General features: G+C 38.4%; 6 protein-coding genes across 8 annotated transcripts in view; 3 read left to right on the top strand and 3 right to left on the bottom strand.

Annotated features, from left to right (window-relative positions):
- Nucleotides 1–46,030, bottom strand: part of LOC140241434 (uncharacterized) — a 63,231-nt gene extending 17,201 nt beyond the window's left edge. Inside the window, exons 1-3 of the mRNA XM_072321166.1 lie at nt 45,797–46,030; nt 43,095–43,348; nt 17,842–17,949 (exon numbers count right to left, since the gene is read on the bottom strand). The gene's annotated coding sequence lies outside the window, so the exon portion shown is untranslated. The remainder of the gene's footprint in view (nt 1–17,841; nt 17,950–43,094; nt 43,349–45,796) is intronic.
- Nucleotides 46,031–50,848: 4,818 nt separating this feature from the next.
- LOC140246249 (rab GDP dissociation inhibitor beta-like) lies at nt 50,849–79,913 on the top strand. The gene is made up of 9 exons (XM_072325705.1): nt 50,849–51,035; nt 62,012–62,119; nt 64,163–64,265; nt 66,264–66,401; nt 67,998–68,196; nt 69,861–69,992; nt 71,465–71,739; nt 73,695–73,894; nt 75,254–79,913. Exons 1-9 carry the CDS (start codon nt 50,991–50,993, stop codon nt 75,398–75,400), a joined length of 1,347 nt encoding a protein of 448 aa, XP_072181806.1. The 5' UTR covers nt 50,849–50,990; the 3' UTR covers nt 75,401–79,913.
- A 6,427-nt stretch (nt 79,914–86,340) lies between these two features.
- LOC140246247 (rab GDP dissociation inhibitor beta-like) lies at nt 86,341–115,250 on the top strand. Of its 2 annotated transcripts, none has more exons than XM_072325703.1 (9): nt 86,341–86,474; nt 87,747–87,854; nt 99,407–99,506; nt 103,145–103,279; nt 104,453–104,645; nt 107,540–107,671; nt 108,782–109,053; nt 109,831–110,030; nt 111,020–115,250. In XM_072325703.1, the coding sequence occupies exons 1-9, from the start codon at nt 86,430–86,432 to the stop codon at nt 111,164–111,166; spliced, it is 1,332 nt and encodes a 443-aa protein (XP_072181804.1). In that variant the 5' UTR covers nt 86,341–86,429; the 3' UTR covers nt 111,167–115,250. The 2 variants fall into 2 exon arrangements, with proteins under 2 accessions (XP_072181804.1, XP_072181805.1); XM_072325704.1 differs by lacking the exon at nt 86,341–86,474 and adding an exon at nt 86,675–86,775.
- Nucleotides 115,251–118,292: 3,042 nt separating this feature from the next.
- On the bottom strand, nt 118,293–120,750 carry LOC140246114 (MIF-like protein mif-2). Its single transcript, XM_072325556.1, has 3 exons — nt 120,643–120,750; nt 119,043–119,215; nt 118,293–118,380 (listed from the first exon to the last, which is right to left on the bottom strand). Exons 1-3 carry the CDS (start codon nt 120,748–120,750, stop codon nt 118,293–118,295), a joined length of 369 nt encoding a protein of 122 aa, XP_072181657.1.
- Nucleotides 120,751–123,408: 2,658 nt separating this feature from the next.
- Nucleotides 123,409–126,826, top strand: LOC140241423 (peptidyl-prolyl cis-trans isomerase-like 1). The gene is made up of 3 exons (XM_072321157.1): nt 123,409–123,512; nt 124,311–124,465; nt 126,210–126,826. Exons 1-3 carry the CDS (start codon nt 123,469–123,471, stop codon nt 126,497–126,499), a joined length of 489 nt encoding a protein of 162 aa, XP_072177258.1. The 5' UTR covers nt 123,409–123,468; the 3' UTR covers nt 126,500–126,826.
- A 7,965-nt stretch (nt 126,827–134,791) lies between these two features.
- On the bottom strand, nt 134,792–142,999 carry LOC140241405 (EKC/KEOPS complex subunit Tprkb-like). Of its 2 annotated transcripts, none has more exons than XM_072321138.1 (5): nt 142,882–142,999; nt 141,402–141,813; nt 140,148–140,270; nt 138,811–138,987; nt 134,792–136,559 (listed from the first exon to the last, which is right to left on the bottom strand). In XM_072321138.1, the coding sequence occupies exons 2-5, from the start codon at nt 141,549–141,551 to the stop codon at nt 136,473–136,475; spliced, it is 537 nt and encodes a 178-aa protein (XP_072177239.1). In that variant the 5' UTR covers nt 141,552–141,813; nt 142,882–142,999; the 3' UTR covers nt 134,792–136,472. The 2 variants fall into 2 exon arrangements, with proteins under 2 accessions (XP_072177239.1, XP_072177247.1); XM_072321146.1 differs by having other exon boundaries at nt 142,876–142,962.
- Nucleotides 143,000–144,179: the final 1,180 nt, after the last annotated feature.

Raw genomic sequence — 144,179 nt, 5'->3', positions numbered from 1 at the left:
CAAATTATATCTGTTGAGTGACGAAGATTGATGGACCCAGAAAGTAGTAATCATAAAAATGCATCCTGCATACTGATCAGTTGCACGATATGGGGAGAATTAGGACATGGGCCTTAATTTTTATTCTGTCAGAGCTCTCTTTCCGGGAAAATCTACAGTGTATCATCTCTTTGCATACAAAAAAAAAAACAAAAAAAAAACTTTATCTCCACATCATTTTAATAATCATTTCTAAACTGTTATTGCTGTGCAAACTTTCCTATGGGAAGCCTATTAATTCGAGTGTATTTCATACAGTACACAAACATACTTTCATCCAAGAAGTTACTTAATCCAACAAAAATACAACCTATCAATTTTTGATTATTTGGGGATTGTACATTAACATTCACATTCCAAAACTTCAGTATCACATCAACTGTGAAAACATAACTTTAAGACACCTGTGGAAAATTTTATGAGCTTCCTGTTTACTGTTCCAGAGATAGAGAAAAAATGTAACTTGCCTACTCAACCACACATTAAAGATTCTACAATATCCTAATGAATTACACATGTTCATAAAACAGTGATGCCTTCGTATTTGCATGTCTGGAATTTTTAAACCCACTGATGGTTCATGAAACAAGGCATTATTCCATGTTTTTAAAAAACAATGTGGCATGCTACCTTTGCAGAGCTGAAAATGAGCATCAAATTTCATGTCCTACATAATGCCCCTCGTAGCCAAGGCCAGTGATAGAAGATACTTGTGGGATGCCATACGATACAATATTAAAAGATTTTTAGGCAATCAACTTGTTATCATAATTATGTTTTATCACAGAAAAAAACACTTAAATTTCATTCAAATCTCTAGTGATCTGTTGCTTGTAATTTGGTGCAATCATCTTTGATGACTTTCTCTTCCAGTAAACTTTTCCTTCAAAAGGATACACACAACAATCAATCCATAACAACCACGATTAAAGTGCCTTGTACATGCTATCATAAGACAAGAAAAAAAAAAGTTAGTCATGATTCAAACTGAGATAGGATTACATGAGAGAGAAAAAAAAAAAAAAGAAACAGGGAGAAAAATTGAGTCTGAAAGAGGAAGATATCAATAATGCAGAAAAGGTTATGGGGTCAAGAAGCACCACTTGAGAAATGTTCGGTGCCAAAGAAACACTGCCGACTGCCCTCACAACTTGTTTCACATATTTCATTGCCACGTAGCTGTGCATTGTTGGACCTGCAGACAAACATCCGTGGTACTTCAAACTCTACAACTGGAACGGCACACTCTCAGCAGCACCATTGGCGACAGACATTTCTAGAATTTCTATGATTCCCGTCCTCAAATCATATCGTGATTTCTGTCATCGGCAGACCAGTCAACTGGAAAATTCAATTAGACGATTGTGTCAGGTAGTGACTGTGTTTCCTGCTCCCTTCCATTACCCCCTTCCCCTCCCCTCTTCCCAACACCCCCCCCCCCCAAAAAAAAAGAGAAAAGTTACAGGGAGACAAAGGTCAGAACGTACACATCCTTTAATACTTTACTTAGTTTATGGTTTACACTCCAGATCATTACCTTCTTGTACATACAAAGCATATACTGACATACCAACAGACCATTATGATAAACAAACATGAGTCTACAACCCCTTCCCTCCCCCCCCCCCCAAAAAAAAAAAGAATAAACACACTAACCTCAGACGGACTGGTGCATAGGGCCTACAAATGTTGAGTTGCTCTGTCCAATGTGTCAGAATCATGGCAATCATTGTACACTTCACTATCAAAAAATTATCTATGAACAATTGAATTGCACTTGCATGCCTTGTGGGATTGGTATCTAAATTTAAGCCTTCATAGATTCTGTCATTGTGTAATTTCATCTCCTTCTCCTATCTCCCCCCCCCCCCCCCAGCAAATGGATAATTATGCCATCAAGTCACTCGCCTTAGATGGTTTAATCATGAACGCTTATGGATGGTCACCATCTCAACGGGTAAAGATGTGATGGAGAATGACAATGGTAAGATGTGCGCTCCGAGGTGATTCACTCGATCAAACCAATTCGGTCGGATTATGAACTATTAAGCATGAGAAAGATGCACATCACGCCACTGATCGGAGGAACAATGGTCCGCCGGTACCATCCCCCTGAATCACTCTCTGCTGGAAAAGCCCTTGTGCAAGTGAAATTAGAGAAAATATTTATTCCAGCCGGAGACAAGATGCTGGCCATGTACACGGCATTAGTCATACCGGGCCACGGTGTGAGTCACCCAGACTCAACAGACCAAGACTGGAAGAAAACAGCCAGACATTCCTTTACTTGTTTTACTTGGTGACCATGTCTGTATCATTGTCCATCGCCAGAGGCAGACACCCAGGTATCATCGAAAACAATGCAAGTTTGGTCTAGAAAGAAACAATGAATTCACACAACAGCACGTGTACACACGTTAAGCATTGACATTCATTTTGGAAAAGATGTAGGCCCAACAACTACAGGCAGACAGACAAATAGACAATTAATGGAGGGGTAGTGGTTGGATTAATAGATAGACAGATGGACAGATGGATAGATGGATGGATAGATAGATAGATAAGTTGGTAGGTAGACAGAAAGATGGATAAACATTGTTGATAGAATTGGTGAGATGGATGAATGGATATACATGTAGATGTACTGCTGTATCATATACAAATGTACATGACATACACAATGTGTGCAATAAGAGCTGTCATGGATCCCGTTTATAGTGCGAGCCCGCCTTCATTTCAGTGTAAACGCGCAAAAGGCCAAATGCGGGGCCAAAATTGGCCGCACATTTGGCCACGCTCTGGAGGTGGTCTTGGCCGCGGCCGAGCCCGACCTTTTCTCAGTGTAAACGCAAACTGGGCCAAATGCGTGGCCAATTTTAGTCTGGCTTCCAAACCCTCTGCCCGTACTATTTCGCTATTCAGGATATTAACCCCCTCAACTTCAAAAACTAGTTTAGTTTAAGGTGGTTTTGTCCTGCAAAGGATTTTTCCTTCGGCAAAGGCCTTTGCCCGAACGGCGACTTCGTCGCCACGGAATCCAGTTGGCAAAGGGTCTGAAAACCAGACTATACCAAATTGTGTTAGTTAACCCTATAAAGCCCAAGGGGGGGCACATTGTGCCCCCCCCCCCTACCAAATTTTCGTTCGCCACTCCTACACCCTTTACCCGATTTCAACCAAATTTGGTGACTTTTCCTAAAATCTTATTGCGAACATTTTGATATATAATTTAGCTATGTTTGATATTGCTGGTTGCCATGGCAACCGTAAACTGACAACCATGTTCATCAGATTTTGCATGTTTTTCTGTTCAAATTTCAATCAACAATAAAATAATGAATGAAATGAGGGTTTTCTTGGCTGTAATTTGCTGAAGGACCAAAATGTGAAGTAATTATGGCCGAATATTACCCTGAAATGGTCTTCTTATTATTTCCTTTATTTTTATATGACGTAGGCATCAAACAATTGATATAATAGAAATAATCTAAAATACAGCATTTTCCAAAGACTACCCTTTTATTTTGTGACATTATCACACAAGCTTTGCCTGTAATATCACTTGTTGATAACATTATCAATCTGCAAACTCAGAATTCCAATATTATGGAAATATTAGATGTGATACCAATATTTGTACCTATCCCAAGCAATACATATAGGTTTCATATGTTTCTTTATATTGTAATGAATAGTGCCCCCACATGTTGACCTTGAGAAATTTTAACCATAACAAATAATAATGGTTGACTTGCTTTTCCTTTGTGCCAAATGTGAAAATGATTGATATGAAATTAAAACATATACACATGGGATAAAGAAATATAAAGAAAAAATATGATTTTAGCATATTTCCTATGTATTTCTTTGTATTTTGGCAAATAGCGCCCTCAATAGGTGACCTTGAGAAATTTTAAATGTTGGGTCATGTAGAGTATGAGTTGCTCTACCCATGTGCCAAATATGACGGTGATACATCATATAATAAAGAAGTTATATAGGGGGGGGGGCACAATGTGCCCCCCCCCTTGGGCCTGGAAGGGATCAAAATAGCTTGGGCTTTATAGGGTTAAGCAGAGCGCCACTACGACAAAATATTGAAAGGTTTGAATTAAAAGCGCGGCCGAGCTGGCAGTGTAAACGGACAAAATTGCGGGGCTCGGCCCCGTAATTGAGGCTGGGCTCGGCCGCGGCTCGGCCCAGCCCCGCACTGTAAACGGGGTCCTATACCAACTTTATAACAATAATTTTGTTTTTGTTTCTGTCTCTGTGTTCCTTTTTTTTTTTTTGAGATCATCACATCATATGTAATTTCACCTGCCAGCATTTGAGAATTCTGACTGAAAAAGTGTGTGATCTATTTTGTCCTACCCAATGACCAGTCGGCAGCATCTTGGAAAAGCATTGCAAAAGGTCGCAAGGGTAAATTCTTGTCTCCTCTGTCACAGAGAACAGCAGGCAGTTGCTTCTTCCTTCATTGACCTCTGGTACATGCTCTGTTGACTAATGACCTTATTCATTCTCATTGACCACAAGTAGACTTGGAAAGCAAGCACATAGGGCTCTTGTAATTCACATCTCACCCTCGATTTGACTCACAAATTTAAGTCGATATCAAGAGAATAGGAATTCAATATTGTCCTCAATCCAATTACTGTAAAACGAGGATGTTCGCATGCATTTTAATTTCGCGCATTTCGAGAGCACCCACATTCGTGAAATTAAAATGCACATGAAAGTTTTCACCTACACAATGTGCATTGTACGCCAGTTGCAATTTGCGAAAATTTCATGCTGCGAGAAAGGCCATCGGCTCCAATTCGCGAAATTTTCATGCCGCGAATATATCGTGTTTTACAGTATCTCAGTGGCTGCTTTTGGCTGATTTGGGTACACATACCCAATAAAGTATAACCCTGCCTGTCTATCCATTACTATTACCCATACCTGTAAAATGACAAACAACCTAACTGTCATGCAAAAAAAAAAAAAATGTCTACACAATTCGCGAAAGTTTCATGCCTCACATGTTTCTACTTTCATAGGAACTGTGTCTCAAGCCTTGGACCAGAACTCTTGATGCCCTTACTATTCTGTTTTATGTATGTTAAGTACAAATTCTTCAAATCACATGTGTACACCCAGAACAGAGCAAAGCTCAATCAGCTACACCAACACTGGCTAAATAGGATTTGAGAGTCTTCAGACTTTAAAAAACATTAAGCATGCTTTAAAAGACTAGTGTTTACAAAGGGGTTCTTTTCAAGTGTGAAAAGTCCTCTAAACTGCAAGGTCCCCGACCCAGCAGGCCTGCTGTACACAATGTCAAAACTATGCAAGGATAATCATATCTGATAACAAACAGGGTGGTACATACCATGATGGTCATTATAATCATTAACCTTGGATACTGTGCCACCTGGCTGTATGAACAGGGCTTCAAGTAATGTGTGGAATGCCCACTGAAGTGCTTTCAACAAATAAAGTCCAAGAAATTTTTCATTTCATCACAGCCTCCGAAGTAGCATGTGTACTGCATTGTATGCCCTCACATTGCTAGATATCATATCACAAAATTTGTTAATTTTCTAACTATTCAACTAATCATTTCTTTCTTAATCTTCACAGAAATGCTTGAAATGGCTAAAAGCAGAAAGTCTTTTCTTTTTAATGGCTTTGGTCCATCAGGACATATTGGAACAAGGAATACCGTACAAGAATTCACAACTTGCTCTGCAGATGGCCACGTTTATGAGATTTCTCATGTAATTAAATTTATGCTAGAAAGTTGCTGTGAGATTCTTTCAATGACCACAATACTTGAAATATATATATATTTTTTTTTAAATAACAGGATAGGATATCAATTCTATGTGGGCAGCTAGATTTTTACATAATGTCTGAAAAAAAGAGGAAAATATGAGATGAAAAGTTGATGTTCTGAAAAAAACATCAGAAGGTACTGCGGAAGTCAAACTCTACATGTATGCATCTCCATGATCTCAATGATGACTATAAAGATTAGTGAAGTTTGCTGATACACCCTGTGTACTACATTGTGCATTCTACTTGCATGTGAAATATTGACTTTTACACATTACTGGCAATGCTGAAACACATGATACACACATCACATAGCAATAAGAAAGCTGCACCTGTTCACAATCATACACCAACTCAACATCTTTTGAGCACGAGTATAGTCAGATTCATGAGAATTTCTGGGTCATGTCATGTGCAAATCAAGGTTTACACAAAGAGAATCAGTAGAATCAGTATTCAGCTTTCCTCTTTCAGGTCCATGAGGACTCTGTGATGCATGCAATATTTTGTAAACCTGATTTGATTTCAGGAAGGCTCTTGTACAACTGATCTTCTTCTTCAAAAAAATCCATCACTGTAAAATCTGCTTTGAAAACCAAACCCTTGCAGGTCACCCTTTCACAAAAGTATCACCCTCTCTCTCTCTCCCTCTCTCTCTCTCTCTGCCTTCTCTATCTACATCTTTCTTTCTTTCTCTCTTTTAAGTAAAACTAGAAATTTTCAGGCACATTTGCTTTGATGTAGTCTAAGCAGTGAGACTTCAGCTTGGTTGTTGTTTTTTACTTCTTCAGCTGCATTTTACAAATAAGAAAAAAAAAAAATCTAGTCTGACAAACCTATATTTCTTTCACTGGTTCAAAGTTTACATAATTTCATCAAACTGTAATAATATGTAATATTGTAATATTATGTAATTTGCCAAGAGCTCCATTTCTGCCAACTGAGGTAACTTTCTTTGGAAATCATATTTTGCCGCTGTAAAAATATTATGCTTTTTAAAGATCATCCATACTAGTTCCCAAAAGAAGTATGTGTATGTACGCAAGTTTGGCTGTGGAATATACATCACTGCCCATTACTGGCTATAAAAACTAACTTGAATTATTATTTTTATGAGTACCTAAAGATTGATCAATAAAATCAATGATTAAATAATTTCAGTCAAGTACAGAGAAGAAAGGAAAGGTATACATTGGGTGTCAAGAGGTCTGTAACCTACATGATGTAAAGGCACATGCCAGAGATGCCTGACCTGCGTGGCCTTTATAACACATACCCAACAATTGCCCTGCACACCAACGCACATGTGTGTACCTGAAAATAACATTGAGCGCAGGCAGGGAGCGCACAGTAGTCATCACATATCAATAATTGACACTCGGTAGCCTCACCAGCCGCTTGTTTGTTTCTCCAGAGATGCTACTGTGCGGCGGCCGTTCCGTTTGATCAGCTCCGCTAACGATGTATTAAGAGAATGGAGGGGCTATTGATTTTTGTCCCTTGACTGCAGCCACATCCCGTCTTCACGGACTTCTTGTGGTATTGTCGAGTGACCTTTTGCATGACCTGACAAACAGGCTATGATCTTCACATAAGAGAACACTGGAATATATGCAACTGTGTATACATTCAGAGCAACTGGTCTATGCCAAGACAAGTAAACGTGACAGATGTAGACTCAAGGAACAACATCCAGATACATGCTCAAAACAGGCCTAGTGCTGCTATGTTTTGTATAAGATCTCAAATGTATGTGAACTGAAGACAACATGATTAATCACCCTTGATTCTGACTAAGAATCTAGTTGTTCATATACGTGGAATCCCCCCAGTTGTGTCCGGCCCTCTTACATATGAATAAACATATCCATAAATGTATGAACATAAACAAAAGAGTAATCACAAATCATGTCTATAACCAATTGCAGAATGGAGACATCATATTTTATTTTGGTTAATTGTTTTGTTGCATTTTTTTTTAAGTCTAAAAAAGCAATATATCTAATAGACAGTCAAATGACAATGAGGATATTCCCACCATCTTATCCGAGTACCATGGGCAAGTGAAACCCATTGTGTTGGATTAGTGATTTCATAACTTACTTTCAAAGCAACATTACCAATGTTGTCTTACAGGCCTATATCAGTGTTCTTCAATTTGCTTAGAAATGCTGACTTCATCCACCCTTAAAGATGTGTCAGATCACAATGTTCAAGATATAATGCAAATTACATTGAGCAGAGTGCAGAGGGCAAGACACTTCCTCTTCTGAGTCCTGGCCCAAATGCTTTCGTTTTACAACATTCTCTTTTGTCTCCCTTTGTTTTATGTGCAATGCTGTATCTTTTGCCATGTGTACGTTGAATTTCTCTATACTGTTAATTGTCTGTTTCCTACCAATTTTGCAATAAAATTATGATGGTAATTTGACATCTCAATCACAATGCAAAAAAAAAAAAAAAAAAAAACAGAAAAAAAAACCCACACAAATTGCCAGCAACATCGTTCAGGTGACCACTTATAGAGGTTATTAAGACATATCCCCAATTTCATCAGTGTTGCACAACAATCTAATTTGTTTAATTTGATTAGTATTCACTGCAAGCTTGTTCATGTGCCACTGCTTTCTTTCAAAATTTCTCATAATTTTTTCAGTAATGGATTCTTCATAACAGTATTTCAAACAGAGTGTGGGGGAAAAAGGATATTGTACCCCCAATCTAATTACAGAGGTTTACAAGATCCACGTTACCAGTCCCCTTGCATGTCTCAATTATCGATGCTTAGCCCAGGCAGCTCTATCTAACTCACAGGCCCTTGGGTGGTGATAGGAACTCCTTCAACAATTTCCTGGCGAGGAATTTTAACTCCTAAAACATATCGCTGGCATTTACACTTTCTTTATGTTTTTTCTTCTTCTTCCTTTACTTCTCTGTGCCTCCCCCAACCCAGCAGGTGTTATGCCTGTGACAGCACCTTGAAAAGTTCAGGGTTAAAGGTGTGATTATCAATCTTGAGATGCATGCCATAACTGCTACTTGACTGCCTGTCACACAAATCCTTCCATAGAGTACATCCATCTGCTCGCTTTACTCGAATGGGCCATGAATTAAGTGCAAGTAACGGCCGAGAAAGTATCAAGTGCATTTGTACAACATTCATGATTCCAACATAGATGAAAATGGGAAACAACTAGACACAATGGGAATGGTGATGGTATCAAAGACTGAAACAATGACGACGATATCAAAAATAATGGTTAAAATCATGACAATGTAATAAAGGAAATTAATGTCAGCATTCTGATAACTAATACTGACAGCACTAGCAGCAAATTGAAGAACTATCATGTGTCTGCTCATTCTTTGAATAAGGAACGATTCATTCATCAGAGCACTATTTTCAACAAGTCTGACCTTAATTCACTCTCTGAGTTTGATTTGAGTTTATGAGTTTGGAATTCATAATTCAAACTCATAATTGATATGAGTTTGATAATTCCATAATTCCATAATTAAAAAGTGTTTAATCAAATTTCCATAATTCTCGGAAGTAATAACTTTCACCAGAAACAGCTTCCATCTTTTGGTAAACTTCAGTGGACAAAGAAAGCGGAGTATCTTTTCACTAAATATCAAATTTCTTAGCTGCTCTGAACATCATACAAAAATTAATCCCAGTCCTCCATTTCAAGATTGCTGTCAATCTTTGCTTTATCAGACAGGAACAACTTAGGAAATGGCTTCATATCTCAACAGAGTAAATCAAACTAGCAGGTGCATACAAAAGATTCTATGCACCTGTGGAAAATTCTGCGGAAGTCACTATCCATACTCACGGTGGTACCCTAGGCCTGTTCACACATACCCGCTATTTAACAAAAATTTAATTTAATATAATTTTCAAATCTAGATCTTTAATGAAAAACCAATATTTTTGTGTGTAGACACGCAGTAAGCAGTTTGGAGGTAAGCAGGTTTTGTTTTTGTTTTGATGCATTTTTGTTTTGTTTTTGTTTTTGTTTTTGCTTTGTGCCATGTGACAACAGCGGCAAACATAATCAATTTTTGCTTTGCAGCGCAAAACCAATAATTCTTGTATGTGAATGGGCTCCTGAAAAGTGAATACAACATTGCAGTGTAAATGACAGCTAGTGCCTTCTATGAAGCACTATCAACTCTCCCAAGTATGACAACAAAATTGTAAAAATCTTCCTCTTGCATGCTCTTCATCAGTTTCCCTTTTCCATCTCTTTGCCATTCGTCTCACGTAACCACACCTGCACTGCTTGAGCTACAACAAGTTTTGTTAAACTGGAAAGCTACAACAAGTTTTGTTAAACTGGAAAGCTACCAGCACTGAGCATTTCAGGGGAAAATCTAGTTGTTCAAGAATGTGGTCATGAAAACAATTCCTTTCCTCGGAAATTGTCTACTTGTCTCCAAAAAGTTTCCATGTTTGTTTGGGGTTTTTTTATCCACAATGTTGTAACTTAGATAAGAGAAGACCTAATTCTCTACCACACATCCTCTGATTTCATCATAACAAGGGGTAACAACCTGCATGTGACTGGCTATCAGCACTCCACAACATATGACCTTCCGAGAACATACCAGAAGCGATCACAGATTTAGTTACAAGCTTCTTTCCTTCCCATGATGAATAATGAAGTTACCTTTCCTTCCCACCCTATGTCTCTGAAACCTAAATAACATGCAAATGTTATTTGTCCAAGGATACATATAAAGCAGTTTACAGCAAAAGCAAAGTCATGTGATTAATTTCAAATTATAACATGCTAGTGACGAAAGACTCAGTGCATCAAGATTCACTCATACATGTAAGAAACTATTGTGCTACATCGCATCAAAGGTATCATGTGTGCTAATTAAAAGTTCCCAGCGAGCAGAAATTGCACTCATGGCCAACTCTTGACCCTACCCAAAACAGGAACTCCTTAAAATTGACAACCGTTGCCAGAATTTCCCTTCATGCGGGACAAGAGGGATTGTATTCATTACGTTAATTTGTAACTTTGTCCTCCAGTGCATTCCACAGTTATCCTAGATCTTCACAGATGGTTCCCTTTAACCAGTTGAGGATGAGTCCAAGGTATACTTGGGCAGGTGTATGGGAAATAACTGTTGTAGCAAAATCAAACCATCCTGAACGAGTTAATACCACATAAATTTGTTTATACTGTTATTTGATCTTAATTACATCAACAATCTAGGAATAAATGATAAGTAATTCAACACACTTAATACATTTTTTTTTTAGTGTAGACATGGAGTTTAATAAGTCATTGATGAAGAACAATACACATATTAGAGATCCTTCTTTGACATATCTAAGTTTTCCTTTGTTGCATGAACACTGCACAAAGACCGTATTCAATAAACATGCTGTATGTTCGTGAATAGGGCATGTATGCACTTCAGTGTACATGATGCATTTTTTTTTTTTACTGCCAGAGCTAAGTGCTATTCTTGGTTGACTGTTTACATGCCAAAATGTGTCTCCTGATATTTTCTTTAGGTATTTCCTCAAAAACACAAAGAAAGTGGTACAGTTTAAACAAGACTGTTCCTACACGTGTGCGTTATAGATTCATAGATCTACATACTTGTACATACATGTACATTTCCTGAGGACCTATTGGCTATAGATTCTATTTCACCTATTTTTTGTGCATGTTTCAATATCTGGAATCTACTTTGCATATATAGTTGTCGCTTTGTCATGTGAGCCTAGAGGAAGTTTTCAGGTTGCCTGGTCACCTCAGCAACAGAAGATTCAGGCTGCGTTTATCTTTAACTTGAGAGAGAGAATCACATTTCAAAATGTGTTTGGTACAGTGTTTGCAAACGTGGTTTGAAACGCGATTCTCGGGGAGCTGCGTTTATCTAACCATCATACAATCGCAATTCGAGTGATGTCACTGCGCAGCTGCTTTGCGCCGTTGGACTCGGGAAGTAAAGGTCAACTGCATACCACCAAACATGCCTCCTCAGTCACACACAAATAATGGGTAGAGAGCACAACCGGAAACAGCTGGGAATTGACCTTGAGATATAAAAACGTTTCAAAACGGCATTGCGTTTATCTACTCACAGAACGGCGATCGTGGTCTCAAACGTGTTTCAAAATGCCCTTTGAAAGGTGTTTCAAAACGGCGTTTCTAAACGCGTTTGAAAACACGGTTGCATTTATCTAACCCCTGAAAATGCCTCAAATGCGTTTAGGATCATGATTCTGCCTCAGAAAGTTTTTAGATAAACGCAGTCATACATGCATAACGTTTGAAAACGTTCAATGGTCTTGTAGGACAATTACACTAGAGATTAGGATCAGGACACAGGTGATCTTTTGAGACTCACACAGTTCATTCTAAAAGGATAACTTATAAATTATCATAACATGGTCCAACTGCCAAAAGCAGTTTATCTGTATACATTGTAGTTGTGCAATATGAATTCAAAATGGTCTTAAACTTGTTTACATTGACTTCCTGAGTATTCCCTGGCAGAGTTTCTGAATGTTCACACACACATATGCACAAACACACACACCTTACATGCATATAAAAATATTCTTTCTTTTTCCGGACGCAATACTAGTAGGCCATATGCATTTCTGGTTACGTACAACTACACGCAAAGTTTACATGATTTCCAAATGTTTAAAGATACTTTTTTTTAACTCAATTTTTGCATACTCACACCCTTGAACTGTGAATCAGAGCTTCAAAGATACTACCCTCGCTAGCAAGTAAATCCAAATTATCATATGACTCACACAAATCCTTTGCATCATGACATACCAGCCAAACAAAAGACATGAAAAAACATACACCTCAACATAGGATCAACAGAAACAATTTTTGGTGTGTTTCCCCATGATAGCTGATGGTATGAGACATCTATATCCGATCAATTTCAATGTATAACTTTCTGTATACAATGTACATGTATCTTGCACTGAGAAAGCAATTATTAAACAATATTAAACTCATTGGTAACAGCACTGAAATCTGCACCAACATCAAGATGTCGCATGAAAAGTCCTCACTGTAGCAACATATTAAATTAAGTGACATTTTATTCATTTTTTTAGTTGGGAGGTAGACTCAGAAGGAGGACCACTGAGAATCATTAAAAAAGACCAATGAGGACTCTTCATTGGGTGCGATTTAAAGGTCTCTATTCAATTTCACTGACGGATATATCTCTCGTCGCTCAATTTCCTTCTTCGGGTGTTACTGTCACTTTTTTTTTTCTAGAGCGCAAGGTCTCGAGAGTTCTTTTTCCTTTAACTGCCATCCTCGTCAGCTGTCGAGTCCACGCTTTCAGGGGAGATGCAGCAGGGTTGTCGGCGCAACGTCGCGATCCCTGAATCTCCGAAACAGCTGTATCGCTGAATGAGTAGCCAGCTGCCTCGGTTTTTGCCTCCTGTGCATCGTGGATCTGCTCAAATTTGTTATCTGCACGGGCAAACTTTTACAGCAGCGAGCGCTAATTTCCTCCTGACATTTACTCAAACTAGACACATCACAACATTCACAAAATTCATTGTTTCTTCCATAAGTGCTATCGATATAGAGGCAAATGAAAATGATGTGTGATCATAAATACTGTGTACGCCGAATATTTTGCGAGGTTTTTATTTTCGCGAATTTCGCGAATTAGGTGCTCTTCGCGAAATTATACACACGCGAAAATATTGATTCTGTTCCCGATGTGAATGTGATGTACGTATGTACATTTCTCTGTTCAGTACAGGACTCCATGATCGCAAATTTAACCACTCGCGAAATCATCGGGAATTCCTGATTCACGGAAATTTAGACTCGCAAAATATATGGTGTATACAGTAGTCTTTCAGAGAAGACTTAAAAAGTCGTCAGTCTTGTGGTTGCTCTCTCACAAGCATTCCGTGCTTTCATAGTAGCCACATGAAAAGAACAAATCATAGCTTAACTCAATTAAATTCAATTCCATGATTAATTTAATTTTCTGGTTGACAAGTTTTGAAAAATATCTTCATTACAAACAAACATCTGAAGACTTTCTTATTGCAATACACAAGCACTTGGTAGACATACCCTTTTTGTTGGCTTCCATGCATTTCTTTTCTTGATTCTTCCAATAAGACAAGTGGCTGGTTTCCATATTCTTATCCATATCATGAAATGTAAGCTAATACTATGAAATAACTTACAGACTATTTTCTAATTAGCACTCAATCAAATCATGGCTCTGCTATGTATGATGTAAACACTGCATTATGCATACCATGTGAAAGCTCCAACCCTCTACAAGATTCAGCTGAATTTGTATTCCTAAATAAACCCATCGAATTCAGCACTCAACCCGGGCAATAATCTGTCATCTATTTCTCCCCAGTCCACAAATTTGTAAATGTACTGGCAGACATCGTGGTCAAGAAAAAAATAATTAAAAAAAAAACTGAAAAGCACGACAACGTAACTCATATTTGCCCAATATTGTAGAAGGCAAACACAGGAGCCATTCACGCGGCATAATTAGCTGGTCTACTAATTAGCCAGCCAAGCGCAGGTTTCTTGCTAATTAGATCTATTCAATATCATTTGGCATGGTTACAGAGCGTGAGGGGACACGGGGGATCCATGAGGCAGGTGAATGACATGGAAGTAATTACACTCTCCACAGACTGCAGTGGCTCCTTTCGCACAACACAACTTTCACACAGTGTCATACTTGGCACTTGGACGCTTTCACACGCCAAAGTAATCTCATGAGTGATCACACTTTCATAATCAGATTTTGAGTTACAAGCATACGAGATGCTGCAAAATGTATCTGCACAAACAGAAACACAAAACTAATATTCAATGAAATAACATGCCATAGATTCTATGATGGGCTTTGCAGCAAAACTCGCATAATTTTTTTATACAAATGCATGCTTAAGTGTGTATGTATCTTAAAGGGACTGTACAGTACTGGTTGAGGTGGGGATTCATGTTTTGAACATTCCTAAGTGAGATAATGAAAAGCCTCTAATGAAATATGAAAGAGCATGTAATTTTAAGAAGGATTCAACGTTTATTAGATGAAAATTGGTTTTCAAATGGCTGAGATATCCAAAAAAGTGCTAATAATAAAAGGCGACATGCCACAACTTTATTATGATCTCTTTGTTTCACCTTGTTTTTGGATATCTCAGCCATTTCAAAACCGATTTTCATCGAGTAAACTTTTGATACCCCTTAGAACTGCATGCTCTTTGACATCTCATAGAGTGGTTTCTGAATATCTCGCAAAACGTTAAAAGCTAAATCCTCACCTCGACCAGAACTGTACACACCCTTTAAATGCATGCATGCACTATGATTGTGTACAAAGTGAAAAGAACATAGCTTGTCCATGTGAATGATACTATTTAAGGTTAAGCTAAAATTTCTTTTAGACATAAAGCCATAAAGACAACAAGCACAAAAACAGAAGTAAATGAAGGTTGATGAGGAAAAAACACAACAACACTGGACTATCTAAGATATTAGGTACTACACATGATAAATGAAGCATCATTCTACATATGCTTCAAAATGTATTTCAACAAATTCAAATCTCATTTAGATTTTTAACTTCCAATGTAGTTTTAAACACATTTATACATGATTTCTGTTCATTCAGAAAGCCTGTAGGTATCAATTGTATGTACAATTTATTGCTACAGCAAGGTACTGTACAACCACAACAAGTATGGTTAGAATGTTAACCAAAATAACAAAAAGAAACAAAATCTTTTAGCAGTGGGTACTTAATGACAGTGGCATACAGATTTGGGCAAAATACCCTGCTGTGTACAGCAATGTCGAAATTGAAGTATCCAGATAAACAAGCACAGCAAGTGTTCCATAATCTGGCATTCTAAAAATGTGCAAATAACAAATATGCTTCAGGCGAGAACACTTGCACTGCGAATGTATGGACAAAATAATTTGAAAATTATTTAGAAAAAAAGTAAATTGGCCGAAACACACTGCTAAAACAGTACTTCTGTAATATCTACGGGAGTTCTAATTGAATGATTAATCATAAAATGGTACTAATCAGGAAAGGGAGACACGCTCTCAAAAAGAGCGTGTCTCCCTTTGCTTTTTGTTTGTTTGTTTTTTTACTTTAGAAATTGATATGAACTGACTCGATATTAAGAAGAGATCACGCTTCATAAGGGCAAATCACGCTTGCAATTGAGACTTCAGCTAGCAAAGTGGTCAGGCCATGCAAGTGGGCACTGCTTAACATATTAGCTATTAACCACATCAGTCAAGAGGGGTCACTTTACAGGGCTTTAATATTTTGCTTCCATTTCCAAGGATTTTGGAATCAATTTCATCTTCCCCTCAAGTCAAAATGAAATTTCTGAAGGTCCAAGGCCACATGGACAAGAATATCTACGCCCTTTCAATGGGCTTAATATTTCATTTTGTCGAAATGTAAATTTGTACTGCTTCCTCCCGTGCCAGTTTAGGGCTGCTCACAATTTTTATCAATTGGGCCTGTACATGAACATGTTTGAAGAAACAGGACTTCAGCAATTTGGCCAGTTTTGAATCAGGTGTTCAGGGGGCGGAGTCTCTATTGTTGCTACTACTTTTTACTCTGCAAAGGCAGGGCTCAACATTAGCGGTGGCCTGAGGCCACTAAAAATTGATGTCACGCCGAGATTCAAAATGGATCATTATGTATGTTTTTGTTTTGGGCCACCACATATCTTTAATGGGCCACCAAAATTTCAGATTTAAAGACTTGAGTGGCTTGAACGAGGCACTCGAGGAAAAAGTTATGTGTTAAGCCCTGGCAAAGGAGTAGCAAAGGAATAAAAAAAAAAAAAAAAAAACGAGGTCTTTTGGTGATGGCATGAAAAGTAGGTCTTATCCTACTGTCTAAGCATCTGTCTACTTGAAATATACTGGAACTTTTCATTTGTAGCAACCTGCAGTAAAAACACTTTCATACGACTCCATGGAAAGGTTGCCTAATTGGTGGTTGATCAGGAAGCCACATAATCTGCTCTAGCACCTTCAGTTTCGCACCCACATCAAGTCCAGCAAAGCGGTAGCACACGCACGATGATTACCCTTAAACAATCACTTGCGTAATTAGCACAGCACATTTCTACAGGAACATGCTGGACACATGGCGCGGTCTACACGGGGCAAGCAGGGAATGGCATATTTGTTTTGCGATCAAGGTGCCAATGACACAACTGTGGAGGAAAGGAGTTTTGGGTTTCCCAAACACAGCTGCTTGGTTCTTATTGCAATTGACACTTGGCATTAATCCTCCGGGGTCGTGAATCCTTCAGAATGCTGTTATGCTTGCTTGGGCCTTGCTGTCCCATGACAGCGTGTATGAATAGCTACGAGGCCAGAAATATCAAAGCCGTCATTTCAAAGGCACCCATCTGCAAACTTTGCTCTCAGATGTTTTTTGTCTGTTGTTTTCATTTATCCTTCGTCATCTTGCGATATTCATCACAAACAAAATTCTGCTATAAGCTGTGGGATATTCTGCACGCTCGACAAGTTACTTAACAGCTCCATTCATACACTCCTCACCTCTCTCTGGATTGTGATGCAATATATTAGAGTTATTCATGACTATGTATGGTAGGACCATCTGATTCCCAATAACAAACTTACATGATTCCCCACAACAACAACGAAATGAAATTACAGAGAATTAAAAAGCCTTTAACTCACTATCTCAGTAATTCAAATACGAACTTTAGCAATATTGTGCCAACTTCACATCAGAGTATTTGTGGGCAAGGACAGAATGGACTCTGTTACCATATTAATAAGAGCACATAGCGTGCCAGCCCTGCCCAGTCCCACACACTGCATTTCTTGCTGGGAGAGACAGATACTTGACATGCCATAAAAGATGAGTGGACAGTTGCCTTGCACAAAGATGTTAGCTTACCTTGAGGCTGTTGATGACAAGATCTCTGGCCTGGAGCTCCGCCTCAAGAAGTCCCAGAAATCGCATCAGATCAGTCTTGGAGAATTCCATCAATCCCTTGCCTTGCTTCTGTTATATGAAAAAGAGTGTGGATAAGAAGAAACCCCATCATTGGTAAAAGCAGGTTCCAATACCAACTCCATAAGAATGCCATGCACAACTTGTATATCATTCACCAATACAGAACACACACAAGCCTTTAGAATTGAGAAATTAGATGACAAGATCTTTTCATGGATAAGTCTTTGGGCATTTACCCAAAAAAAAAATAATAATAGATAATAACAATAATAATAAAATAATAATATTCATGAAACAAAAAGTATGTTATATAAATTAAAATGTTCTATGATCAAGTCATTGCTGCAGTATTACCTGAACACCATGGCAATGGCAATTATTTGTTGTTATCTAAAAAGCAGTCTGATACTGGATCACCTTGGGAATGCAGATCGTATACCACACCATTACATACAGAACTTCTGGACTTGACATTTGGCATTGAGGGTGCAGGCAGTGGTGAGGCTCAAACAAAAATCATTACCGAAGTATTGATTACAAGGAAGAAAGACAATGTGACATCTCCTTTAACAGTCTTATCTCCTACCGCTCCTCCCATTAATAATAGTACAGAAAATGACTCATCCATAATGGATCTGCTCCGATTTGGTTGGCTGGAAGAGCGAAGTATTAATGGATAACAGCTCATCCCATTCCAAGGGATCAATCAAGAATTTGTCAACAATTGTATGTATCCTGTACTTAGAATGCATCACAGCTTCCAATGTTCCAACTGTAAACAACCCAGATATATTGTAAGAAGCCAGTGTTCATAGATAGTGTAAACAACCATCAAGGATGGATGGCTGTTTTGTTTTGGCTTCTTCTTTTTTTTTTCTTTGAGTGACCAAATATACAATCAGTGAGTCAAGTGAGCACCAGCTGTGGCAGGGGTTTCGTTGGTCAAAACTTGATCCTACGCCATTCAGTTCAGTGTCTCCCCCTTTCCTTTGACAGATATTTACTTGCTATACCGCACAGTCAAAGACAAACCATTTGACTGCAGCCATGATATCTAGGGATCCGAGCAACCTCATATGATTTATTTTCAATCTTCACTTGTCAAAATTTTCTTCTGAAGAAGATTTTCTTCTTGTCAAGATTTTCTTCTGAAATACATTTAGAATAAAAATATTGTCACACCTTCTCTGCTGTGTCGGTTCACTTTAATACATAACCTACAGTTTGGCATGCCCTTATTGGTATCCAAACGTTTCTCACATGAGCTTATTACTGTAAAACATGATATATTCGCGGCATGAAATTTTCGCGAATTGGAGCCGACAGCCTTTTTCGCGGCATGAAATTTTCGCGAATTGCCACTGGCGTTCAATGCATGTAGTGTAGACAAAAACTTTCGCGTGCATTTTAATTTCGCGAATTTTGGCGCTCGCGAAATTCGCGAAATTAAAATGCACGCGAAAATTCCTTGTTTTACAGAGTGACTGCATAAGAGAGTCTCCGGCCTTTTTGCAGTGATTTACCAACATTTTATATGAATTTTCAAATCAGGAAACTAGAGAGATGCCCGCACAAGGCTGATTTATGTGGCCAAGGGAGCAGGCATTAAGGGGCATGGGGCATAGCTATGCTTTAGTCATCTTTCTCCCAAAAGAGCGACGCCAAAGTGAGTCACTCTCTCCATCTCGAAACACCCCCCACCACCATCGCTGGGGAGCAAGCAGCCAAAGACCAGATGCCCTTATAAATCTCATCACAGAACACTGATGAAGCGTGGCTCCCAGCTTCTAGGAGGATGGATGGCCGAGGCGATGAGCATCATTGGTCACGGGAAGTGAGCTGCATCCCAAATCAACCGGTCCTCCTCCTCCAGCCGTGGAAACAGATGATGCCACGCAGAGAAATTTGGGGCAACGACTGCCGAGAATCCAACCAAATTGGTTAAATCCCATTACCATTGCTGCATCACTGCTATTCAACAACTGTTAATAATCTGTGCTTTGGTATCGGGCAAACCAGGACGAGTCTTGTTCACATTGCAGACATTTCTTCAAAAACTTTATGCTGAACAGCTTTCTGTATGATAACATGTATATCTCCTACATTGGATGGGCAGTGCACCTAACGATTGTGATTAAATGCAATAAAATCATAGCTGACATATCTGGGCATGTTGCAAAAGAAACCGCCAAGAGAAATTCCATTTCAGAGGAGCACATCTGCACAGCAATGAGGGGGGGGGGGGGGGGGAGCGAGATACTGGCATGGGTAAAAGACAATCAGGCAAATGTTATGAATGGGCATGCCTTACTATCACATCACATACCAGAAGGGAGAACACTGCACGACCAACTGGATTACACTGCAACACTGAACACCTCATCCACCTGCTCCGTCGGTATCTTGATATACAGTGGTAAAACGATGGGGCATTCTTCCCACCTTTCTGGTGATGAAATTGGCACGTGCGCATTTCCCTCGTCAATACACCGGTTGTCTTAATGCCTCATGGTAAAGGATATCAGGCTCTTCCATGTGGACCATCTTCCCCCTTTAATTAACTCTGATCCAGGACAAGAGAATTGGGCCATGACTCACTTGACTCTGCAAACATCTTTTTCTTTCTCATTGTCATGGTGATGTCCATTTCACCACAAACTATGGGGTTACATAACATTTTTTTAATGTATGCCAGCTCTAAAGATGTTGCCTGGTGCCAGCCTGATTCTTGTTCTTAATCCCTTGCAGATAATCTTCTTTGCTAAAGATGAGTGCATGGGATGGTGAGAGATGGAGACAGAGAGGGGGAGAAAAGCAAACATAGCTCTCATTGCTTACTCTCCAACCAATAGAAAAGATGCAGGAGGAAAATACTTCTTCCAATAATGTATGATAAAAACATATCCATTGTATGGCAAGTGCAACTACAGCTGTATGACATTAAGTTAAGGATGCAATATGAATGGCAGGGCTTTGGCAGGAATCTTTATCCAAGTTGATAGCTCTTAGGGTGTTTGTTGTATTTTTTTTCATGCAGAGTAATGAAATTGTAGCTTCTAATACTTTAGAATAATGACTATCATTAAACAGAAGCTGTTCATTAGAGCAAGTTTGCAGGCTTTACAATCTTCTCTTTTCTCTAAAGAAGAATTGCTCGATGTCATAATCTTGCATCATAGAAAATATGCAGTCTTGGCTCTTCTTCCAGAAGAGCCATTCAGGAGCTGAACAGATGTAGGGAAAGAGCCAAATAAGGTAAAGCAGGAGAGATTGGGTGCTGAGAGAAATACTTTGCCGGTATGAGTCCCAGAATTAGACCCTTAAGCATGTCGATCGGGCGGGTCGCTCGACACATCTGGGCTAATTAATGAACCTGATTGGGCACACTGAGAAGAGGGTTTCTTGGCCTTGGCCTAGGCCTTCTCTAAATGAAACAGACTGCTCCATGCATGCAACCAAAACAAGAAGCAAAGAGAGGTAGTTTACTAAAAACATTCAGATTCATGGGTATCGCCCCCTTCCAGAGCCTAGTATTGAGTAGCAGTCAATCAAATCTGTTCCTACCGAGTACTTACATGCATACGTCATAGGCCTATACTTGTAATCTAGCAAACATTTCTTCTTACTATGTTGGGGGCAAGGCTGAAGCGTGCATTGTGGTTAGGAGGAAATGCACTTGTAATGATGTTTAACTTGATATTTGATGTGTTAATAAAATACACTGTGTAAATGTATTGACTAACAGTAAAACTGAAAAAAAATATAAACCTCGTGAAGCAGTTACTTTTATTTTTTTTTTTATCTTGTGTACATGTTTTTGATGCCAATTTCAAAGCGTAAAACCTTCCTCATTTCTTTTATTTGTTTGATATTAACCAACCTTCAGAGTAGCTTCTAAAAATGTGGAGTTGGGCAATCAAAACAAAAAAAGATAAGATAAAAATCATTTTCCAGCTCTGATTATTGATCAGTTATGTAATTCATCATGCCGTACATGTACTTTGTATGGTTTCAATATTTCAACAACAATAAAAAAGAAAAAAATATAGGTCTACATATTGACTGGCAGCATTGTACATCCTCTCTAGCATAATAATGTGCATGTCTGTGTTTGCGTGTGTGCCAAGTGTGCAATGGATCAGCCGCTCTTCACTTCTTCCAGCTAAGATGGCTATGGCACGTCATCACACAGAGGAAGAATGACTCTTTGCAGTTCCACAGGTGCAGCATGCACAGATGCAATGAAAACATCTGATATTCAGCACACATTCACATCCCGTCATGCCTTCCCCTCGACACGCTAAAATAGAATCCCCCAAATTCTGTCCCGTCGCCAAACCTAATAAAACATCGAAACAAAATGAAATAGGAGAGAATGCGCAGTCTGGTTGCTCCCACTGAATAATATAACTTGGACTCCAAGACTTTTTGGGGCTGTTGTTGTTGTTTTCATCTCTCAGTTGTGTGTTATCCTCCTGGGGGGCACCCTGAATAGAGTCCTCTCCATTTATGGCAACTTGCAGCCCATATTGCAGCCTGCGCTCCTTGACACAATACACTGCGGATAAACACTGCCCTGCGGAGCTCCTTGGCATTCTCTGAATGAGTCACAGGAGCATGTAAATTTGCCTTCTCCTTAAATAATTCCAAAATAACATGGATGGGGATTTCTCCATCCCCCACTTGCAGGGAGCTGCGAGGAACGGAGTGGGTGGAACACAGGCATGAATGGAACATGGCCTCAACCAGTTCTGAAAGTATGAATTTTTCTATTGTGTTGGGGGAGGGGGGGTTGTGTGGGTAAGGTGCTTGATTGATGATGGTGGGTAAATCACCGTTCTAGCGCTGCTTGCATGCTTTGTTCAGAAAACGTACAATGGGAAAATTCAAAGCAATCAGTTTGATTTATTTTCTTCAACTAAAATTGACACTATATCATACTGTACTTCTCTTCCTAAAAGTGAGGAACTACTCCTGTTGAAATTTTGAGTTGCCGTTTGTATGAATTCTCAAGGCAGGGCCCACTTCATACATACACAAATAACAAATTTTGTCTGACATGTGAAGAACATAATTTTGACTCTATATGCAGTGATAACATAATTTCCATTATCTAACTGTAGAAAATTCAACTGCATCAATGATTATTTAGGTCCTGTTGCATAAACCTTAACACACACACAAAAAAAAATGCAACTTCAAAGAATTTCCTACACTGTAGCTTGGTAACAGTAAACACTCATTCACGATTTCTGCAAGTTGTCAGAACACAGCTTTCACTACCAAATAGTATACAAAGTGTAAATCTCTAGTCTCTTCAACAACAGATTCTCAGCTCTCTGTATGCAATACCACCAAGAACAATAAAATAAACAAAACGAAATTCTACGCCAGATTCTATGATGCTACCCACTCTGAATTCAAAATTGTATACACTGTGTGTGATTACATAAACTTCTCTTTAATAGCTTCTCTTCTCTGTGGATGTGAACACAATATTATTAAAAGGGTCAGAGAACAGCTAACTGTGCAAAGATTCACATCTATACAGCATAACTTGATACCAACAGGCACTGGAAGTGGAATTGTCTCTTAATGTCAAACAAATAATTCATATGAATTTCCACACATATTAAAAGCACTTTCAGTACATTACCCTGTCCAAATGTAAACATAACTTGAAATATGCTTTCAATATTTGCCAAGTATGAGGTAGGAGAGTGTTTTGTGATATATACAGGGTCTGGTCTGCTGCAGACCCTCTGTGCAAATGCCAAGCTGTGCAGCTACAGGCAAGCATTCCTAAAATTCTTGCAATTTTCTTCCTCCACACCCCATCCCCACCATCAGTACCAGTGCAGGTAGAGCTCTGAGGACGTTGTACAAGCATTTCATTCACTGATGTGACAATTGTGGCCGGTGCCCCAAGAAAAGGTACATATATATCTACTGAAAAGATGCAGACACATTTAGCTGCCTTCAACAGTGGTATGTGGTACATGATGGTTTGAGCACACTTCAAGCTGATACTACAATAGTATACTCTCATGTACTCATTGCCTACATGAACATACAGGCTTTATCTCATGACTATGCATGAAACAAAAACAAAAAACAGAAGGTATGAATTTGTGGACTTCTCCTCCTAAACAACCCTCTTACTTTACTTAAAGGGACTGCACAGTACTGGTTGAGGTGGGGATTCATGTTTTGAACATTTTTGAAAGTGAGATGATGAGAAACCTCTTATGAAATATGAAAGAGCATGTAAATTTAAGAAGGATTCAACATTTATTTGATTAAAATTGTGTTTCAAATGGCTGAGATATCCAAAAAAGTGATAATAATAAAAGGTGACAGGCCACACCTTTTATTAGGATCTCTTTGTTTCACCTTGTGTTTGGATATCTCAGCCATTTCAAAACCGATTTTCATCAAATAAACTTTTGATGCCACTTAGAATTGCATGCTCTTTGACATCTCATAGAGTGGTTTCTGAATATCTCGCAAAACGTTATATTTGAGAATCCCTGTAAAGAATTGTGTAAAGCTTAATTATTACTGCTCTCTGTTAAAGTATACACACAGCCAAAAAATCTGATGGATGCTATCCGTGCTTTCAGAATGTACCCCGGTAGGCAGCAAGTGAAGATCAATACACACAGACAGGCCACCCATGAATCTCTATGCTACTGGGTCTTTAAAGAAAAAACCGAACTCCAAAGAGAAATGTGGATTGAGTGAAAGCAGCAACATTAGTAGAATACATCAGTGAAAGTTTGAGGAAAATCGGACAATCGATGCAAAAGTTATGAATTTTTAAAGTTTTGGTGTTGGAACCCCTGGATAACGAGACTACTGTCCTTGAGTTTATGACATCATGTGTGGACAACAATATAAAGGAAATAATTAATAAAATTCAACGTGCTTTCATTTTTCTGGCTAAATGAAAGAGCTCTTGACTAACCAATTTTAAAAAGCAGGGGGAATAATAACCAGTAGATGGAATGTGTAATTTTCATGAAAAATGATTTTTTGGTAGAATTCTCTTCATATTCTCTTTACATTATTGTCCACACATGACATCATGAACTCTAGTAGTCTCCTTATTCATTCATTACAACACCAAAATTTAAAAACTAGTAACTTTTGCATTGATTGTCCAACTTTCCTCGAACTTTCACTAATGTGTTCTACAAATGTTGTGGCTTTCACTCAATCCTCATTGCTCTTTGGGTTTTGGTTTCCTTTAAAACACATGATTATCTAAAAAATTGTGCAACTTTTCATGTTGAAACCTTCAAATGCTCCATGCTTCTGAATCATTGTTACAATTGTGTTAGCTCAACTCAGTTGCTTATAATACTGATACCCCTGTACATCCAGTAATATCTTATGCATGTGTGTGTGTGTGTGTGTGTGTGTGCTCCTGCATTTTCAAGTTGGCATTTATGACACATCAAGTCTTGCCATGTCTTCAAGTATCATCTGCAATTGATGTTATCCCGATCCTTCTCAAATCCGTACTTGACATTAGATCCCTCCGTTGGACTCTGTCCCCTCGTCTTGGAGCTTTAAATAACCGAACGCGCCAGATGACAGCTATTCCCGTTCAGCATGATATTTGAAATCACACACTCCCTGCACGGTTCAGCCGCTGAGACAACAAGAAAACTGAGACTCACTGTTCTGCATCTCCTCCACACATGCCCTCCAATCATCCCCCCCCCCCCCGAAAAACATGTTCAAGATGCAAGCCGGTGATAGAACAAGGCTGCATGAATATAGCTTATCGATGTGCTGATGAGCCCCCATTAACGCTTGAGATTCAGGGGAGGGCTGACGTCACGACAAGCTGCAAAAGGAAAGAAATTCTGTGAATGAGTCGGCACTGATCCAGAAATAAATCCTTCGTCCACTGTGATGATGTTCCCCAGAGAATATAGAAAGGACATCTTTGGAAGAGTTCGCTCTTGCTTGGAAAATTTGCTTCCACCAACTTGCAAGTCATATGACTGCAACAACTATGGTTACATCAAGGAAATGACTGTGATCATTTTAGTTGTTGCAGCAGTAGTTGCAGTTGGTATCACTTTCATGTAGTTTAAGTTTCTTTGTGAGACAGGGCACTATGAGATAAAAACAAAACTTCAAAACTTGAAAACTTGAAAACACAAATGTCTAAAACAAACAAGAGACCCGCGGGTCTAGCGCTCACCTGAGTATCGCAAGTTCACCTTTCACGCAGTCACTAATCTAAATTATTCACAGCTCTACTGAAATTTGACCAGGCATTCTCAAGTAGAAAATAAAAACGTACAATAAGGGCCCAAATTTTTTAAGATTCCTTAATTTGGGGGGGATTGGGGCCTCCTGGGGCCCACTGGGTGGGGCATGGTGCCCACTTTGATAAATTGAGATCCTGACCCCCTAGGGATGCTACCTGCCAAGTTTGATGAAAATCCATCATGAGGTTTTCAGGAAGAAGATGAAAATGTACAATTCAGGCACCCATTTGGACCTTCCCAACCCCCCCCCCCTTGCCCCCAAGAGGGACACCCCTGGATCTGCTATGAACAAACTTGAAACTACAGTCATTAATGTACTCACTCATAGTATTATCTTAGCTCTATCACTTCTGATTCTAGAGAAGATTTTTAAAGATTCCTTCATTTTGGGGGGGTTTGGGCCCCCTGGGGGCCCCCTGGGTGGGGCATGGTGCCTATCTTAACAAAATGAGATCCCAACCCCCTAGGGATGCTACCTGCCAAGTTTGGTGAAAATGGGTCATGAGGTTCTCAAGAACAAGATGAAAATGTACAATTTAGGCCCTATTAGGACCCCTCCCCACTCCCCTCCCCTGGGTCGCAAGGGGGGCACCCCTGATTCTGCCATGAACAAACTTGAAACTACAGTCATCAATGTACTATAAACTCATTGTATTAACTTAGCTCTATCACTTCTGGTTCTAGGGAAGAAGATTTTTACAGATTCCTTAATTTTGGGGGGTTTGGGCCCCCTGGGGGCCCCCTGGGTGGGCCATGGTGCCCATTTTAACAAATTGAGTTCCTAACTCCCTAGGGATGCTACCTGCCAAGTTTGATGAAAATTGGTCTTGGGGTTTTCAAGAAGAAGATGAAAATGTAAAAAGTTTATGCACGACAGACTACGCACGACGGACGCCGGACGAAGGGCAATCGCAATACATGTAGCTCACTTGAGCCTTTGGCTCAGGTGAGCTAAAAAGGGGGTTTACCCATTTCAGGTTATAATTCCTGCACTATTGAATACAGCACACACTGTCCACATTGACATAAAATGTAATAAGACAACTTACTATGATACATAATGAAAAAAAATCCTTTAATGATTATGCATAATTAGAACACAGTCCATTATCTTCTGCACAACAGAAAAAGGTTAGACAGGTTTTGAATCAGTATCTAATCAGCATAACAAAAGAATGAAAACAAATCAGTATACAGTGTCTAATTCAGTATTTACAAACTTTCAAAATTATTCTGCCCTGAGATACAGTGTATGCCAATGAAGAAATTATTACTGCATTCCCTTTTGCAGACAAAGGCCAGCGTGTGTACACTGTACATATCATACATAGCACAGTCAATGCGTCCATGCCTAAATACTAATATAGCGTGCTGTATTTAGATAATCATCTACCCATCTGCAGAGAAGGCATTACAATATTCTGGAGATTTTTGTACATCAAGTTCATATGCATTGGATGGCATACACAGCGTTGACTAATTATTAGGGTGATTTCTTTTAAAACTTCACCGTACTTCCACGTTCCATGAATGTCATCACACTGTTGGGACACATCATGCACTGTGTAGGGAGGGCGAGGGGAGATTAGTGATTCATAGGGGGGCTGGTTATGTAATCACGAGCCCTGGACTAATAGCTAAACATGGAGAAAGAGGTTGGCAGCTAATGATGAGTCACAGGACAGCCTGATGCTCATACCAGTCACATGGTCTGCTTCAAGAGCAAGCGTCTCCACAGCTGCGCTCCCTCCTCCCACTTTCGACCCAGCTTGGAAAATGCCTGCTGTCTGAGAGAAACCCTCTAGCTTCCCTGTGAGCAGGATTAGCTCATGGAAATGTATTCACTCTACGTACCAATGAGCGATCCTGACATGATCATGAGCAACAGTATGATATGATCATGATAACTTGTCACCCCTGACAGGAAGTCACATAGTCATAGAATGTTGCACTATGGATACTTGCTATCAAGCTCAAGAGGAACAATGCACGATGCAAAGTCTAGACTACAGTTTAATAACCTCTGGACATTTCTTTCACCTTGAAAAACCACCTACTGAACTCAACTGTGCTCACACATAGTTGACACGAGCCATTCTGCAAACCCTCCTATCAGGGAAACTCACAAATCGTCATTAAAATGTGAAAATGTATTCACCAGCAGTCACTATTTATCATATCGACACAAAAACCATTCTGAGCACTTGTTGATTATCAATAAAGCACAATAAAATGAATTCTAATACCTCACTTTCAGAGGAAGATGATAAAATATAAATCAGGTCCCAATGCCCCTCTTCATTATATCACCTACCAAGTCAGGATCTAAAACCACATCATATGCGGTGTCTTTCTTCTTTCTTTCTTTTTTTTTTCCAATGAAGGGAGGGGAAAGTCAAGTAAGGGAAAGAACCTGGATGTCGGAGGTTCAGCCTTCACTGCTATTTCTGGCTCTATGGATGGCAACCTATTAAAAAAAAAGTCAGTTGTCATGGTATACACCCTTTCTACATCCTCAGATCAACACGTCCTTGCAGACATGCTATATTTGTACCTTGATATCTTAGCTCTACCCTTGATGGCTGAAAAAAAAAAAAATGTGAATCTTTATATTTGCTTCGGCCTTATGAAATGCAAGATAACTTCACACTCAATCAAAAGACTGGTGCAAAAGAGGAATAAGAACACATTACATGTATTTTTTTTGGGATATATTACTTTTTTTCTATGCACTTTGTGCAGGGCAGACAGTTATAGTTTCACAAATTCACAAACGCTGTTCTTTCATTATTTCTCAATACAGTATCACTATCACCATATGTAGTGAAAAAAGGTATGAGACTCTCTATAATCATTGATGTATTTCATGTCTATTATTACTTCCGAAGGAGACAAACTGGCTACTATCCTAATACGTAACTCATCTGTACAGATATGCACAGGTGAACACATCCATCGAGAGTACCATTACAGGTATTGCTTGACATTATAGAAGGGTTCTGTGTACTCATGGCCACTTTAGAGAAGGTTAAAGCCACTATTTATCATTTGCAGATGAAAAACAGAACAGCTTTAGTTCTTCCAAATAGTTCAAAAATGTGAGTTAGGGATAGAAACAACCAATGTCAAAATGTTAATCAGTATGATCAATGTTAAATATTTTTGAAGCTAAAAAATGTGAGCCATAGTTTTACTGAAATCATTTCTAGAAAAAACTGGCTACAGTTATGGTTTATCAAAAAAAAAAAAAAAAAATTAGTGATATCTCCTTTATGATTTGTGGCTTTATCGTGAAACTTCTAAATGGTGGGATGTTTTGAGATGCAACTGAAGTACCATATACAAATTATGCTTCCAATGTGGTAACTCAAACATTTTTAATCACTGCTTCCAAATGGCTTTAAGCCTCTCAGGACCACCCCTGGAGATGCCACTGTCATCTCATACAGCATAGTTGCCAGAGGTAACAGTAGAGTTACAGCAATCCACACTCACCGATGGAGACGGCAGGGACGAGGTTTCCCGTGGCAACCACGATGCCCCTCGACTCGCCCCATACTTGCTGTAGCTGCCGTAATTCTTCCGACTCCTGCTTCCAGAAGACAGACTCATGGTGGCCAATGTCAAAGTCAGTCACACTTGGCTAAATTATCCCTGGATCACAATCACACATCACTTCCCGATTGTTATGTTGTCGTTTTTTTCTCGCTTCCACGCCATCAGACTATCACCAGCCTAAAGAAAGAGACATCTCCATCGGGATGAAGCCCATTCAGTGCAGCAAGGTCTGGACTACAACTTTCCCTGTGTTTACTTTTCATGTTGTGGCACATGCATGAAAGATGAAGGCAATTTACTGCCATCAGATCGCTACCTTGTAATTCCAAGCTGACAACTGAATGGACAGTCCAGCAGAGTCTTATAACAGCGGCATTTTATCAATCACACCACATGTCCATCCCGATATGTGACGATGCTAATCCAACTGACCATAATGGCAGACATCACATGCAAGGATATCTCACCGTGAACACACCATCACTCGCATATGTGCAGTCCACTGTGTCAATCCAGCCCTCCCTCTGACTACAGGCAAGTCAAGATGGCATGACTTCTGAGCCTGAAAACTGCACAGTACTCCTTGCACGGGGCTGGCCAGTCGGCCCCCTCACTGCAATCTCCAGCACTGTGTGACTACAGCAGGAGAGCTGGTTGAAGCATCTACCTTTCACAACCTCCCCAGGCCAAATGCACCCGTATGCCCTTCCCAAAAGGGCAAACCGTCAATCCCTGCCACTCGAGACGACAGCCAGTAGCCAAGGAAGTTACGGATCGCCGGAATCTCTGCCAACGATTGACGTGATCAGGATCTGGGTTCATATTTGTTTTACCAGGTACTCATCCCAAAAGATAGTTCACACAGCCAGAGGATTAATCTCATGGCCAAGGAACACTATACACTGTATACACCATGTACATTTTGTACACACCCCTGCACTCAATTTCATCATACGAGGCTAATTTATTCTTATTACAAGTACCAGCAGTATATGCAGAGCAAAATACTGCACTGTGTAACTGACTGAAGTGATAAAAGGACAAATTTGACATGAAACATATGGGTTTCGAAAAAAAGACTTGTTTAACTTTTGAAAGGCAAGATAATAACTATTGATTTAGAGTCAATCATTTTGTCAAATTAAAGTTTGGCAGCACACCCTCTCTGAACAAATTATCACAGTGCTACACTGCAGGAAGATTAATGTCTGAAACCATAGACTAACATTCTTTTCTCTCGTTCCCTTTGATCTGCAACTCCCTTGACAGCGATTATCCGCCCACGATGAATATGAAACTGTTCGGCAAATGTTTGTACTGCAAATGAAAAGGTGCAGGTGGTGCCAAAGCAGCAGCCCTTCGAGATGCTGCCTGAAACCAAAACCAAAGATCCACTCACACAACCTGTAAATTAATGATGTGAGCCATCACATACAGGCAGGGATGGTAACAGGCCTGTCTTGATAATATGACGGTGACAACTGTTTTTGATTTCACAGAATGTGTCAAAAACTGAGGAAAAGATACACTGCACATCACATCATCATGATATGCATTTCATGAATTTCGGTGTGAACTGTCTACAGCTTCACTGTATGCATTTTAATGTTTTGCGTAATACATGGCTACGTTCGTATAGCCATTTACAGTCATCAAATATACACTGTATGCAATAGTGTCCAATTACTTATTCAAATCTTTGCACTTCCAAAATTCAACACACAAATCTTGTTTAAAATCTCACAGAATAATTTCCTCAAAAAAGTCACACTATTATGACAACTTTATCTTTCTCACTTTATTCCTCTTTCAGACAAGGCAATTTTTATTTCATTTAGTTGGTATACTGTATTTTATCATTCATTATCATTCATTTCTTTATTCATTAATTTGACCATTTTGTGGTTGTTTTTTGTTTGTCTTGTTGACAACAATTATGAATTTATACATACTGGCCTCTGAACAAGCATGCACTGGATTTGTGACAGGAAAGAGGTACAGGAGCCAACATTGGGATTCATGTTCTCAGACTTGTCACTTTCATTTGGTCTTATTGCTATTAAAGAAGAAATCCACTCCCAAATTTTATCACTTTCACAACAGAGCAAAAATGATCAAAATCAGATAAAAAATTAGGAAGTTATGACATTTTGAAATTCAATTTTATTTCAGAAATCACTTCTTGACTTCAAATCATCAAGTTGATGATGTCATGCATTCACAATTTCTTATTCATTTCATACACTTTGTATACGTATACACAGAAATGACAAAAATCTCATATTTCAGTTGTATAAAACTTGCCTTAAAACCACCCAAAATAAAAAAGAACTAATGTTAACTCTGATATATTTTGGCATGGGAATATGTTTTAGAAATACATTTTTTTTTTTCATTTATAACATACATGAAAAATTGTGAGGGCATGACATCATTGACTCGTTCATTTAAATATTCATAAGAACTAGTCAAGAAATGCTTTCCAAAGAAATGAGATATTTCAAGATGTCTGCATCTTTCTTATTTCTTATCCGATTTTGGTCATTTTTGGAACATTCTGTGGGGAATTTTTTTTCTCTTTATTTTGAAGTTTATCTATTTTTGGGGTGGATTTTCTCTTTTAAGTCTGAAGCATGCATTGAGCCACTGGATTGTTCATAACACGCTGAAATTTCAATAATCGCTATAGAACACACAGAATTCTGCACACTGAATTGCTTGGATTTACAGTAGTTGGGCAAAGAAAGTCAGTCTGAATGGATATTAATTAATGTCATATGTTGTATGCCCTAGTCATACTACACGTACATTTTAATGCAAAAACATATCATCTTTTTTTTTCCCATCCTATCTCTCTATGACATAATCTATCGGGAATGCCAAACTCATGACATCAATTCCCAAGATATTTTCACCAGTTTTTGAATGGATACATACACGTTTTCCATGGCAAAAAAAAAAAAAAAAAAAAAAAAAACAGTAAAAAAAATTGCAACGTGAAAATCACAACATGGTATCCATGTTGTGATTTTCACGTTGCAATTTTTTTTGACATATATGTCAATAGAATGTTGCAATTATCTGTCTCAGTGATAACTGACACAATAAATGAAACAATTACCCAAAATTATCACATTTTGACCGATCAATGAAAGTAAAAAAGTATTTTCTTGAATGGAGCCTCTTCTTGTATATAAAGTAATAAATATTTCAGGCACATAGTACTTGAATATAGCTTGGCTCTTGGGACAACTGATCAACGAGTATGAATCACCACCTTTACGTTGTGCTTGCTGTGGCATAACGCGGACTCCTAATTGGACAGGCATGACTGGTCAAGTCTGACCCGACAGAGAGCCGACCGGACACAGTGATCCACATGTCTGACCAGCATCTTACAAATTTGGCCACCTTGTAGTGCATGTCAATTGCCCCTACAGGGGCCAAACATGGATGGCTTCAGCAGCTTGACAACTGTAGCTTTTCTACATTTTATCCTGTCTTTCTTTTCAACCTGTGATGAGAACTGCTCATTCAATCCACTCAAAGCACCAGTTCTAGGACAAATTGAATTTGTTTTACTATCTACATTATTGTTAAACTTCAAATGCAATATCTCTGCTATCTACATTATTGCTAAACTTCAAATCGTCGCTGGGGTGACAAGACCTCGTATCTCAAAAATGTCAAATTTTTTTTTTTTAGCTTAATGGTCAAATAATGGGTCAAGTGATGTCTTGGCCAAATCCTAACTGTCTTACTCCAAAAATGAAGCCACCATGACATGTCAAAGAGAAGGCTTTCCCATTCACTATAGTGCTTTGGCCGCCATGTTTTTTTGCTCTCCTGAACATTTGACAATTTTGAGATACAAGGTTTTGTCACCCCAGCGACGAAATGCAATATCTCTGCAGTTCAACCTTCAAATTAAAGAGGAATTCCAGTCCAGATGAACAATTGGATGTTAGTCTGAGAAGAAATTAGGTGAAAATTAGAAAAGTTATGAAATGGTGAAGTTTCTCACTAATTTTCTTGCAGAACAGTTCTATCTAATACAGGTAATATGAATATCTGACGCAAATGAGTGAGCTGATAATGTCATCACCTCAGTTTTCCATTGAGACTTAGACTTAAACTTGAGAATACATACGTATGTACATAATGTGCATGTACAATGCCTTTTTTTTTTTTCCGACGATACTACAATATCACTGTTGGAAAGTATATCCATAATGGCAAAGGAAGCATTTGTCAAGGAAATACTCCTTCTCCTCCCCCTTGTTTTGTTTGTTTTTTCTTTCCTTCCAATGATATCTTTCTGTAAACTCACAGTGGCAATCAAATATTGGACGCTGTGTAACTGTAAGAACCATCATCTCTGCCCTGGTGCAATTAATGCTGCCTGAAACACTGTCACTGTCACGTCTCACACCTAAAATTAATTGCGACAAAGGTGACACCACGGAGTCAAACTATTGTTGCCATTTAATCATCAACCCCTACATCCCCACTGCACCGGGTTCACAATAAATGGGCAGGCGATTAGTTTCCATGGCGATCCCAATGTGGGTGTGAGACTTGGCCATGCCTGGATTTGCCTCAAACTGCTTGACTCATCGCGATGTGGTCTTGAATGCATGGCATTATTCTCACTTTTGTCTTTCTTGGAACAACGTGGTGGATGCGTTCAAAAGAGCTCACCTAGACATTCTACACTAGCAAAAATACTCACAACCCTGGTACTACACAGCCTTTCTGCAAATTTCATAAGATGTATATTTTGTATCACTGGCAGTACACTTAACAACATGTTGTGTATACTTTTAAATTCATTGTAAAGAGAACTTGAAAATTATGCAGTGACACTAGTTACATATAATGTGGCAGTACAGTGTGCTTATCAGTGTTTCAAAAAGAAGAGAGCAAAAAAAAATGAAGATATAAAAATGATGATATTGTTAAAGTACATTTACAGTTGTATAAATACAGCAAATTATAAAGAAGACAGCTACAAAATGATTTATATTCATTTGCTGTACATATTCAGGCTGAATGAAAATGCCATGAACAGGATTCTTCAAGGGGAAAAAAAATTGAAAGTAAACATATCACTTGCGATTTGCAGTTCATTTCATTCATTTCGCATTTGCATTTCTGTAAGGAAAACCAAGATTGATGTTCAACTTGCACCAGGTTGATATCTCAGCAAATTTTACTTTGTATCTGTGTTTGGGAGGAGAATAAAGTTATCACTCTTTTTTTCTATAATTATTTTCACTATCTCTTTAATTGCTACATCATCATTAAGCAGAAAGCAAATATTTGGTCTCTGAGATGATATTTTCATTTCACTTCCATGGGTCAAGAGAAGGGCAGACAGGAGTTTTTTCATTTTTTTTTTTTTAAGTTTTAGTGCAGCCAGCGCTGGATGAGAAGACAACAACATGATGTCATATGAAAAATAATATGCATAGAAAACTATAAAGGAAATTCTACATATTTTCACTTTTCTAGCATAATGAAAGAGCATCTGACTTATCTCTTTAAGAAAGGTGGGGAAAATAACATAACCCTTAAAGGTCCTGTTTACCTTTGGAACAGTGATTTAAAAAAAAAATTCAAGATATGACATTTAATGCATCTATATATACAAATTGTAGGTCTGTTGTACCACAAAACATCCTGTCATATACAATTTTTGGGACAGCTCAAATTCAGAATGAAAATGTATTTTCCTGATATTTCAGGTCATTGCATTTCTTTTTTTGAGCAACTGAAATGCCAAATTCAAAGATTTCAATAGTATGAACAAGCTACCAGAGAAAAACATTGGTGTTGAGCACTGCTTAATATGTCAGTAACAAGTTCAGGTAATGTGTACTTTTAATGCAAAATGAAATTTTGTGGAACTCTCTAGGCCTATATCTTCTTCATAAATATCATTTTCAATGTGACATCACAAACTGTAGTAGCCTTCTCATCCTACAGTGGCTGCACTGGATCCATAACATTTTAAATTCATAACTTTTCAATGAATTGTATCATTTTCCTCAAATTTGCACTCATGAGTTCTACTGTTATTGCTGCATACACTCAATCCACATTGAATGTTATTGTTATATTTGGGTTTCATTACCCTTTAAATGCCTGAATCAAAGATAAAGTTACTGTTAAGCACTGCACCTTCTTATGTCTCTACCTCTGTATATCTGACCAATCTTGACCAATCCTTCTGTTCATCGATACATCTATCAATCAGTCAATTCACTTTACCATCTATCCATTTTGCCACATTTGTACAGTCTACACTGTATGCAGGGAGGTGGAAATGGTGTTCCACCTCCCTGCTGTATGCATCCAAACACCTCAAGACTGCCATGTATCTGTCCATTTACCCTGGCTCTCTACACAGTTCTCTTTTGTCATGTCAACGAACTGCTGCAGACAATTACAGATCACCATTGGTGGGGGGGGGGGGAGGGAAGTGGATTATACTGGCATTTCTGAAGCCCTGGAAGCACAATGGGCCTGTGCCAAAAATTTACAGGGAATAATTACAGCAATGATCAGGTACTGTAAAAGGGAAGTCATTGCAGGTTTATTATTAGGGCTGCTAAAAGATCAATCCAGTAGTTAAAGTAAAATAGTGGAAGGTGAGTAGTACTATTCAATAGTGAGTCTTGGTAATACACAGCTTGGCTTTGTCAACACAGGCCCATTTTTTTTGAACATTTATAATGTATAAAAAAATAAAACTTTCAAACAAAACATGGAATATCAACTCCAAAGTCTGCATAACACAAAAAGTATGCCCAAAATCCAATTGTAGCTCTTGAAAGCGACCAGACTGAAATTTGATCAGCACTAAGAGAATTGAGTGAATATTTCTTTCAAATAACTGGGGATAGAATGTACAAACACTACAGGTCAAACACATTGTCTGTGACCTGAAATGCACACTGTCAGCTTAGTCTCACATTTTACATTAGGATCAAAGCATACTGTACTCCTGTCTATGGTACTTTCCACATTTCTTCTAGAAAAGGTTTGCATGAGACAGCATAATTACAAGAGCCATTAAATTGCAGCTACATTAGATGACAGATGGGAAAAACAAAACAGATTTAAATTGATCATCATGGGATCGGAGGATTTCAACAAACTTTTCTACGCTCTTCATGATTCTGCCATTAGTATACTGCTATTGAGAATGACTGTAATATTTTCTGGGGGGGGGGGGGGAGGATGGTTTTCAGACATGAAATAAGAAACATTTTCTACCATCCAAAAAGAAAATTTGTCCCAGATGCTGCAACAGATGTATAAAGCGACTTCCTTGATGACAGAGTGATCAGTGGAAACAGACTGCACAACACAAGGGGTCTTTTTCTTTCAAACATCATACATCATAATACCTCATTAGGTGCTATATAAAGGAGATGACTTCAGTTTTGGGATTGGGGCACTCCCACTGATAATGAGGAAATCTGAGACTGTTTACGATGAGAGAGTGCTCAAACATGTGCACTCCACTCCTCAGCAATTGACCTTTCTGGTCCTTTCAGAGGTCATGGTTGATGCAGTACCACCCTGCCATGAGCATTTAACATAGTACCCTGGTAAACAGTTTCAATCTCTGCAGGGTTTGAACAGGAAACAATCCCCTGTCAAGCCTCTAGAAACCTTCAGCCTAATCAGATGTGATGAACAGACATTGTATTGCCAATGTTAACACAGCACATGCTGAAGATTTTATAAATTTCTAAAGATGTTTTATTTTGAACACACCGAGTGGAAATACTGTAAAACATAATATATTTGCGCCATGAACATTTCGCAAATTGGAGCCGACGGCCTTACGCGCAGCATGAAATTTTCGCGCCTTGCCACTGGCTTCCAATGCATATTATGTAGGCATGAACTTTCACATGCATTTTAATTTCGCAAATGTTGGTGTTCGCAAAATTCGCGAAATTAAAATGCATGCGAACATTCCTCGTTTTACAGTACAGTAGAATAATACCCCTTTCAGGTAATCGCGGTTCAATTATCCGCATCCAAATAATGCGGATGAAGTAGTCAAAATCGCGTTCATATATCCCATGAAGTGCGCACTACTTTTACGAGCACCCGTTCATATAATGGTGCGAGTTATTTGTGCGAGTTATTTGTCATGGTTACTGCGCACGCCTCTATAATGACGTAATGTTTCTGGTGAATATCCTCACGTGTATGCACACCTCTCGCGCGCTCAAGCTCAGCAATCAGCGGTTGTGCGGGAAATCGAGTGACCTTTGACCGAACTGTGGAATGTTAGTGCGGATAAGTCGTAAAACGCGTTCATGTATTCTCGATCTACTCCTCATGCTGCAATTATGCGCATAATAGCAGCATAAAAATAATGCGCACTTTTCTACTCCTCTCCCGTTCATGTAATCGAAATTTTACGACTTGTGCTCCTATTATCCGCATCCACGATTACCTGAAAGGGGTATAAGTGACTGGAAGGACATGTCATACATAAAGACGAAGACAAAGGTCTCACAGCTCTTTGTTTATTACAGTACCTATTTTTCTCTGACATGCTTGCTCCGACAATAATAACATGCATGAGTAATAAAGCATGTCCTAATGCTGAGAATCCTTGACTTCTGTACACATGTACACAATGTGTCAGTCAAGTACGTGTATGTACATGTAGTACAATATTGTACAGTATTACCGTATAGGCCTACACTGCATGTTTGAAATGGTACCCTGGAACAGACTTAAAAATTACAACCTTCACAAATGAATGAACATCACATTGCAAATATAACGGCATGGTATTTGTTGATTTGTTGACTTCATGTGACAATTCCTAAACAGTACACTGTTTAAAACTACGATTTCAACAATGTCAACAAGTCAATCAATCCCAAACGGGTATATAGAAAACTGAAATTTTAATGAAATACATTGTATTAGTATCTGCTATATTTGTATGATGTATTGTTTGAGATTGACCAAAATCACTTAGATTATGTTGAGGTAGCCTAATCTGAACAAGAAAAGAGTAAGCCTAATTTATTATGCCCCTTCCTTCTACTTTTTCCTTATTTCTCCTCTCCCCCCCCCCCCTCCCCCCCCCCCCCCATACCCAACCCCAAGTACACACACCCATGAAATCCATACCCGGTATATATTTTATGCAGACTGAAAGAGAGACAAATGTATGAAACAAAAAACAAACAGAGAAAGTGTACAGGTTAAAAGGATACACAGTATAGAATGTTGCATAGTAAAAGCACAGTGGGGGGGGGGGGGGGGGGGTATTCCTGCCGGTTGGTACCCAGTGGCACATTGTGAGTCCACAGCTTTCTTCTTGATACTTCTTCCTTTGTATACTCAAGCAGTAACATGATGCCAAATTAATGCAGGCACCCTAAGCAATCACATACACTGAAGGTACAATTTGCGTTATTTCTGCTGGGCAGGAGAAATAAAAGGCAGAAACAGTCATTTTATTTTTGCAAAATCTGCTTGCCAAGAAGGTGTCTATATGGAAAGAGCTGCATGTGTTTACTGATATTGGATTAAAAAAGCAAATGCTTGGTACATTTGCATGTTGCTCATTGTACTGTAAAACATGATATATTCGAGGCATGAATTTTTCGCGAACTGGAGCCGACGGCCTTTTTTGCAGCATGAAATTTTCGCAAACTGCCACTGGCATTCAATGCATACAAATATATTGTAGAAATGAACTTTCGCATGCATTTTAATTTCGCAAATCTCCGCGCTTGCCGAAATTCGCGAAATTAAAATGCACGCGAACATTACTTGTTTTACAGTATATGGCAACACTATGCCAAGCATACTACATTGCACGTAAAACCACTGCAATTGCACAGAATTTAGGCAGTGCCTTTTGCTGCTTTTGTCACTGTGGCAAATAAATGTACAGCAATCCACAATATGTACCAAACGCAATTCCCACACCCACACAATCCACAGCCCCATGGGCAAATCAATGATATGCGATATTTTGGAATATGACCTGCGCCAAATTACACATGGTTGGTCAATACAGAACAGACATCAACATTGAAATTGGCATGAGTTCAATGTCAGGTGCTAAATAAACCTAGAGTGTATGTGCCTTATCCCGAGATTTACCAATAATCACAATGAGCTCTCTGGGTGATTATTGCAGACAGGACGACGCTTGCCTGATACCAGTGCTGGATAGAAAGCCAAGATTCCACTCACAAACAGGGAAATGAACATTTTCAAAATGTCTTGCGTGTGGACTCAGAAGATGGTATGTGGAAATGTTTGAACACTTTTCTTCTCAACAGAACTTACAGTGTACTGCACAATTTACTGTCATACACACACACTCACAAAATCATGCAATATCAAGGTAGACAAACACGAGTACAGATGTATACCTCTTTTTCTTCATACTGTAGGTGGAAGCCACTAAAATCTGACTGCACACGTAAAGGAACAGTGGAGTGATTTTGCTTTATCACAGCACTGTATACAGTGTATGGTCTGATGAGCAGGTGAAGAGTAATTAGGTAAACATCTTCTATTCACAAGAATCATTGATACCAAGTGAAAAAAAAAAAAAAATCTAGCAAACTACACTATATGTAGGTTCCTTGACGTCATTAGTGGCCTTATTATCCCATACTGACTTTAATTTTCAAGGCACTGTCTTGTAGGTGTAGGACTGACATTATATTTTTGTATGCGTCTTGATTGTGTTATTGCAGTAATAGCAGTACATAGAAGTGGCAGTGATAGCACTATACAAAGTGTCATGCTATGATAGGAAGGACATTTACAGCACATCTCAGGTATGATCAAAATTATGTATTTTTTTCTTTTCCAGCTGCCAATAATGAGAATTTATACATCATGAGATTTGGATCATATTAAATCAGAGTTTTCCTGAATTTTACATTTTCTCATGTTGTTTTCTATATTCTGCTGTTCTGTTCTAATTTCTTATTGACTAATTGTTTCTCTCAACTTTCTTCCTCTTTCCAGGTTAATAAGGAGATGTTCATACTCTGCCACACATTTAGTCCTGCATTGCAGCATTTGAGTACAAGTTACCACTACTGGGATAGTGCATTGTTGAAATGACAATGACAGTGGAAACATGCCTCATTGACGAAAGAGATTAAGTACTAATCTGCACTCCTCACTGTAGGCTTGGTGTGTATGCCCACTGACCTATGACACCTAATCCAGGGGATCAATATAGACACTTCCTCACCCTTCAAAATAGGAGAAGGCTATTCTGCAAACACACAGGCAACCTTCTATCAACACAAGCCTTTCTATTATTCTAAATTGGGTTCACAACACCCACTGTGCCATGTATCATGTCTCCAAGGCATTCATATGAATTCTGTAGAAAGCATTAGCAACACAGTAACAAATAACCAAGTCACAACAATGGGATGGGCAATTTAGAAGGCAAGGGGTTTTCCCACAGACACCATATGGTAATGGTAAGAGTACAATGTAAAACACATCACAATTTGTAAGGTGTAACATCAATAGGAATAGAGTGAAAGTTTTGTCCATTCTATATTCATTTCTCAGACTTCATCACATTCTTTAACTTTTAAATAACAATTTTATTTTGCAGAAAGAAAAAAAAAACACTCAGCTCAGCTGTGCTCTAATATTAATAGAACGTTGTTGCATGGGGCCTACCATTCATTTTCCACCTTTAATAGCTAAATATACAACTGCAGTTCCCTCCATTTGAATTTATGTCATACACAGGGAAGCTGCAGTTTGCAATACATCACACACAAATGGCTATACTCTGTAGCAACAATTCACTGAATATATCCAACTTGATATACCATACATGTACTCAAATGATATCATTAATCTGGGTAGAAATCAACTGTCAGTCTACAGCAGAAGCAAGACCATCCCAGCAGCCATACATTACAGTGGGCCAGTACAAGGAGGGGAGGGTCAGAAGGGAGTAACAAAGGTGAAACACTTGATACTCTCACTTCCTTCCACTTTGATCCCTCCTACTAGACTAGAGATCTGATAACACCGTTTCTCTCCCTCACTCCCCTTACATCATTGTACCCCATATGACTTTCCAGGGGGCAACGTTCTCTGATACAGTCTGACAATACAAAATGTAGGTGTATTTCAATAAATGGTGATATACCATAATATTTCATGCAGCAATTTGCAATGTGAATGCAAATTACACTGCAAAAAACACTGTGAGATACTGTGGTATTTAGGGTAGACTACATGTAGTTAATTCAAAGTTTGCATGAAATAAGCATGCAAGATCTGAGTTTAAACCATGTCACAAAATACCACTGATTATACAGCAGCATGGTTGTCACGTTACCCGGCACTCTTTGGCCCGAATTCACGAAGGTGGTACAAATGAAACCATGGTTTAAACCATGGACAAAAACCATGGAGCGCCTAGTGTCGCATGGAATATATTGTTACGAAATCAGTCATTTCGTCAATAAAATGATTATTTTGTAACAAAATGACAACATTTTGTAACTAAATGGGCATTTTGTCCACGAAATGATAATTTCGTTGACGAAACGGTCACTTTGTCAATGAAATGACCAATTTTGTAGCGAAATATTCCTTGCGACACTTGGCGCTCCATGGTTTTTGTCCATGGTTTAAACCATGGTTTCATTTGTACCACCTTTGTGAATTCGGGCCTTTGTGTCTTTTCTTTTGGGGATATGGGCATGTGCCATGCTTACAAAAAAATATCATGGTATTTTGTGAATGAGAATGGTACCAAGTGAGTTACTGTGGCATTTATTACCATGGCAATATGCCATCCAAAGAGACTACATTTGTAGATGAGTCAAAATAACAGAATGAAATCTAACTTTGTTTGTTTCTGTTTGTTATTGTCATTTTTGGGGTAGTTGTTGGTTATTAGTGTGGTGTGTGTGTTTTTACCCTTTGTGTGTGTTGTTGTTGTTGGTTGTTGTGTTTTTTTTTTTTGGGGGGGGGGGGGTGGTAACATTAACAATATTTTAATTTTTCTACTGTAGGACCTGCATCCAACTTGAAAACATTGCTGGTCTTTTTATTTATTATAAACAGTTCATTGAACCTAGATTTTCAACCTTTGTTAACAATCATTATAAAAACACAAAACAGACAACCATTATGTATGCAAATACTTCTGGTATCATTGTTTTGGCACCATGATAATAATTTAAGAACTAGTACTTCTGCCTTCTTCAAAGATTTTTATATACCGTCCGCATGGCTAGGGGCAGAGCTGACCATCATAATAACAGCTCTAAATCTCAAAAGACTCACCTGAGCAAGAGAGCGATTTGCCTTGAGGACGCTAGCAGGGGATTCCGCTGCATATTTCTTGGACTTGCTGCTGAATTCACTCATATTCTTGGCTTGTGGAACGGAACTGCTAGCATTGGGTGAATCCAGCATGGTGAAACAATCCAATTCCAAAGACGATCAGAGACCTTACGAGCGGATCTGCTATGTGAAGCTGAGCACTTTGGCTAAGAGCAGCAGGCACAGCCAAGAATCAGTGATATGCATCCATGCCTCTGTAAACACAAAAACCGGTGAAGAGTGAAATTATGCATAAAAATACTGTAAAGTTTTCAATGTATATAATATCATTCATTTCTGCACAAAAAAAAAAGTATTGATCTCTCATTTGCCATTTTCAATAGTGCTCCCTTTACATAACATTACAACTCATCCATCTAAGATAACCATGTCATGCACCAAACAAAGTAGAAAAATAGAGGAACTTATACTCTTGTTTTCAACATATTCCGCATAGGAGATATAATGTATGTTTCTAAATGTTCTCATCATTCTCCTTCTTCAATCAATTTTACAATACTTTCACAATACAGTTTAACGTCACCTAGCTACCATTAAGTCGCCAGTATCATGAAGACGCCACTCGTTCATGCGCCTGTCACTGTTTGTCCCTTTCGTACCCTATTATTTCATGTGTATGACTCTTTTTTACGTCAAGCAAAAAGTAAAAAATATGTCCTTCCGTCACAGTGAAAAATCTCTGTGTGGCCAGCAAGAACTTTATGGACATGTGTGTTCAATATTGGAAATACATTTGACATACACAAACTACTTGTACGGGTAAAACATGCTCATGCGACAGGTCGGGCACGATGGCGACCCTATGAGAGTTAGACAACACTAGCGGCGAATGGCGAATTGCATACTGTGTTGTGTGTGCATGTTTGCTGGATTGAGAACCCGAGGGCACGCAAGCACGGCTGTGCGTGAAATGTCTGATCTGATACAGAGTGCATTGTAACACGTGCAAACTGCACGCTGGCGACACATCGCTAGTACATGTAGATGGTCTAAATCTCGTCGGGTCGCCAGATGGAAAATACAAAAAACATATGTTATTCCCCATAAATTTATGAGTTGTTTTCATCACAAACTGCATGGAAAAGAAAGGAGAGAATTTTAATTTTCATATGATGAGATTAAATCAAAGGATGAAATACTAGTTTACCTGTTATGTTTGATAATCTTTTATAAAAATTGCGCACAGCTGTGCGTTCGGGTCTGATGCAGGTGCATTACACGTGCAAGCTGCACGCTGGTGACTCTTCACTCAGTAGTACTCTCGTCGGGGTCGCCAGATGGAAAATACCAAAAACGTATGTTTTCCCCCATAAATTTGATTTCATCACATACAGCACGGATGAAAAAGGTGAGAATTAATTTTCACGACGAGATCATCAAAGGATGACCTATCAGTTTTACCTACCTGTAGTGTTATGTTTGATAATCTTTTTTTAAAAATGGTGATTTAATGCCTGACGTAAGATACTAGATAAACGTCTAGGTCTAGTAAAGTTGCTTACAATCCACCACTTTTTAAGTTAACTACACGCAGCCGCTGTCGCAAAGCGACAGCAGCTGCACGTCTACCCTATTCGTATACGTTGTCATTTTCAGCGGGGGGTGTACATTGTACATCTCCTTCATGAATATCTTTATTAATTGTAGAAAACTAAAATATAAGGAATCCCCATAGTCTATGATATTCATTCAATAATCGGTATGCAATTTTTTTTTTTAATTACGTCAAAAAGTCACCGAAATCCATGATTAAAATCAGGTCTGTTAGTGTAAGCGTCCATATTGCTTCACTCCTCATCTTCTGCGTGTTATTTGAATGGCGATCACTCTCGTATATTAAACAATGTAGCGAGTCGGAAAAGTTCATGACCTTGTCGGTGCGGAAGTGACCCATGCAAAGGTCAAATCATGAGAGAATTGCCGTAGCAGCACACGCGGAAACGTGTGAGTCTGTAACATACATGTACATAGCAGACGACAAGCTTTACTTAACACACAAAATTGCGAAACGCACGGGCGTACGTAACACGTAACGCTACTACTTTCGGTTGCACATGCATGGTTTTTTAGTTCGTTGATTTTGTGAAGCTCCTGAAGAAAAAGACGTCATTGGACAATCTAGAATCTACTCCAAAAAATTCAACAATAAGGTCTGGGTACCAACAAAACACCAAATTCAACTCAACCATCAGCAAAATACGATGTACAACTGTAGGTGAGTGGTAAAAAACATCTTATTGGTAAAATCAAACAGAATAAAAGACATTTAATGTGATTTTTTTGATAAAAGCGACGGTTGTATACAACGTAAAACATAGTAGAGGTCTAGATGTCAGACCGCTGCTGTGCTTCGCACACTAGCGGTCTGGTCAGGCTATTTTTAAGTGGATGACTGAACATGCTGAAACTTCCAAACATTTAAACTAACACTAACAGTTGCATCAAGGTTCAACTTCATTCTTCAAGGTACCGGTACTGCGAGTGCATTTTGAACTTCTAACTGTTAAAACTGTTACCATACACTTTAGCCATAACGTGTTTAGACACTAATGTGTTACACTCCGCTGATAACTGGTGGGCACAACTGAGCTTCATCACTAGGAACCCTACAGATATCACGAAAGATTCATGACGCTACATACCCTTTATCAACTATCGCCAAGTTCTTTTCTCTGAAACTCCGCGGCCATGGGTACAGTCTCAGATCTACATCCGTTCTGACATTGACAGGACACTTCAAAGTTCTTGCGATGTTGTTTTGGTGGCTTTTGCGTGCACCATAAGCGAGCATAAGTATCATTCATTCAATCGTGAGAGGAGACACAGACAGCTCCCAGCGGCGGGATCAAGCACGGACGAAGAAGAAGATCCAGAAAGGGGCCCTACAGACCATTCATTCATCAATGAACGTGTGGTGTTGCACGCAGTTTCGCTGAGAGGTACTTCATACAGCACACGACATGATCAAGGTCCAGTGCCAGCATAAGATGCAGTAAGAAGTCGCAGGTGGACATCAAGCAAGCAATCAATGCATTGTTTATGCCACTGACATTGCTCGAGTAGCTACAGCCTTTCGTGCACATGATCAGAAGCTGGCGCTGTTCACACGAGGCGCTGTTCACGAAATAACAACTGCGAGCTAACTCGTGACAAGGTACTAATGGTAAAGTCAAAGAGATTTTTGGAGGAGAAAATCTCTTTGTTACTAGTACACCCTGGCAGATGTTATATTGTAATTTATTTATACAAAAAGTTATTTTCAAAACGGATTTCACAAGGATGCTAAAATCAACAAAGCACTTTTCATTAAGATTATTAAGACAGACCTTTAGTATGATTTCCGATGGATTATGATCAGCGATATCAGACAAAATTGGGATTATTTTGTCAATACTGGACAGAATTTAGCTGAAAACGTTTCCAGCTCTGAGTACTCTGTGGAAATTACAGATTTTCTAAACAATCAAGAATCGGTTTCTTTATTTTCACTGGAGCAAAGATACGTGATATAGTCAAATATCTTAGGAACAAAAAAAAAAGGAATGGGTATATCTGTTTGAAGAAAATTATTAATGAGGTTGTTCTGTGTTTGGAGCCATTAATCACGAAATTCTTTTGTATGAACTTTCACACCATAAAATCAAATGAACTTCTTTAAAATGGCGAAAAAGGTACCCCCATAATCAACAACAAAATCATCTTGTGCAACAATAAACAAAACCAATATACATGGTGTTCCATTAATTGCACACTTTTGCTCTATTTGGCCAACTGCTTTTTGTCATATATTCATTGAGAGTTTCACACTAATTTATTACGTTAACATTTAAAATTTTTGCTCATTGAATTATTAAAAAAAATATATACTGAGAAAATTAATTTCATCTCTTTATCTTGATGTATATATCATATTTAATCTAAATCTGTTTCGTCTCTTGGTATTCAATCGTGACTATGATATCTTGTAAGTGCCGACCTTATAAACTCTGTCATTACCAAAAAATACCTCATAACCACTTCACTTCAAAATAGTATCTTGATGAGTAATGAATAATTGATTAATAATTCATATTGCTTTGTATAAAGACTGATATTATAGGCACGGAAACGATGTAAACTCCGCGTTAGTATATTATGCAGATATATATCCTTCCCGCAACCGTGTCTAGAAGGTTTCAGAAGGACACCCATGGTTCCCGTACTGTGGCAAAAAAGTTACATAAAGAAACGTGCATATAGTATTATATATATATATATATATATATATATATATATATACATATTATATACATACATACATATATATATATATATATATATATATATATATATATATATATATATATATATATATATATATTATATATACTTATATATATGTATTTAGCTGGACGAAAGTCAAATTGACGCATATTTTGTTGTTGTTTTTAATGGAAATAAAAACACCTTAGTGGTTCAACTACAGATCTGCATTTCCAGTTTTTCGCCCCTTAATTATTGTATGCTTAAAATGATTTTATTATTCTGTGATAAATCTGTTGAAATTATTTATTTACAAGATAACGGAACCTTATCAAAATGTAAACAAAGCAGAACTTATATTATCTTTATTATATCGAAGGTTGCAGCAGCTGGACATGACGCCATTATTACATGACTGCATTATCTTAGGATTTTTGATGGCCATTCATAATTATATAGCCAAGTGATAATGCAATGCTCAACAGACCTCTGCGACCGTGCTTCCAGCTGATGGACTGTATGATGTAGTTCTGGATTCTCCCATTCTTTCCTCTCTCTCTCTCACTCGCTCTCCCTCTAACTTCTCTCTTTCCTTGATCGTTCTGCTATTTTCTTTCTTTCTTTCTTTCTTTCTTTTTTTCTTTCTTTCATTCTTTCTTTCTTTCTTTCTTTTTTTCTTTCTTTCATTCTTTCTTTCTTTCTTTCATTCTTTCTTTCTTTCTTTCTTTCTTTCATTCATTCTTTCTTTCTTTCTTTCTTTCTTTCTTTTTTCTTTCTTTCTTTCATATTTTGTGTTGATCTTTCCCCTCCGGGAGTGTCTGCATGAGTGTAGTTATGATGTAGTATGATTGCTTTTCTCTCAGGCTTTTGCTTTGTTATTGTTTGGGTATTCACGATATTCCCTTCCGGGTGTGTCTGTGTATAATTACACATTCTACAATTTGTTGTGTAGCTATTGTGTAGATATGATTTTCTTTTCTTTTAACTTTTTTTTTCTTTGTATATGTTTAATCATAATTCATGGGATTTTGTGCGGAAAAAGCCACATAAATACAAGCCCTTCTTTCAGTTTACAATTTGTGTGTGAGAATATCATATCACTTCAAATAAACAAGTTAACCATTCGTATAGCCATCGTGTTATAAATTTTGAGAGTGTGCATGGACAGAAGTGGAATAGGCCCGCTTGGTTACTATCTGACTACCCCGCAATGCCAGTTTATGTATACTTCTATGCATTGCATACTTATACAAGGCCATTAAAGGGCTCAGAGGGTATATTATAATTCTGTCGTCATATTTTCAATGTGTTGTAGTTCCTTTGTAATAACATGTTTCTATGCCCATGTGGTTATTTTTTTGTACCTTATATTTTTATTGATGGTTTTGAGGGAAATGCATATATACAGGCTCTGCTTTTCAGCTTCCCCTCCACTTTTAACATTGTCCATATTATAGTAAATAGCATGTAGGCCTATATTTATTGTCTTCTCAACTTATTGTATTTATATTATATATTTCAATGTATGAAAAAATGTATATTTTTTCATGCTATTGTACACTGACACTGTCTCTTGTAAATGGGAAATAAATGAAAAAAAAATGCATAATATGACAAAAGACAGACGTACTGAGAGGGAGGTGTAGAGAGAGGCGGAAAGAGACTCGGGAACATCTCGAAAGAGAACTATCCATCCATTTCAAGCTTAATCGCTTACGATGGTGGTCTCCTGCATTCAATGATCTCTGTTGTTTACTGAAAAAGACTGTATATTTTATTTTATGTTTCTGTGTATCTACATTGCTCAATGCAATCACTTATGTGTATCTATTTGTGTACTGTTATCGATTTATTTCACTGCACTTGCTATTCTTTGTCTTTGTACTTCGGAAATTTATATTCAAATTGTATCTGATTGAATGCAGAAATAAAAACAAACAAACAAACAAACAAACAAACAAACAAACAAACAAAGAGAACTATCATAGCGATATGTTCTCATCTAAACAGACAGTCATACAGAATGGAAGTTCTAAAATAACGAGATCATCAACAATATACGGTATGTCCTGAATTACAATCAGACTTTCCGCAACAATAATTTAAAAAATGCGAAATCCAAATGCAATTTCAAAGTATGAAACTACAACTTATTACCTTTCTTACATCTTACAGAAAACCCCATCCAGTTTGCCTCAGTGGTCAAAGAGAAATGAGGATCTTTGTAGAGCCTGAGATCTCGGGAATCCCTTCCCTCCAAATTTAGTTCATTGTGTTCACAGTTCCAAGAGCATCCAAGTGCTGAACTTGGAAGAAACAGACCCATGACATGTTTTACAGCGATCCACATTTCTCTGTGACCACTGAACCAAATTGATTGAGGTTTTCTGCAAATGTAGGTAAGAAGTTATACTTTCATTCCCTTAGATAACATTCAGATTGTTTAATCATCTTGAAAGTTATTAAGCGGAAATCCGATTGTGTGTATATATATATATATATAATATAATATATATATATATATATATATGATTATATATATATTATATATATTTTTTTTTGGGGGGGGCATGTCATGATTGAAGGAGAGCATAATATTCACATCATTATAGTAAGTGTATGATGCCGACACTTTCCATGCGATGGGCGGATCCAGGGATTCTGTAGAAGGGGGGGGGGGGTGCAACTAATTATTTCCGGTGCCACTTCCGGGTTTCATTTCATTTTTTTTCTTTTTATTTCTTTTGTTTTTAACGAAAAATAAAGGGGGCGCCAGTTGCGCCCCCTTCTGGATCCGTCACTGCATTCAATACACCCTCTAGTAGAAGAAGAAATCATTTAGAGAATTCCTCTGGCATGCTTAATTAAAGTTGATATCGTTATTCATGAAACATCAAAAATGTTCGGTCAAAATGCCCATCTGTGCCTAAGGGATTGAGATTGAGACTGAGATTGAGAAAGGTACCATGTGCAGATTCTATTATTTGTATATGTCATTTTCTGGTTTCTACCTAACAATTTGCATTGTACGTTGTAATCACTGTACATTGATAAAAATAAGGCTCAAGGTCAGATTATTAATGGCGTTGCTGATGTACCGTGATCTTATAAGAAACTGACTCTGCACATGAAATAAATACGTGTATGAAGAAACTTTTGTATATTTCATTCCATAAAATGTAATGCAGAACTTGCCTTCAAAAGATTCGTGGATTGTGCTGGTAATGATAACAGGATGAAACGCTAAAGTAAAAATGAAATAATGATAATAATTTTGAAATTTGATATGGGTTTTTGATGTCGCGATAAAAAGACCTTGTATAATTTGAGTCGAGAGGTGGCGGCATCACAATGGTCAAAGGTTAGCATGAATAGGATTTTCACGATCCATTCACCATGTCTACGTCCGCTACAGTACATAACTGCGTACACAAACGTACGTGTATCCCGTTTGTCGCACTGCAAAGCTACCATCTCTCCGAGATCTCGAGGCCTGTCGCAACAATACGGCACACCGAACGGAGCCTGAGAAGAGTCAAATATCGCTTGAATTTGTTCTGATTTCATCGTGCTTAATTACGTTTCATCGCCACCATGGATGAAGAATACGATGTTATCATTTTAGGAACCGGTCTGAAGGTACTTTTAACACTAACGATCTAATTTTAACAGGTTGTAATGTGACAACTACCTGAGATGGGCGGATATTCAATGCTGATCCAATGGCCATGTCGATGTGATGTGACTGACTGCCTAATGAATGAATGCGCTTCTGCAAGTAGTGTTTTACTTTAGTGTGCCAACATGTAACGTTGCAGCCGTGTGTTTTACGTATGTTTGGTGTTATTTCTGAGCGGAATCGCTGGTCAGATACTTACTGCTCTTGTACGAAAATATAATGAAATGTATCCAGACTCTTCTGGTTGGAGTTCAGAGCGTGGTTTTCACTAAATTTCAGTTCATATGAAATAAGAACAAAGTTACACAGTCACTGCTCTGCATTGTGAATGAATGAAAATACATAACGTAAGATGACTTTTACGTTTCTATGTAAAGGCCAAAGGTCTACTTGACTAGGCCTAAGTCGGGTAAGATTTAGTAGTCCCAAGATCCATGGATCTCAGGAAATTTATTAGATCCTAGTTGCATCTTTTGTAAATCCGCTCATGAGGCACTCTCTTCCTCATGAGGCTCCTTCCCCCTCATGAGCACCTCTGGGGTCCTCAAGAGGCCCCCTCCCCACAGTGCTCCTGAGCCCTCCTCTTCACTTTTCATCCATCTCCCATCTGATACATTGTATATAAATAAATGGTCGCAAGTTGTGATTTTTTGTTGCACACACATGTCCACTCTCCACGATGAGAAGAAGAAAAAAATCTAAAATTTTATTTAGTATTTGTTTTGACAAAAATCGAGTTTTAATCAACTGATGTGCACTGACCCTCTGAATCACGGGTGCTAGTGCGCTACGGTAGCGGGTTCGCTCAATGCATGACTGCTGCACTTGTCAGCCTGATCTGACTCGAAATTTTCGGTGCTTTTTTTCTGCGGCTTGATCTGCAGAAGAGGGTGTGCGAACATACCCCCTTCAGACCCTTTAAAAAGTTTTACTTATTACCACTTCAGCAGGGCAGTTTCCCCCTCCCCCGTGAAAATATAAGGGGGGGGGACAAACATTGTGCCCCAAAAATTCCTCAGATGAGAAGATTTTCTTGCTTTTTTGATCGAAAAGTGTATGGTAGCCCTACTACATATCGACCACCCTTATTGAAACCGACTGCGTATAATTCGCGCACTGAACACTTAGTACGCACTTCTCTGCGCGCAAAGCACATAGAAATGGATTGGCTTTGAATGCAGATGAGGATGGTGTGGGAAAACGCGATAATTCACTGTTCATTAATGGTTTTAATCAAGGACAAAATTTTGAATGAATATTTTCACCGAATCGTAATGACAGCACAATGTAATGTCTATGGAACTTTCTAAAAGGCTTCTAAAAAGCTTCGTACAACACGGTGTTCAATACAACTCGGTTTGCGTGCATTGTCAATGCAAAAACAGCGGTTGATCCTAATAACGCGATTTACCGCGGGGAGCTGAAACGAGGCCACGCAAGTTTGTCGGCGATATTTTTGCACTGAAACTTCGAACCGAAAAGGGAACAAAAGGGAACAACGGCATTTGATAGAGCTGGATTTTCTCAATCACGTAGGTCAAGTTTTTTACGTGAATTTCAGTGTTAAATATTCTTATCAAGCAAATAAACATTAGGCGGTCGATTAGTAGTAGGTCCAACCATACTAATATTTCACCCAAAGTGTGCACCAGATTGATGAATTTCAATTCTAAAAATGCAAAATCTCTCTGCCGTGAGAAGGGAATACCCCCTTCCACACCTTCCCCATTCAATTCGTTTTCCATAGACTTGAGACATTTTTAGATTGACAGATTTATAAATGTTTGTAACGAAATAGACTGTGCGACACTTGGCGCGCCATACAAATTGTCCATGGTTTAAACCATGGTTTCAATTGTACCATCTTTTTTAATTCGGGCTTAAAAGAAAACTGTACTGACATTTTCTAATTGTCTGATAATTCTAATCTACATTTTTTGATGCCTACAACTAGAAAGAGAGGATTCTAAAACCCAGGATAAGCCTGTAATGATTTTTTGAAAAAAATAAAAACGAGCAAGCCAAGGAACGATCCACACAATTTGGCATACGTCACAGGTGCCACCCTCCGACTTTAGCAAAACGAACTACACATGTCAATTTACTGATGAAATCTCACATGAAGTCCTGCAAAAACTATAATTTAATAAAATTGCATTATGGAGCTGAAATAAACATGTTAAACAATATTAATTAATTTTTAAAAGGAATCTCTTCAAAAGCTTTTTATTTAGATAAAATTTGTGGGGAATATTCCAGATATGCAAATTGAAATTGGCATCATTGTCCGAACATGCTGCCCATAGAAAATTGTGTGTAAGTAACGTTACACTAACTATACTATACATTGATGATGATGAGCGATAATGGTTCGACAGTTCAAACTTATCTAACGAAGATGAGGACTGAGTGATAGTCAACGGCAATCACGGTTTACGCCTAGAATTCTAGTTAGAAGAAAACGGCACCCAGTACACATAGACTCTAGACTAGAACTAGGACTAGGACTAGTGAGCAGGGGTCCCCGGAGACCGCGCCGCAAGGAGCGCTTCGTGTGGCGGCTGCTGTCGCAGTTAGGGTCCCGTGAGCAGTCAAGGACCGAGTAGATTCAAACGTTACGCGGCAGTTCAAATCTTGATGAGTAGGCCCCTACACTCACTCGCCGCCCCGTCGACAGCTGTACGTGCACAGCGCTAATAGGCACAGCGTAAACGTTATAGTATACATGTATACCACTGCTGCCAGAACTTGAAGTTAGCCATGTAATATGATGAGACAAATCTTTCAAGTAATCGGGAGCAAAAAATCAATTTATAAATTATTTGAGCTAAGTCGAATGAAAAATATAGTTCGTAAATCACACAAATCGCCAAAATCATGATATTTTGTAGTTTAGTTCCCGCATAAATTCCCCGTTTGCAAAGTATTAGTTGGCTAACTTCAGTTCTAGATTGTGCATGTCGCGTTTACCATGATCTCTCGCGAAGAGTGAGTTTTTTTGAGTGACGACTTGAAAGTCGGCGTCAATATTGATACTTCTCGATTACCGATTTCGTTCAAATATAAGACAGTATTTTGAAATATGCTTAGAAGTATATCCTGTGTTACGACCAAAATCACTCCGAGAATGATCGCACAAAAGAAACAATCAACTAATGTTCAGGCGGTTTATTAACAGTGATATTGTGGGTACAGACTCGTAATCGGTTTTCACATCAGTACAATAATGATCAAGAGAAACAATTATAAATCAATAATACAATCACTTACACGCATTACAGCCCAAATCGTAATCACGATGTTATATAGTCCCTTGGTGATGTCTAACTACGATGTTCGATGCACAGATGAATGGTCCTTGATGCACCGATGAATGATTCCTCCGACGTAAATCCAGAGGCACGGGTTGCAATAATCCACGTTATAGATCCAGGGTAAATTCCACGATAAACAAGGTGTATGTCCACGGCGAAACGTGCAAAATCCAAACGTTATGACGACCACGTCCAGTTGATGCGTTGAATGAGGATTCACTTTATAATGTCCAGCAAGGAATCCAGCCCGTCACAGCTGTGCCGTAATAATGTCCATTGACACTAAAATATGGAGTCTATCTCCAATGTAGGCAAATTAATTCTCTGCAGGCAAAATGTCTCCCAGGCCTTATCTCCACAAACACAGGTTGTATAGCAGGTCAGCAGGTAACACAGGACTGACTATAACAAGTCGCTTCAGAGCCAGAAGTGACGTAACTCTCAGAGCAGAGGTGTTGGGTACTCTGCCTACCTCAGAATTTCTCCTGCTTATATACTATCCATTCACCCCTTTCTAGTACATTCTGTAATTTTCTCCAACCTGGGGCCACATACCTGAACATACTAGCAAGTCCAAATTCCAGGAATCCTGGATGACTCACTGCCTAATATGTGCATAACCTCATTGCCAAAATTAACAACCAATCACATTGGGTTACAAGGGCAGTGCCTCACTCAGCCAGCACTTCCTAGAATTTTCTGGAATGGGTTAAATCCTTCTAGATTGAGTGAGCTATAATGTATTTCCTGTCACATGCATACATGTACTGTAGCTACATTGTATACCACGTAGAAAATTCTCCACTGATCTGGTCAGCCTGTATGTACTATATCTATATCATATAGAATGTTCTCCATTATTCTGGTCTACCTGTATACATACAATGTACACATTAAAACAACCATGCATACAGCCTTGATACATTAAACATGTACATAACTACTTGTATATACATTTGTGACACCATCCCCCATGGGAAAAAGAAAGCCTTGCCGTAGCAAGGGTTTCTTTTACCTTCACAATTTCTCATTGTTATTTACAACGAATGTGAGGTACAATCCAAGTCAAGCAACAATAATCACATACTATCACATGCCTTTTGAGTAGCTGCATTAGTTCCATGTTCTCTTTTCATGGATACCATTTACATTGATATTGCTTGGATTCTCGGAGCTTACTAGTATACAATCATGTCAAACTGTTTTGCATACATTAATGGATATGCTAAACATATACACTGTAAATGAAATGTGGTGAAAACTTTTCACCCTTAACTTCTACTGTGCTATCCACTATCTATGTCACACCAACTGACTTTTGGTCATAGCACTCTTTCAACATATTGACATGACACATTCTCTGATCTGTGCTCCTGTCTGGTGTACTGATCACATAGTTCACATCATTGAGTTTCTTTTTGACACAGTATGGGCCACTGAACTTGGCTTTCAGTGGTTCACCTTGTATGGGCAGCAGTACAAGAACTTTGTCACCTGGTTTGAAGGTTCGGGCTTTGGCATTTTTGTCTGCCTTTCTCTTCATTGAGTCTTGTGACACTTTCAAGTGTTCCCTAGCTACCTCACAAGCCTTTGAAAGCCTTTCACGAAACTTTGACACATAGTCAAGTAGGTGGACCTCATCATCCTCAGTCATGAATTTCTCTTTGATGAGCTTCAGTGGGCCCCTAACTTCATGACCGTACACCAACTCAAATGGGCTGAAACCCATCGACTCATTTGGGGAGTCCCTCGTTGCGAACAGCAGGAAAGGGATGCCCTTATCCCAATCCTCGGGATACTCCTCACAAAATGCCCTAATCATTGTCTTTAGGGTCTGGTGGTAGCGCTCCAACGCACCTTGGGATTGGGGATGATAAGCTGACGACTTCAGCTGCTTCACACCCAAACGATACATCACCTCTTGAAATATGCCTGACATGAAATTTGACCCTTGGTCAGACTGCACTTCCTTGGGCAACCCATACCTAGTGAAAAACTGCACTAGAGCATCTACCACAGTCTTAGCAGTGATATTTCGCAATGGGATAGCCTCTGGAAACCGGGTAGACATATCCATGATTGTCAAGAGGTACTTATGACCCGACCTAGTCCTAGGCAAAGGTCCAACACAGTCAACTAGAACCCAACTGAATGGTTCTTCAAACGCAGGTATCGGAATCAATGGCGCCGGCTTCACTGAATGCTGTGGTTTACCAGCCACCTGACATGTGTGACAAGTCTTGCAAAACTCAGCCACATCCACATTCAACCCTGGCCAATAGAAATGCCTCATGATCCGATCCTTTGTCTTTCTGACGCCTAAATGGCCGCCAACTGGTAACTCGTGAGCAATCCTCAAGATCTCACCGCGGTAACTAGGAGGGACAACAACTTGACGGACCACCGTCCAATCCTCATCAGCTGGCCTATGGGGAGGTCTCCACTTCCTCATCAAAATGCCATCTTTGACATAATAGCACTCAGGGACCTTTTCAGCCTCAGCCTCAGAACACGCCGTCTGAGACAAGCCTTTCAACTCAGAGTCTGCCTGCTGTGCTTCAACCAAGGAAGACTTGCTAAACAGCCCATCACTGTTAGCCTCGGAGCCTAATACAGCAACCCCATCATTCAAATCCTTGAAAAAGGTTTCTGCCAACCAAACACCGGAATTCTCCTCCACATCAACAGAATCCGCATCATCTTGAACAGCTCTACGAGCCTGAGACCTAGTCACAACACAATCTGGGAAAATCCCAGGAAACTCCTCCTGCAACTGCTCAGTTTCAGCAACCACCACTGGTTTATCCGAAACAACTGGAGACACAACCACCTTATCCCCAGCCAAGTCATTCCCCAACAGGAAGTCAATGCCTGCCATGGGCAACTCAGGAACAACTCCAACAGTGACAGGACCAGAAACTAGGTCACACTTCAAATCCACTCTATACAGTGGAACTGACATATAACTGCCATCAACAGTCTGAATCAAGACTTTTGCATTCACTGCACTATCTGGTGGAAAAGTCATACCACCATCCACCATCAACGACTGAGAGGCCCCCGTATCCCGCAGGATGACTACTGGTTTACCTGCCTCACCAGAAGTACATGGGGTCACCTCACCATCAAACAAAAAGCTACGATAGCTCTCATCCACCTGCTTAGTCCTATCTTTGAATTTGGGAGATCGACTTTCAATGGCCTGTGCTTCACTGAACGAGACACTATTTTCGGGTAGGACACTTTTTGACATGACAAATCCCATGTCCTTCTTTGTTTTGTTTTGCAACTTCCAACACTGTGACTTTACATGCCCTGTCTTGTTACAGTGAAAACATTTGATGACATTTGCACTTGTACTGGACCCTTTGTCAGATTGAGGCTTTGGTGCCGATGAAGTTTCAGAACTCGTGCCTTTTTCAGAACCAGCATTCTTTGGATTGCTCGACTGATTTTTGTCTCTCTTATTTCCAGAGAAATTCCTGAAAGGTGGTCTGTTGTCATTTCTGTGGGTCAGCTCATACTCATCAGCCATCAAGGCTGCTTTATGCAAACTTGTCACTTTGTGATCATCCAAATGTGACCGCACACTGAAAGCAACACTCTTTTTGAATTCTTCCAAGAGAACAACCTCACGTAGGTTATCAAAGTCCTGATCCACTTTCAGGGATCTGTACCACCTATCAAACATCATTTCTTTTTCACGAGCAAACTCAACATGTGTCTGGCCTGGTTTGCGGTACGAATTTCTGAACTTGTGTCTGTATGCCTCTGGCACCAACTCATAAGCATTCAACACTGCCTTCTTGACTGTAGCATAGTCACGTGATTGCTCTTTTGAGAGAGATGAGTACACATCGGCTGCTTTGCCGACAAACACACTTTGAAGGAGCATGGGCCAAAATTCCTGTGGCCAGTTCAAACTGTCAGCCACCTTCTCAAATGACACAAAATATGCATCAACTCTGTTTTCTTCAAACTTTGGCACCAATCGAATGTTCCTAGCCAAATCAAATTCAGGGGGAGCCCTTTCACGATTTCCAACAGTCTGTGCATGAGTCAATTCCATCTCACGCAATTTCACTTGTTGCTCCATTTTCTTCTCTTCAATTTCAAGTTTCTTCATTTCAATTTCTCTTTCTCTTTCCCTTTCCTTCATTTCCATTTCTAATCTCATCTTCTCTTTCTCCATTTCCATTTCTCTTTGTTTTTCCCTTTCCTTCATTTCCATTTCTCTCTCCTTCATTTGCAATTTAGCAAGCTCAAGCCGTGTTTGGTCAGAAATTTGAGCTTGATCTGGAGAGTCAATTTCTTCTTTGAGCTCCATGTGACCAGCTACCAAGTCAAGAATCTCTGCCTTTCTTACACCTTGTGGGACATCTACATTCAAATGCTGTGCAATAGCAGTCAAATCACATTTGCGTAACCTTTGCAAATCTTTGAGGGACAAATCTGTCCTCTGAACAAATGCCTGAACATCCATTGTACTGATTGACATTGTCACATGTATTACACACAATATACAATGGAACAATCAACTCACTGGTATTTTGTCTGTACCAATATTCTGGATTCCGGAATGTTCCAAATTCTAAGTTTTGGCTTTAAATTCACTTCCCGGACAAGCCCCCAATTTTGTTACGACCAAAATCACTCCGAGAATGATCGCACAAAAGAAACAATCAACTAATGTTCAGGCGGTTTATTAACAGTGATATTGTGGGTACAGACTCGTAATCGGTTTTCACATCAGTACAATAATGATCAAGAGAAACAATTATAAATCAATAATACAATCACTTACACGCATTACAGCCCAAATCGTAATCACGATGTTATATAGTCCCTTGGTGATGTCTAACTACGATGTTCGATGCACAGATGAATGGTCCTTGATGCACCGATGAATGATTCCTCCGACGTAAATCCAGAGGCACGGGTTGCAATAATCCACGTTATAGATCCAGGGTAAATTCCACGATAAACAAGGTGTATGTCCACGGCGAAACGTGCAAAATCCAAACGTTATGACGACCACGTCCAGTTGATGCGTTGAATGAGGATTCACTTTATAATGTCCAGCAAGGAATCCAGCCCGTCACAGCTGTGCCGTAATAATGTCCATTGACACTAAAATATGGAGTCTATCTCCAATGTAGGCAAATTAATTCTCTGCAGGCAAAATGTCTCCCAGGCCTTATCTCCACAAACACAGGTTGTATAGCAGGTCAGCAGGTAACACAGGACTGACTATAACAAGTCGCTTCAGAGCCAGAAGTGACGTAACTCTCAGAGCAGAGGTGTTGGGTACTCTGCCTACCTCAGAATTTCTCCTGCTTATATACTATCCATTCACCCCTTTCTAGTACATTCTGTAATTTTCTCCAACCTGGGGCCACATACCTGAACATACTAGCAAGTCCAAATTCCAGGAATCCTGGATGACTCACTGCCTAATATGTGCATAACCTCATTGCCAAAATTAACAACCAATCACATTGGGTTACAAGGGCAGTGCCTCACTCAGCCAGCACTTCCTAGAATTTTCTGGAATGGGTTAAATCCTTCTAGATTGAGTGAGCTATAATGTATTTCCTGTCACATGCATACATGTACTGTAGCTACATTGTATACCACGTAGAAAATTCTCCACTGATCTGGTCAGCCTGTATGTACTATATCTATATCATATAGAATGTTCTCCATTATTCTGGTCTACCTGTATACATACAATGTACACATTAAAACAACCATGCATACAGCCTTGATACATTAAACATGTACATAACTACTTGTATATACATTTGTGACACCTGTAATTTTGGTGCGATTTGGTTCAACCGTGAAATTACGTGAATTGTGTGTAAAAACTGTTCAACATACGAATTCAATCTCAATTGACAGAAATTACCACAAGAAACATGTCAAATCGGCCATTTCGGTAATTTTCACCCCGTGTTCACTCAACCATGAAATTTTGTGCACAAGTCACATGGTACAATAAGAAGCACATAAATTATACGTTGCATGCCTTTTTATCCTGGAAAATTGAAATTTGTCTTGATATCACCAAATCAAAGTTGCAAAATTGGGCTTGTAAACTTCAAAAAGTGACCATTTTGACATGCTCACTCAAGCGTGACCAAGTGATATCCACTGAATTTCACATGAAAGGTAGCCGAGAAATACAGCTACATGATCATGTATTCAGATTTCCTCAAAGGTTCCTGATTCATAAATTACAGAGGTTTGTTTTAGGGGGAACTTACTTTTTGTTTAGTGTTTATATTCAAAAGTTTCCCTCATACCAAGGAGCTATTCACTCCTTGCTTATACGCTTTGATTTACCTTTCTCCCGCTCGGTTCCTATCCACAGATTTAGATTTGTCACATTTTGGGACTGACAATTTTTCTGAATATCTCACACAAGTGGGCATCAGATCATTCTATTTCAATTCTTAAAAATGCAAAAGCTCCACCATGTGTATGTGTGTGTGTGTGTGTGTGTGGGGGGGGGGGGGTAGGCTACCCATTCCCACACCCTCCCTGTCAACTTCCATGTACATGTATCACTATAGGCCAACACGGTGATGTTGCAGACGCTGGGGGCAAGAGCTGAAATGCCGCGAGTTAGTCAATCAGTTATCTTTTAATATCTCCTTTTCTTACTTTTTTGATAGGAAAAAAAGACAAAAAATTTCCCCCAAAAGTGTACACCAGAACGCTGAATTTCAGGTCTGAAACTGCAAAATCTCCTTGGTGTTGGAGGGGGTATAGCGGATGGGGGATATAATACCCCCCTCCCACACCCTCTCCCCGCTCGGTCGCTCCACTCCCTCGCACAGATATTCCAACTCCAAATTTTGGCATCCCCCAATCGTGCAAATGGATCGATGCCGCTGCATACCGGTATACAGGGTATGGTATGCCACGTTTCGTGTGGCTACATGTACTGGATGACAATGGATGCTGCAGAGAAAGTCATTCAGCAGTCTGTGCAAGACGCAGAGCAAGATGAGCTGCAGAAGTGTGTGTCGATGTGTGTGTTTGATTAAACCATGGCTAATTTTCAGTTCCATATGCAATGTATAAAGCACATGTAATCTTCCTGAGACAGTTAGTACCCAATACTAAATTAAAATACAAAATAATGTTTCTATTTAAAGTATAATGTTAAAATACTCTATCAAGTATGCATCAGATCGCATAATTTCACATCCCAAAACAAAAAATCTCCATATACTCAGAGGGGGGATACCCCCTCCCAGACCCTCTCTTCTTAATCGTACGGGCTCAGTCGCTTTGCTCCCTCGCAGGTTGCATTTGTGTCAAAACACACCCCCCCCCCCCGAAAAAGGCTGCCAACGGCCCTGTAGTTGTTGTCGTTGTCATAGTAGTACTAGTACATTGTAGTATTAGTAATAATAGTGATGATGATAATGAAACAGTTCTGATTTATTTGATATTCCCGTAAAGAGCAATGCATAAAAGAATATTCTTTTTTTACTTTTATGGCTACTATGATTTTCATCATCAGTATTGTCTACATCATAGTCATCTATATGCTTATCATTATAATGATTTTTATTGTTATTTTGTGTTGTTGTTTACTTCTATTTTAGGAATGCGTTTTGAGCGGCGTTCTCTCAGTGTCCAAGAGGAAGGTGTTGCACATGGATCGAGAGAAGTACTACGGAGGTGCCAGTGCTTCAATGACTCCCCTATCTGAAGTGAGTATCCTTTCCAGGTACTGAGTGATGTAAAACCAGAAATGTTTATGTGCATTTTAATTTCGTAAATTTCGCGAGAGCCAAGAGTCGCAAAATTGAAATGCAGGCGGAAGTTCTTGTACACTAAATGCATTGAATGGCAGTGGCAATTCGCAAAATTTTCATGCACCCAAAAGGCCATCGGCTCCAACTCGCAAAAATTTTCATAACGCGAATATATCTTAATTGGAGGGTTAATTATGTCAAGATGTTTTAAATCTCTCAGCCCTGCCACCTCAGAATGCCATTTGCCATGAACACAAGCAGTTTACTGATGGCCACAAGAGAGTTAAATGTATTTTTGCACCCTGAGAAATTCATGGAGGGTTAATTTGAAGCAAGAGAGAAGTGGAAAGTTGAGGGAAATGTAGTAGATATCGCAAGGTTTTGACATGTGACATCTTTATGAGGGACATAACACTTTGAAGCATGTGATGTGATAGTCATCTATTTTATGCAAAGTGGCTGAAAATTTCCTGTTTCTGGTGAAGGACTCTAATTCTTCATAACTCTGCTGCAGTTTTGTGGAGTATTGCATTGGATTGCTATTCATCTTCCAGAACAGAGAAAATTGTTGAAACTTTTGTCAGTCTATGAAAAACAAATCATATTTTGGACATATTGCATGTATAGATCTCTAATGTGAATTGAAAGCCAGCAATGTCAAGACAGCTGATGGTAGACCTGTCTTTAAGGAATGCCTTTTTGTTCTAAATTGCTGTAGTTCTATTCTTGGAGTACCCAAAGGTTATTACCAGATCATACATGTATGTAGATCAACACGTTAGATGGCCTATTGTGTTTGACGGAGCGCCCTTTTACCATGAATCCATTCATGGCCACTGTGAATCATGTGCATGAGAGGCATTGTATGAACAATATATGTTAAGACAAGCACCTTGCACACCTCAGCAAGTCAGGTGATTTACAGCTTTCCGATGAACAGCACAGCATTTCATTCTTGTCACTAGTTAAAGAGGGAGTGTATGACTTTATGGAGTACCATGCTTGTCAACAGGCAATCTCAGAGTATCACAGAAATCCTTCTTGTTACATAGTAATGTTTTTTAACTCATTGACTGTTTTTTGGGTGTATATCAAAGAATATTTTTAGACATAATTTTGTTCCTCAGTTGTCATTGGATTTTGAAAATAATTTACAAAGGCCCAAAGCAGTGATAAAGTTGCTTGAGTACGTAGATTGTGGCTTATCAATGGTCAGTGTCTTTACATGTGATCTTTAGCTGCAACAATAAGCAAATGTTCTTTTACAATGTATGTGAAAAAATCAAGTGTTTGAATTATTTGTACATGAATGCACAAATAATGAGGCTTCCTTTAACAAAATGAGACTGATAATTGGATGATTGTTTGATTATGTAATATTTGTCACACGCTTCTGTCAGATCCTTCAGTTGTAGTCTTCGATTTGATTAGATTCATTGCTGTACTTTGGCTGCAGGTCACATGTAACAGTGGGGTCCTGCATGACCTTTAACATTTCATGTCAATTTCATGTAAATACAATTGTAGTTCCCCACCCTTTCAACACAAAGAATACTTGGCTGATGAAACCATTTATGCAATTTGAAGGAAACAATCTTTAGAGAAATTCTGTGCTTCCTACCAGATTGCACTAATCTCATTCTGAATGTTGGATAGTATACATTGTAGATGGAGCAAATATGAAAAAAGTGCTACAAATATTTCAGCAAAAATATGTACCGGTGTATAAATGGATGAGTGAGGTTAGTAAGTTTATCTGTCAAATGGCAATATCAGGATATCATAATCCGTAGTTGGTCTTGTGTACACTATGTATGTGTCTAATAGTTCGTTTTTTTAAAAAGAAGACAAAATGTGCCTATTTATTCATTTTGTTGTCAAATAAGCGCACATTATGCTTTGTAGCCGTTCTGTGTCTTCTGGTGGACTTCCAGAGCTGTGCAAGGGTTCCACACATTTTAAGCTTGAAATTGTGGTCTGTGCATGTTGTGTTTGCAGTTGTTTGCAAAGTTCAAGGACAGCGGGGAAGCAGACGAAAAAATTTACGGCCGGGGTCGGGACTGGAATGTGGATCTCTGCCCCAAGTTTCTGATGGCCTCAGGTAATTATTGTCTACCAGGTGTCTTCTGTAAGACTTCAGCTGACTAATTTTAAGAAGCTTCTCAACAAAACGAGCCATGAAGCGGATACAATATAAATTTTACAACAATTCTGTGTGCCCCGGAAAGATAAAGTAGGAAAACAAACCGAAGAGGCAGATGTTGAAAACAAGCAAGCCATTAGAAAAAAATATGTGAGACTACATGTAGGTATTCACAGTTGTAACCATCCCCCCCCCCCCCCTTTATGGGAAGATTATTACGTTTTGTAATCAATTTTCATGCTGTTTTGTAGCAATTCTTTCTAGTTTTTTAGTTTGGAGAGTGTATCACATTATAGATAAATTGTTTGTTGATGTAAGTGGAATAGTTGGAATTGAATTAATGATTTGAGGCTAAAAAACGTGTACTCATATCTAATAGGCCCTGCAGAAGCATAGTCTCACTGTCATCCATCACAATTCATATTGCAATCAATATGGAAGCTCATACATTCCATCTGATTTAGGATATTGTAAACTAATGGTAATGCACTACACTCGCCAAACTGTAATTACCTGAAGTTATGTTATTTCGAAATGCCCTATATACCTGCCACAGCTGTCAAGATGAATGACATCAAAAGTGAAACTGTGAGATGTTGCCATTCAGGCAACGTATGTAAATGACGTATAAAGATCAGGTATGCCTTGCATTCTTGTGTCAATGTGGAACAAGCTATAAATAGATATCTGTACTGATGTCTCTGTCAGACTGTTTGGGGCAGTCTGACTGCAAATACATGTATATGCAAATGCTGAGACTGTAGTGAAAAGTTTGCCACAGGTAGTCCATGTATGAAATGTCTTGGCCATCTAAGGATCACTTTCTTTGCCACACTTAAGAAGCGCAAGTATGTGTAATATGTGCCGTAAATTGGAAAATGACAATTCCAGAGGTGAGGAAAGTTACACAACTGCAAGCAAAGCAAAAATATGGTATAGCTGCAGAATCCATCATGCAGGGGCATTCTCACACACCTGTACAAAAGCTGCACAAAGCTGCGCGTTATGCGCCTAAGATTGATTCTGTGATACATATCCGTCATTTTCAATACAGCAGCCTTCTCATGTTACATGTATCTGCAACGATGAGTGGTCCGCAATTACAGCCTCTTTAATCAAGTGTGAATCAAGTGCTTTGGATATGGATCTATAGAGAAGTGAAGGACTAGATACTGTATGTCTCATTCAGTTCTACTGTGCTATACTTGTACATGTAGTGGAGAAGTACTCTGCACAGACTTTATTAGGATGCAGAGTATAAAGCAGTGTAGAATATAACAATGCACCAACAGAACTGCTGAGTGCACTTTCAAGGGCAGTATACTAGTATATCCTATGAAAGAGAGGTTTTTTTTTTTTTTGTTGTTGTTGTTGACCAAAACTCTTGCAGAAACATGCCAACTACTTAGAGCTCAGTTTACAGCCTGTGGCTGCTTCACACAATGGAGTACTGTGTTTGCAGTATATTTCATTATGCTTTTCTTTTCACAAATTTTGTGAGTTTTACTGATATTTGCGAAACTACAATAACCTACTACCCCTCCCCCCCACAAAAAAAACCCACAAAAAATACAAAAACAAATCAGCAAGACATAACAGTTATGTATACAGTATGCTGTCTCCAAGGTGAGAAACCACTAAATTTTACTTCTTGAAAAGGATGGTGCATATTTCTTATTGCAGTAGCTGTGGTTCTCGATTTTTAATTCAAGGACACGCAAAACTTTCTTAATAATCCTATGTCGCAAAATACTATATGTACAAAATAGACGTATATGGGGCGTGCAGTACTGTCATTGGGATCAAATTATACATAACCTTTATTTGTAGGTAGCTACCATGTGTAAGGTCTTCAACATATAAGCTTTCTTTTGGGGGAATTATGATGTTTGCATAGAGCAGATGCCCATGCAGACAAGTTATATTTTGCTATATGTGTCACTTGTCATCCCTCAGGTCAACTGGTCAAACTCCTGATTCATTCTGGGGTCACCCGCTACCTGGAGTTCAAGTCCGTGGCTGGTAGCTATGTGTACAAGAAGGGAGGGAAGATACACAAGGTGCCCGCTTCGGAGAAGGAGGCCCTTGCCACTTGTGAGTATACTGTTTCTGTAGGTCTCCATTGTCAGTAAATGCGTTTTCTCTCACTGTCGTTGTAGTAGACTGTTTTGATGATAAGTGGTCATCAATTATCCAAGCCATGTGAGCATTAAGTCACAACTTTGTCTGTGAGAACCATCAATGCTGTCAGTTGTAGTCTCCAGATTGTCTTGAGTTTTGTTTTGTTTTTGTTTTTGTTACTAACCCTCTTATGGTCACGCTGTTGATTGTGTTATGCAGTGAAGATGCCACAGCACTTCAGAATGCAAGTCTTACAGAAATACTGGAGGGCACATTGCATCAACATTTATTACTAGTTTTTGTTAGTCTAAATTCAAAATTTAAAAACATTGTGTAAATTCACTCAAAAGTAGGTATACAGAAGTTCAGTCAGGGAAAAAAGGAGAAAAATTATAGTTCACTCTAGTCTGTACACTTCCTGTGTAATATAGTTCAGAAAGTTTTTTTTTTTTTTTTTTTCCGGTCTGTAGGTTAAATGAAGCAATTAGTTTATGGGTTTTCCTACTTTCCAATTGTCCACCTAGCTGGTAATCATAGCAACTTTAGGAATCTCCAACTCAATTTTCATCATATGTGCATGACATATTACTGGTATGATTTTATGACCAATGTAGATAGAGAAGGAGCGAGAGTCCAAAGGTCACTTAAAATTACCCTTACTGTCCGATCCATATCTTGAATGCCTGCCCACGTCTCATTGAATCTCATGATATGTATAGCTGAGCAGATATGGCCCAATTGAAGGATTTGTTTTTGTTGTATTGAAGATGAAGACCAAAGTTTGAATGTACCATTAATTTCTCATTGTGGTAAGTAACCTTGAGTTTCATAAAATTCAACCAATCTTGAAATAATCCGTGAATCAACAGGTTGACATTGAGTGTCTAAAGTTCTTGCTCGAAATATCACAAGTACCCCTTCATGCACACATGTAGTTTTTTACATACAATATCATGAGACATCAAGTACAACTGGGAAAGAAAAAGTGGATACCTGGTATCCAGATGATACTGTAAAAGTGAATATTTTTGCACGACTATTTTTTTGCGCTCTACCCGGGAAGAAGAGTTTTTTGTGTTTTTAATTCCGCGGAATCAAGACAGTAATGGACGGGAACATTTGGCAAGCAAAAATATTTGCCTGCTTTTATTTACGTGCTAGTTTCTGGTTGCACAAAATGCGCAAAAAATTTAAACACCGCGAAAACGTCCACTTTTACAGTAGCTCTTGTGTGACTTCAATATGTAGCAAAACCTGGGATGTTATATATCTCAGGATCTCCTGACAATTTTGAATTCTCAACACTATACCTGTGGCCACAAAGCTCTCTGTTCTCCAGCATTGATGTCAAACTGCATTGGTTCAATGTTCATATCATTATTTGTGGTTTCATTTAAATTCAGCATTTCACGGTTTTCTTTCAGAAGTGAAAAGTGGCATTCCTTTGTATTTTTTAGTTTCATGTGATGTGTTAATACTTCACGTTTTTTGTTTTGTTTTTGTATTGTTTTGTTTCTTTGCTTTTGAGCAAAACTGGTCATCAATCTCTCTGGACTTTCTCAACTGCAGCACTCATGGGCATATTTGAAAAGAGACGCTTCAAAAACTTCCTCAGCTTCATGAATAACTTTGAGGAAGGGAACCCAAAGACCTGGAACGGCATCGATCCCAACAAGACTACCATGAAGGAGCTCTTTGCCAAGCATGGTCTGGACGGTAACACACAAGACTTTGCGGGCCACGCAATAGCACTGCATAGGGATGACGAGTAAGCAGCCTAATTTGCCATGCACTGAGAGCCCCTAGTTGAAGTTGTGGATTCAGAGGTGACAGGAATAGCACTAGTTTCTGAGGGGCACAGCCCTGAAGAAAATAAGTGCAATGATAAATCCATAATTTTACTAGAGGCTCAAAATGGTGCATGATATGATTCGTTTTATATCCTCAAACATATCTTTTATGATAAATTACAAGATGTTTTTACTTACATAAATATTCCTCTAGCTCTGTTGTTTGTTGTTTTGTTGTTTGGTTGCATGTTTGACGATCACGCAGTGGACATGTTTATACACATGTTGACCCTCAGGCCGATACTAATAGCATTTTTACACATGCTATAGATGATTATAGAATGGGTAGTGAAAATCCTGCGATCTCATTGGTCGAGAGAGTGTGTGTTGATTTTTACTGGCCGCACGCTGCCTCACAGTGGTAAACATGTTATCGCGCACTTCGCTTCGTGGGTTAAGCGTTCCATAGTTACCTTATGCACCCAATTCCGACTGATGCACTCAGACCTGTGCATCATTTTTATACTATACTATGAATACGATGTCACAGTCATCTTCAAATTCATGAAATTCTTCCGTCAAAGAATTCTTTAGTCATCTTGTCTTCAACAGTGCAATGTTTTATTTGGTCACATGATGCTATGTAGACCAATCAGTTAACACCATTTTATTGATGAAGGACACTATGGTCAATCTTGGATGTCACATGGGTAAAAGAACAATGGAAACAAGCATCACAACAACATGGACATGTTAGCGTCTCTGGTACTGGAATTCAGATGTACTGGCATATCAGCAATCATCAGTGTGCTGCCGGCACAGTTATTCAACATACAAAAATGTTTAGCAGAGTACAAAATGGTTCCGAGGAGCAGATTTGGCTCAACTCCAGGGTTGTAGACACAATCCTGGGGTGCCTGATATGAACCCATAGGCAGCAGTGGTAGTGTCTTTACTTCAGTCAGTGCATATAATCCTTATTGGGAAGTTCCTCAGATGAATTACCGGTAGTTTTGTGGGTGCATGCTTACAATCATTTCATTTCTTCTGCAATTGCCCTGCAAATCGTTTTTCAAATTCAAACTTATTTGAAACAAGCTCTAGACAGAAGCAAATAAAGTATACACACCACAATGTGACATAGAAATGCCAACTGTAACTTTTTTTGTCGTATTTTGTATTTTTTTTTTCACCAGAAATACTGCAGATTTCATAGAAAATATTGTTTTCCCCAAATTGTATTACCACACACGTCCATCACATGAGAGGTAGAAATGCTTTTTTTCTACCAGAGATATGCTTTTTTTCAGCCCTCAGAATACTCCAATGCCGTTCAAAAGGTTGACATTTCTGCTTGCATAGAGATAACCAGAAAGTTGAGAGTAAAGGTTCCGACGTATTATTTGATGTGATATTTACATTTTAAATGCTGTGGTAGTACCTTTCATATGTATGATCATGCTGTATTTGATTTTCAGTTTGTCAGTTTACATCACTGTCTTGGAAATATGCATATTCATGGCAAAATGATTCATTATGTGTGAGTGATGTGAAGCTAAAGCAATTTAGCGAAAACCTCGAATCACTGACGTTGCAATGGTGGGGCTCTACTACCTTTTTTTTTTTCCTGCTCACTTGTCAGGTACTTGAATCAACCATGCTTGGACTTCATCAAGCGGTGCCGCCTCTACTTCGAATCCCTGAGCTCCTACGGAACTTCCCCCTACCTGTACCCACTCTATGGTCTCGGAGAACTCCCCCAGGGATTTGCCAGGTGAGTCTTCCTAACCTGGGATAGGTTACAAAAATACTCCCCCCCCCCCCAAAAAAAAAAAAAAAAAGACCAACAAAACAAAACAAAAATGACATCAAATTAAAAGAACAACATTTTAAAGTACAATGCAACTCCATTGACTGCAGTAATTAGATTACTGTAAATAAAGTGGAATTTTTTGCAGTGTGAAAAATTTTTGTGTGACCAGAAATTAATGTTAATCCTCTTATGGTCACTCTGTTGACAGTGTTATGCAGTGAAGATGCCACAGCACTTCGGAACGCACATCTTACAGAAATTAATGTGTAAATAGAAGCAAGCAAATATTTTTGCTTGTCATGTGTTCCACTGATTACTGTCTTGATTCTGTGGAATCAAAAGCAGACAAACTTCATCTTTAGTATCCTGCCAGCACAAAAATTACTTGCACAAATGTATCCACTTTTACAGTATATTCCAATGCACAGAGAAGCAGACGTTTCATTATCAAAATGTACAGTTAGAAAGTTGTGATCTGTCATATCTGTAGTGTAGTATTCCTGGTGTGTTTAGCATGAGACAAAAGTTTTCTTTTGTTTTTATAAGTGTGTAAAAATCAGATACTGTAAAACATGATATATTCGCGGCATGCAAATTTCACGAATTGGAGCCAACAGCCTTTCTAGCAGCATGAAATTTTTCACGCCTTGCCACTGGCATCAAGTGCATATTGTGTAGGCAAGAACTTTCCAGTGCATTTTAATTTCGCGAATGTTGCCGCTGGCGAAATTTGCAAAATTAAAATTGCACACAAACATTCCTCGTTTTACAGTAGTATCCACAACATGACTTGAGCCGAGTCACCAAGATGTTGAAGTAAGATTCTTTTTCGTGACTAAAGTAAATAAATGTAAAGTCATTCTGATAGTTTATATTTTGCAGACTCTATAGGAGTAAAGGTGAAAAAAAAGATCATGTCCTCAACAGATACACCTCTCCCTGTCTCTCATAATTTCAATCTGATTATATTCAACTGTGTGTCTTCAACATGACCAACTGTCTCTTCGATTACGAAGAGAGGCATCAGAGCCAATCAGTTTTGATTTTTCTGTCACTGTTTCTCTCTTACCTCAGCCCGATCATATTTCTTCCACTGTTAGAGTGTGGTAAACACTGCCATAGTGGGATTCATCACAAACCTGTGAACTGCTGTTTCTCACATGACACTTAAAATGATCTCAATCAAGCGCTCTGCTATGTTTTCACATTCCTCTGCAAGCTTCATTTTCTCCATTCCTTCCTGTGTATGACACCGCTCTCTAATGTGCCAATGTTTTGATTGATTCCTTCATTGTCTGCAAACAAAATTCTATGTGCATTGGATGTTACAACAAATGTACAAAGAATGCATTACTAGTACACCCAGAGACATATTACAAAATGCATCTGAAACTGAAACATATTAATGTACAATATCAAATACACCATAACAGGTTGTCGGCGATATACGGCGGCACCTACATGCTGGACAAGCCCATTGAGAAGATCGAGTACGACGAGAATGGCGCTGTGTGCGGCGTCACGTCGCAAGGGGAGACGGCCCGCTGCAAGATGGTGATCGCCGACCCCTCTTACTTCCCTGACAAGGTGAAGAAGGAGGGCCAGGTGGTGCGGGCCATTTGCCTCCTGAAGCAGCCCATCCCCAACGTGAACAACGCCACCTCCTGCCAGATCATCATCCCCCAGAACCAGATTGGACGCAAGTCAGGTGAGGGGGCAGTCACATCAGAGCCCCGTTGCATAAAAACTATGCTAACTCTACAAGTAATGGTGACTCTGCAATCAATGGTAACCACAATGGCAACACTGTTCCGCAGCCAATTAAAGCCGAGAAAATCACTGATGCTCTCCATGCAGTGCAGAGTTTCCATGGATTGAAAAGCTACCATAGTTTTATGCAATCAATGATGCCCTGGTGTTCGAGCTGTTCGAGGTGTTTCAATTTGACCCCCCCCCCCCCCCCTCAGATCTCGGCCGCCGATCGCTTGATTGCCGCAAAATTTTTCCTGAAGATAGAGCCGGATGTCAACTACAAGATTACATGGTCATACAAAAGAAAAATATTGGCTTTCTATTTTTGTAAATTAATTATGCAAATTTATGCATGAAATTATATTTTCACCTATAACTCCATTAAAATGACTGAAGGATCCCTAAATTTTTGTGTCAGAGTTCTTCAAGACACATCGAACAATTTTCTTTAAAAAAGACAGCAAAATCAAAATCAATTTCTTTTGTTTTTTATTGTTTTGTTAATTTCTTATGTATTTTTTTTTCGACCTTTTGTTTTCTATTGTTTTTTTAGCCAAAATTTGTTGCGGGCACTTTTTCAAACTTATCTACATTAATGTGCAGTTTAATGTCCCATCACTGTACAGGCATGCTAACCTGGAAACATTAAGCTGCACATTACTTGAATATGAGACCATTCTGAATCAAATAATTTTCACACAACAATAGATATATAATGTGCCCTTAAATGAATCCCACAAGGATTGGAACAATCATCCCTCAGCATTCCCACTGATTCCCACTGATCAGTTACTAGCCATCCCCTTTAAGCACTGCTTTCCATAATCACATTTCTGTAAGTGCTGCAAATTAGCAGTTGCTCAGTTTTTGAGCACTGTATGGTATGCACAAGCAGACTCCATTGATTGCCCAAGAGATTGTTCTATTATTTATCTTTTGCTATTTGATTCCATGGAAATGTTACCCCATGGAAGAACATCCCAGCATGTAATGGCCTTAGGAAACCATTCCAAATCATGTTCTTTCATGTAATCATGTTTATCTAGTCCGTACCTGGTATGTGACCAACCCACATTAATAACATTGTTTTACTGCAATTTGATAATGTATATCCAGATGCTGACTGGTATTAGAACAACCCATTAGATATTGCGCAAATATTAACTGAATACTTGTGCGAGACAATTTATTCTTCTGATCCTCATATTTTAGAAATATGTTTAACATAATAGCTGTAAAACTACGGCATACTCATTAAGATAAATTATCTTTTAACTCCCATATTTTAGAATGATATGCATCATGATACAAGAATTTTCAGTGTACTCGGAGATACGTACTGTATATGCCGAATATTTTGTGAGGTTTTTATTTTCGCGAATTTCGTGAGTCGGGTGCTATTTGTGGATTTTAAAGCACACAAAAATATTATCTCTGATCCCGACATGAATGTGACATGCACGCATACATTTCTCCGTTCAGTACTGGACTCCACAATCGCAAATTTAACCACTCCCGAAATTGTTGTGAAGTCTGATTCATGAAAAATTAGACTCACTAAATATATGGAGTATACAGTAGTTGTTCATTCATTAGTTTTAGATTAGTTTTAGACTTAACACATGTCCACTCTGAGTGGTAATTGAATTCTCTATTAAAAGAAGTTTCTCCTGAGGTGATCTTCAAGTTCTATGCTTGACAAAGATCCGCATGGGAGTTAAACAACCTTAAGTTTATATTGCGCACTTAATATCCAAATGCTGCCAGTGATTCTTTATATCCAATAGAGCTAGTACACACACACACACACACACACACACACACACACAAGCAAACAGAGACAAATGATGTTGCGGTGTAGTCCAACACTTTTACCTATATGTTGCCCACATATTCTGTATTCCTTTGCAGACATCTATGTCCTCTGTGTGTCATACACCCACAATGTTGCTGCCAAGGACTGGTACATCGCCCTCGTGGCCACCACGGTTGAGACGAGTAACCCTGAGGAGGAGCTCAAGCCCGGCCTGGAACTCCTTGGTCCCATCCACAAGAAATTTGTGGAGGTGTCCGATATCATGGTACCCACAGATGACGGGAGCACTAGCAAGGTGGCCTGAATCAGCTTTTGTACAATTTCTTTCCAGTACTGTATAAGCTGTTATTTTCGCATACAGATATTTTCGCAAATGGGGAGGTCACAGACATTTTTGTGAGATGTTGCTTTTGCGATTTGACACCAAGGCTGTTGTAAGTGCACCATTTTTAATGCCTGTCTGTTCGCTCGGCCACTTTACAGAAGGCCCTAAATGCACTTACTTACTATATGACTGAGTGCACAAAAATACTCGTACATACCCTAGGATGTGGCGGTATTTTCGGGTGTTGTCAAATTCACGGCCCAAAAGTGATTTGCAAAATTCACAAAAATTAAACCCTCGCAAAAATAACAGCTTTACAGTACTGCATTCACACAGTGTCCAGCCTCATGGAGCAGACCTTACTAGTGTGACAGATGTAGCTCATGGGAGAGGAACGTTGTGCGTTCACACATTACTATCAGAGATTCAGCAGCTCTGAAACCAGGGCCCCATTTCTTAAAGTGTTGCTATGATAGCAACTCTTGCTGGAATGGCAAGTGTCATAGTAACAACAAAACTCCAGCTTGCTGATTGGCTGTTGCTACGGGAAGTTGCTACTCTAGCAAGAATTGCTATTCTAAGATCTTTTATGAAATGTGACCCTGGTGTAGTGCTTTATTACCTTTCGTAGGATTTGTTTCACTTGTTCGCACAATGGGCATTCAACCTGTGTGTAGCGTACAAATATGCAAGGGTTTCAACTTACTATTGTTGAATTTATGAGTCATTAGTAGCAGTGCTTGCTCTGTTGTGAGAGGTATGGTATAGACAGGGAAGTTAGCTTGCATACAAAGATTTAGAATATGTTGGAGTAGTCAGGAAATAATGCTTTTGAATTTAAAAAATATGGATGTAGTTTTTGCCTGAAGTTTGCTCATATTGCTGGAACTGCGCCAACTCTCCTTGTGCAAACTAATTCTGTCTGCCCACTGACTTGGACTGCAGAATGAAACTGAATGACTGGTGGTGATGCATAAAAGATGGGGCTGCCTCAGCTGTTTCAGTGCACTGTTTGCATTCACATGACAAAAATTAAGGCAGAAAGTTCCTCACTTTTGTGTTTAATCTAGGAGCCGGTATATCATGTGAATGTGGAGCAAATATTGTAAGGTTTGAAATGGGTACCCTTACATGCTCTGCAAAGATTTTAGGTTTGAGAAAGACTGCATTGAAGAAACCGTTTTAACGATGGTGCCTGCCAAATTATTCTGTCATTGTGGATTTGCCAAATGTTGAACATTAGTGGAAGGATGAACAATGTTCTAAAGCGTGCCCATTTCTAGAAATGGTTTCATTTTGTTATCTTTGCGTGTTTTATCCCTCTGGCAGGTTTTCATCACCAAATCTTATGATCCCACGACCCACTTTGAGACGACGTGCGACGATATCCTAGAGCTCTACAAGCGGGCGACTGGAGAAGAGTTTGACTTCAGTCAGGTTCAGCAGGACTTGGCAGCAGCCCAGCAGGAGCAATAAGCTTGCCCCCCTCCCCACCCCCTCTTTCTCTGCTTTCCACCCTTATCCCCATCCCATAGTCTCCCCCTCCCCAAATCCAATCTATCTCCCTTGACCCCTGTTAAATTCATAGCTTCAGGACCCTTGAGGTCATCTTCAGGTTTACATGTATCAAATGTGAAGTGTATATAATCTTTGTTATAGTATATTTAGTCATGACTATTAGGGTTCCTCCTTAATCCGATACAGATCCTAATGGACTGATAACACCGCCGCCTGCTTCTAGACTGTGCCTCCCCAAAAGTGTGACTTTTTATTTTAACCATAAATTGTGGATCTGTGTAGTGCAAGATCAACTGAATCTTCTTTTGCAAGTCTGTAGACAGTAAAGTTGAAGAATATCTTAACATTTTGCAACTACATTCTCTCTGGTCCTTATGTAATGCTTACATGTTTCTTAATTTCTTTTCTATGTAACATGTACTCTATCTTTGTCCTATTAGAATGTAGCATAGTCATATTTCTACTAATAAGGTAATGTGAGGCTTTAAGATCACCCTGGTACTGCAATCGGTAAAGTATATTTAGCTCCGTATGTTACATTCAGATCATGTTCATTTTCTAACCTTATCATGTGACAAAACAAAGTCTTGCATCATATTTGAAGTGCAAATGAGATCACTGGTGGCAAGTGTAATGCAATTCCTGCCACTCCAGAACGCAAGACTTCCAAGAGAGTGGCATGCTACAAGTATCGTAATCTTAAAAGATTTCATCTCTTCCTTATCCTTTGAGGAATCCTCTGTGGACGATCATTTAAAATTTTTTTTTTTAATAAGACTACGATGAACACAGATGATGAAATATGAGCGGAGGAATCATTGTGTCCTTTGTTTTGTGACCTTTTTAAACATAACGAGTTTGCTTACTTTGAAACACAATTTACAAACACGATTGCAATCAAGATTCAAATCATCGTCCGTTCACATGACAAGTGGAAGGCTATGTGGATTTTGTGGTTTTCAATTTCAGAGGGAGGAGGGAAGGTTTGGCTTCTTTGCCAAGTTCCAATCAGTCACTCGTGAGCCGTCTTTCTGCAGGAGTGATTGGAAGGTCACCGTAGTCTCCGCCTCCCAAAACACGATTGGAGATAAGTTATGTTCACACGCTAGTGTCGTTGCTTAATTCTGGCAAAACATGAATGAAAAACACTCCTCACGGTCATTTGAAACACAATTGTAATTAAGTTTCAATCACCCTTGGTGATTCTAGTTTGCAGTCACACCACAAGTTTGCATAATTTGAAACATGGTTCTATTCGAATTCATGAAATTCTTCCGTCGAGGTGTTTTCATTGCAACTGATTGACATACAATATTATGTACGTCGATGTAGGGCAATTTGTCAATCTGTTGAGATGAAGTAACATGATTCTAGTTTGCTAATTACAATCGTGTTTCAAGTTAAGCAATCTCAGTATGTGCGAATGCCATGATAGTCGCATAAAGGAAGAAACATTGCACTTCAGATGTATTCTCTTTTTAAACCAAAGAGTACTCAGAGACTTTGGCAGGAAGAAAGAAAAGTGTAGGATATATAGAGTTTGGGTGAAGAATTCTCAACCAAATTCTGCAGGTACATGTCATGTGGAGTGTTTACCTGTTACAATTTGGTCAAGAAGCAAAGTTGAAACATCTTGATCTTTGACTACGAGATCAGATATTGTGTATTTCCCTGTTGGTTATGGTTTCAACACAAAGTAGATTTGTGGTGGTGTCACAGCTGTTTCTGAACAGTCTTGGAAAGATAGTAATTAATAAATTAAAGAGAAGAAGTTCACATAAAACCGATAAAACCGATAAAACCGATGACCAGTACAGCCGTTGCAGATTGAAGGAATGTATGTGTCTGTCCACAGTCTCACGCCAATGATTTTAAACCCCTGGTAGCCTGGAAATCATTGGTGGTCTGATTGAATTTGTTGCCCACTGGGGGCATTCGAAAACCACAAATAGCATTTGTCAGCCATGTGTCTGCGAATATAGGCATTGAAGTGTAAGCTTGTTGGTAACGGTGGACTCCAGTCAAAATTGTTCACCTTTGTTAGTACTTACCTAGAGATTAGTGATAAAACTGTCCACAATTTGTTACGGGGATTTTTAGATATATCCACACTAGCCACCATTCCCACTCCATGGTGTCCCCATACTACTGGGTCTTTAAAGGTAGAAGTATCACACTGGATAGATCAACTTGTTAGTGACTTGACTGATAGCGTGTAACTCAAGTTCATCTGGCAGTCATTTAGCACTTCAAAGTTAAGAAGCTAAAACAACAAAATGCTTGAATATATGTTTTCTTTGGACTTCGAAGATAATTGATTTGTGGATGTCCGGATCACTGGCATTTCTGTTATGTTTGACTGTGGTCAGTCAGTCATGTATGTGTTAATGGTAGATAATATGCCACAGTATATTAACATTTTTGTTTTAGGGACTGGAGAGCGAAATAAAAGAGTACATGCAGTGGTTAGAAAAGTATTTGTACATAGGGGTAACTATAAATGTTTTAGACTTTCCCTGCAATGTTTAACATAGATTTGTTGTGAAGTGTGCAGAGTTAGCAATGGATGAGTAAAACAAAAAGTGGCTGTTTGGAATTCTTTCTGTATATCCGACCACGAGAGAAAAAAAAATACTGGGTGAAAACTTTACCAGGTGGCTCATCCTAGTTGTGAGTTACACCTGCCTGTAATTTTGTAGCAAATACGAAATATCCAAAATGATGAGAAAGTATGTATTTCTTTTTACTGTAATGTGAATTTTAGGACAGTGGCCCTAATTCTTACTTAGATCCTATTAAAAAGTGATGCAAACATTTGATTGAAAGAAGAAAAAAACGAGAGTGGAGTCTATATTAAAGTCTTTGAGATATTATCATGAGTAAAGCATGAATTATTACAAGTGCATGGACTTGAATGTTGGTTTTAACTATAGAATGATCCCTCCATCAACATGAATCTTTGTTTGGCACAAATGTGTAGCAATAATCAGATTGTTGTAACATTCTACATGGGATCACTTCAAAAATTGTACTGTACAAACATCTGTACAATTATTCAACAATGTTAGCACTGTGTATATACTGCTAAGAATTTGGTGATGCCATTCTCCACAAGGGGTTTCTTGGTATATAGGTATGTAAAGGTGTGAATTGCAAGGAAATCTGAAATGAAGGAGAAACATTTCTTGTTAGTGGTAAAAAAAGGGGAAGATGGTGTTGCCAAGATTATTGTGTTCTCTTAGAAGTTGGTCCTTGGAACCCAGTTCCTGGCAAACACAAACTACTTTTACCTGCATGACCACCATTACCATGTTTCTCTATTTAAAGCAGAAAATTACAGTTGCGATGAAAGCTCATACCAGTTTCGGATAGAATAGACTTGATTTCAGGTAGGTAGCATCAAAATTGTACAGTGTCTTTTGGGGGGAGGGGGGTTCTCTGCTTTTTCTACTTTTTTTTTTTTCCAAGCCAGGTGTGATTCTGGTTGTCCACACTTGCAATTGAATAGATCTATCTTTCTGATAAGGAGGACAGAAAACTGTGAAGATTGTAGTAATTGTGAGAGTGCAGTTTGGATAGAATTGAGAGTAGCATGTCAGTCTCTCCTTTTCTTTCTCTTGTCTGGTCTGGGTTTCATAGTATGTCTGTGAATGAAGGTTTAATCTTCACTGTGGTTCATGTCAGTCCCATATATATATTTAAAAATTCTTGTGTATGAATTTCTATACTTCAGTAATTTCTGTGTGGCATCATCTGTACATGAATTTCAGTTCGTCAGGCATTTGTACATTTGATGAAATGGACCATCGACTATCTATAATCTAGAATTGTGAGATATGCCATGTTACTAAATAACTTAACATGATTTCATTTGCTGTTGTTTAAAGGCTGTGAGAACCATTCTTCATTATTGAAGAAAAAAATGTCTTTTAAAAATGATGGAAAAATATGCTATTTGCAAGATCATGTGGCAGTTGAAAAGATATCTTGTCACAATGGAAGTTTTGAAAATTTTTCTACATTCCATGGAAAATAGTCTTTGCCATTTTTTTTTTTTCATTGAATGGTCATATTGATTTAATGATATTACACTTTGTTTTCAGAACAATTGGCCATGGATTATGCATGGTGTCTTCAGAGATAAGACGTACCATGGCAAGAAAAAAGAAATTACCAGGCTTGTGCATGTTTGATAACAAGTTTTTTTTGTTAGTCAACTACAATGTAAAATACTCAAATTTTATTCATTGTTATTATTATTACTATTTGTTTTTTTGTCCTGTAATAGGACAGCAAGGATATTCTGGTACATTGTTGATTATGCTGTTCACATTTATGCGTGCATTGTAAAAAGACAAACCCTGTTCTTAGGTCCTTTCACACTAATCAAAGATTGTATGAAGCATTAAATAAATACTGGCACTCATTCAAATATATGACATGTAACTTTGAGAGTGTTGCTCTCCACAGAGTAGATTTATTGGTCTTTTTCTTGCGTCCTTTGCTGCAGCTGATATAAGGAACAAGATGATAACAAAGTACAGTCGTCAGAGATAAATTTGGATGTAGATAAAGAGGAACACTATTTTAAATGGGACAATTCCAAGGTATGATGATTTTGCCACTTCAGTGATCTGAGACGTTGGTCATATGGGACAAAATTTCATGAGATATTCATGCAAAAATAGAGAAGTTGTGTATGTGATCTATCTTTGATATCAATAGAAGATTTAAGAGATCTGTGGAGGAAGATGCAACCATCGGTATGAAAAAAAAAACAACAACTTTGAGCAGTTATGAAAATTAAGTGTACAAATGAGTCTGCAATAATAAGCATTGCAGAGAGGATGTAGCAGCTGTACTTCATTGCCACGATATGTTCTTCACATTGAATAGGATAATAGGTATTGAATTTGCATCTTTATATATATATATATATATATATATATATATATATATATATATATATATATATATATATAATATACAGGGCGCGACACTAACAGTGGCCCGGGGCCACCAGAAACGCACGTCGGGCCACCCAAAGAAAAAGTCGGATATTTGCCTTTACTTTTGTGAACAGCGGTAACAATCGGCTCCGAAAGATGCGAAAATAAATGTCGGATGTTTGCTTTTAATTTTGGAAATGAATAACGGTAATATTCGATTCCGTATGATACTAAAATAAATGTCGGATGTTTGCTCATACTTTTGGAAATGAATAACGGTAAGATTCAGCTCCGTACGGTGCTAAAATGAATGTCAGATATTTGATTTTGCGTTCGAAAATGAATAAGGATTACATTTGGCTCCGGAAGATGCTGAAATAAATGTCGAATGTTTGCTTTGACGTTCGGAAATGAATAATAATAATATTCAATTCCGTAAGATGGCAAAATAAATGCCGGATGTTTGCTTTTACTTTTGAAAGTAAATAGCAATAACATTCGGCTCCGGAAGATGACAAAATAAATGTCAGATGATTGCTTTTACATTTGGAAGTGAATAGCAGTAACATTCTGCTCCATATGATGCTAAAATAAAAGTCGGATATTTGCTATTACATTTCGAAATGAATAACAGTAACATTCAGCTGCGTTGATGGTAAAGACAGTAAATTCTGATGTCTGAAAAACAGTAACATTCGGCTCCGTACGATGCTAAAATCGTATTGTCAGATGATTCATTTCACTTTCGGAAGTGGACAGCAGTAACATTCTGCTTCGTACGATAATGAAATAAATGTCGGATGTTTGCTTTTAAATTTGGAAATGAATAACGGTAATATTCCGCTCCGTACGATGATAAAATAAACAACGGATTGTTGTTTTTTGGAAATGATTAACGGTATCAATCGGCTCAGTTAGATGCTAAAATAAATAGCGGATGTTTGCTTTCACGTTCGGAAATGAATAAGGATATCATTCAGCTCCGTAGGATGCTAAAATGAATGTCGGTTGTTTGCTTTTACATTTGAAAATGATTAACGGTAACATTCGGCTCGGTAAGGTGTTAAAATCCAAGTAAATGTTGGATGATTGCTTTTACAATCAGAAATGAATAAAGGGTAACTTTCGACTCTTTACAATGCTGAAACAAAATAATGTTGGATGTTTAAAAATGTCTGCAAACGCTCCCGCTTTCTCATTTCAAACGTAAGTTTTGACAACCTAAATTGGCCGCATCAACTTTTATCATAATCTATAAGCCTATTTGTTAAATCTTAGAACGCAGAATAACGGTAAGATGATTGAATTTTCTATTCATGTATTTTAGACATGGGTACCTGTATCACTTCAGTAATGCTTAATATTTGTTCTTCAATGTTTAGTAGGATCGATTTAGTTTTTCTTATGTTTTTCTTGCTTTTTTTTTTTTGCGGGCCACCAGGTTTTACTTTCGGGCTACCAAAAATTATATATATATATATATATATACTACCCAAATATAGGGTGATGTTCGTTTCGAAAGATTTGTTCATCCATGCTAATGGTGTAAAGAACATGACATGCAAACAAAATCAGTATAAAAAAAAAAAGAAAAAACAAACAAACATTTCTTTCACTGTGAAATGCTTATATTAAACATGGATTAGCCAACTGTAAATCCAAAAGATTTCACATTCAGGTATAGGTGGCAAAAAAAATGCACAACATTATGGGCAAGATAGTTACATTTTGACTTTTTATGCGATACTAACAGGCCTATTCCATTTTTTTTAAGCCTTGAGTTATTGATAACAAGAGGATTTGAAGAAAAAAAAAGAAGAAAAAGCGTGAAAGAATTCGTTGGGTAAAATAATTCCAAAAAGTTTCTTACAAGATTTCAACATATCCTTTGTAATACGGTTTTTAAATTGTTGATATAAAGAGCCTCTTCTTTCGTCTCCATATCAAAACTCTTAATGGAAGAGCGGCGGCTTGGAGCATGGAACGTCAAAACTAGTGGAATGCTAAGCATTCAATTGTCATGCTATAGAACCTATGCATAAACTGGTACACTGTACAAACTGGGAAGAGATTCCACTCCTTCTCAAACACTTCCTGGTTGATCCGAAAATGAAATAGGGTTCCTTAAACCGAGCATTTTGGGGCGTCATTCCAAAGGTTCGTTATTTCTACGATTCGTCAATCCGGGAATGAAATAGGTTTGTTATTCCAAAGTTTCGTTAATATGAAAATGGAAAAAAAGTCCTTATCACGAAGTTTCCTTCATCCGAAAATAAAATGATACGTTCGTTAATCTGAGAATGATTAAAAAAAAAAATGGTGCGTATACTACGAACCCTCGGAATTACAACCGTATTCTTTCTCGGATGAACGAACCTTCGGAACAACGAACATTGTTTTATTTTCGGATAAACGAACATTCGGAATAACAAACCATTATAACATTTTCGGAATTACGAAACTTCGAAATAACTCTTGTATTATGAGCGTGCACAGTGCACAGGGGTGCTGATGTATATATAATACCAAAAGCTTTCAGGTAAAATAAACTTGTTTCTGAACTATCAGGAGCTTGCCTGAGGCTTGCCTAACAATTCAACAACTATCGAATTATTACCATGATGTAAAGTACTGGAAAATATTCAGTAAGAACGGGTCATTAACTTGAATAACTCAGTTATGACGTAAGAGTAGTAAAATGAAACAAAAACATGATCCTACATTAACGTATATTGATTACAAGACTACTGTGATATACTTTTCACATTATTGTGATTTTCTCTCACTATAGGCAGGAATGCAATATTCTCCAGTGCACCCTATGAAAAATTGGTTCAACTTTTCACCTTTAAAGGTGTCTGAACGGCTCAAAGTTGCACCCGTAAAGGTGGTATTGTGTCACACGTATGGGTGCAAAGTTGAACCTACTTTCCTCGGAGTGTAAGGTATTGTTGTCCTTCTGGCAATTTCCAATTGAACTGCAGTTTACTGAAATAACCCCCCCCCCAAAAAAAAAAAAAAAAAACCAACAAAACAAAACAAAACAAAACAAAACAAAAAAACACCCAAACCAAAACAAAAACAAAAAACAAAACAAAACAAAAAACAAACAAACAACAACAAAAAAACAAAGCAAAAAAACAAACAAACAAACAAAAAACAAAACATATCATATTGGATGTTCCTTTCTCTCCTTTGATAGTGACCTTCATCCAGGTCGTTGTGCATATAGGTAACTAGCAACTTTGGACTTGTAAAGCCAGACCCATTTGGGGATTACATGTCATTATTAAGAAGTTTCGTTATTCCGAAGGTTCGTAAATCCGAAAATGAAAAACAAAAGCAAAAACTGATGCAAAAAAAAAAAAAAATCAGAGTCATTCTTCTGAAGGTTCGTTAATCCGAAAACGAAATGAAGTTTGTATAATTCCGAAGATTCGTTAGAACACTCCCCCGCCCCCCCCCCCCATTTTTTTTTCCTTCTTAATTTCCGGGTTAACAAACCTCCGTGATAACGAACCTTGTACAGTAGTCAGTATTTATACCCGGTATAATTTTCGAAATTAACGAACCTTCGGGATAGCGCGTCGAGGGTAGAGATCAGAGCAGTTGCCCAACAACATTTTTCAAACCCCTTTTCTTTCTTTCGCCTCTTGGATATTTTAGATTCAATAAATATTTTCACATTGCGAAACTAAACACTTTGGATCAAGTTTATTGAAACTATGGGGATGGACATTTCTTGTACACCTGTATGCTAGTTTGTTTCTACAAAAAGAGCAAACTGTATACAAACAAATCTCCATTATGTGGCCGTTGTAGACCCTCACGCATTCATCCTTATGAACATTGTGAAACTGTTCGATGTGTTACAAAATTAATACTCGGGCATCCCCGAATACAAATAAAGATTCAGGAAAGATAATGTGTGTCGCTTGAGGGTTATTTCTCTCTCTCTCTCTCTCTCTCTCTCTCTCTCTCTCTTTCTTATGTGGCTTTTAGTCCACTTAAGTGGGGCAAAACACATTTTGGCTTTGTTTATACAGTCCTCATCACTAAGAAACGGCAAACTTCAATTTAGACCGTTATGTCTCTTTATACTACAGGACATTATATGTTGGTTTTACTTGAATATCTAGCAGGAAACACAATTTTGCATCTTTTTTTTTTTTGTACATACTGTCAGCCCTGCAGGTATAACTATCTGGAAAGTGGTGACAGACACACATTCGGTATATCAGATGCAAAATAATGTCGTACATTCTTTTTCCCCAGTCCAAACAAATGGAATCATGCCTAACTGCATGTGAGCATGAATCTATAAACCCATAATACATACGAAAGTATAAAGTGTTTTCATGATTTGAGTGATATTTGTTATTTCGAAAGTTCGTAAGTCCGAAACACACAAATTCCTTATACCGAAAATAGATAAAGTTTTGATAATCCGAACATTACTATGGCGTTATTCCCGTGCATCAAGGTTCGTTATTCCGAAGGTCCGTTACTCCGGAAATGAAATATAAGGTTCGTTATTCCAAAGGTTCGTTGATCCGAAAATCAAAAAGTGTTCGTTATTCCGAGAAAATGAAAAGAAGGTGATCGTTACCAACGAACCTTCGGGCTACGAACCTTATTTCAGTTTCGGAATTACGAACCTTTGTAACTTTATCAGGAAGCACTTTTTGATGGTTGAAATTGTTTCTGATTTGCATAATACTGACTGATAAATCATTATTGTGCTTTCTGTAAAAGCTGCTGTTTGTAGATGATGAACTCAAACACGAACAGTTATTTCTGTCAGAGTAGAAGCTCATCTGTATTGGAAATTCAACTGAAATTAGTATGGAAGTTTTGATCCCAGTACAGTGTATAAGATATTTACCTCAGGATCATTCCAACTTTGGCATGAACGTGACGCCAAAATACTTCAGATGTTGATACCTACAGAACTGAGCACAGCCAGTTTTCCGACTTTACGGAAGAATCAGCTCTTTTCTCACAAACTATTCATTTGTATGTTACCACAGCAACAACCGAGTACGTATATTAGATCTACTTCAATATTCAGTGAGCTCTAAACTGACCGGGACATAATAATACATACAATTTCTATAGCGCCATTCTCCACTCTGACTAAATGCTCAAGGCGCTTTACATCAAAGCAAAAAGACTGAAAATACTTGATACACCGTAATAGAAGATGAAAAAGAAAAAGAAGACATGAAAGTCTCTTGGTCTTCAAGATGCACTGCTAAACAAATAGGATTTTAAATTTGATTAGACATGATTGTTTATATAGGCAACAAAACACTCGATACTCAATAGACCCAGCTAGACATAGGTCATTTAGGCCTAATGACAAAATACATCATTGTTTTCCATTAATTTGCTGTCACGTGTTGTGTTGCCATAGTAACAAGGTGACGCCCCTTTCACATCACTTGTTCAGGGGAAGAGGAACGTATTAAATTTTTGCTGAAGACCTAAAGGTACACAATGATTGCTTTTCGTTAATATACAATTTCCGGGATTAAAAATGTTAATGTGATAATAACTAGGGTCAACAGTGAAAAAAAAAAAAAGCTTTTATTGCTGTTCCCGAAGAGAAATTTCGGGGATTTTTTTTTTTAAAGCATTATCATTTTCAGGCTGTACTTAGCAAAGGGAAATTGTTTGCTTGATAGAAGTCATTTTTAATGACATTCTAGGAAGCGAAGGACTCCTTAGGGTTAGGGGAACTTGGGAACCAAAATAAGAAGGGGGGGGGGGGGCAGTGATTGGTTTAGGGTCAACTACAAGGCGATCCAGCACTGTGTATCAGTACTCTCGCTGTTTGTTATGCAGAGAGCCCCTCCACCAACCCTCCCTAGCAGGCCCTTGATCCGGAAGCCGTGAACTTTCTGCGCACACGTACGAGCTCGCCACTGAAAAACTGCTAACACATGAAAAATCTCCGTTGCCAGTTGCCCCGTCCAATCCAGATTTGAGGATTTCTTTTTCTATCCCTTGGCGTTAAAGAGCACTTCTTCGCGATCATGGATGAGACATATGATGTGATTGTGCTAGGGACAGGTTTGAAGGTAAGATCGGCCACAGAAAACACCTTAATGGGAGGGAGAGAGGTGGAGATCCTCTAGCCTTTCTTTGTGATCGCTCAATCAGACAGCCGGCTTGATGTCGGACAGAATGGAACACTGTCACTGGTACATGGTACACACATGCTATATCATTGGTCGTGCATTGATGCGTGTGTGGCTGTACGTTGCGTGTTGGATGGATGGATGAATGGATGTCTGGGATGGGCGTGTTATCTAGCGAGCCGGGCAGGTCAGCTCTTTCGGATCTCGCTTGCCTATGTGCTGTGCCAGCCTAAAACAAGCTGTGAGATCTGGCAGACGTCAGACATGAATCCCACTTTTAGCCCAACCAGCCGATTTGGCGTATGTAAAACTAATAGCACAATCTGACTGAAGAGTGGATAAGGACTCGTGCATTCATGCAGGGCTGGCCAGGGAGAGAGTCATGCTTAGGCCTTGAATAGCTTGGCCACATACGAGGGGCATGGCACTTTGATGGCAGGCATTGCTTGGCCATTTATTGCATTGATTTAAATGGTATCAGACTTGCCATGATAATCTAGACTACTTGCACACAGATTAATGGATAAAATGTTAATACAGCAAATTGAACACTGGTTGGATGTGATCAAATAAATTGTGATAAATGTTCATATTGAGCTCCCAGAATGAATGACTGTGAATGTAAATGTTGATGGTCAGAATACATGAATACATGTTATTAATTGTGCCTTCTTGATGCACATGCATGCTTACCTGATGATTGGTAGGCTCACACTTCCCATTGAACTGATGATGATGAAGCTCTAATTGTCTTCTTTAAAAACACAAAGAGAAGCTGTATCAACAAAGGAGAACACACACACACACACACACACACACACACACAACTAATGAAGTAAACTGTACATTAACAGTGCATATTTTACTAAGCAAGATCAATAGAGGAATGAGACTCAGTGCTCTGTATGAATAGCCTATTATGCATTTTTTTTTTTCATCTACATTTGTATAGATTTAGCAAAATAATACATTCTTTAGCAAGTTATGTTTGAAGTACAGTGTGTAAAGTGCAGCCAGGCAAAATCATGTGTGGAACATGACCAAGCAGACGGATTTTCTGATGAATTTGCTGCAAACGATCTTGGCTTCTGGCGTGAGCGTTTTATACTGAATGTTAACATGCTGCCATATCTTCATGATTTTCATCCTTGCAGTTACAATTGCACATGGAATGTGTATATTTATTGTATGTATTCTGCTGTACTCTTTCAGGAGTGTGTTCTGAGTGGTGTCCTCTCGGTCAATGGGAAAAAGATCCTCCACATTGATCGGAACAAGTACTATGGAGGAGAGAGTGCATCCCTTACACCGCTCAAAGACGTGAGTATCCAAATTTTGTGCAGTGACCACATGTTTCAAGCCATAAATACATTGCAGCTTTCCGTGATGTCTTTTCAGTTTAACCCCAGCAGCATGCCCAAAATGATGGCAGATGTCACTGGAACAAGTAACTATAAATACCGGTGATTCATAGGGGTCATGGAATTTCTGTTCCTTTCTATTTGTTCACAAACAATGCAAGACGCACATTTATGTATACAAAAAACAGGCATCTGCTTGGACTCATGAGATTAATCACAATAGTTGGTCTAAAAGAGAATTCAAAGTGATTGCTTATTGACATTTTTATGACTATAGCTAGCGTAGTACATAGGAAGAAGATGTATTGAAAAGAATATGGTACAAAGGCATACACGTGTATGTTTATCCCAATCATTCATGCCATCCAGCCATCTCCATATTCAACCTGGACAGCTTTTCTGCTGTTTTTACCATAGTCTCAAAGAAACTATATATGGAAGTCAATCCAATGGCATAATCATCATTCATTGTAACATGAGGCATTTCATATGCTAGTATATGTTGCAGGAAAGCAAGTGGAATTGCTAGCAGACTTTACCATGACTATGATTAAGGAGGAACTTTGCTTGTCGAACTTGTTGACTTTGGCTTGTAATAATAATTTTTGCATGCTATGTTCATCTTTGTACACGTACCATGCATCAATACATGTTAGGACTTTCCAGCAGGGAATCTAGCACCTACTTTATAACTACATCAAAGTTGTCTTTCTCTGTTTGGCATACATGTAGGTTGTCCTTACTGTTCTTCATATATGCTGTTTTGTTTGATATGAAGCACCGATGTCTTCATTGGAAAAAAAAAAAAGTGTCATAAATTCTTGAAGAAAAAAATTACCAGTTTCAATGAAATTGAGTCCCAAAGAGAAGGTGATTGTGAATGCAAGCCTTGAACAACACCAGTGCAATCATTGAGAGAAAATACAGCCGCATTATTATTAAGGCAAAGTGCAAAAATGGTGTGTGAGTGAGACAGTATCACCAAGCATTCATTTCTTTTTCATACAACTGTGGTATGGATCTATTTGGTGATATTCTTCATATTTCTCATTAATATCTCATCAAATGTTACTGACTTTTTTTTTCTTCATGCAACACAGATTCTCTGTAATTCTTTTCAAGGTCTACTCCAATGCAATATACTAGTATGCCTTTAGATGTCCATGTTTCACAGCACAGGAAGTTGAATTTCGTAATGACTTTCAATTATGATATGTTCTACCTAGTATTCAAACTACATTTTGGGCATGTTCAATATGAAATAAGGAGTACTACACATCTGTATACCAGAGACGCCTCAGCCATATCACCACCTTGACAAAAGGAGATTTTCACAGCATGGAGTTTTCACAAGCACATCATAATATGGTCATGGCTTTCGTAAAATCAAGGGATTCTGCTTGAACATCCTCTGATATGTTACCATGATTCTGATGAATTTATTTATAGGACTTATTGGGGACTGGCTAAATTCCCTTCTGATATTAAGGCAAATGAGTCAGAGGATTCCTTTGGTTTAGAGCCCCACATGTAACATATAGTAGAAGCATTGTTGTTAGCCAAACCAAATGCAAAATGGTCTCTGTGTGGGGGTATATTCAAAGCCAAGCACTCACTACATGTTGTATGAACATTGGGAGAGCATTGAGGTTCTTCCCACTAGGTCATTATAGTGTTTTATTCAAATTATATGCTTATACTTTTCTCATGGAGGCTTCCTTAAGATTTGCCCCAGGTGCCCCCAAGCCAGCAAAAGTTGATACAACAGTTGTATACCAGCATTTAAAATGGATGCGCTATCATTATGGACATTATCCATGGCAGTCAAAAAGTTTGCCTGAAGCAGGCCTGACCTGGTAAGATCCCCTTCCATGAGCAAAGGAAGTTTCAGCCATGATTTGGAACTGATGGAATCATGAGCAACAAAGACAGCATATAATTTAATTTCATTTGCCAAGGGGTTGAGTGGAGCGGGGTGAGCAATGAACCTTGTAAAACATCAGTAAGCTGATTTATTGAAAAAAGCTTAGAGATGGAAAGAATCCATTGGTACACCCTTGGGAGGAAAAAAAAAAGGCCTCCCAGGTCCCCCCCCCCCCCCATCTCAACCGTTGACTGCGCAATCATGACAAAAATCGGCATACACATTGCCTGTGACGTAATTACAACAACAAAAAAGTTATGTATGCTAAATTATGCTAATTTATGCAAAATGTTAGCATGAAATCAGACTATTTGCTCTAATAAAGCTCTGAACAGGCACTTTTGTGTGTGTGTATAAATTTCCTTTCAAGTGTCCTTGGCAAATATACGTGAAAAAAATTCTTCGGTTTTTTATTGATTTTTACAATTTTGTATTTAACTTTTTTTTTATGTATTCTTTGTTTTTGACTTTTTGTTTTTCATTGTTTTTTCAATGAACTTTGTCCGTGACATTGTTCCAAGCATGAAACTCTGTTATCAATTGATTTTAATCAGTAAGTTCATGACATTGTTCCAAGAATGAAACTCTGTTATCAATTGATTTTAATCAGTAAAACCAAGAAATAATCATGCTTACAAGTATGAAATTTGACTGTAAGAACAATGTGCATTGAAATTGTACAAGAATTCACGTTTTTGGTTTGACATGCATCAGTACATAATGTGTAACTTTGGAACTATGTGCCCAAGCATTCATAAATTTGGTGTCAAAAGATGCGGGAGACTTGAAAGAAAAAGGTAGTGAAACATTACGATGACAGCGTTTAGCGATGGCAACACATAATGCAGAATGTCTTGGGGGGCCTCCAAGGCCCCCCTGGCCTAATTAGAGTTAGAACAACTTTTTGTCACATGGGTAGAGCAGGATGTTATAAACCCACTTGCTGAAGGTAAATAAAACTCATTAGGAGACATGAATGGACACTTGCCTGTTGAAAGTACAAATTGTATGCTGCCTTTGCCAGAATACCCATTGAGATGAGTAGGTGAATTTTTGTTTCTTTTTCAACAAACTGCATGTATACCGTGAATGTTGCAAATTGCAGAGCTCTCTGTAGGCTATTCATAAATCGGGTTTCTACAATATTTTCCAGGGTAGGGTTATTTCGTGCCCTTGAACTAATGTTAGAAACACAGCATTTCATGTAACTTTATGTGCAAAAAGAAAAAAAAAAAGGAATAAGGAGTTCTAATGTCGGCCATTTTCTGATAGTCATATGACCTACATTGTACATGTACATTGTAGAAGACTCAAGCAGTTATCATTAGACACCCATGTCAATGAAGATTTGCATGTAACAGAGAACCTGTCATACAATTGTAACTCCTTTGTTGTATGCCAGATTGTACCCATTTTCTTTCCAGCTATATGTCCATGTAGATTTTGTAATATCGCAATGAATTCAGAGTGTATGTATGTGAATAAGAAATTGGTGGGTTAATCCAGCTTCCCCAACCCCCCCCCCCAAAAAAAAAAAAAAAAAAAAAAAAAAGATGGATAGAGAGGAAATAAGAAAAGAAAAAATGAACCAAATATCAAGCAGATATCATACCAGAGTGATAACAAAACAAAAATTACTACTGGGAAAAGCCTCAGTAGCAGTGGCATTCTACTGTATTCATTTATTTGACTGCAGTTTCATGTTGCCTCAGTAACATGCATACATTACTGCCGAGCTGCAACTGGAGTTTGCTCACCCATTTACAGTGTATAGCAGTGATGGGCCCAAAGGTGGGGGGGGGGGGGGGGGAGGGGATGGGTTGCAGGAAGTTAGCCTATATTGTGTTATATTATCAGTGTTGGCAAGATATTGCTGTAGGGATTTGCCTGGAATGTATCAGATTAAAAAAAAATCTTATTATTATTTGTTCTACAAAGGCTTCAAAAATGGGGGGGGGGGGGGGGGGGGGGAAGTGAATAAAGCCAGAAAAGGAAATAAGCTTGTGGTTCTACATGTCAGTAACAACTTGTACTTCCCTGGTTTTTAGAGATATGAAACACCAAATGCATAATGTACGGCAAGGCTTGTTCCTGGTCATAACATTCAGCCTCATACAAAATTGTAATTTCATTTTCAATGCTCTGTTATGTCTGTGCAGTACAGAAGAGTTTACTTGTTTCTTCTATGTGGGGGGGGGGGGGATGTCTCTCACATAATGTCTTTCCCTTCGTTAACAAGGGAAGACTGAGACTCATCTTTATCTAGCAAGGTTAAAAACAAAACAAAAAAACTCACAAAAAAATACACACTAAAAAACAAACACTTGCCCGCTCGCTAGGAGGGGCAACTAAAATTCATCATCATGCAAGTTATGTGAATTTGGCACTTGCCTGCTGATAAGTATTCAGCCCTTGTTGAAACAATCATTTAGGCAAGATGGAGAAATATTTTTTATATGTTTTATGTGGATATGATTTGTAAAAAAAAAAAAAAAAAAAATTGAGGATAGTGATATCTTGAAGAGCTTACTAGCTTAGTCAATCAGATGGCACTTAATCAGCCCAAATGTGCATTGTCATAAACAATATAAGTGAATCACATTTACTAGATGGACTTCAAGTTCATGAATTTGTCTCCATGTATAGGTTGTATGTAGTATGTTTCTAATCAAACATCTTTAACTTCGCTGATAATTCAGGAACCACCAACATAGAGCATTTGATGTGTAACCTGTTCTTCTGAAAGTGCCTGATTTTAATAATGGTATCTGAGAAAAATGACTGAGCTTATTATTATTTTTACAAACCCCCCCCCAAAAAAAAAAAAAACAAAAAACAAAAAAAAAACAAACAACTTATTTGCTGGCTCGGGTAAATACTGGTACTAGTCTTGTTCTGATGCATTTTACTGTAGAACAAGAAAATTTTGTTGGTGCTCTGTAACTTCTTATACTCTTTCAGGGCATTGTCCACGATGTGTCTTTTTGTATCAGTTTTTCTTTCAAGAAATTGAGACTACATGTACATGCTATGAATGTATATATGAAATTTCCACAAATATCATATTTCAACCTGTTGTATTCTATCTTGTTATTTTACTGATGTCATTTTCTGATATGTCACAAGTCACATCTGTGTAATTTGCTTCCTGTCCCACTGAAAAGATTCACAACCTAAAACCTGTCGTACATTTAAATCGTTACATACAATGCACATCCGTAATAGAGCCATCTAGCTTCTTTTCCCCTTTTTTCTTTTTCTGTCTCTGAGTACTGTATGCATGCTGCGCTTCTCGGGTTGTATGCTCGATGTTAGGGTGGACGAATTGCCACTTCAGAGTGAGCCAAATGGCGCTGGGGTGCCGCACTCATTGATTGGAATATACATGAATAGCAGAGGTCTAGCAGTACTGTTGCCTAGTCTTGTCTAGAAGACTCTAATTCAGGAAAATTTTAATGCCATATATTTCATGCATGAGGTAGATACAGTTTAAACATATTTGTTTTTACCATGAACACACTGTTAATCTCCATTTGCATTGCATTTATCTACATTATTGCATTGTTTTGACCAGAAGCTATATGGTGAATGACGATTTTTCTTTGCCACTGTGCAGATGAAACATTAATGTGCAAAATAGCCTTTGCTTGAATTCTTTTGTTGTACTAAAGATCCAGGTACAATTACAATGTATACCAAGATGATCAGATGTTCAGTATTTTTCAGGGAACAGAAAATTCTTCATCATAGTTATGTGCTTCAGATGTGGTCACTAAACTGAATGAGCAGGCTGTCAGCAAACAGACATTGGTTCATTCATAAACTTTTCAATAGACAACATTTGACAAATCTTCAGTTCATCATTATGGTCATGTGTACATACAGACATGTACATCAAAGTGATTTTTTTTTTTTTGGGGGGGGGGGTGGGGTTGGGGGCTGGGGGCAGGGCGTGGTCAGAAGAATAGAGGTGTGATCACGATCACCTCACATATTGACTTTCTCAATGACTGATAATGGGATATTACATTCTGTTGTCTGATAGCAGTACCTAGGTGAATTGAGCCAACAAAGTAACTCATATATTTGAAATTCGAAAGTCATATCTAAGGAATGTTTACTTTCAATAAACTGAGCTTTAAAAAAAAAACCAAACAAACACACACACTTTTTTTTTTTCATGTCGGTATGAAAGCTTTCAAAGTAAATTTGTGCGCTGCATATCAATGATATAATAAGAGAATGCATAAGTTTTACAACTTTTCCCCTGCATGCCTGTAGCATACACTTGTACATAAATGTGCATTTGTTTGTATTGTGTGATCCCAAAGCTATGTAATGTCATACATTGTACAAGTATACACACTTTATGGCCCGAATTCATGAAGGTGGTACAAATGAAACCATGGTTTAAACTACAGACAAAAACCATGGAGCACCAAGTGTCGCACGGAATATTTCGTTACGAAATTGGTCATTTCGTCGACAAAATGACTGTCATTTCGTCACATAATAATCATTTCATTGACGAAATGACTGATTTCGCAACGAAATATTCCATGCGACACTTGGCGCTCCATGGTTTTTGTCCATGGTTTAAACCATGGTTTCATTTGTGCCACCTTTGTGAATTCAGGCCTATGACTACAGTTGTTCCTGACAACCAGTAACTTTGCCCAGCATAGCAAACAATTACTGCTGCCTTCCAGGGGGGCGTTTCATCAACGAGTTCGTCGGAGATTTTACCGACAAATTTGCTATCAGCCAATCAGACGCAAGGATTTACACTGACAACTGTTACAAGCTAATGAAATCCTTGGTCTGATTGGCTGATAGCAAATTTGTCGGTAAAATCTCCGACGAACTCGTTGATGAAACGCCCCCCTGGATTGGATTATGTTCAGCATGAACTTACGAATTGGAGAGGTCACAACCAGGTCATCAACAGAGAAACATCCTGTGAATTTAAAATATGCCAGTATGCAATGTGTGAATGAACTGGGCCATTTGCATTTACACAAGACTAGAGGAGCCTAGCATCCCAAATGCAATGCATGCCTGTTGGGGTGTACATGCCGCCGGCATGAGTAATTAAACAGGAGAATACAAACATTGACCTTGGACGTTTATTTCTGCAACTGAAAGTGTGTGGAATGCGTCCTCAACACTCGTATGACTAATGAGGACAAATGGTATGCACAGACGGCAGCTAGCAATACTTCCGTGCATGCATGTACTGCCACCTGTTGCAAGGAGCAATGGCTCTTTTGAAACAAAAACAAAAATAAAACAAAACAGTTTTTTTTTTAAAGTGGGGAGATTTTATGTTCCCTGGACTACCATTCTTAATTAATGTTCATTTCGTAGAGCTTTGAAATGAAATGATTTATTGGTAGCAGTTTCTCATGTAGGTCAAATAATCCTGTAAGGGCATTACATGTGCAATCAAATATCCAGGGGGAAAGGAAACATTGATCCAGACAAAAAGAAAAAATTAAGTTAATCTGTAGTGCCATTGATTATGTCTTGCTCCTGCTCACTACAAACATTTTGCTTTTAAAATAATTTCAGCAGGCACCAGTAGTTGAGAATTTATTCTTAATTAAAGCTTGCCTGCTTGCTCACATCGTTGTAAGACTATCTCTGCCTTATTAAACACAAGTGCCTGTGTCTTTCATTAAGAAAGGCAACATTGATTATTAAAGGGGACCTCCGGATGATTTTATTTGAACTAACTATAAATTAGTTATACTGAGTACAAAGTTTCAGAATTCATAGTGATTGGGATGAGGAATTAGAATGTTTTCAAAATTTATAACAAATTGCAATGAACAAGGAAGATGACATAGCAGTCTCACCATAAGAGTACATGAGTTGGGGCTCAAGGAAACTAAACAAAGGAAGGTTTACATAGATTCTACACAGGTGAACTTGTTAAACAAGTGGTATTGTAATAGAATACACTGCTACATTTCTCAAAATATGTGAGTCTCTATGTCATCAATACTGTTCAGTGTAATTTGTTTAAATTTTCAGAGTATTGGTTTCTCTGCTCAAGGACCACAATAAATTCCACAAATCTATACATGGAGCTGTCGATTTATGTACTACATGATGTGAAATTATGAAAATTGTGTGGAATCCCCCTTTTTAAGCATCGTTTTCTGGATATGACATAATAGGGTTGGACCTTAACCCTCCGTGATGAATCGAAAGCACCAACATTAGAAATTAGCAGAATCATGCAGAGGTCAGTGGAAGAGGTTCTGGGATGAATGATGGAAGGAGTGGTGATGGAAAGGACTGTAAACTCTGAAAGACTAAGGGAGCACACCGTTGATGAATTTAATAGTATGTGCAGAGAATAGTTATCTTCTCTTTCCATTAAAGAAATAAAACAAACAAACAAACAAAACACTGCAGAACACAATTTTGCCTCCTAAAAAACTTACCCAAAGTCAGGATCAGAGTTAAGTCAGAGTGTTTTATTTGAGGCCTGCTTTAGTGTGACCTTGTTATGGTATGCTCAAATTATCATGTTGATGAACCTCCTTAAAACCTGAAGAAACCTGAAGGGAGATATCAGGGAACTGTTCATTTAAAAACACATAAGCTAACAAATAAACAGGAAGCAAACTTTAATAGAAATGTGTAAAATTATTGGCAGTCTTACAGAAATTGGTCGTTGAATTTGTTAAGAGTTATACACGTACAAACTGTAGCTATAATATTAGTTAACTCGCCTACCTGGCATCTTGTGAAATCCTTACATTTCAAACTTGATTTAAAAAGCAATGATGGTAGTCATAACCAAGAGCTATAGTAGAAATGAATCGACATCATTTATGATTATGTAGCTAATGCTATGAGGACGATTTTTATAGAATTCAAAAGAGAAGATTAGTATGGATGTTTTAGTGATGTGCATGCTTGAGAGTGTTGTGAAGATACTCTGTATGATACAAACCGTGTACTTGTTGAGACACCATAATGAGGTTTGGGGAATGATGTTGGCATGTCTAGTGCAAGTAATTATGAACGTCAAACTTTCCTTGGGTTATAGATCAACATAATCCATGTGCCCTCCTTTTAAGATCTTGCAGTCTGAGTCATCATATTGCTACAGATTCCATGTACACTACATTTCCAACATTGCAAATGTCACATAAAATCAAATTCAGTTTTTGTTGATATGTAAGCATATAACCTACACTGTACAAACCTTTGCATTGAAATATGGTCACATATGCATGATTATGTGAAACATATTTAATTCTCTATTGATATGTTATGGTTACTCAGTGCTTGATAAAAATATCTCTGGATCGAACAGCCTTACAGTTTTGCATTTGCTTGTGTTTTATCATGTTTTTCTTGCTTTCACTTGCTTTGTTAACACATGTAACTTTGATCTACTTTATATGTCAATATTCAAATTGAATAATCATAACTTGTCAGGCATTTATTTTCCTTTTAATGTGCTCTCACATTGTGTGTGTATTACACTGTCACCAGTATTTTCTTATTTTCTGCAAAATCTGATAAATATGATAAAAAATGTTAAAATAATAACTGACCAATATCATATTCATGTATAAAATGCTGCTTAACAATTAAAAATGACATTAAAAAATGTTTGAGAGTGTGCAGCAGTGAATAAGAGGGGTTCAGCACCATACCTGTGGGATAATTTTTGCAGCAGTAATCACCCTGATACTACTCAGTGTATTGCAGTTATGTATGTGGTAAGCCTGCTGAATACTGGCAGTTAAATTCTGTGGGAATGACAGTGTGCTTATCAGATGCATGTATGGGTTTCATCACGGTGTCATTCCCCGTTTGCATCTCAACATTAATTTATGTGCAAATGATAACAATTTTAACTGCAAGGGCGCACATTTAACCCGCATCATACGGCACGTACTCAAAGCTTTGGCAGTTTCTGTCATGTTCCAAGCTGTGGAGGGCCCCCCAGCACCAGCACCACCACCACTAGTGTCATCATAATCATCATCATCATCACCAACTGATGAGACACATTGATTGGCTGGGATGATAGGAACGATGCCATCCACACATATGCGCGCCACAATCCCTGCTTTCTGCCTGTGTGAGGCGAAGGCTTGTCTCTGTACACATTGATCTGATGTAATGCTTGCAGGCAGGCAGGCAAATGAAATTGATGTGACTGCTATAGGCCAAGTCTTAACTTGATTTAGGTTGCTGTCAGAGCCGGAATATTAGCATTTTGTTTTTTTCACACAAACACACACACACGCACACAAAACATGACATGCCTTTTAGTATTAAACATCACCAATCATCTGTGTTTATATCATTATGATTTATGACAGAGATGATGACATCATAATAATGATGACGATGAGAACAAATATCACATAATTTGTATTATTACATTATTATTATTGTTCTTTGATTATCAGTATTGGAAGCCTGATTGAATATATTGCATGTTTATTGACAGTATTGACCAGAATACCACAGAGATACACAGACATGTCAACAACTAGATACGTACAGTAGTAGTATTGCATGAATAATGAAAGTCACATGCTCAGAGAATGGCAAAGCATGGACAGAAAGCATTAAACCCACTCCATGCTTGTCCAGCAATCCTTTTATTGTATTTTATGATTTTAATGGTAGATACTGGATTTTGCTTCATGTAGCTATTTCATGGTGGGGATCTGTTTTATTTCCCTGCAAACACAGTGCAGTCTGGGAGAAAGAATAAAATGTCAGCTGGACCTAGTATCAATTATCATTGTTTTTTGTATCTCCCAGTGATTGGGGTTTCCCTGAGCAAGTGTGTATGGTGAATACATTTCATCAAACACCTAGAAGTATTGCAGTATAGTAATATAGCTAGTACTAGTATAACATTTTTATTCCTTTTATTACTGCTGCAAGTAGTGGGAGTGATATCATTGTTTTCTCCTCATACAGTTTTGTCCAAGTTTCCAGCAGGTACATCCATGCATTCACTCACATGTATGCAACACGAGAATACAAATGATTATATGTATTGCATCAAGTGCTTGTATGTGTACAAGAACGCATCCTGATTGCCACGGTTCCATTTGAATACATTGCAGGGGATCATGATGGTTAACAGGCAAAGCTACTTGATACTGAGACAATTCTTTTGTGCATTGGAGGAGATGCATAAGAAGCTGTAGGTACAATCGTACATGTAGTGCACTGTGATGGGTATTCAAAATGTGATTTTATGTAAATATGGATGGTTTGGAGTGGTGAACCCTAGTACTGCCACTAGAAAGAAGGCCACCATCCCTGTGCATGGGCACCTAATTTTAACTTGTCCTTGTGTATATTTCCAGAATCTCAACTTATGTCACCTTTGCTCAATATGATAGCTGGGTTTATTCACTTATAATGGAATATGCCTCACTTGCCAGGAAGTAAATAAGGAAGATTCAATTCTTGGAGTGGATCGCCTTGGTGAGATACTGTGGGAGTTTGATCATAGAGATGTTTACTAGACTTTTTGTGCAGCGAGGACTCGAGTTAGTGTTTTAAACCCAATTCTTCTTGACATTCTGCAGGTCTATGAGCACTTCAGCGAGACCATGCCCGATGATGATAGCAGTAAGCGAGGCAGGGACTGGAACGTGGACCTCATTCCCAAGTTCCTCATGGCAACAGGTAAAAAAGTCAGTTAAACTCAGATTACGGGTAGATGAGGTGCTGAGGCAGTCAAGGCAATGTTGAAATACCAAGACATGTTGCAAGCATTGTAGGTGAGCTGACTTTATTCAAATCAAAAATTATCACTTCAACCTTCTCACCGTGATTAATGATTAGATGGGGCCAGGCCCAAGCTAAACTGTACAATTTTGAGTTTATGAATTGGGCCAGAGTGGCCGCGCCGGGCTTGGGCTATTTTGGCGCTGTTGTAAGCTAGCACCTGGCGCGGGCCATCGATCAAAGAGTTTATGAACGATAGCATCAACAGGCTTGGGCCAAAATTCCTTGCACGGTCAAAGGTCACAATTGCCTAGCCATGCCTCTGCCATAGTGCACATTCAGTTACCATGGTAGTTAACTCCTACGTGGCCGAGTTCATGAAAGTAGCGTGGCTCTGCCATGAACGCAATTCTTACTGCTTAGCGTCGGCAATTTAGCTCGAGCCATGAGCTGGCCCAAAATGTGTGAGTTACTGAAAGGGATATCAATATCATGACATGGCCATGATGTAGTTCACCATTTAGATTTGTTATGAATGACATCATGTTGAGAAGTTCTTGTGGTGTAGGTAGTGTGCCCACGCATTTCTGTCTGGCCCTCAAGGTCAATTTTAACATGAGAGTCGACCCTCCCTTACATGTAGAGTGTGGCACTACCTGTAATGATGGTACTTCAATGTTGAACACTCTATAGAGTAACTGAATTCTGCTGTGTCTGGTCAACTTTGTTTAAGTCAATGTAGTTCATACAGATAAATCAACAAAATTTTACTCCATTAGATGTGTTCTTTTCATCATGTGTGCATCATTTATCACCAAGCACAAAGATTAGTGACAATCAAGTCAGAGCATTGGTTTCCATGCCATAGAGGAATGAGATCTACAACAAAAACAGTACAAACCATGAATATAGGAGTAACCTAGGAAAACAGGCTCAACCATACTGGTATGCAAACTGTTTTAAATATTTTTTTTATTTTTATTTTTTTTTTTTTTTCGTTTTGGGGATTTTTTTTTTTAAAGGTGAGTTAACAGGTGAATAATATTCAGCATAGAGATACATGTAACAGCCCATGATATATATTCTATCTCAGCAGGCTTTGAAATTCATAGATGTGAATCAGTCAGTTTCAAATCAATTATTACGTGACGTTCAACTGAATATAAAGAGATACCAAGATCATTGTATAGGGCCTTTTTATCATACTGTGGTGCACTTGCATACCAAGCATATTCTAATGTACAAACAACTGTATGTTGCTCCTGAATAAAAAAGAATATTTATCTGGAATATCACAGTTGATCAGATCTTGAATTTTCTGTCTTTTTTGCTGTCTTTGTGTTCTTTGGAATATACCCTATCAGTGTTCTGGGCCCTGTCTTATAAAATTTGCGATTGAAATTGATATAAGACACCTTAAAACTTGCAATTGATTGGGGGAATTACAATTGATTTGAATCATGCACTACTCTTTGTATTCCAAGACAGGATCGTGTTGTACTTTTGTATGCCCTCCTATGAGCAATAAACTACAGTGTACCTCATCTAAAGCATGTGGGAAAGTGTTGGTAATGTTTAGGGCATCTCCAAACTGGTTGAACTTATTAGGTATCTGCAGTATAATGTTCATTGAATTAATTTTAATTCCTATTGTCACTCTAACTCAAGAAAAGTATCTGAAAAAAATTCAGATGCTGTGTAGGCTTTCAAATGAAATTGAAGACAAACAAGTACGATTAAATAGAAATACGAACTATTACAAATTTTGAGTCACAGTGGCCAAGGACAAAGTCAGAATTACATTGGTCAAATGGTAGTGCAAGCGACAATTTCTCAAATACAAACAAATGTAGTGCAGGGATAAGTTGTGATAGGGCAATTCACTGGTTTGATGTTGGTGTATATCTCTGTGAAGGTCAAAGGTCAGAGCTTATATCAATTTTAATGGTGAATTTCCTGACAACTAGAAAATATTGACTTTATTTAAAAATGCCACAAAAAGTTTGAGTATGACATTAAGAGTAATTCATTGAGTTAGTAATGAGCTTGATGTTTCAAAGATCGGAAGGTCAAGGGTCAAACTGGTAAATTTCAGGGTTATCACAGAGGTAAGGAAATCCAAAACAGTGTGAAGAAATGTGATGTCACCCAACTGATGAGACTCGTGAGTTATTGGCAAGTCATGAGCTTTCTGGTGCATAGCCCATTAGGCAACCCATATAACCCTTAATGATAGGCACTCATGTGGAAACTGTGTGTCAGCATGAAAATTAAAACTATCCCGGCACAGTAAACAGGCAAACTAAACCAAAAAAAAAAAAGAAAAAAAAAAGCATCAAATGCATTTCACAATAATAATGATGATGATTAGGCACAGACATACTTTTCATATGATGCATTCAGAAACTGTCTTATGTTTGCTCTCAAACGGACACACAGTATAAGAAATAATAACAGAATTTCAGTTTGGCAAACACGCAAAAGCAAAATATCAGCCAAAAAGGTACATCAACAGTATTGCGACCTCAGAGCATATCTTAGCGTGGTTGCTACGTAATGATTTATAATCGATGACAAATCGGGCTGTAGCACTTTCCATTGATCTTCCATGCAAGAGTGAGGAATATGCAGCTTGTTGGGAAATACTACTGCTGTACCGTCATCGATCATCGTTGATCAGTTGATGTTCTACTTACCCACTAGTGAACAAGGAACACTTCAGGAATAAAAAATCGGGTACACCAGTCTAAATTATTTTACACTTTTTATCTCTACACTTTTTATCTCAAAATACTCCAGAACAACTCATTATCCTGGTAAATCACGTCAGCCAGACAAGTTTCCGGGTAGACCCTTTCAATATATTGCAAGCAAATCCCAAACAGTGGAAGATGGATTTTGAGCCCCGCTGAGAACTATGCTTTATCTTTAAAGGCAGAGAGGTATGAATATAGGCATTTAGAGCTAAGCATGGCCAAGTTCCTGTACAGTATGTCCCCCAGAAAATTACAATCGGATTTTCGCATTACTAACACCCAATATAATTAAGCTGTCTAAACACTACTTCAGGGTCTTGAAATATAACATCTTAGCTCTATTTTGTAGAAAACCCCATTCAATTTGGTTAGGCGGTCACAGAGAAATGTGGATTTTTGTAAAGCATGTCGTGAGTCTGATTCTTCCAAGTTTAGCACTTGGATGCTCTTGGAACTGCATATTAATGTTGTGAACACAATAGACAGAACTTGGAGCGAAGAGATTCCTGACGTGCTCAAAAAAAATTCCTCCTTTCTCTTTGTTTACTGAAGCAAATCAAGTGGGGTTTTCTGTAAGATGTGGGCAATGAGTTATAGTTCCATACCCTGAAATTGTATTTGGATTATTTCACTATTTTTAATCCGTTGAGGACGAGTCCCGAGTATATTCAGGCAAGCATCTATGGGAAATGCGTGTTGTAGTAAAATCAAACTGTCCTCGACGGGTTAAAGTTATCATTGCGGGGGGTACCGTTGTAATTTTTTTGGGGGACATACGGTACTGTAAACTTTCTTTTTACATAAACTAGGATGGATTACAAACTGGGTCTTTCCATGCAGGCCAGCTGGTGAAGATCCTGATCATATCTGGAGTGACCCGCTACTTGGAGTTCAAGTCTGTGGAGGGCAGCTATGTGTTCAAGGATGGCGCCGTGCACAAGGTGCCTGCCACTGAAGCGGAGGCACTAACCTCTTGTGAGTAGCGCCCATGATATTGCAGCAATTTGCCTGCACAGTGTCCGTCCCTTTGCATGGTAAAAAAAAAAAAAAAAAAAAAAAAAAAAAAACAGAAAGAGAGAAAGGGGTGGGGGTGTATATCAAAAGTTTAGAAGCAGAATGAAGTGATTAAAATGTGTTTTTACTGTGGTTGATGCCCTTACGCTTCCGATGTCACAATACATTTAACATCTGTTGTTGTTGTTTTTTTTTTTAATAAGGTTATTGTATACCATTGGGAGCAGTGATTAAAAACATATTCTGAGTTATCACATTTGATGCATTGCAGGTCAGTTGTATCACAAAACATGCTACCGTAACATATTTTGCAATAAAGTCTAAGATATTAGGAGATATCACTTTTTTTTTCTCAATAAACCATAACTGTAGATGGTTTATTCTAGAAACAATTTTTTTAATTATAACTAGTGTTTATATTTTGTATTTTTTATAATACTAAACATTGATTATACTGATGAATATTTTTAAATTGGTTGTTTCTGTCCATAACTCACATTTTAGAACTACTGTGAAGCACTAAAGCTGGGTTTTTGTTTCAGCTGCAAATGGTATATTATGCCTTTAAGGTAGAAGTTCACAGTGAGTTCATATGGACTGAACTTAGTCTTTACTTATTGTTAAGCACTGCTTTATCCTATTTCCTTTTTTTTTTTCAAAGTATATTTCTTAATTGTTAGTCCTTTTAGTGGTTCATCTTTTAGTGTGTAGCATTTTTCCCCTGCTGTCTCCCTCCTCCATTTACTGTAAAACCAAAAACATTCACAGCATGAAATTTTCACAAATTGCCACTGCCATCCAATGCATTGTGTAGAAAACAAAACAAAACAAAACAAAAAAAAACTTTCACTTGCATTTTGCTTTTGTGAATCTTGGCTCCATGCAAAATTCGCTGAAGTTTCATGCACAAAATAATTTCTGGCTTTGGAGAATCTCATGCATAAGAAATAGGTTTGTCGTGAAGCAATGTTTCAAAAGCATCCACAAGGCGTTCATATACCAGATAAATTTTTACGAAATTTGCCAATATACTTATTCCGAACAATATGGTTGTTGAACTGGGCAGAAAAATGCTCTTACTTAAGTGTTCAAAACGAGGGAAATGTGCAATCTCATGTTTTCTCTCTCTGGCAGCACTAATGTCCCTTTCAGAGAAGACCAGCTTCCGTGGCTTCCTCAAGTACATTGCCGAGTTCAACCCAGAGGATCTGAAGGACGAGGTGGACCCCGAGAAGACCACCACCCAGGATCTGTATGACAAGTTCAAACTCCAGAAGCCAACCACTGACTTCACTGGACATGCCCTTGCCCTCTACAGGGATGACAGGTGAGGGGGTGTTCTTCAGAACTACTGCTGCTACTACTACTGCTGCTACTGCTACTTTGACTACTACTTCTACTTCTACTACTACTTCTACTTCTACTTCTACTTCTACTTCTACTTCTACTTCTACTTCTACTTCTACTTCTGCTTCTGCTTCTACTTCTACTTCTACTTCTACTTCTACTTCTACTTCTACTACTACTACTACTACTACTGCTGCTACTACTACTGCTGCTGCTGCTACTTTGACTACTACTACTACTACTACTACTACTACTACTACTTCTACTTCTACCTCTGCTTCTACTTCTACTTCTACTTCTACTTCTACTTCTACTTCTACTTCTACTTCTACTACTACTACTACTACTACTGCTGCTACTTCTACTACTACTACTACTACTACTACTCCTACTACTGCTTCTACTATTACTACTACTACTACTACTACTGCTACTACTACTACTACTGCTGCTGTTACTACTACTACTACTACTACCATTACTACTACAACTACTATGAGTACTACTACAATTACTACAACTACTGTTGCTATAACTACTACTGCTGCTGCTGCTATTACTACTACTACAAGTACTACTACAATTACTACAACTACTACTGCTACAATTGCTACTACTGCTGCTGCTGCTATTACTACTACTACTAGTACTATCACTACTACTACTACTACTACTAGGAAGCCTAGGAAGAGAAGAGTTGAGGAGGGAAGCGACATAGGATGGAATTTGAAAGACAAACAGTGATTTTTTTTTAACCGTGATGTATTGTTTGTTAATCTCACTGTATGTGCCAGGTTCTTCTTCTGTCACACCATGACTATGAATTGAATACCGTGTATGAGCACTGTAGGAGTCAGGCAGGTAATCTCTTCAGATTTTAATGACACTGTGCAAACTGGGGTTGCTGCTAGTATAGATGAGTTCATTAGGTTAATTGATCACTAATGTCCTGTTCAAATATTTACATGTGAAAAGATGAAGTATTTTTTTTTTCATGATGTTCATTTCCACTGACATGCAAATGGCACAAGTCTGCCTGTTTAAGTTCACGTTGTTTTTGAGCAAAGACCCATTCACATGTAAAGAAAGTAAAGGGAGTACTTTCTGTACTAGAGGAAGGAAAACATATGCTGAATGAAACTATTTCTTGAACTATGTGATGTGTAGCGAAACTACATTAACATATTCAAACAGTTTGGAAAGGATTGGGGTGTTTTCTTCTCCTGGACCATCTTAAAAATCAGAAACGTTAAACTAGCAGAAGAGTTATTTTGATGATCCATAGGTTTAAGCAGATACCTCTTTACATTTGAGGAAAAGAAATTGTCCCTAAATAAAAGTGAAACAGTAACTTCCATGTTTTATTAAATTTGTTATCAAAGGAGCAAAAAATTTTACAGGTAAGGGGCATATAGCTGATACAGTGCTCACCCATTAATCAGGAACCACTTTAGCGGGAATACCACTTAAAGGGACTGTACAGTACTGGTTGAGGTAGGGATTCATGTTTTGAACATTCCTAACTGAGATAATGAAAAGCCTCTTATGAAATATGAAAGAGCATGTAATTTTAAGAAGGATTCAACGTTTATTTGATGAAAATTGGTTTTCAAATGGCTGAGATATCCCAAAAAGTGCTAATGATAAAAGGCGACATGCCCCAACTTTATTAGTATCTCTTTGTTTCACCTTGTTTTTGGATATCTCAGCCATTTCAAAACCGATTTTCATCGAATAAACTTTTGATACCCCTTAGAACCGCATGCTCTTTGACATCTCATAGAGTGGTTTCTGAATATCTCACAAAACGTTAAAAGCTAAATCTTCACCTCGACCAGAACTGTACACACCCTTTAAGTGCAACAAAGCTTGATGTAACAAATTTTTCTTGTGTTACTTCCACCGCTTAATCGGGACAAATTCTGGCTGAAACACTTCTATTGTCTGTCATTAATTTCTAAACATAATAGTTAAATCCTAAGAAATAATCGCAGGGATTTCATTTCCTTACCAGAAGGGTTATTTTCTAATCAATTCCAGATAGATTATGCCAATTACAGTCTAAACATTTGCCATTACGCAGTAGGACATAGTGCAGGTGGTCATCTTTTGAGTGTCATCAGTTTCTACTCAAGCACTTTCAGTGCGATTTTGAGAGTCACCTTTCCCACATGCAGCCCATACTCTTCCTGTTTGTGCATAGTATGCATGCAGTGTGTGTGTTCGTGTCTGACAGACAGCATAAGGAGGCATGAATTTGAGGAAAATATGTTCCTACTATCATCGCAATCAGCAGTGCTACCTCTTTCTCTGCAATGATAAGTCATAGCCATCGGGACTTGAACTCTAAAAAGTGTTATTTTGTGGATCAAATAAATGAAGGTTTGTTCCGATGATGCGTTTGTCAAAATTATGAGACTGCTGTGTCTTTTTCATTTTGTTTTTTCCGCCGTTTTGTGTCTGCATGTCATAGCACGTGTGTACTTGTTGCTGTGGTTATCGGTGGGTTTAACAACTGTGTATGGTAAATATAATGCCCACATACTGGGCTTCATGTTGTGTGGTTTGCAGGGGCTTAAAGTGGGAGCACCGCTTGAATGGGAGAAAAACTTGTCTCCCAACCTCTTTCGATTAAACGGTGAGCACTGTATATGGAATATTTCATGGATTCAGTCATGTCTTTTGCACATGAAAACTGTGTATGAGGTCAATCTGTTTGGAAGAAAACCTTGTCTCCCCTATAATGTCATATTCAGAGAAAGAGGGAATGATAGAGAGAGAGGAAAAAGGCAAGGAGAAGGAGAGTGAAAGAAAAAAAATATCATTTATGTCTGACTGAACTTTTTTGTTGAATATGTTCATCATACATTGTAGTTATCTACAAGAGCCATGTGGAAAGACCATACAGAGGATCAAGCTGTATTCTGAGTCCCTCCATCGCTATGGGAAGTCTCCTTATCTCTACCCCATGTATGGACTCGGAGAACTGCCACAGGGCTTTGCCAGGTAATGGATGAACCCCCCTTCAAGAGGTCAATAGCCTGTCATTTTTCTGTTAAATCCTAAACATGCTATGTTCAATGAGAAGGCATGTGGGTGGCAAATGTCAAGTTAATGTCAACCAGCATTTGCCAGAGTGGTTTGATTTAAGCAACCTATCACCCAAGAGTTTGCAAAATATACACTTTGTACAAAATGGCCTACACTGCATGCATGAATGAGCCTTTTAATTCATGCAAGCACCAAAAGGCAGATTCAGCAGTGGAAAAGTATCATCACACAAAAAAAAGAAAACAAAGCAAAACAACTGATTGGTTAATGATCTACAGCTTTGTAGTACACTCAATGCGAGAGTATTAGAACCTTTGTACTATCCCTATGGCTCATAAGGCACATCAAATTGTAGAATTGCCTATTGTGTATTGATTTATACAGGTGTAACATTCCATCAGCTTTTTTGCCAATCATTTATTGTTAATACCTCATTTTCCATTACCGGTATTTATTCAGGTGTTCAATTGGAATATTATGCAGCCAAAAAAAGTAACAGGCAGATTTTATTTCTTTAATACACAAGACAACTTAAATCACCAACTGTATCTAGTAAGCCCTACATATCTACCTACCCATGGCAGCAGATATGGAATCTCAGTCTTTGACATAAAAACACCACATTTTATAGTGTGCCTCCACTTATTATAATTTGATTGCAGACACACGAAGGTAAGTTATTTGAAACTTGAAACAAAGCGATAGTTTCTATGTACAATATGAACAAGTTTTATCATGTGTGTGAAATATTCTGGCAGGAATCATTTATTTTTTAGCTTTTAGAGTTGAGCTTTAGTCACTGGTACTAATTAGTTTGAACTTTTATGAAAGAAAGTCATATGATTCTATCAAAAGTTTTGTAGATGTGTATTATGTGAGAAAGATATCTGTGATGCCTCTCGCTCCTAGGGAGACACTGTTGAGGAAAACTTATATTTATTTGAAGTGAGTATGTAAATAAAGTGAAAAGTATAATTTGAATCTCACTGTGGGTTGAAAGATGAAATCACCATAGGAGGACTCCTGGAATAGATCTTTCGTTTCTCCTCCCACTCTTTCCCCCAGGCTCTCTGCCATCTACGGTGGCACCTATATGCTGGACAAACCCATCGATGAGATCGTGATGGAAGACGGCAAGGTGGTTGGCGTCAAGTCGCAAGGGGAGATGGCCCGCTGCAAGATGGTGATCGGCGACCCCTCCTACTTCCCCGACCGGGTCAAGAAGGTCGGGCAGGTGGCGCGTTACATCTGCCTGCTGAACCACCCGGTGCCGAACACTTCGGACGCTGCCTCCTGCCAGATCATCATCCCTCAGAGCCAGGTCAAACGCAAGTCTGGTAAGTGGAGAGCTTATTGACGTTGACGCTAGTCAACAGAACATAACGATTAGATCATTGGATCCTAGTAGATATTATACGACTCGTCATCCCTCAGTATGGAATTGCAAGACTATAATCCTATAGGAAGCAAAAATATGACTGCCATATGCAGCTATTTCCTTTTACCAAGATCTATTGTGGACATGCTGTAGTGGTCTAGTGGTTTGTGCGCTTAACTTTCGGTCAGCAAGTCCATGATTCAAACCCCGGTCATGGTGCTTGCATCCTAAAGCAAGATACTGCCTCTCTACTGGAGATCCAGATTAATGGTTAAGTAGGAAGGTACTAGAGGGAGCTGAATGTTGATTTAGTTGTATGTAGCATGAAGAAAACAGCAGCTTGGCCAGAATCTTTTGTGGGGGGGGGGGGGGGAGGGGTAATTGCAAAGTTCATGTGTGTGGGTGTAATGTCAGTGTAAAGGATGTTGCAAGCCTTAAAGTGGTGGAATAGCACAGCATTAAACTCTTGGTATCAGTAACCTTGTCAGGAGTGCATGCATCATTGATGTTGATAATCGTTGGCCTAAAAAAGAAGATCATAGACTACAGGCATCCCTGAGGAATCAAGACGTCAAACCTCAACATGGAAGAAGACAAATAATTGGTCGGTATTGAAGAAAAGAAAAAGGTGAATGAGTATGTGTGTGCTGTGTACATGGATAATAATTTGTATTGGTAGTCTCACGGCAGTCTGAAACATTTGACTTACTCGATGTGGTACTTTCGTTGTTGCCAGACATCTACATCCTGGTGGTCTCCAGTGCCCACAACGTTGCCGCCAAGGGATGGTACATTGCCCTCGTGGCCACCACTGTCGAGACGAGTAATCCAGAGGAAGAGCTGAAGCCAGGCCTGGACCTCCTGGGAGACATCTCCCACAAGTTCTTCTCTGTCTCCGATCTCTACGACCCCATCGATGATGGGACAGAGAGCCAGGTAAGAGGTGGAATTTAAGCTTTTGTTCTCTCCCTTTAAATTACTCAGCTCCCAAAAAGGATGCTTGGGCATCATCTTCTTCGTTGTTCCTACACCCATAATTTTGTGATATGATTTAACAACAACAACAACAACAAATCTTCAGTGGATCCTTTTGATGCTTGGCCCAGCCACATGAGGTGCTCCTTTGGACTTTGGGCAAAATTTCACAAGGTTAAAAGCTTAAATGTTCCATAACTTTGCCTTTACAGCTCATTTTCCAGTCAGGAGAATGCCAATAGCCAAAAGCCCATAGCCATTTTCAGGCTGTCCTTCATTCCGTCCATACCAGATCTGGTTATCAAAAAGCTATAGAACAGATTGTCTAGGCACCTGACTGCAGACCATACTACATGAGACAAATATCTGATGATCATATTTTGATCAAAGTCCTCAAAGGTCAGTGGTCAGAGGTCAGGAAGGACTGCCCAGTGGTAATTTTATGTGATATGAATGATAGAAATGAATGATCGAGTAGTTGCCTGAAATGATAGGTGCCAAGAGAGAAGGGCCAAGGTTAGAGGTAACCAAAATGTAGCTATAGTGAATAATAATGAATGAAATCAAATTGACTTGACTTGAATTATAGCATTCTGCCATGCAGTCCACTTGGTTAAGGTCCTGTAATGGTGCCTTTATGTGTAATAGATGGATATAAATTCGAAAACATGTCCTTTTGCAGTGAGGGTATAAGGTCAGTGGTCCAGATCAGTGATCTCATCATATAATGTATGCGAAGGAACAGGGGTTACATGATGCTTGTGGCAGGTATACTTATTGTTTGAGAAATGGAGCTTTCCCAGTCTTTTGTGTGCAGTAGTCATATTGCTCCAGATTTGAACCCGAAGCACACCAGAATAGTGTGGGTCCTGTCCAGAGTTTTGGGGAGTTTGAGAGTCTGGTAGAGAACAGGTTTAATTGCGTTTTTCTCTTTCTCATCTGGCCATCAGATCTTCATTTCACGTTCGTACGATGCCACCACCCACTTCGAGACGGTGTGCGAAGACATCCAGGATATATACTTCAGGGCGACGGGCAAGAACTTTGACTTCTCCAAGGTTCAGCAGGATTTAGAGGCCAACAAAGACAGCCAATAGGTCCTCATGGGGTGTCTCCCTGCCCCGCCCCACTTACTCCCCTCCTCCTCCACCTCCCCCCCCCCACCCCACCTGCTCAGCAGCGCAATTTACATCCTATCATAGACTCACTCACAGCCATGCAAAATGTTCTCCGTCTTTTTCTTGTGTGAGTGCATAAAAGAGAAGAAAAAGAGCGTGATATCAAGGCTTTTGTGCCCACTGAGGCCATCCCACTGTGTAGATTTACTCCATGTACTACTGTTCCTGTGCGCAAGCTGTTTCTGCCGTTAAAATGAAATAAGATCCTAACAGACTTTAAGAGGAAGTACTTAACACTGCTTGTTTGTAACCACAGAACATCTCATAGGTAGGCTCTATATATATATATGACTATATACGTATGAATATTCATCAATGAAGTTTCGTGTTGATTGGCAGATGGTCTCGCTGAACTCTGCAAGTGTTGATTTTTCATGGCAAAGGCTACATTCCGTGGTCAGCAATTTCTAAACAAAGCAGGTGGATTATGCATCCGTTTGTTTTAGCATCTTACGTAATCCCTTCTTGCGTTCTCTCTCCCTTTCTTATATTCTTTATCTCTCTTTCTCTCTCTCTCACTGAACACTCTGCACCATTTCTGATTTTTTTTTTTCCTCTCTTTCTTAGTCCTTTATGTTTCTTCTCCTTAACAGTGATGTAATCATGGATGCTAACATTCCAAAATAATGAGTTGTAAAAGTAGGAAGAAGTTTGACTTCACAGATTATTTGTTGATTTCAGCTGCTGACGTCGACCAATCATGCTTCCTTGTATATCGGAGATGTTCACTTGTACAGAATGCGATTGTATTTAATGATATCTATCATAATTCACTGAGGAGTCATGCCTTTTTTCGCTGTTCAACTTAACAAAAAGAAGAAGAAGAAGAAGAAGAGAGAAATAATGTGTGTATACTGCAATTGATTGTTTGTGTGTACTTAAGTGTTTAGCAGTGGTATGTTTGTAGTGAAGCAAGTTACACCTTTGCTACTCCCTGTGATATGTATGCATAAAGATATACATATATCTCAATGTGCAGCAATTCTACGTAGGCAGCATATTTCAGTAGGTAGAAACCTTTGAGACGTAGAATTAAGTTGACTCTGCAAGGCCTTTTCACTATATTGTACATGAAACCATGAAAATTTCACAGTGGAGAACCATGCGTTTAAAATCAGAACAAATGAATACACAAGAAGGCAACGTGATATTAGCTCATGACACCATTCATTGTGATTAGTAGGCACTGTTTATTTGGAAATAAAAAAAAGGTGTGACGGTTTCATACTGATGGAACACCTTTTTTGTGTATAATGTTTCATGTATCATTCAAATGATAGAGCTGCTTTAGAAGATAGTAAAGTGCACACAACTTGGAGAGCATTAGTTTAACAAAAACTGTGATGCTTTAGAAGGTAGCAAGTGTACACAACTCTGAGAACTAAAACTGTGTGTAATAGTTGCTGCTAACATAACTCTGTCTTGAATGCTGCCACAGTGTTCATGCTTAATGGTGCAGACAAACCCAGAATTCACACCGCTACTCCGAAAAGGAAAGGGAGGCTTTGTGCTTAGATTCGTTGTTACGTGTGATTCAACAGATATGTGCGGGTCATCGGCCTCAGCACAGTAGCTAACACAGAACCAGACTCTATTTGTAAAGGACAGTGGTAAATTCTTGTGCAACTCCTAGAGCAGGACAATTGTTTGCCCTCTGTAGCGAAAGCTTACGTGTGCCGTTGATATTGTGAGCTTGTAGAGTAGACCGTCCCCAGAAGTGCAGAGGTTACTGTGTAGTTGCTAGATCAGTTTTGCAGTGGTACCATGCTGTAGACAGCTCCCTACTTGTGACACTGGCATTTAGGAAAACAACAATTAAAGATAAACAACAGAACAAGTTTGTGTGTGACTAACTTCTTGTCAACAAAGACGTTCAGTAATGCTAGAATAGAATAAAGATACGTGTATGCATAAATAAAAACATAGATAAAAGAGAAACAACAGCCTAGCTTGTGGAAGGATAGAGGGTAATGATGTGCAGAATAATCTTGTGTGAGTGAGGTAGAAGGGTTTTCAAAGAGGTCAACGTTGATTATTACCAATACCCTATTACAAAACTTCTTGGTTGCGCAGATATAAAGCTGTTTCATGGATCTCAAGTGGTCTTTTTCTGATTCTGATAATTTGACACATTCCCTGTGTGTCTCATCTTTGCAATTAGTTGCAAATATTTTGTCTCTTAATAATGAACATGTACATGAAATGCAGTGACACACATGATATGGGCATTTCTGGTCAATTCTCAGTGACGTGGTCAGATGCCATGAGTGATGGGGGGGGGGGGGGGGAGGTTCAGGGCACAGAGAGGGAATAAAGTGCAGTGACATGCATTTGCACACGTCATATTACATCTAAAAATTCATGAATTTCAGAACCAGCATCTCACAGTGCCAGTAATAGTGTGTCCCTCCTGGTTTCCATCTGCAGTGACAGAGTTAAACATTTGGCCTTTCTGTATTCTGTGCTTGAATATCACAGGCCTGTAGATTTATAATTGAAATTTTATGTTCATGAAGAGGCTTGGATTGGACAAAAAGTACTATTTTCATTTATTCAAACAATGTGATACAATGAGATTATTGGACAAATCTATTATTTCTGTGGAGGCAATGTCATTTCTATTCGGAACATTTTTTTTTTCTTCTTTTTTCAAGATAAGAGTGGTATGTTTAAAAACTGTGTGACGGGAGCATATTCAGTTTGTATATTTTTATTTATTGTCTGTGATCTTGCCTTTATTTGTAACATTGAAATTGTGTTGGGGAAGCTGAGAAAGGATAAGATGTTCTGCTGAGCAATATGCATTGGCAATTTATTTTAGTGCAAAGTAGAGATGAATGAATTCTCAGATGAATGTCTCGTTTGTAGTAGGCCAGGCGTAGATGAGCTTTTCAAAAGCACCCACAGTAACTGTTTTCTGCAATATAGAACATTGCCATTTGTTGTAAGTTTTATTCAATCATGTATAAACTGTATGAAATTTATCTTTATTTTAGTATATGGCAAAGTCTACTTACTAGTGCAATCTGCTTCTTCCTTCCTAGAGGTTTTTTTACCAGTAGCTGCAAAGCACTTTGTTGCCAGTGTCTTCAGGTGCTTTGACTTTCGACAATTCTGAATCTTGTGCGCTCGTCGTATCGGTGGTGTCGGGGGATACAACTGTGTCGTGATTATTTGTCGGTGTTTTCCTAAGTGCGGAGAGACTCCAAAAGATCCCATGCATCTTAAAAGTGTTTGACACAAAAAAGAATCTGTGTTGTGGATGGGAAATGGGCAGGAGTCAATGAATATCGTGGCGGTGATTTGTGGTAGAAATTGTAGGAAGCCACGGTAGGACACTCGCAATACTTGGAGTAAGATAGTGGAGCATTTGCAAAAGTGTTTGTGAAGTTATGTATGAAGAATATGATGATGCAATATGGTCATATATTCCTGATTAGGCTCCTGTTGTTAATGGAAGAATGATACAATGCCCACAAACAAATATCTAATGTGTTTTTTTCTTTTTTGATTTCTCCACTTGAATGTGACTTTACAAAGTGCTCACAATCTTGATAATGTCTCACAAACAGTAGGGATTCACATTTGAACTTGCTTTTGTGGTCAGAAGTCACAGCATAGTACTGATGTAACTTACAATCATAAATTAGCACTACTTGAAAATGTTAAAAATGAAAAATTTCATCACTGGAGCTGCCAGATTTTGAGCATGGAAGAACCGCTTCTTTCCTGTTTCAATTTGTTCCTTTGCTCTCGAACGTTGATAAATGTGATGAGAATTTCAACAGTTGTAAAGAGGATTTGTGCAGTTTTGGTGTTGCAGTTGCAGCACAAATACTTTGTTCTCGTTTTCTTTCCATTGGGAGAGCGTATGATGCATACTGAACCGATAGGGTGTCAATAAGCGAATTGATGTTGATCAAATGTGTGGTAAGAGAAAAAAACGTAGGTAAAATGCATTTACTTTGCTTGGGAATAAATGTATGGTCATCTGCACGCACTATCCAGTGAATGTGAGAGCCGTGTCTTTATTTTGTGTAAGCTGTCCTCACATGAGGTCATAGAGGATCAGTGTTGGTCAAGAAAGGAGTTTGCAAGACACATACGTATTGTGTTTGGGGTTTTCTGTCCATTTGTGTGGACACCCAGTGACATAAATTAGGTACACATGGTAACCTCTGTTGGATTTTCGAGGCCCTTTGGGTTTGCTATAGTGTATAAGGTTAAATGGAATTGATTACAAATATTACAGAAAATCCCTGGAGGTCAAAGGTCATAACAATGATCAATTAGAGGAAATTAAGAGGTCAAATTCAAAGCTAAGGGTGAAAGATTAATGCTGTTTTACTGAGGAAGTTTAATAGGAAGGATACAATTTTACAAGAAAATGCCAAATTTACGCCAAGAAAGGCTGAAGGTCAGTGTTTAAAAATGTTAGAGGCCAAGAAGATCAGTTCAAGATAATTTCAAACAAAAACTCAACCCCCCTCCCCTCAAAATACCTTCTTCTGCATGACTGGAGCGTATTGTTTTAAGAAGTATACATGTACCAGATATTCCATGACCAGTCTCTAGGTTACATTTTGTTGGGGCCCTGTTGTTATCTATGCCTTAAACGGTATGTTCTGTGTGTGTGTTTGTGTGTGTGTACGCACATACCGCTTGTGTCTCAAACCATTCTGCCTGTGTTGGTTTTGTTTGATTATTTGGCTGATAGCTTCAGTTGAGATAGGGATTAAAGTTTTAAATTTTTGCATGATGATTAAAAACCACTTATATAAAATACGTATTTAAGATATTTAAGGTCCTAATAAAGGGTGGGTCCTACCTCTATATATTGTACGAGGACCACTTTGTTTCATTTTGTTCTTGGATATCGCGGCCATTTCATATCCGATTTTCATCAAATAAACTCTTGATTCCTTTTTTGAATTGTATGCTGTTTGATATCACATATAAGTGTTTTCAAATTATCCCACAACAAGTTTAAATCTTAATCCCCATCTCAACCAAAACTATACCATCCCTTTAATGAAGTCCACATGGTTGTTGAGTTGAGCAGGTTACCCTGGAAAGGAACAGGACAGACATTTCATCTACTATAGATTTCAAACAAGTGGCAAGCCCTCTTAATGCCTCTGCAGTACACAAAAATCTTAACACACTGCAGATGTACTGAGTTTTTTTATACTCTGCCCCGACATTCTTTCTACGTGAATTTGATTTTAGGTTAAAAGTCACCCAGGTTAAGGGGTAAAAATATTTGAATTTTACTTCAGCGGTCTTTGCCAGTCATAACTTCAGCCAGATATGTCCAGTGGCAGTAGTATTTTGTATCAAGGACAGAAATAAGGACAATTTTCACACGAAATTGTTATGGTAAAAGGTCATGAGAAAAGGTGAGAGATCAGAATCCTTTGCCAGGAACGATAGAAATGCACAACAATAAAATGTGTAGTAAAACGACAGTGGCAAAGGTCAAAGGTAACTGAAGTTAAGCTTGGAATGTCCACTGGGAATGTAATTTGCCATGATGGGGAGAAACGACATCAGGTCGACATGATGAATATGTTTCCTTTATGCAGAAGGATTAAAGGTTTGTGGTCAAGGTCAAATGTCGAGATCAGTGAACTTCGATGAACGACCATGTTTGTGGCAGATAATGATAGGGCTAGGGCCCTATACAGTGAGAAAGAGTGGCTTTAACTGTTGGAAATCGTGTTACAGTTGAACTGCTTTGGTTTTTGTTGTTTTCTTTGTTTGGTTTTGTTTGTTGGGCATGTGTGCGTGTATGTCTGTGTCCCTTTTTGTGTGTAACTGTGTGTTGCCATGCCTAATATCATGTTTGGTAATTCTATCTAGTTCAACTCTTCAGTGAAAATTGCAAAAATACTGTAGTACACAATGATATATACACACTAATCAAGCAAAATGTTTGTTCCATCGAATTTTATTGTTTCAGATGGCGATCAAATGGATAAGCAAGGATCAAAACCAGTCAGGCATCAATGTATAATATAATAGGCCTATACATATTGGTGCATATCATCTTTTTCCCTCATTATTGTATACCACAGAAGATATATTACCTCAAACAGTTCCAAGGTCATCCAGTTATACACAATAAACGATAAAAATCATTCTGCAGAAAGTGTAACCCTATGCATCATGAAATGACAATCCTTATGTCAGTTCCCAAAACGACCCAATATGAACTGCTGCCCATTGGCCTGTACGACCATTCAAATGATTTACGAAATGTGATGCCTTGGTTATTTGATCCCGGAGCTGAATGCACTACTGTATAGATGATTGAAAAAAAAAATATATATAGGCCTATATTTATATAATGAGAAAAAATGTATCTTCTCTCCTCATCTAAAAAGCTAACGTTCTCTTTAACAAGAGGATGTGTGCTTTGCTGTTGCTTTGTTTTTTTGTTTGTGTGTGTGTGTGTGAGTGTGTGTGAGTGTGTGAGTGTGTGTTCGTTTGTAACAGTATCCCTACAGGTACCAATAATATTAAACAATAGTATAATGATTTGAATCTCTTGTCAATGCAAAGTGGGCTAAAATAAACTTAAAGATCAGTTTCCAAATCAGCGTGGCAGTCTATACTGCCCTACTTTGGCAAAAGGAAGCAAGTGACATACCATCCGAATTTGAGTTATTGATGTTTTCATAATTCACATAATGAGCTCTTCTTCCAGGCCAAATTTCATGCAGAAACACTCATCCTACTAAGAGATATGTTAGATAAGACATCATGATAGTCCATTGTCGCCAGTGTAAATGACAGACACATTTTGCTCTTTTACGAGAAATGTCATTTTTGTCACTTGCTTCCTTTTGCCAAAGTAGGGCAGTATAGGTGTCGCATGATCACTTTCTAATCTTCTCCACAGAATCAGGGTATAGGCCTTTGTGTCTCAATGTTCACCAGAGATCAGTCTTTATGACAAGAGGTTGCGTCCACTGCTCCAATGATTTCTCCAACGTTTGGGTTGTTCTGGATCGTTTGGTGTGCAGGTATTCCGTTTGGAACATTACTTGCCTTGCTTCAAGATGTCTGCTACAAGTCCTGCTTCCAGCGCAACGTTTTCAGCACTCACTTCATGGACGACGACGAAAACCCTTGGAGAATTGAATAAGAGATATATCATCAGAATGTTAAGATCGCCGCGTAAAGATTTTCATCACTGAAATAACACCGCAAACCCTCAGCAGGGAGCTATAGCTACAAGACTTTGTACTATAATCATTCCTGACAAGTACAATCATAAAGACCTGATCTGTGAAATCATGCTGCATACATTTTCAATGTGTCACGAAAACTATTTTGATAATTCTTTTAATCTCTTTAGATGTCTGCCCATTTCATATGTGCCCTACAACCCATTTACACACACACACACACACACACACACACACACACACACACACACACACACACATATATATATATATATATATATATATATATATATATATACATATACATATACGCATAATGTTATATCTGTGTATCTGTCTGTCTGTCTATCTAATCTATCCATCCATCTATCTATCTGTCTGTCCATCTATCTATCTATCTATCTATCTATCTATCTATCTATCTATCTATCAAGTACAGGAATGTACACACATGCACACATCATCATCATCATCATCATCATTCATCACCATCGTCATCATCATCCACATCGACAAAAACGAAGGCACGAGCAAACCAATACATGCATGCATGCCCTGAGATCTCCAGACAGAAAGAGACATGAAAGCATCATTATACGTACCTGTTTTCTTGAGTGGTCTTCAGAGATTTCTTCACAAAGTCGTTGATTTTCTTCGTGGCTTGTCGCTTTGCGTCGATACTATCGAAGGGTATGTTGTAAAATTGGACGTAGCCGGTGGGATCGCTGGTTTTCCGAATGACATTCTCGCCTGCTCTCACAACTATGGTGATTCCCTGCTCAAGAGAAATGTAGAATTCATAAAGGTTTCGACAATCCAAGTTACTGGTTCTTTATCTAGAAACAATATCGGTCCTATCATTTTGATAATTGTTGCAACCATCGTATAAGGGGAATACAATTAGATCTTATTTTTAGTAAAAATAGGTTTGATAGTATCATCAACAAGATATGTGGAATCCAAAATCGTTAGTTAAGTTCTTGGAATTTCAGATAGTCAGTTATCAGATCCAACTCATGGTAATCGGGATAAAATTCGAACCAACTATACTAGTATTTAATGTTGACTTCGACATCCTCCGTTGTCCCCGTTGTTCAAAATAAAATCGATATTTGTTCATCAGTGATTACGGCACTGTCATTGTGAATATTCTGTAATCCGCATGAGCAAAAATTATATCTTGCAGAATTGGGTAGGACTTTCTTCAATCATCCCACATCGTGCTAAACTGGCTAAAAAATGACATTTTATAGACCTGCGCGGAGTCAAAACTTGGCACTTGTGTTGTTGTTGGGTTTTTTTGTTTTTGTTTTTGTTTTGTTTTTTGGTTGTATTTCTGGATTCATTGATCAAAACAAAAGCACTTCGTTTATAAAATTGGCATGGTATATGTAATCATTACAGAGTCAATTATTCTTCTTGACAACAATGAATGACGGTGGAAATAAAACGACTTCTGATACATTAGGGAAATATATAAATATATAATTGTGCATAACAACATGTGTGAACATCAATACAATTTGAATGAATCTTCAGAATCATGTTTGCGAGTTCCACCTCTCTTTATAATTCACCTGATATAAGGTTATTGTTCAAGGGGTCGCCAGCGAGCAAAAATGTATAAACAGATAGTAAAGACACGTCTGATGCATTTTTCTAAATAATTATACAATACAACATGTATTGTGTACACATCTATACAATTTGAATGAATCATAGAAAATTATCTTTACTTACTAAGGGGTCGCCAATGAGTAAGACTTTTATACAGAAAGATCATTCAAATTATACAATCTTAATCTGCCACATCTCTTCCGAGCAGAATTCTGTAATTATATATAGAGTAATCCTTTAATTACTAGTATATCTCGATATCATGTTATAATTTTCTTTCAACATTAATTCCCAGTATTAATAAATAAATCAATATTATTTTTTATCAATATTAATTAGTAATGATATCAACTTTATCAATAACAATATGAATTTATATCAATATTGATAAATACACAATTAATCCATTTTAATTAACAGTATCATCACTTTTGTCAGTGCAGCCATCAGTCAGTCTACATAGGTATAGTGCATTAAGCGCGGGCGTGCACTCATTACAAAGTGCGAGAAGATATTTGACTTCATCTTAGCACACGACATTGTCGACATAATATAAAATCTTAAAAGAAAATTCAATCAAGTTACCAATTCGTCCACTCCCAAAAGTTCGGACAGTAGTCTTGAGAAATTCTGACTGAAATCCGAAGGCAGAGATTTCTGCGGGACGTTCGTCGTGAACACAGCGAGTGGCATGATGACAGTATTATAGATGATTATGATTGTATTTTGTTCCTTTCTCGGTGGGTAGATTCCCAAGCATGTGTTGGTTCATAAAGATGTGCTGTGATTATTCGCTGCAGGGTGAAGACTGCATGCTAATGGCAAAGTTCAAGCCTTTGCGCAAAATAACAAGACGACACCGCGGGCGAGACGGTTGTCATGCAAATAATAATTATTATTATTCAGGTCCAGCCAATAGTGATACTGGCTGCTCCAGTGAAGTTATTCCTTTGGTTCAATATTAATAGACTCGAATGACGAAGCATTTAGGAACCCTAGTGTGTCTGCATTGCGAGTATTACATGAATTTTGAACTGTGGTCTGCGCTATTAAATATTTGCTAGAATGCCTGAAATAAATATATTTTTGTTTGCCTTGCTCTCCCATGCCAACATTACGTGCAAAGTTTATTTTTCTGACGACAGAAGTGGATCAAGAGTTTCTGGCAACAGTGCTGCACCATGAATTCGCAAAACTGGATGCAAAGGTATATCAAAATTCATAATTCTAATGTTACACGCGCAAGTCCATGCACTCTCTGTTCAACTATAAACAATGCAGGTATCGACATAATAGTAAAGATCGTATATGCATTCCTGGTCTCCTTCTCTCTATAATATACTCTCTAACAATCTCTTTAAACCATATACCCATCTAAATCTTTGCCCTATATAAAACTTCTACAATTATGTGCGTATGATATCTGGTATAATATTGTGCCTGTCTATCCCTATCTATCTATCTATCTCAGGTTATATAATATATATATATATATATATATATATATATATATATATATATATATATATATATATATATATATATATACATATATATATATGAACATTTATGTATTCATTTATCTATCTATTCATTTATTTCATATCTATATATGGCCTTTCTAAAATACTCTTTATATTTATCTAATCTATAATTCATCTATCCATAACTCCTCTATCTATATCATGTTGTCTGCACATCTATCTGTCTATATCCAGCTTGTGTCACCTTATGAAATAATTGATTTCTCCAAAACAAACAATCTACCCAGAGTGAAACATCTCCAAACCACATGCACCCTTACCCTTTTCTCGCCCTTTACCCATCTAGCTTGAATCAACGTTATTCTCCGTATGATATGGCCTATAGTTTCTTTCCGTCTACGAGCGTATATGTTTCTGTCCAAGCAATTTGATCCCTGTTGTCAATCTCGAGAAGATTTTACTTTCTTTGTACACACCCATTTTTTTTTTTAAATGCGTATGTACGTATAATTGGATTGGCGCGTGACGGGGGCAAGGGGGTAATTTGGTTCCCCCGCCTCGATGGGAAGAATCTCCGGGCGGAGAGAAACATGCGTTTTGTTGTTGTGATTTTTTTCCCATTACAACATATTGTTGTTTTTTAATCTTCTGTTGATGTTGTTGTTGTTGTTGTTGTTGTTGTTGTTGTTGTTGTTGTTTCCTTTTATAGAGCCAAAAAGTGGCGCTGGTGGGAGGCTTCAGTCCCAGCCCCTCCGCCATGCATTCTGCGGTCCCTGCATCCGACTGCATGCATGCTGAGTGATGCACAAAAAATAAATGTTGTTTTTGTATTTTTTTTTTTTTTTATTAGCAATGCGTGAGAACAGCAAACCTTCGGGTATATAAGTATCCTCCGATGTTCGTATGCTCCTCATGATATGTTAATGCTCTTGTTTGACTTTACGGTCATTTAATTGATTATACATGTAGTTATAAGCGCTTTGTTTCTTTGTCAGGTGTTTGCAATCCAATCAAGAGCAGAAGACCTGGAGGGCTGAGCCTGAACACGGAATGACATGGCGCAGGGGATGGGGGTGGGTACATGGGTGAGGGGGTCTACGCGGAGATACGTGTTGGTCATACTTCATGCTACTGAAGGACAAAAATGAAGTAAAATGAGCAGAACAGTAAAAAAAAAAAACCAGCAAAATAATATAACAGAACAAAACAAAACAGGCATTTGCAATTTTGTATTTCACGATCGAGAATATAGGCCCTATTTCGCAGGGACATAATTATTATAGGCCTAGGCTATAGGTTACCCCGGGAAACTCAGGCCTATACGATTACTAGTAGGTCCTACCTCGATCGGTTTCTGCTTCATCATGCAGTGTATAATTTTGTATAGTTTCAATCATTATGATTATCTGTCGATCCAACACATAAAAGAAGAATAATTATGTTGAATAATGTTTTGCACAAATAACAAAAAAAAAAACTAAAACTAAAACAAAAACAAAACAGGAAAACGGCAGAGAGTGGTGTTTACGCCGCTTGTCAGCAGAAAAGATTTTGCTTTCGTGTTTATTTTATTTTATTTTGTTTGTCATTCCGATATTCATTTGTTTTGTTTTTGGGGTGTTTTTTTTATATTCTACTCCGAGCAAGTGTAGGATCTTTTACAGTACTTAGTACATGTAATTTGATATACCAGGGGGGTGTTTCACAAAGCCGTTCTTAAAGTTAAGAAGGACTTAAGTGCTACTGGTGATCAGTTGTTGTGCTGCCGAATTATTGAGATTCTATAAGTACAGCACACAACAAGAACGGCTTTGTGAAACACCCTCCGGGTCTTGTAGGTCGAGTCTTGTACGCAGGCTAGACAGGAGGACGCGTGTGTATCATCGAATTTTTGAACGTGTTGCTAAATAAAGTACACGAAACCAAGATGTCTAGTAGTAGCGGACCACCAAATGTTTGCTTGGAAACAAGGTATGATCAGTGTGGAAATGTTGGTTAATTTTCAAAATCATGCCTTTGATAGGCTGTATTTTGTATATCGTGACGAGAAGTAATTCCATGTAACACACAGCGCAGTCTAGGAGTAGTTTCTACCAATCGTAGTCCCAAGTATGAAAATCTGCGTAGGTTTTTATGGTTCGGCAGTGTTTTTCATTGACCGTCCAGTGTGTCGAATTCCGCGCAAAACTTCTCATTTATAATAATGACAATTGCTTAGTCAGTTTTTCGCTTAACTGACCCAGCAAATGTCATTATTATAAATGAGAAGTTTTTCGCGGAATTAGACATAGCTACATCTAGACGTCTAGCTACAATTGTAGACCCTCTATCTATGGCTCTAATTTACTTGTCGGTCAATGTTTTTCATACATCATGGGTGGGTCGTGGGGTAGAGTCTAGACCACCATCTATTGACCGAAAGATCAGTCTGTATCTGTCCGTCGGGGAATGTTCCTGGCTTCATGGATTCCCTCCACGGAGGACAGCGTTAATCATGTTAATGGCAAAATATAAAAGAGTCCTCCGGACAGACGGATCTTTCTGTCTAGACCATCTACTGTACTACTAACTCACAGTGACACTACCTACGAGGCTAACGTTAGTCTCATAGATAGTTAGTACTAGGGTAGAGGTCTAGTATACCCAGTGTATTAAAAAAGAAAATATGTGTCATGTAGTAAAATGAATTTATGGTATAGGCCCTAGACTATATTAGTATTACCACCATGTGTATTATCTGATCTCCCTCTCTCTTGTAATTTACTTCAGCATGGGGAAGATAACTGTGGAGCTGTACTGGAAACAAGCCCCCAAGACGTGCCACAACTTTGCAGAGCTGGCCAGGAGAGGTTACTACAACGGCGTCAAGTTCCACAGAATCATCAAAGACTTTATGGTACAAGGAGGAGATCCAACAGGAACAGGTGAATCCTATCCCAATGACAGACCAATTATCTGATGGAATTGAAAGCAAACCTTAAAGGAGGAGTAGACTGGTTTCTACTCAAAGTGAATCATAAACCATGCAGTCATGTTTACACAGTATCTAGACAGTAATAGTGAGAAGTACCAGTAATGATGCTGAAGGTATTTGTCATCCCATGCACTCCTTCTTCTCCTGCTATTTTTTTTTTCCCTGGCAAGTACAGTCTTCTGAAGAGTTTAACATTCACATATGATTGTTTCTTATGTTCATAAAGTATGATTTGTTTGACGCAGAATATCTTATGATTTGTAAATTGTTGTATGTAGATACTACATGTGTATACATGTATTATGATCTACAATGATCTACAAATTGTTGTATGTCTGTTTTTACATGTATTATGTAAATATATATATTGTTGCTGGAGTGACAAGACCTTGTATCTGCAATTTTGATGAAAATGACTTTTTTGGATTAATGGTCAGATAATCAGGTAAGTGATGTCCTGTCCAAATCCTAGCTGTCTTACCCCCCAAAATGAAGCCACCACGGCATGTCAAAGGAATGTCTATCCCATTGGATGCAGTGCTTTGGCTGCCATGTTTTTTTGCTCTCTGGAAACATTTGACATTTTGAAGATACGAGGTCTTGTCGCCCCAGCGACGATATGTTCTGTGTCAAACAAATCATACTTTGTGAACATAAGAAACAATCATGTGTGAATATTTAACTCTTCAGAGGACTGTACTTGCCAGGAAAAAAAAATAAATAGGAGAAGTAGAAGGAGTGCATGGGATGACAAATGCCTTCAGCATCATTACTGGTACTTCTTACTACTTGTATTACTGTCTAGATACTGTGTAAACATGACTGCCTATGGTTTATGATTCACTGTGAGTACTACTCTATATTAAGGTTTGCTTTCAATTCCATCAGATGATTGGTCTGAAATGGGGATAGCGGGTGAAAGTTTATTTTGTTGCTGCGGCTGGTTTGGATTTCTTATAGGTTTTTGTGTTTTGTTTCTGTTGGGAAGGGAAATGAATCTGAGGTCAAATGATATGATTGGAAAGTTGAGATGAGATGAGTGTTATACACTGTAATATTATGGGTGAATGGGTAATTGAAAAAAAAAAAGTAGAAATATTTGTTTATAACTTTTGATTTTATGTTGATAATGATTTATAATATAGTTGTAAAGATGGGTTTTGATAATAAAAACGTGGTGGGGGGGGGGGAGGTTATGGGGCACAGAGCCAAATAAAGATATACACTGGTGAAGATGTGATGAGATGATGATAATAATAAGGTTTATGTAGGCTTTCTTATATATGTTTGTATTATTCCATCGTTTGACACGGATTATAGTATTAATACTGTGGAAGATCACTGTTGTTATTGTAACTCAGAAATAGTAAATGTATTGATTTTTTATTGATTGATCACCAGTAGTAAATATATGACATTTTATGATAATGTGTGGTATGGGTTGCAGTAATGTAAACTGTAATATTGTTGTTTTATACCCTATGTACCTTTCTAAACCTGCCATTCGTTTTGAATGAAACGGTGGTTCTTTTGTATACATGTCATTCTCACACTTTCTTGAACTTGAATAAAGTCATGATTAAACAACAACAACAAATTGTTGTATGTATGATTGGGCACCACCCAACCTAAGAAAAGACCAGTGACTCCTAGTTTCATCGCAATGAATAGTTAGTGCTCAATCTTACATGCAGGTCGTGGAGGGAACTCGATATGGGGAAAGCCTTTCCAGGATGAGGTAACCTTAGAGCTGAAACACACAGGGGCGGGAATCTTATCCATGGCCAACAGTGGACCCAATTCCAATGGGAGCCAGTTCTTTCTGACCCTCGCCCCAACCCAGTGGCTGGACGGCAAGCATACCATCTTTGGCCGGGTCAGCGCCGGCATCAGTGTCCTGAAGCGGATGGGAATGGTGCAGACGGGTTCGGACGACAGGCCTAAAGTGGATGTGACCATCCTTAGGGCCTATCCAGAAATATAAGAATCTTGGAGGGGTGATTCCTCCTGCTGTGTTGCATTTGACAGACTTGCGTATGAGTGGACAGTATCGCAATGTTAACATTTCCCAGGACCTACATTGGGACCAAGCTTGCTGCCTGGCAAACTGAGTTAGTGCATCTTGGGAGAATGAATTTGAACTCCAGGGACTCTTGTTGCATTGGACATTGCATTGAATGAACACTCCAGCTTCAAATATATTTTCTGTGTAATATAAATAATCTTGTACAATGTACTTTTTTCAAAATTTTTGTGTGGCATACACTTTGGCAATCATTTTTGTGTACACTATGTTTCCGCGATGTTGTGTGATCTCATTTTTTTCGACATACCTGTATCTGTGGAAAAGTGAGCAAAGAAAATGGGATTCCATCGGGAGTCGAACCCGAGACCTCCGGATTGCTAGACCGGTGCTCTACCGACTGAGCTATAGAAAGCCCTAGTACAGTGTTCGTCCCAGAAACCCTTAATTCTCAATGCTCGGGTGGTCAGAAGCTATAGCAGTGTGTTTGTGTGTGACACACACGCACACACTTGAACCTGGCATAAACCCGAAGGATAATTCAACTATCCCGATGTTGAATGGATCCCGAAGGATAATTCAACACAAACACACTGCTATAGCTTCTGACCACCCGAGCATTGAGAATTAAGGGTTTCTGGGACGAACACTGTACTAGGGCTTTCTATAGCTCAGTCGGTAGAGCTCCGGTCTAGCAATCCGGAGGTCTTGGGTTCCACTCCCGATGGAATCCAGTTTTCTTTGCTCACTTTTCCACTAATAATTTATATTCTTTCTGGTCAGTTTATTCTGTCTTTATTTGTAACAAACTCAAAAAGCTGCATCACTTCGGTGATCCCTCGCATATATCCCCAAGTTGAATTATCCTTCGGGTTTATGCCAGGTTCAAGTGTGTGCGTGTGTGTCACACACAAACACACTGCTATAGCTTCTGACCACCCGAGCATTGAGAATTAAGGGTTTCTGGGACGAACACTGTACTAGGGCTTTCTATAGCTCAGTCGGTAGAGCACCGGTCTAGCAATCCGGAGGTCTCGGGTTCGACTCCCGATGGAATCCCATTTTCTTTGCTCACTTTTCCACTAATAATTTATATTCTTTCTGGTCAGTTTATTCTGTCTTTATTTGATACCTGTACCTGGTAACATTTTCAGCTGTTTAGAGTATGACAGCAGAAATCACCACTAATACCTGTTATTTTCAGGTGGACATGTTTACCTGTTCCTTTATCAAAAACAAGGAGGAGCAACCTGAACATGCAGAGCTGAGATTCAAAATTACTTCCCATGTGGAGCAATTATTAGCCTAAATGCTGTTGTCCAATTGTACAGTGTTCTCTCGTTGAAACGAAGACTGGGGACCAGCAGGTTTCTTTCGTTATGTAGAAATTTCGTTATAACCAAACAAATAAACAATAAAGAACAAAGAGCGAATAATTTCGCGGCCTGATTGTTTACTTCATTGTAACTGGAATTTTGTTATAACCATGTTCGTTATAACGGAAGTGCACTGCATATTCAAGTAATCTTGTGCAAAATCCCTTCTTCATGCCTTAACCCGTTGAGGACTGTTTGATTTTGCTACAACACGCCATTACCATAGACACCTACCCAAGTATACTTGGGACTCGTCCTCAACGGGTTAATAAAAGCATACTTGTTGATACAAGTTAATATTTATGAATAGATAGAGCAGAATCAAACAAGCAGACCAGTGAAAGTCTCCTCTAGATTAAGAGAAAAGGGAAAAGTTCTACACTGTTTCATTCTGAGATTCAGTTTTACAGAACAGTTATATCAGTCCCAGTAATGTCTGCAAATCAGATGACATACATGTACTATCTTAGCCTTCGAGTCGCAAGTTTCTCATTTATAATAATAATAGCTGGTTTTTATATAGCGCATTTCACACACTTCAGGGTTTCAATGCGCTTTACAGACTATTATTACCCCGGTCACTGGATACATTATCAACCAGCACTAACAGTGCTCATTCTCCACTCCCTGGGGAGCATTCCAGCCAGTCGCAGCCATTTTTACAGGCGCGCACATGCTTATCAACCAACATAAGCTTTCTCATCCTACCGGGTACCCATTTATACTCCTGGGTGGAGAGCAGCAATGTGGATAAAGTGCCTTGCTGAAGGGCAAACGTGTCGGGGCAAACGTGAAGGGCAAACGTGAAAGTCTCCTCTAGATTAAGAGAAAAGGGAAAAGTTCTACACTGTTTCATTCTGAGATTCAATTTTACAGAACAGTTATATCAGTCCCAGTAATGTCTGCAAATTAGATGACATACATGTACTATCTTAGCCTTCGAGTCGCAAGTTTCTCATTTGCTTGCATACATGTAAGAACATTCATTAATCTTTTTGTTTTGGCATAAGTTACTGAGAAATGACATATTGTATCTGTCATCAACTTGTTCTAGGGTTTGTAGTTTAATGTTACAAATGTATTGATGCGGCAATGATGAAGGGGAGGAGGGAGAGGTAGTTGCTAAATTACTGACCAAAGAATGGTTTCATCATAACAATTATTTACAAACCAGTGGAAGAGGGATGAGGCAGTGCCATTATCACCTTGTCACAATTTTTGTATATTTTGACTGATTTCACTATTTCATAAGAACATGGTATACCTCAAAATTCTGTAACTTTCTTATTTTGGTCTGACTTTATAAGCTTTTCCTGTTCTGCATTCTCATGAGAAGACTAACAGCTTGAGATGCCACATGTGTAGAACGATATAAAGAAAGTACGATATATAAATAAAATTCATTATATTGTCACTTTTCTTGCATAATAAAAAAAACATTTGACTTGGCCTATTTCAGAAGGCGGGGGGGGGGGGGGGGGGGGAATAATATTACCCTGAACATTTGTCAGTGACAAGTCAAGGAAACGTGCACTTCTATGGAAAAACAAATTGTTAAATTCTCTTTATATTTTCCTTATATCGTTCTACACATATGACAATCATATACTGTAGTAGTCTTCTCATCCAGCAGTGACTGCACAGATACATGTACCTGAAAAATTCATAACTTTTTAAAGGATTGTCAGATTTTTCCCATACTTTCACTGATGTGTTCTACTAATATTGCTGCATTCACTCAATCCACATTTATGTGAATGTGGACTTGTCCTTTAACTTCTCATATTTGACTCGGCTTGTGCTTGGAGTGGAGTGTCCCCTGTAATCCTGCAAGTGTCATCCTAAAATCCTTTTCACATTGTATGGAAATATATTACCCAGGTACACTGTACTGAAATAGTTAAGCCAGAATGAAAAGGGTAAATTTCCATGGTGAACAGACTTTCCCTCCCTGTTAGGCAGCAATGTATCACAGCCTTGCTTACAGTTTTACCTACCGTCAAATTATGACATGTGTCAGATCTCACTTCGTGTTTTAATTTGTTTGTTATGCTCTGACAACGATGCAGTGGCTCTGTGTCGCGCCCCTAAAAATTGCACTGCATACAGGCACAGTGACAGACAGTCAGACAGTGATAAACGACATAATTGCAATGTTCCTTTAGAGGGCTATCAATCTTTCTAGTGATCTGTTTGATTCTGCAGAAAGTTTAATGTTCACTCAATGCCCAATAAGGAGCTCACCAAGCTTGCCATTGTGATTTACATTCCCTAACTTTCTTTTTTTTTTTTCCCGCCTATACAATGTACTGTATGTACACGTATGATTCTTTTACTGCAGGTCATATTCACATACAATTGTATATTGATGTGACTTGTACTTATACATTTATTAGGTTGATTGTACAATACATCATCTATTACTAGTAGCAGTAGTACAGGTTTACAAGGAATAATGCAAAGTTGTAACATACAGTTTGTATCAGTGTGAGGAAATACGAGATTGTCAGATTCCTGGCCGTAAGTTGGATGTCCTGAAGCAGGGGCGGATCTAGGAATTCCGTAAAGAAGAGGTGCGTTTACAAAATTAAAGGGGGGGGGGGATGCACACACCCCTCCCCCATTCATTTCTTTTGTTTCAACAAAAAAATAAAGGGGGAGGGGCGTGCACCCAGTGCAGTCCTCCCTGGATCCGCCACTGTGAAGGTGTCTTGACATCAGTCCTTGAAGTCTTCTTCCATTGTCTCAATGAATGTGATAAAAGCAAGGTTTACCTTTCTTTGTGTGTACAGTTTAATATGGCAGTTCTTCAAAAAGTGTACTAGAGTTGTACTTGTGTTCTCATTTGTTACTAGAATAAATGTACAAACAATACAACAGATATTTGTGTGTTCCATACAGTACAGTGTATAAAGCACTGTACGAGCTGAAATTTTCGCGGTGGTTTTATTTTCGCAAATTTCGCGAATCGCCTTTGACCCTCGCAGCCACGAAATTTACAACACGCGAAAATGTCCTCCAAGCAACAATTCGCAAAAATATCTGTACGCAAAAATTTCAGCTCGTACAGTACCAGCCATTAAGTCGATACATTGTTATGTACAGTGAAACCCCGTTATAACGAGGTCCGTGGGACCGGCGATATTACCTCGTTATAACCGTACGCATCAAAAACAAAGAAAAACATCATAAAAAAGACATCATATACCCATCAACGAAACTTAAGAACATCCTTTGCGTTGTTATTACACAATTATGGATCATTATTATTGAGAGAATAAAGGGAAATTATTTGTGAATTAGACGAAGAAATAGGGGCTGAAATGAGTTAATTCTTTATTGTAATTCTTGTTTGTTAAGTTTTTTCTAAACACCAGCGCAAATAGAGTAACATACAAACGTTGTTGACCGTAACTTGCGAGGTATTTTTACGCTGTTGGTGCTCAGCGGGAATGCGATGATTTCATGAGTGATTTCGGCTGTAATCTTGTACAGTGTATAATGTATGATCGTTGCGCCCGAATGGATTAAAAATGCGTTCTTTATTTTCTTCTGAAAAATCTCTTCGGGTTTTGTACAACCGTTCTTGAAAAATATGCGACAGGACTGAATGTGGAAGATAGTCATCCTTTTACGCAAATCTGTACCTGGTAGACCATTCTGAAAGAAAGAAAAATATTCATTGTGAAATGTAGTGTTAAAATTGTGATAATGAACAAACCCAGATCTATTCAAACTAATAAATGCGTTTTTGTTTCTTTTTCTGATTTAGGTTAACATACGTCATTCAACTTTTTACGCTACTGTCACCTGGCGAGATCGCGATGATTTCAGAGTAACATACAGGCGTTGTTTACCGTAACTTGCGAGGTATTTTACGCTGTTGGTGCCCAGCGGGAATTCGATAATTTCATGAAGCATTTCGGCTGTAATTTTATACAATGTATGATCGTTTCGCCCGAAGGGTTTAAAAATGCGTTCTTTATTTTCTTCCGAAAATCTCTTCGCGTTAGTACATCCGTTCTTGAACTGTTGAATGCGTTTGTTTCTTTTTCCAATAGACCGGTTTACTAATGATATGCATAATGACGTCAACCCCACGCGACCCTAGTGATTGTAACTAGGTCGGGCAAGCGAAATAAGCGCGGACGCGCGCGCCACACTGTTTTTGCATTCACGCGTGTATTGTCTACGATCATTACTCGCTGTGGATTATCGACAACTTTTGTTTGCTATAATCTTGCTTTGAGATGGCGTCAGCTTCAAGTTCTAGCCAAAGTTCGAGCAAGCCATGGAAGAATTGGACAGTAATGTTAAGGAATTAACTGAGTATTTGAGGGATATAGATGTGAGCACAAGCGGCTACAACAAGGAGAAACTCATCAAACTAGTGCAACTGCCGTAGCCGATTTGGATTTGCCCATCGATCCCGACCTCTCCCGGGCGGACACCGGCCGGTCACTGCAGGAGAAGCTCGCTCTGGTAGGCTGCTCGTTCTCCGATCCTAACAAGCTCGCTGGGTTTACATCCAACTTTGACAGATTTTGGACTCTTTGACGTGTTCAACTACCTGATCATCAATCGGACTGACTATGACTGTAAAAGCTAAAGGGATACAAGTCATTTGACGACTACCGTCTTTTCGCGGATGGGAGTGTTTCAAGCCTGAAGTTCAACGAGGTTTCGGACACGAGCTCTTTTCGTGTTTTCCTTAGTGAGGTTAGGCCGACCGGACATACCTCAACAAACCAACGTACCAGACCTGGGTCGTGATGGATAAGTCAACGGGGGAAATAAATGTTGCCTACTGCGAATGTCAGGGAGGTTAGGTCTATCATTGTTTTTGTTTTTAATTTTAGGTCTACGTCTAGATCTACTCTAGATCTAGTCTATATAGGGCTAGGCCCCTAGGCCCTAACTGTTATTGTTAATAATAGAAAAATAGGTCAAAATCGCCATTCTATTTCATGAAGTTTAATCAGTCTGAGTCTAACTTATAAAAAAATCCTTGGAAACATATCGATTATGAGAGATTCGTTGTCTAGTTTAGATTTCACAATCAATCATAATGCTTAGAATCATTGAAGTTTGAAGTGATGCGGTCATACTGTTGTATGTTCCGTAGCAGCAGTGTTTTCCACCCATTTTCAGAACTACTGAAGACAAAATCGAAGCCAAAATTCAATAAAATCGAAACTATAGTCCAAATTGCGTTTGATCACAGCAGAATTTTCCCTCATCTAAGGTTGGGAATTGATTTAGAGCCACACGAAATGCCACGAGGTAAAGTCGAAGTTGATGCATCTTACACATGTACACAACATACACGTAAGTCTACATGTGGGGATGTATCGGGGACGGCTGCAGCAGCCGACGTTGCAGGCTCGCATCCTTTGTTTGCCCGAGGTTGCGGCCGTGTGCAAAATTAAAGATCTGTGCATACATTAGTAAACCGGTCTATTGAACACCGATTAAGTAGGTTAACATACGTTGTTCAACTATTTTTACGCTACTGTCACCCGGCGATATCGAGATGATTTCATCAATTATTTCGGCTTTAATCATAATTTATACACTCATATTCAAATTATCATTTGTTAAATGTTAATGAACAAATCCAGATCTATTCAAATTAATAAATGCGTTTGTTTCTTTTTCTGAACACCGATTAAGTAGGTTAACATGCGTTTTTAACTATTTTTACGCTACTGTCATCCGGCGGGATCGCGATGATTTCACTAATTATTTCTGCTTACTTATGCACACTCATATTTAAATTATCATTTGTTAAATGATAATGAACAAATCCAGATCTATTCAAACTAATAGATGCATTTGTTTCTTTTTCTGAACACCGATTAAGTAGGTAAACATGCGTTATTCAACAATTTTAACGCTACTGTTACCCGGCGGGATCGCGATGATTTCATTATTTTCGGCTTTAATCATCCAAACTCATATTTGCTAACCAGCAAAAGAACTGGAAGTCGGAACTAATGGATATAATGATGAGTTTCACACGCATTCCAATTGTCCATTTTTGGCCACTAGTGTCGCTACATGAAAAGTTTTTGAATGCGTTATCTAATTTTTTTCTCGTTGCGCTGTGGTCTGAATATCACGCACGCGTTTCTCGCGAAAAAGAAAATCGAATGATTGTTTAATAATTTAGTACGAACATCGGAAGGCATTCCTGTGTCTTATCGCGTGATTTAGAAGAAAACATGCACGGAAGGAACGGTTCTCTGCAAAACGGGAAAAGACGTGGATAGCGTGAATTCGGTTTTCAATGTTTCGTTTGTCGCGTGTTTGAAAGCGGTAATTTAGTCAAGAAAAGGAACCTCCGTTATATCCGATCAAATTGCTTATGTTTCTCTTTATCATGATTTACCGAAATTGTCCTCGTTATAACAGGAATCTCGTTATAACCGAACTCGATTATAACCGATTCGTTCTGCCATAGGTTTACATGCAAAGGAAAACGGGACCGGCGCGATCACCTCGTTATAAGCGGTTCCTCGTTGTAACCGAACTCGTTATAACGGGGTTTCACTGTATCTGTCAGAGCCAATGGAATCAAGCTTATCACACAAAAAGAATCACATTTGACTCGTTATGGCATCATGACAAAGTCAAGAAATATGACGTAATTGCATTATCAATGACTACAGTATTCACCTTTAATGCGTTTCTGGTGAAAGGCACCCTGAACGTTTTACAATGCAGGACATGTTAATGGGTTTATGAACAGTACATGTAACATTTTCTATCCATAGATGTACACAGTGAGCCTAAGTTCCAAGAAACTTTTGTCCAATCAAAAATCTAGTGCATGCACAAAGACAAGAGAATGAACAAGAATACACTTGTACATGGATTTCTTTTTATACCATTTTTTTCTTTGTACAGTACAAGACTATTCTTTTAATCTGTATCAGTGTCTGTAAAACATTCTGTTGAAACATTGGAAAAGAGTAGTGGAGACTAGGACACACACTTCATAGTACAGTCAACCTTGCCTGAATTGAATCTATTACGACCGAAGAAATAGCTTCAACTTGGAGAAAATTCGACTTCTGAGGGATTAAAATCATTAGAATACAATGTATAAAGAGAAGAGGACATGAAAAGACCTTTGACTTACGTGATTACACAGTATTTGACTTATGGGGGGGGGGGTGACTTTTCAGTAAAGTTGACTTGACATGTACATGTACATGTAGTTGTACCGAACGCATACAATTTGTAACTCAGACAGTGACCCTAGATACTGAGTAAAGCAACTTTTGTTTGTTTGTTTTTAATTCCTTTGATATACAGATACTGCATACGCCATACAGTGCACTCCCATTATAATGAACAGGGTTATAACAAAATTCTGGTTACAAGGAAGTAAAAATTCAGGGCACAACATTATTTCACTATGTTTTTTGTATTGTTCATTTGTTCGATATAATGGCAGTCCACTGTAAACAGGTGAACCCTGACATAATGAACGTACATGTATGTACAAAATTCTGTTGTTATGAGAGGATCTAGCTGTAAAACTCACTATTCATTCTTCTTTGTCAATTCTACTAAAATTTTGTTGTGATAAAATTCTAAGGTCCCGACTATCTTGTTGAAGCAGGGTTCTTCAAACCTTGGAAACAATATTGATCGCATATGTATTACGCATGCCAATAATTTTGGCACAGTGTCGATTTCACAAATGTCGATTTCACAAATTTCCATGGAATACTTGGATCATACATTACAGTATTCTCATCAGTTACTAGTACAGTGTATACGTGTATTACACATTGTATGTCAAAATATCAGAATCAGATTCACTTCTCTGTTTCTTTGTGTAGACACTACATAGGTCAGACTGATTTCTATACCTTATGGCTAAAACTGCTTGATAAGACATGATCAACTAGAATGTTTTTCCTTACAGGAACAAATACAACATGTATTCAATTTATTTCACAAAAGTAATAACATGTATGAACATGATGCTTGCTACATTACACAGAGAAGAGAAATACAGGTACAACCGTACCCCTTCATTTCTCTCACCAGGATACTTATTTTTACAGAGATTTTGTTGTTGCTCTCCTGTGAATAATGTCTGGTCCTTGATAAAAATAACAACACCAAACAACCCGAACAAACTCCCCTCATTCTTATAGGCCTACTCAACTTTGCTTTACAAAATCAGCAATATGCACACTAGTTCCCCCACTGACTACGTAAGTTGCCTTTTTCTTTCTTTCTTTCTTTCTCAAGAAGCACAGCTCTACTTGGCGTGCATCAAAGTACACCTGTAACTTGTGATAACTTTTGTTCTATAATGTAGTATGCAGAGGCCCATCAGTGATGGAAGTGCTCCTTGCACCTCTGCTGGAGTGAAGAGCTTTCTCATGGTGAATGACCATTACTCATAATGGCACAGGATCAACAAGTCAGCACACGCCATTCCCCCTGGTCATTTTTTCACAGGGCCAGGCCGATGGATGGACACCTTACACTGTTCAGCTTTCAGAGGAGATAGTCAATGGTTTGTGGGACCTTGATCATGAAACATCCTTTGTTGCAATCTTACATATCACAGCATCCTCCAGAGATCCAATGTCCAATTCAGCTTCTGATATCTTGTACCTCTGCACAGAGAGGGGAAAAAATTATGAGGGAAAGTAAATACAGCTCATGGACTTGATATAAAGAGATCTGCTATAACAAAATACCTGATATAACAAACTAATTTCTCCTGTCCCAATGAATGTATTTCCTTTGTTTTGTATTGTGTATTGACTACTGATATAACAAAATATATGATATAAAGAACAAATTCTCTTGGTCCCACGGATCTCATTACAATGAGTTTCCTCTGTATCCCTTTGAACACATGCAGTGCACTCCCGTTATAATGAAAACTAAAAAAAAATTCCGCTTACAGTAAAGTGAAATTCAGGCTGCAACATCTGCTCTTTGTTTGGAATTGTGTTTTCATTCAGTTATAACAAAATTTTTATATACATGTATAACAAAAGAAAACTGCTGGTCCCAAGGATATCACAGGAATCCACTGCATATGCGAAATGCACAGGTGAAAAAAAAAATGTTGCATGCCAGTGATGCTTGTGACATAAAAAAAAATATTTGTTTTCCAAAGTTAAGAAAACTGACACACAGTAGGCATTTTCACATCAGCCCGATGTTTCGAAATAGCGCGCTATTCTCTGACTTGGGAAATTAACCCGATCACGAAATAGCCTGCTATTTGATAATGTGAACACAAATTAGCGCGCTAATTGTATCGCTCTGAGGGAGAAAATTTCTCGAGTACAACTCCGGGAAATTTCTGAAATAGCGGGATAATTCGCGAACTAGCGCGCTATTTGATAATGTGAAAACGCCTCAAGAAATTAGCGCGATGCATCCCATCATGTCTAGCGTGTGTGACCCAATCGATCGAGGCAAACTGCACACAAATCATGAGGAATTTTTGAAATTGCACACATTACTGATGCTGTTTGCACATGCTCAGCTGTTGGATAAGCTCGAAAAAATTTCAGGCTAATTCTCTTTGGGCTGATGTGAATAGGAAATGAAAACAGCGCGCTAATTCGCGACGTGAAAAATATCTCGAGCTTGGATTTTTATCGGGCTGATGTGAAAATACCTAATGTAAGCAAGGAGAGATGCTATTGTTAATGTTGACATGCAAACAGGAGAAAGAAACACTGACGGATGATTTCACAATATACAGGCAGAGAAAGATGCATCCTATACACACCTCTGGAAAATCTCATCTCACAAGAAAGTTCACATTAGGTTTTTGTCATCATCACATCACTTGTATCACAAGGATGGTTGCACAGCAAATATACTGACATTCTTTCTGGATAACACAAGTAGACAAACAAATCAATTTATACTGTTTAAATAAACTGACCAAGAACAGAAAAGAAAAGTTGCTGAAAACTGGAGGACATGCAGTTCAGAAATGTCTTCAAGGATTTGCAGAGTTTTGAATTGTTATTGGTTTTGAATTGTTACTGGCAAAAAAAAAAAGTGGTGTTAACATGGAGAGAAAAGCCATACCTGAACATGCTAATATTGATGTCATAAAATATGTATATTGTACAATACAGTCGACTCCCATTGTACCTGAGTCCTTGTGACTGGCAGTTTTCTTTCGCTATATCGAAATTTCATTATAACTGAACAAATAAAAAATTAAAAATATGCTGTATAGATCTGATAATGTTGTGGCCTGAACTTTTCCTTTGTGTAACTGGAATTTCGTGATAAGTCCGTTTGTTATGATGGGAGGGCACCGTAGAACAAGGTTATTTGTTCTGAAAGACACTTGCACACTTCACTTCTTGCCTGGATTCAGTACTGCTTAGACTAAAAATCTGAATTAAAGGGATGGTACAGTATTGGTGGAGATGAGAATTGGGCTTTTAACTTTTTGCGAGGTATCGAGAAAACACTTATGATATAGTACAGAGCATACCATTTTAAGAGGAATTCAAAGTTTATTTGATGAAAATCGGGTTTGGAATAACTGAAACATCCAAAAACAAAGTAAAACAAAGCGATCGTAATAAAGTGTGGGTCCCACACTTTACTAGAATCGCTCTTTTTTGGATATCTCAGCCATTTCACAACCAATTTTCACCAAATAAACGTTGAATTCCACATAGAATTACATGCTCTTTCATATTTCATAAGAGGTTTCTCATCATCTCACCAAAAAAATGTTAGAAACCTGAAATTAGGTCTCAACCAAAACTATACGATCCCTTTAACACCAACTGCTACAAAACTTTTCAAATGTGGCATCATGTGGTTGTAAGTGTGCAAGATCTGTACTCAAGTTTGGTGTACATTTGTCAACCTTACCGCTTTCATTAGCTCTTCATCAGTGTGGTTGGATAAGTGGTGCAGCGGGACACACTTTCCCGCAATCTGCTCCGCGATGCTCTTCAGCTTCGACTGCTCCGTATCATCATTCAGAATAACCACGACAGCTGCCTTGTCATCTGCTGCCATGGCATGCCTCTTGAAAGATTCACTGATCTGGAGGAACATATTGACAAAGCATGCTCGATTAAAGGAACTACACAATGCAAAACATATGTGGACCTCTGTTAATTCATGATACTCACAACATCAGTTCTGTAGCCAAATTAATATCTAAACACATGCCATATATTTCGTAACACACTCTCCTATTTCAATGTTACCAATATGATTAACAAAATACATTGCAGGGAAACAAAGTATGATCAGTCTAGGGAAAGGTGCATTTTAATGTCTTAAGATAGTCATACTAATGTACTACATGTACTTTACCAGTGATTGACAGGTTATGTCATTGACAGAATCTCGGTTTGAAAGTTGCTCTTTTTGCATATCAAAGCACATGTAATCTGAAGAGGAATAGTAGAAAAATTAGTATAGAATATAAGGCGCACATGTAGATATAATTTTGGCCACATAAGTGATGATCAGGGTTTTATGAATTAATACAAGTCAACATGCATTTGCACCACTTAGTCCCTTTAAACTCTAAATATGCAATGTAAAAATTTGTAAGAAAAGAACAGAAGCCAAACACAAGACTCTTCATTGGTCCATTAGGAATTGTGATCAAATAATTCTGGTAAGAAATTCACTGATTTGAACCATCAAATACCTTGAGCTCCATGAGCAAGACATACAAAGGAAACATTTGTTTTTGTTTTTGTAACTTGTATCATATGGTTAGATGTAGAACGTCCCTTTCAAAAGCCTTGTGCAGTGGAAATTGCATAGGGCTTGGAAAAACAAATGGTTTAAAGCAAACTAGATTTGGCAATTTCAGATACTGAGGTATACATTCCAACTGATATCACTGTACTCAAGGAGTGCCACACAAAAATAGCTCTGTACTCAATTACTTGGACTTTGTTTGTGATGAGGATTCCTCCCTTGAAAACATTTTACATTGCACAATATCAACAAATGTCTCACAGACAAATTTATTGTGACCTTTCACTCTAAGATATAACACTACTGATATCTGTATCCACAGAGGGATTTGGTACAATCTGACATCAGCACTAATACTACCAAGGCAATGTCACAATTCTGTCTACATATCAAATAATTGTAGTAATTAGAGGAGTTCAAAGTGAGGCCCCAGATTTTAATCAGGTCTTTGGAAAACTGCACTGTGTGTACTCCACAGTACTCACATTGCTTGATGGGGACAGGTTGAAGATGATCTCTGAGTTGACGTTCTTCGTCTTTGCGTGGCCATTGGAGTGGGCGTGCATTGCTTTATTGACAGCAACCAGCACCTGGATGGGGCTGATGACCTGGTAAGTGAAAAAGGAATCCAGAAACAGATAGAAAGGAAGTGAGGGGGCGAGGGAGAAAGAGAGGAGAGAAACATGGAGTCAACCTAGAGAGAGAGATTCTCTTAAAAAAAAGAATAGTCCATACCACATTTCACCTTAAAGTTGTAGTGTGCCCTCTCATTTATTGCTCAGAAGGCAAGATTAATAGACATTAAAGAAGTGAATATTGAGGCCCAGAGTGGTATTGGTGGAGGGGGGAACATTTGAGAAAATTTGAAAACCCTGCTCATGACCTACATGTACTGTACAGTGATTATGAGCTCAAGCAGTGAAAATGATTAGCATCATATTTTCATGTGCACACACAGTAAAATGAACCCTCATGCTTATTGCCTACCATAGATAATAACTACACATGGTACAATACAACATTTTTACATACATTTGCAATGATCTCAATTAAAACCTTTATGCTCTCTGCAAAGTCATTCGACATCCAACATTTTGCTTGTTTATTCAAGAAGTTGCAAGATAAATCATCCAAGATTTCATCTCCTGAAAGAATCCATGTCATAAAGAAACACATTTCTAACCAGCATGATCAAAAAGCTGCTGCAGAATCACATGTGACGCTCTACAACCACAACGCTAATGATATAAGAATATATTTGTAGTGGCTGAGGTAGAGAGGCATCTGATACAACACCAAAGAACCGGCAGTGGAAGATTGACAGCACTATCTTTCTTCTACATATAAATGCTGATGCCATGAGGCTTGAAGGTTCCCCTTGCACTAAGAAAATTCATACTTGTTATGAAATTCAAGATTAAACTGAACATTCATCAAAACTCTGCAGTACCGATGTCTTGATGTTATTACTAATGCAATGTGCATTGTTCTTCACAACTGCACAAAAGAAGCTTTGAGAACTAGAAAAGAATCAAGACTATTGCAGAGACAATTACAGAGACTACATAAACTCTCCTGTCTACATAAATATTGTAAATTATGTTACTTCTTTGGAATGATCATTCAAATTGTCAGAATTTTTGTGAAGAGAAGTAGAGAGCTCCTTGTATATAAGTTAATGCAGAAAAGGACTAAATTTAGAATGAAATGATAGGATGATTAAATTAGATCAAACTTACAAGTTTTGGTGTTAGCATTGCAGCTTCTATCTCTCTGTCCATCAGCTTTTGTTTGAGTTGCTGAACATTCTGAATTTCTTCGAAGAAGGCGAGTGTTGCTTGGGAACCAGGGAACAATTCAAGGTCAACAGTTTCTGACGTAAGTGCCATGGTTGCTCTATTATATGTACAACTGCTTGAAATGTGAAATTTTCAAGCATGAAGCACCACAGACACAGCTACAGGCCACAGCGCAGCATGCATTCAAACCAAGTCGAGTACGTATCGGTGTATGGAGTCTGATGAGAGTAGGCAGTAGGCTGAGTTGTTGAGCTACACACATCTGTTGAACTCACGAGAGTCAGCTTCACTCACTAGCACAGTGCTCACTCAGGCTTCAGCTAGCAGCTTTCAGTCAACAGCCATCGAGGATCTAATTAACAGACAGACAGAGAGAATAAATTTTACAACTAAGTAAGGGTTTAAAAGACTAAATAAATCACAAACATACTTGCTTACTATGGAAGAATTACTTTGCATAATTGAAATGGCATTCAATTTGGCAATTGTGCAACATTTAAGAAACAACATAGCTAGAGAGGTTCTGGAGTCAAGACAAGAACAAATACAACTAGGGCCTAGGCCTAGTATTACAACCCCGAAGGAAGGGATCTTTTTTTGTCCATGTATAGTAAATTTAATACAATTTCTGCACAGCGCCTAACAAAAAGTTATTAACGGGACTGTACAGTACTGGTTGAGGTGGGGATTCATGTTTTGAACATTCCTAAGTGAGATAATGAAAAGCCTCTTATGAAATATGAAAAAGCATGTAATTTTAAGAAGGATTCAACGTTTATTTGATGAAAATTGGTTTTCAAATGGCCGAGATATCCAAAAAAAGTGCTAATAATAAAAGGCGACATGCCACAACTTTATTAGGATCTCTTTGTTTCACCTTGTTTTTGGATATCTCGGCCATTTCAAAACCGATTTTCATCGAATAAACTTTTGATACCCCTTAGAACTGCATGCTCTTTGACATCTCATAGAGTGGTTTCTGAATATCTCGCAAAACGTTAAAAGCTAAATCCTCACCTCAACCAGAACTGTAGAGGTCTACACACCCTTTAATGTCATGAAATGACGAAACCGAGCCGAGGGGCAAATAAGTTGTGTTTAACTTTACGCCCACATCCAAGGTAATTTTATGTTATGTTATGTTCTGTGTACAGCGACAGCAAGGGCTGTGTAGTTAGTATGTAGTACATAGTAACACTTAGAGATCTAACAATGTTTAGACGTCGCGTCTACAATGATTACAAAGGTAACACAATTTCAAGGATGTGGGACTACAGATATTGTGCAGCACTGCTCACATTTTTACTGCACTCACGTACACGTGGGATCAGTAACATGTGTCGCGATTCTGACGCTAAACCATTAGAGAAAACATGGATTTCAAAACAGAAATAATATTAGATACATATGTTACCAATACCAGCATAGATCTAGGTGGTGAGGTGGCCCCGCTGGTGTATGTATTATTGTAGAGTTCTTCGATCGATCGGGATGTTAGTGCATTGATCGCGATGCTTGTTGTTGTTCTTGTACTTGCTCCTGCTTTCGTTTTATAGCCTTTATTCAGTCGTTACATTGATTGACGTCCTAAGATTATACTAACTGAAAATCAGTGGGCCCCCATTTCATAAAGGCTGCCTTTCATAAAAGGCAAAGTTTATAACAATTCTTGTTGAAATGACAGTTGTCATGGTAACGACAGGAATCCAGCTCCCTGCTTGACTGTTGCTATGGGAAGTTGACATTCCACCAAGAGTTGCTATCCTATCATCTTTTATGAAATTGGGCCCTGCAGGTCAGCTTGGCATGACATGGCATAATGAAACAAACCTATAGTCTAAGGGGGAAAAAAGAAAAGAAAAATGAGATAATTAATGAAATTGTCTATCATAGAAAAATAATCGTTAAAAGTTTGGATGCCAGACCAAATTTACAATTTTACGTATCGTTAATCCAAATGGACATGTCCATGCATCATTGCATATACGAGTTCATGTATGTAGGGGTAGCAAAACTTGGAGTTAGAAAATCATGAGGGAGAATTTGCATTTTCAGACCTGAATTCAGCGATCTGGTGCACACTTGTGGTAATATTTTTGGATTTCTTTCCTATCCAACAGGACGAAACTTTTTCATTTTTAAGATGAAGTGACAGATCTGGTGCACACTTTAAATGAAAATAATATTCAGAAATCGGGCTGCCCACGCATCTAAGTCTCTGTGGGAATACGACCGAACGGGAAAGGTGTATACCATGGAAGCGGGTTTCCACCTCTCAAAAGAGGGAGATTTGCATTTTCAGAAATGACATTCAGCAATTTGGTGTACACTTTGTGTGAAATATTTGGACAGTTATCTGTCAAAAAAGCAAGAAAATTTCCCACATCTCGGGATTTTTTTTTGTATGTATGTTTGTTGTTATTTGTTTTTATTTTTTTGTTTTGCTTGTTTGTTTTCGTTTGGGGTTTTTTTTTTGTGAGGGGGGGGGGGGTAAATGGTAATGTTTCTCCCCAAATACAATGTATCTTCATTCAATTGCCTCCTCCCCCCTCCCCCCTCCCTCCCCCCCCCCCCCAGGATCGACGCCCCTTACCACGAGTCATATGATACACGAGTCCGACATTTAATGAATGTCCATGATACATGGCAGCCCATGAGTTCAACAAAAGGCGAATAAGGCCCATTAGTACTTAGTACTATAGTACACTAGTATATAGT

Source organism: Diadema setosum, chromosome 2, assembly GCF_964275005.1.
Source record: "Diadema setosum chromosome 2, eeDiaSeto1, whole genome shotgun sequence".
NCBI classification, from domain to species: Eukaryota; Metazoa; Echinodermata; class Echinoidea; order Diadematoida; family Diadematidae; genus Diadema; species Diadema setosum.
This window is presented reverse-complemented; position numbering and strand designations above follow the sequence as displayed.

Bases quoted from the DNA above. Each gene is read 5' to 3' on its own strand.
- LOC140246247 (XM_072325703.1), top strand. From the start codon at position 86,430: ATGGATGAGACATATGATGTGATTGTGCTAGGGACAGGTTTGAAG. The intron at 107,672-108,781 runs GTAATGGATGAA...TCTTTCCCCCAG, and splicing joins CTGCCACAGGGCTTTGCCAG to GCTCTCTGCCATCTACGGTG. The intron at 110,031-111,019 runs GTAAGAGGTGGA...TCTGGCCATCAG, and splicing joins ATGATGGGACAGAGAGCCAG to ATCTTCATTTCACGTTCGTA.
- LOC140241405 (XM_072321138.1), bottom strand. From the start codon at position 141,551: ATGGCACTTACGTCAGAAACTGTTGACCTTGAATTGTTCCCTGGTTCC. The intron at 138,988-140,147 runs GTGAGTACTGTG...ATGTTCCTCCAG, and splicing joins ACCTGTCCCCATCAAGCAAT to ATCAGTGAATCTTTCAAGAG. The intron at 136,560-138,810 runs GTAAGGTTGACA...CTCTCTGTGCAG, and splicing joins ATGAAGAGCTAATGAAAGCG to AGGTACAAGATATCAGAAGC.
- LOC140241423 (XM_072321157.1), top strand. From the start codon at position 123,469: ATGTCTAGTAGTAGCGGACCACCAAATGTTTGCTTGGAAACAAG. The intron at 123,513-124,310 runs GTATGATCAGTG...AATTTACTTCAG, and splicing joins AATGTTTGCTTGGAAACAAG to CATGGGGAAGATAACTGTGG. The intron at 124,466-126,209 runs GTGAATCCTATC...TCTTACATGCAG, and splicing joins AGGAGATCCAACAGGAACAG to GTCGTGGAGGGAACTCGATA.
- LOC140246249 (XM_072325705.1), top strand. From the start codon at position 50,991: ATGGATGAAGAATACGATGTTATCATTTTAGGAACCGGTCTGAAG. The intron at 66,402-67,997 runs GTGAGTATACTG...TCTCAACTGCAG, and splicing joins GAAGGAGGCCCTTGCCACTT to CACTCATGGGCATATTTGAA. The intron at 69,993-71,464 runs GTGAGTCTTCCT...ACACCATAACAG, and splicing joins CTCCCCCAGGGATTTGCCAG to GTTGTCGGCGATATACGGCG.
- LOC140246114 (XM_072325556.1), bottom strand. From the start codon at position 120,750: ATGCCACTCGCTGTGTTCACGACGAACGTCCCGCAGAAATCTCTGCCT. The intron at 119,216-120,642 runs GTAACTTGATTG...TCTCTTGAGCAG, and splicing joins TTTTGGGAGTGGACGAATTG to GGAATCACCATAGTTGTGAG. The intron at 118,381-119,042 runs GTACGTATAATG...CAATTCTCCAAG, and splicing joins AAGACCACTCAAGAAAACAG to GGTTTTCGTCGTCGTCCATG.